The sequence below is a fragment of the Macrosteles quadrilineatus genome, unplaced genomic scaffold (assembly GCF_028750875.1).
Source record: "Macrosteles quadrilineatus isolate MER2022 unplaced genomic scaffold, UCM_ALF_1.0 Scaffold_1__1_contigs__length_201487025, whole genome shotgun sequence".
In the NCBI taxonomy this organism is placed as follows: domain Eukaryota; kingdom Metazoa; phylum Arthropoda; class Insecta; order Hemiptera; family Cicadellidae; genus Macrosteles; species Macrosteles quadrilineatus.
In genome coordinates this window covers 181619982-181733666 of record NW_026542594.1, presented here as the reverse complement: position 1 = coordinate 181733666, position 113685 = coordinate 181619982, and the positions used below count along the sequence as shown (strand labels likewise).

At 34.3% G+C, this 113685-nt stretch overlaps 3 protein-coding genes across 5 annotated transcripts; 2 read left to right on the top strand and 1 right to left on the bottom strand.

Moving 5' to 3' along the window:
- Nucleotides 1-8811: 8811 nt before the first annotated feature.
- Nucleotides 8812-15925, top strand: LOC128983307 (ADP-ribosylation factor-related protein 1). The gene is made up of 5 exons (XM_054402552.1): nucleotides 8812-9045; nucleotides 10623-10793; nucleotides 11534-11615; nucleotides 13217-13388; nucleotides 14893-15925. Exons 1-5 carry the CDS (start codon nucleotides 8953-8955, stop codon nucleotides 14981-14983), a joined length of 609 nt encoding a protein of 202 aa, XP_054258527.1. The 5' UTR covers nucleotides 8812-8952; the 3' UTR covers nucleotides 14984-15925.
- A 1636-nt stretch (nucleotides 15926-17561) lies between these two features.
- LOC128991126 (AP-1 complex subunit gamma-1) lies at nucleotides 17562-69049 on the top strand. 3 transcript variants are annotated; one of them, XM_054413894.1, is made up of 19 exons: nucleotides 17568-17664; nucleotides 33737-33798; nucleotides 38174-38357; nucleotides 38887-39033; nucleotides 39918-40156; nucleotides 40916-40992; nucleotides 50481-50576; nucleotides 51735-51914; nucleotides 53012-53158; nucleotides 53885-54103; nucleotides 55046-55252; nucleotides 56857-56984; nucleotides 57391-57481; nucleotides 58536-58679; nucleotides 59672-59786; nucleotides 64513-64704; nucleotides 65044-65201; nucleotides 65833-65925; nucleotides 67536-69049. In XM_054413894.1, exons 1-19 carry the CDS (start codon nucleotides 17606-17608, stop codon nucleotides 67635-67637), a joined length of 2640 nt encoding a protein of 879 aa, XP_054269869.1. In that variant the 5' UTR covers nucleotides 17568-17605; the 3' UTR covers nucleotides 67638-69049. The 3 variants fall into 3 exon arrangements, with proteins under 3 accessions (XP_054269852.1, XP_054269869.1, XP_054269859.1); XM_054413877.1 differs by lacking the exons at nucleotides 59672-59786; nucleotides 64513-64704; nucleotides 65044-65201; nucleotides 65833-65925; nucleotides 67536-69049 and adding exons at nucleotides 43005-43031; nucleotides 44833-44850; nucleotides 59352-59637 and having other exon boundaries at nucleotides 17562-17664; XM_054413884.1 differs by lacking the exons at nucleotides 17568-17664; nucleotides 59672-59786; nucleotides 64513-64704; ... (1 more) ...; nucleotides 65833-65925; nucleotides 67536-69049 and adding exons at nucleotides 29684-29766; nucleotides 43005-43031; nucleotides 44833-44850; nucleotides 59352-59637.
- Nucleotides 69050-71082: 2033 nt separating this feature from the next.
- LOC128983306 (COP9 signalosome complex subunit 5) lies at nucleotides 71083-79822 on the bottom strand. Its single transcript, XM_054402551.1, has 8 exons — nucleotides 79618-79822; nucleotides 78011-78181; nucleotides 76974-77058; nucleotides 75368-75517; nucleotides 74485-74679; nucleotides 73606-73707; nucleotides 72503-72658; nucleotides 71083-71363 (listed from the first exon to the last, which is right to left on the bottom strand). Exons 2-8 carry the CDS (start codon nucleotides 78163-78165, stop codon nucleotides 71169-71171), a joined length of 1038 nt encoding a protein of 345 aa, XP_054258526.1. The 5' UTR covers nucleotides 78166-78181; nucleotides 79618-79822; the 3' UTR covers nucleotides 71083-71168.
- Between the last annotated feature and the right edge of the window lie 33863 nt (nucleotides 79823-113685).

Here is a 113685-nt window from a genome sequence, read left to right as displayed (position 1 = left end):
TTTAAAAATAACTACTACTACATTTGAAAATGTAAAACCCTATAAGTTAACGAAACCACCAAAAATAATGCCTTTGGTGACAAACAGTATCATCAACAGTTGTAAAAATTATGAAAAAATACACCTCTTCTGTTACTGCTTAAACAAGCAAATGTGATCTTTGACTTGTTCTAAATTATTAAACTTCGTTAAGTTAAATCTATAACTTGATGACGTTTATAATAAAATTATACTAAGCATCTTCAATTTTACTAAAATTCAACACATAACTAGAGATTAGCAGGTTATGAAAATGTTCGAGGATTAACCGAACATAACTCTCATCAATAACATTCATCTAACAGACGATGGTTTATAAAGGCTTTTTAAAATTATATAAATTCAATGTTCAAACAATTGATTTATCCCTCGAGTAAGAGCTCAGAAAGATTTATTTTATCCGCTTCAGCAGTTTTTATAACGATGATTTAATCAGTTCAGCCAGATTATTCCATCGCAATCAATATCTTCTCAAGCCAATTGTTTCAATTATTGAAAAAGGAAAGTTGTGTTAAGTGGGATGTAGTATTAAGAGTGGATCCATAAAAAAGCAACACAACGCTACATTTTTTTACGGATTATTCAGTTTTTCTTATTTAAAACTGAAGTGGTTTAATGTGGGATTACGTACCAAGCAATTTACCATAAAAAACTAAGAATCATCAAGTTTTGTTTTTTATTGTGATGAATTAAATGTCTTTTGATTACTGGACTGTGAAAAATCCTAGTGAAACTTCTTAGTATTTGTTTGTTTAGTTTTTGTGTCAACCGTTGTTTGTTCTTTCATATATAGAAGTATTGCTGATAAATAGTAGGTTAAACATCTTAAGGCATAATTCCACCTTATGTAAAACGGTAGATTGTATGATGTTTCAATTTTAATTTTTTCAAGCATACATATTGCTAAAAGAATAAACTTTTTTTTTTAATCAACTTTGAAACTAGTGTATGGTTGATTACATTTATGTTAGTGGTTAAGTTTAATAGTCAATGGGTAAAACTTTCCAAATATTTACTTTAAATACAAGTCATGAGTGTAAAGTACAATTTTTTATTATTATAACCATTTAAACAAAGTTAAGTTATGATTATTTTTAAGCGTTAAAAATAACATAAACAACATAAACTAGAAATTAATATATGTACTAATGTAACGTACGTATTCAGCATTCATTACAATCTGTATAAATTAAGTAACATATAACATTTGCAGTAATTAAATAACAATTGAGCAAATGTGAAATCAAGTTTGATTTCTATGTATAATATTGTCCAAATAAAACTATCAGTTAATTTCTAGTCTAAGGTCGTTAAGATCTTCCTGACAAAAATGAAGGTTTGAAATGCCAAGCCCTTTCTTTGTCTTCTTATTTTCTCAGTGATTTCCGCAGCTGCAAATCTGTAAATCGTTGTTTCCTTACTCCCCTGAAAATTTATATTTCAAGTTTTCTCATATTTCAATATTATCATAATTTATCAAAAATATCTCAAAAATTTAATCATTTGTATCAAAGTAAAGCTTTACTGTACTTACATTTTATGAAGTCACTTTACCTTCGTGTTTACAATACTCTGTACTTCATAAACAAAGAATTAAAATTTTGTTTACAAACATCTCTTTTCCTCATCAATGGTTAACATCAATTATGAACCTGGATGTTGTGTCGTGAACATTTTTCATTTGATATATAAGTTCATTGTTAGCCTATGTTTTTTCTCTTTCTTTTTGTCTAATTTTTTTTTTTTATTTGCTAAATATCATGTTTTGCATTCTTAGAACAAGTTACAACTGTTGACCTCATTTTTCAATTTAATTTACCAATATTCAAAGTTTGTATGAAAATATATTTGTATTTTTTCTAAGTTATAGATAACACGCCAAAATCAACATAAACTGCCATCATATCCTTTTAAAAAATAGTCGTGTAAAATGGAAATATTTCTTAGCTTCTGTCTGGTACTCTAGACAGAATTATTACAGTTAACCTGTATTTTTGTACTGTTTCCTATTTACTGTATTATAATTAAGCAGTAGTTCTCAATCTGGGAGCACCCCCTCCCCCCCCGGGGGGGGGGGGAGACATGGAAGACTTACAGGATAGCATGAGCTCTCCTAGAAAAATATTGAATAAAAAAAGTACAGGCAACAAATGCATAACTTCATTTATTTTGGATTGTGGCCATGTAAAAACTTACCTCATCGAGAATAGAGCATAGATAATTTATTACAAAGAGGGGTTATACTGTTGCAATTAACTAAGATGTATGAGATTAACATGGTGGGTATGGTGATTGGGGGGGGGGGGGTAGGAAACATTCTGGATTCTAGGGAGGCATGTAAAAAAGGGTTATTTCTAATCTTGTATTATATAGATTCTGTGACCAAGTTGTTAACAAATTTCTGATCATAAATAAGAAAATACTCACTTTTGCATATACAGTATTACCGAGTCTTATTATGCTTAAAATACTTCATGAGTTGAAAATGGTGTACATTTGTATTGAAATAGTTAAATAATTATACAGCTTTTATTTTAAATTTGACCTATTTTAAAAGCATCAATGAGTTATAGAGTAATAATACTTGGGAAGACGTTCTGGAAGCTAACTTGTTTACAGTATGTTAAGTAGGCCTACTATAAAACAATTTTCTTTACAGTACTACGGTCTTCTTTACAGTACTACGGTCTTGACTATCAGTATCAAACGTTGTGTTTCGAAAGGATCCAATTTCTATTGCATTAACTTTCTGTGTAAATAAGCTAAAGAGTATTTATATGGTTTGTAAAACTCGAATTTTATGGATGGTAATTGTGGAGGTTACTGATGATTGATTCCTTTAGACTAGTACATCATAGTTAAAGTCAGTAAAAACTTATACTGTTTAACGTTAAATGTTTGATTGATTTACCTACCTATGCTACCGGTACTTATTTTGCAATTTTTTTTTTTACTTTGAGATAACTAATATTTTTGTTTATTTAACATAGACAAATTCAAATTACATAAAAACTTATGTTGCTTAAAAGTTAGTTGTCAAATCATCTTAGTTGAAGCATTGTTATTCTTTTATAGGTTTTAGGTCATAAGCTAAACAAATCATAAACAAAAAACTATAAAAGATGTTTAATTTTAGTATAAACCTGATTATGTCTCAAATGTAGGTTATCCATGTAAATGTAGCTTTTTCTTTTACATTTTTGTTACCAAAGTTAAAATGTGAGCGAAGTTTTTGAATGTCTTCTCTGGAATACATGGATCTATGTGGCTTAAGACAATCCTATACTGTCCTCTGTGAAATGTTGTCTTTCTCCGTGTCAAATGTTTATCTGAAATCACTAACTTTTTCACACATTTTCCTTTTTTTAGGATAACTATATTTTAAAAGAATTGGTGAAGTAAAATTAGTTTACGTTAATCATTTAAAAAAGTAAAACACCATTGTGGTAATTTGGTGAGCAGTTCTTTTAAGTCTAAGACTACTGCTATGGGTTTGTAGCCTTTAATCAAACTATTCTTGTTACATCTTTTTAATTTATCAGGAACATATTTCAACAAAGAAAATTAATTGTTTACCTCACAGGTAAAAATGTGATATACAAAATTACTTGAAAATAAAGAAGTTATAAACATAATTTTCTCATCGCCTAAAAGTGTTTTCTTATTATTACCATCTCAAGAAGAATAGTTATTGTTTTAATGTGTGAAAAAGCGAGCGAGTTTCCACCCTTCATATCCCGAGCAATATCTGTCTCTCTGTCGTATGTAAGATTAAATGTTGTAAGATCTCAAATCATAGAAATAATATTTTAGGTGAACACGATATTGTTAAATGTACATAGAATCTAAGTCAGTTAAATGTTATATTTTCAAGTACAATTTTGTTGTTACTTTCTTTAAATGAGTGTATTTATTTAAAATCCTTTATGTGTATATAGAATTACTTAGCTTTTTAATTACAAATTCTGTTAAATCAGATAATACTCGTAGTTGTAAATAGAAACCTTGAGCAATTTTTTGTGGGCATAGCTCAACAAAAAATGCTGAAAACTGTAGCTACCACGTTGCAGCCAGCCATAGTGTTAGGATCAAGCTTTAGATTTGCCAACATAGAATGTTTGTTGAACAGTATACAGGGTGTCCCGGAACTCTCTACCAATATTTTAGGGCATTGCTCCTGGGTAAGAAACATACCTAAATATCATATTTAAATGGTCCGGAAGTCCTTAGTTACTCACACAGCCACCATTTTGTTTTTTTTCAGTTATTAATTTTTTTCTAAAGAATGGTTTAACATACGAAATGGAAACTTTGCACAAAAATTAATGACAACTAGACAAAGCTACAAAAAAATTATGAAGATTTTTCAAATTCATAAAACAAAATGGCGGCCATTAAAATTTTTTTTCCTTAATTAACTCAAAAACCGTTGATTTTATAAAAATGTTAAATGGCCGCCATTTTGTTTTGTGAATTTGAAAAATCGTCATAATTTTTTGTAGCTTTGTCTAGTTGTCATAAATGTTTGTGCAAAGTTTCCATTTCGTATGTTTAACCATTCTTTAGAAAAAAATTAATAACTGAAAAAACAAAATGGTGGCTGTGTGAGTAACTAAGGACTTCCGGACCATTTAAATATGATATTTAGGTATGTTTCTTACCCAGGAGCAATGCCCTAAAATATTGGTAGAGAGTTCCGGGACACCCTGTATATTTCTATTGTGGTAGACGGGTGTCTGATAGAAGTCAAGCAGAGTGGAAGGCATATTTTTCCCGACCAGGAAACATCACCATAGATCGAGGATTTGATTTTTGTCTCATTCTGGTGTGTACAGCTGAGCAGCTCAATACGAGTTCATCTGTCTGTGAAAATGTATTTTAAAGGATTTTGGTACACTAAAAAATGTTGAAAAGCGGAAAACAGGTGAATTTTTATGTTGCACATTTGATCAGGTTATACCATCACCGGTGTAAATTTCCAATAATGGTTTTTTTTTTAAATAATGGATTTTGGTGATGAATACTGGAAAACATGTTGAGAAAGCACAGTTAAATCAACAAACCCTTAGGGGTTTAAATTTTTAATTGGAAATAGGGGATGAGGATTTTTTTTTCTCAGTGGGGAACAAGTCAACACTTTGGAATAAGTCAACTCAATTAGTTTCAATTTAATAACCAGTAAAAGATTCGATATTATGTTTTCTGCAAAAAAATACCTGCAACTCACTGGACCTGTAACTGTTTTATGGTAAGGGGTAAGCATTGCACCTTTAATAAATGGGCCCGGTGGGCTCACGGGTCCAGGGGAGTCAGAGGTTTTAGGTTTGTTTGGGGTACAAGGAAGAGAAAGATTTCCCACAGTGTAGGTGGAGAGTCAGCAAGAATCCCTCTGGCTGGGAGTATGTGTAGAGAAAGGGTAAGTAAAGGTGTGAAGAAAAATGTAATGGTGCTTTATTTAGCATTAAAGCTCGCCCCGTAGTCGAAAACTCAACCAACAGTATACCTGCCCATATAGGACTTATAACCTTTCTTTTGGTACAGCTTGTGTGTAAATCGGACCAGTAGTATGGTCAGGGTGGCTGTCGTAAGCTTAAAAATGTTGCTCCATGTTAAATCTCTATAAAAAAGTTTAATTTTCATTTTTGACCCAATTATTAAAAATATTTACAAAATAAAAATAAAACCTGCACATATAAGACCGATAACCTTTCTTTTGGTACAACCCGCGTGTAATTCGGTCCAGGAGTATGGTCAGGATAGCTGTCATAAGTTTTGCAAACGTTTTTTTTAATATACAGGGGGACACAAGGGAGACGGACGGTTTTCATATGCGTAGTACTGAGAGTCGAGAGTGCGGTGGTACACAAGACGCAATTTCATTAACTCAGTCACTATGAACAGTGGGGCTTGCCACGTTCATTGTTTGGCTTTGGCAGTTTTATGAGAAGTGGCGAGTCTATTACAGCTACCCAGCGATTGTTTGGTGCAAGGTGTAATGTCGGTAGACATTGAGCTGTTCCGAGCCGTAACACAATCCTCCAACACAATTTATTTTTGCATCCATCCGCGGACGATAATTTCGTCCGCGGACGGATAAAATGATTCAGATGGATGCTACGCACCTCCTTCACATTATGAGCTACGTTAAACCATAGACGGGAGTATGATTTATCTATGGTTAAACGCCCACTCATGTTTGTCGACAAATGCATTTATGTTAGTTGAAACTTGTATACACATTGTTTACTGTCCCAATGATGTTTATTTTTAAACTCAGGTGTTGTAAGTAAAAATGTGTTCGTAAAAACGAGAGGGCTTGGACGTCCGCGGACGTTTTAGAAAAATCGCCCCCGGAGCGATATCACCCTTCGTCCATGGACGAATTTCTGCATTCGTGGATGGACGCTACGTTTCAATGCGTGGTGTGAACTGTCCCATCTGATAACATGGGCAGCGATTTATTTTTGCATCCGTCCGCGGACGAAGAACTCACTCGTCCGTGGACGCCAGTGTGAAACCGCCTTCAGACGGGTGAAAAACGTTAGATTGACTGGAATCATACTGAATAAGAAACATCCTGGCTCAAAACGGTCACCAGCAAATGTTGAGAGGGAAGCGGTAGTCAAACGCCAGGGGCGGCCAGCTAGACGTCATGATAGTAAGCTACAAAAATTAATCGTGAATCGGTTAGACGAATTTTGAATCCAGTATGTTTCCAGTCAATCTAAAATGTTTCACCCATCTGAGGATTGTTTGGGTGATATATAGCAAAAACTACATGTAACGTAGAGGAATATATAAAATTTTCAACTTTAACAGTTCATATCTTAAAGACTATTTAAGTTATCGAAATGGTTTTTATCTCATTTTATAGCAAATTTAATTGTGAACAAAACATGTTATATACAAAATGGCGTAAATGTGTCCTTTTTGGTGATATTAAGCCGTTTTCAATTAATAGTTCAATTCCTCTAAAGAAAAAAAAGATGGCGTCGTATTTCAAGATGGTGGACCTAAAAATCGGGCACCCCCCCATAAATTGTTTGTATTTAGGGTATGGACGAAATGTGCAAAAGCTGCAGCTTTAATCCATCAGGTCACGATCATTTCGCTAAGCCACCACACTATAATGTGCTAAATGTTATTTATATTCTCTACGAATCCCATTGGGTGAATACCACTACCGGTATAGAAGTTTGGATAACCTAGACTCCGACTGAAGAAGAACCTTCGGGTTATAATTAATGTTAGATCAACGATGGATTACAAATGTAAGCCCTTACAATATAGAAATTATAAGCAATCTAGCAGAGGCTAAAATGTTTGAAAACAAATTACCTGTATATGAAACAATAACATGAAAATAGAACACCTCACTACCAGTTCTGAAGTGACCCATTTGTGCGCCAGATAGTTGTTTATGGGCAAAGCAAAGCGGAATGCAGAAACAAATATTGAGCCAAGAAAATGGGTCTTTAGCAGAGAATATTTCATGGCTATTAGTATTAGTGAGCAATTTTTTTCATCAACAATCAAACAATCACATAAACCTATTTGATATTATTTTGTTCTGTTTTAAGTTTTCAAAGCATGGTTTACAACTCTGTTTAAAAGTCAGCTATTTTAACAATATTTTTCTAGTAATACAAAAATAATACATTAGTGCTCTCGATGAGGTTTAGTAGCTCTCGGTAGCTTGTTGGCTATAGTGCTCGCCTTACAATTAAAAGGTTGGCGGTTCGATCCTGAGGAAAAATCGACTGGACCAAGCTGTTGCCGGTCATTGGGCTTTAAAGATTTTTTTTACAGAAGGCCAGGCTTAAAAGTGACCGTGGGATTGAATGACAGGTGGAACAGCTTATTGTGCACCCTCATTCACAGGTCCTCATTCTCCGTCAAATTCCAGGTCCCTGGTGAGTCATGAGATCCTACCCCCTCACAACAGTGCTTTCCAAATTTCTGTATACCAGCTTTGATAAAATATAGCGAGTACTAGTGTTGTCAAAAGCTCCTTCTTTATCAAGAATTGCAGCCACCCCTATTTCCTTGTTCGAGATAGCATTTTCAATCTTGCAAACAGGCACATGGAGGGCTGTTTCGCATGACTTTCCCTTCTGATAGGCGTGTTGGTTCGGTTGCAAAGGACGGCTTACAGGGACCCTATCCTTTATTTGTCCATCCACTAGTTTCTCCATGGTCTTCAGGATAAACGATGTTAGGTTTATATGTCTAAAAGCCTTATTTTGTTCTTGAATTGTTTTTTTTTTATATTGATTACCGTACATCAATATTAATTCAAAATGAATTTTAAACCATTTTTTATTTACTTCAGGAGAAAAAACTTAACATAGATTTCATACCCGACAACCTTGTTTCAGAAATTATCTGACAGCGTTACGTTTCAAATGGGGAGGGGGGCTTAGGCTTGCGTTATACAGCGTCACAGGGGGAGTCGAGGGGATAAAATGATAAAAAAAACTTACATAATATGTGGAGTGGATATCCCCATAGAAGGTGTAACCTTACAAAATATGTATTGTTTTATTTAATTTGTTTATAAAAAAAAACTTAAGGCTTTTTTATTATTAGCATGAAATACTTTGATAAAATGTGCCTTAAGTCTACGACAGAATGTTAGACAAATTGAACAGCTGTATGTTTAAATATAAGCACAAAATAGCACGAACGAAATGGAGAAAAAGAAGCATTTGTGAGACCGAGATCAGCTGTTTAGTTGTTTAGTTGTCGTTGTCGGTTGTCACCACTGTTGTCAGTTTGGTTGGTCGTTGTGTCATTTTGTTACTTTGAGGTTAATTTTTAATTACAGTAGGCCACTCTTACAGCCAATTAATTAGAAAATACTTTAACAATGAGAACTTAAGAGCTACTAAAATTTACATAACGTTAACAAAAATGTATACACTGCTTTATGGCTTATATAAATATATAGTCCAGAAGGATGAGTATTGTGTTCTTATCCTGGGACTTGACAATGCTGGAAAAACTGTAAGCAAAACACGTTATTATCAGTTTACGTTCTTAAGCATTATAGTAAATTTTAAATAATGAAGTACTTTACTAAAGATTTACTGATTAAATTTTGGGCAGAACATTAAATGGACATTGGACATTGATAGTAGGCCCTATAGCCTAGATATGTCTAAGTCACGACCAGTCAGGTTAATAGATTGTTATAGGTACTCGACCTTTATTCAGTCTTAGCAATATCAGAAGTTATTAATTAGATCTAACTCTGGCTGCACTTTAGTAACTTAGGCCTATCTGTCCTACACTCATTCGAATGAATATCTCAATTGATAAGTAGGCCTATATCGATAGGCCTATATGAAGTTTGGTAGCCTAATTTAGGTTAGACTGGGACGGTGTCGTCCTTTTAAGGTTTTATCCAGCTACTAGGAGGACATGAATTGTGGATATTTATAGCAATGCACTGTGCATACAATACTCCCTGGTGTGGATAAACGCCCCCACTAGTGAGTACTACAACTATCCGCAGTAACTAACTATCCTGATAATTAGGTGTCCTTTTTTTAGTCCTGTCAAACCTTAAGGCATGAAGCCCATCTCATAAAACAAACTGTCTAAGTGAGCATTGTCAAATTAGATAAGTTACCAAGCTTAACTTACATGATGATACAGTAGAGTCCCGCAAACTCGGCGTAATGTGGACTGGAAGGGTGCCGAGTTTGTGAAATGCCAGGTTATCGGGAACTAGGGTTAAAAATAAGAAAAGTTTAGCTTTTTAACCACTTTATTAATTTATTTTTATATTACAAGTCAGTATTAAGTCATCAGATATAGTACAACAAATCCTTAGTACCAGTTGCGAATAATTTGACTGAAGCTGACTTGAATCCAGCTTAACTCGGACTCAAAAAATCACTAGTTTTCTCAGCCAGGTGATGGCCGAGTTATCCAGACTGCCGGGTTATCGAGTGCCGAGTTTGCGGGACTCTACTGTATTGGATTTAAATGTTGAGAATGAGTTATTAGAAACACATACGCGTCCGGTAACTGGACGTGAATTAGGCGTCTGGTAGCTGTCATAACCTAATCTATCCAACCAAACTTGCTGATAGTGAAGAAATCGAATGAAGGTTAAATTCTGTTCATGAAATAAAATTATAAATGCCAAAAATTCTAACAAAAGATGTACAGTTAAGAAAAAATGGCATTCGAAGCGAAATCTTTGACTAAAAGTTAAGTTTACCGATGAGATTCGAACCAGGTACCTCTTGCATATCAGCCGAACACTCTATCCACTACACTACAAACACCGATGGTTGTACATCGTATCGTTGTGGTAATGGCGTTCCGAGCCCCCACAACCCGATGACGTCACTGCCGGACGCCTAATCCACGTCCGGTTACCGGACACGTATCCTCTGTGTATTAGAAAAGTTAGACCTAATGTATCAAGTTCATAGCATTGAAAACTTCAGAGCCTATTACTCATTAGTCTTCATGGTGAGATTTTACGTCTAATAAAACAGTCAATAGGCTACCTTTCTAACTCATGCAACATTAACAATAACCTAGGCTATTTCATTTTCATATTTTAGACTTACTTGGAGGCTGCTAAAACAAAATTTACCAAGAATTACAAGGCGATGAACCCGAGTAAAATCACTACAACTGTCGGATTGAACATTGGAAAAATCGAGGTTGCTGGAATCCGTCTCAACTTTTGGGATCTCGGGGGGCAAGAAGAGCTGCAATCCCTCTGGGATAAGGTAGGGTACCTTATAGTTGACTATGTAAGTTTGAATTATTAGGGATAACATTTAACCCATTAATCCTTAAGGATTGATTCATCAACTGTTACGAGTAATATAGCGAAGAATTTGTTTACCACCATTTGCGTGACAAGCAAATCAAATCAAAGGCATATTCTGAAAATCAGCTTTAGGCCTAATCGATTGTTATAATCGACCCTCCTTCAATCTTAACAATATTGAAAGTTATTAATTAGGCTAGATCTGATTCCATAAAATATCTAGATTATCTTCAAATAATGGGTAGGTTTAAGATTTTCAAAGTCTTAAACAATCCAATAGTCTATAATCTATACAGTCATGAAATATTATTGAATGAGTAATATCTTATAACACTTAAAGTTATTTTTAGCTTAGAAGGTAAAAAATTGATTCAATACTGTACTTTTGTTGCAATTTATCTTTGTATCAATACAAAATTTCAGAAGTTTGGTGGTACGGTATTGCAACATCGCTAGATTCAGACTGGTGTTCAACTCATGAGGAGTTCCCTCGGTGGCAGAGCCTAGTGAGAAATGTTCTCTTAAAGTAAAAACAAACTATAAGTGGAAGTTAATGCAATTGGTGGGGTCTTTGTTGATTGTACATTTGATTACACATTTTCTACTTTTGACTTAGGTTATCTTTACTGAATGTAAAAACTCTTCATAGAGACAACAATGAAGGTTTTGAGCTAATTTTGTGTTTTCTGATTCCAGTACTATGCAGAATCGCACGCTCTTATATACATCGTTGACTCTTCTGACCGAGAACGAATTCCAGAATCAAAAGAGACGTTTGGTAAGTTACACTTTAAATTTAAATGTAGGCCTGGAAAAAATAACCATTCTATTCTGAGAGAGGAACATGATAGTAAAATGTTGCAATCTTGTGAATGCAGAAAATTTACTCTTGATTTGGGCTAGGCCTATGTGTTTTTACAATATGTTGTAAGAAATTAATTTTCTCTTCAAGACATCATAGTCTGAAGACAGTTGTCTGGATAGCTGAGTGGTTATAGTGTTTGCCTTCAAATCTGAAGGTCGCTGGTTTGATTCCAAGCGAGATTGTTACCAGTCCCAGATGCCATTTTTGTAATTGGGCTATCAATTCGATGCTATCAAACAAAATAATCGACGTTAGTAACAAGACCATGGCTTGGACCGTTCCCTCTCAAAACGTTCATATAGACGCTCAAACACGTAAATAGATACAATCAAAAATAAGTCCAAGGGGTCTGAAAAGTGACTCAGGACTTGATATTAAAACATGACCTCTCATAACCTTTTTGAGCTTTCCACCACCGTAGTGGCCGAGGTCTGGGAGGCCCTGAGGTCCGATTGTCACCTGCTCACCGCAATTGTAGAAACTTATGATGTTTTTTCCATGACCGCGGTAGACAAAGATGATGTCTTCAAGAACGAAGAATATATCCTTGATTTTGGCGCAATACCGGAAAAAGATTACATTGTTTCTGTGACCGCGGGAGATGAAGATGATGTCTACAAGACCGCTGATGATGTACAAGATGTTGCCATTATCACCAGCACCGTATTTCCCTAACGGCGAACACGGCGGTTGCTAGGGGCCACAATTTTTTTTCTTGATAAATTTATTTCACCGACAATCTGTTTTGACAGAGACGTTGATGAAATCAGTGTCTAAAATATTTTGCCGTTAACATAGGAGTTATCACTATTTATTCTCGTTGGTGGTAGATAACCAGGATTTTATCGGGATCACGGAAGTCAAAGATCACCCCCGCAAATTCAGAAGATCTTCAAAATTTTGCCGCGATCGGAGGAGACGAAGATAATGTTTCATTTCAGCGCTCGCGCAGATTTTAACTAATTCCCCGCGGCCATAGGAGACATAATGATTTCACCGTGATTGGAGGAGACGAAGATGGCGTCTCAGCGCTCTTGCAAGATGTTAACTGCTTCTCCGCAATCATTCAAGACGTTAATCATATCACCGTGACAAAGGTGATGTCTCCGCGATTGCGCAAATGTTCACTGTTTTTCGCAACCACACGATACATTCATGATGACCAAGGGAGGCGATCAAAACACAGCCACAAGATTTTTTGTGATTTGGCCTTGATCATGGTTTTTGCCGAGATAAATGAATAAAACATAAGTGGTGAAGTTTTGGTAGAGGAGGTGGCGCCATCCACATGTACTGCGAGGGGGGGGGGGCACTCAACGTACTTACGCCACTGGTTAGTTAACGTAGTAAAATGTTAATTAGTTTAAAAAATGATAACAATATTAGACCTACTAACATATAGATGTTAGAAACCTGTAGAGACTTTTCAAATCAAATAGAAGTTAAATTTTTGAAACATTAGGTAATTATGCACTATTATCTTTTACTTCTGCACTGCCTAACTTATGTTGCAGACAAGATGATATCCAGCGAGAACCTGATTGGAGTTCCACTGCTAGTTCTAGCCAACAAGCAGGATATTCCGGACTGTATGGGGGTACGAGAAGTCAAACCAATCTTTAACAAGAATGCTCATCTCATTGGACGACGAGACTGCATGGTTATGCCAGTGTCTGCCCTCAATGGGTCAGTCATAGACATAGATATTTTGTTTACACAAAACGTTATTTTATAAGTATATACGATAGATTGGGAAAAATATTTCATCATTCATTACATTAATTAATACGTGACTTGACTGAAATTTTAATATAATAGTCAGTAGGGTAACAAATGTAGAGATCCAACGTTTGTCGCTCTAAGATGTTATCAATAGATCATAGCAGCAGTGTCGAAGGTTCAGATCCTGGTACCTGCCTCTACATTTTATCATTATCAACAAAGTTTAACTCTTGTACTTTACCGGCTCACCCCTTGCTTTGCTGTTTGCTGGATATGTTCCACAGGTTTCAGGCCAACCTCTTAAAAAGAGTCTTTTGCTATATTTTGATATTAGCTAGGTCCAATGCTGAAGTATTAATTGACTTAATTGAAGCCATACTAGATTAATGGGAAACAATTTTGGATTTGTACAAGAATAGGATTATGAAAAGGAACGCCTGGCAAGATTTACTAATTTTGGAACAACCCAATTTCTCCTGCCTTTGGTTTGTTGAATGCACCCATTGAAGACCCATTGTACACACTTTACGACATTTATAAAATTGCCATACCGGTAATGCCAAAAGTTGTTCACAATAGGTTCATTGCTTTTTGTAGAACTAAGAATATCTCACTGTAAGATCAGAAACTGTGTAGTGTGAAAGAAGCATGGACACAGTGCTAAATCTTCAGTTTTTTAACCACACACAAACAGCAAAAACCATATAAAGTGAAACAGTTTGGACAGTGAAACCATATGTTACAGTTAGTCCCATATGTTGTGAGGTACAGTAGACTCCCTCTTATCCGGACTCCTCGAGACTGAGGCCAGTCCAGATAACCGTTTTTCCGGTTAAACCGACGTCTCCAAAAACTCGTTAACTTCAAACAGACCGTTTACCGTTGGTATTCGACTTAAATTTAGGAGAGCATTGTGTTTAGACACGTGAAAATGTGTCCCCTGGTCTCAAATCTTTCCCACAAGAACAGTCGTTTCAGTACCGCCCGCTTCCTGCCGATCTAGTCCGATTAAACCAATGTGCTGATAAAAATTGTCCGGTTAAAGAGATGTCATTTCCGCCAAGTGTAGTCCGGTTAAACCGATGTCATTTCCGCCAAGTGTAGTCCGGTTAAACCGATGTCCTGTTAAAAGGTGTCTGGATAAGAGGGAGTCTACTGTATTCCTAAATATTTTCAGCTGTCGCTTTAAAATTAAAATAATCTATTCATACACTCATTAACAGACAGTAATCATAGAACATACCTTGATGTAACCTACTTTATGAAGGTCCTATACAACTAAATGATCTGAGAACTTAGACAAATTGGCTGATAGTAGGTTAATTTTGGTAATCTAATCTTTTATTCAGACTATTGCATAGTAGGCATGAGTTTACTGTTGAGTGTTGATATTTTACATTTAAAAACATTATAATCTTATGAAACCCCGGCTTTTCTTAGTTGAGACCGATGACTGTTTATATTTCAGTGATGGTGTAGACGAGGGTATAAGATGGTTGGTGGACTGTATCAAGCGTAACAGTGAAGTGCGGCCGCCCAAAGACCCCGACGACACGTAGTTACGAGTGGACTACTGAACGTCATTCCAACACTGTGATACTACGCAGTCATGCTTCCACAGTCCATGTACAGTATTACCAACACGATAGTTCTACAATCCATCAACGACTACTTACTGAAGTAGATGTCTTATCGGAATCCTTTGGCCGTGCCTTTTCTGGTTTATGGAAGAAAAGATTTAAACTTTTTAATGTAGAAATATAAATAATTTAATTTGTTATGTGGAAAGCAAAAGGGACCTAACCTAATTTATCACTTCTATTTTAATACTGATGAAAGATGTATGAATCTGATAGAATTTAAAGTAACCATAAAATAAATTAATTATACCTTGGAAGTATATTTGTAGCCTATTTGGTGTAAATATAAAATGTATTTATACAGTAGGGTGTTTATACAGCATACATTATGTACATAACCAGTGTCAATGATCTCGTCAACATAACATCATTTTTATTGAGCATTATGGTTGAAAATCTGGCCTAAAAACTGTAAGGCAACAAAGTTTCCATTAAAGTTTTAACTTTTAAAAGTTGTTAGCGTTATTTGAATATTATTATTCAATACTAAATTTCCTGTGTATCCTTGATCTTTCACATAAGTGTTTGTTTAATTGCTATCTTTAATTGTTTTGTCTCTATTATATTATTTAAAATGTCAATAAGAAGTATTTAATAGATATATGAAAGTATATTTTGTGTTCATTGAATTATGCCCTTATATTTTATTGATCATTCAATTTTTTTATTGTTGTGTTTCAACACAGACGAGTGAATAATTTTATTACTTATTCGTTAGTCAGTGGTTTGAACAAATTCAGTTTCATAATAAGTTGTTACAAAATTGGATAGCTTGTCTTATGTATTTGTAAAAGAAAACGCATTTGTTAATTTATATCATTCTATATTTTTTATAATAAATCGTATAATATAATCTGCTAATTTTCTTACCATTTTATTTTAACCATCCTCCGCCTTCAAAACTTTTTATTGATCTTTAGATTATTAGAGTCATTAAATGTTTAAAGTGAACCGGTTAGGCTATTGCATGCTCATCTCTCCTAATTCTAGACTAGGCTACTTGCTGCCACTTCTCTTTCAATTCTTGTTTTTCAATACCCCTTCAGGTGACCTTGTAGCCTAATTGTTCTAATTTTGTGCTCACAAAGTTGGTAGGATTGTCAATTTCAAAAACAAGCTAATGGTATAAAGTATTATCATAGACTAACCAACACAAGTAGACTTGTCATCCCATTGTAAATTTTGAAGCACGTTTTTTGTGTCTAGTTTATGTACGGTGACACTGGGCGCTAGTGTCGACAAAATTTTGTTTCTATTATTTTAGGGTTAATTTCTTGATTTGTGCTTTACTGTTTGGTTATATAACTAGGTGACAAGTTATTGTTTATGATTAAATTGTATTATTTGGTTAAACGAGGTTTTAAATTACTGTAATAACGGGAAACAAATTGTAAACAAAACACGATCTCTACATAAACCGTACAGAACTAACAATAAAATTGTCTTCAGCTGTTCCATGAGGATGAGAAATCTACTGGGGGAGTATGTTTTATCTATGGTATTATTTGTCAGTTTGCTGATACAGTACCGTTCATTTAAAAAAAATTGTTTGTCATTTAACTAGTAAAACCCCATTTTTGTAAAATTATGTGTTTTACTCTCCATGTGGCTAACTAACAACATTCAAATATTACAAACTAGCTGTACCCACCGGCTTTGCCCCGTTTAACTTTATAAGTATTAATAAAACTATTGAGCTCGTTCGCATGGCTCAATCACGCCCTGGTTGAAGTTTGTTCGCTACGCTCACTCACCTTTTGGTTGCAAACTAGCTGTTGTCATAAATTTAAAAAATAATAGTGCTGCACCCTGTTGGTAATCCTTGTAACTTTAATGCTATTGAACATCATAGAACAGAACCAACTTGTTTAATTGAAACAGCTGTTAAGATTCATTAATTCCTTTTAAACATGAAAAATCATAAGGTTAACATGGGAAACTCCAGAGACACTGGGGCGGAGCCCGAAAGCCCGATCAGAATAAAAACTACTTAGTTTTCCTATTTAATGCCCAAAGAATCGGTGTACCGAATTTCAGCCTCCTAGGTAAATGGGAAGTGGGAGAATTAGTGATGAGTGAGTGAGTCAGTGAGGGCTTTGCCTTAGATTGTTATTTAATAACAAATTTATGTCTTGATTGAATAAAACTCCAAAAAAATCGAATTGAGCAGATTGTACTCTACACTGCATACTTAAACAGTCAATGTGTATCTCAATCATCCCCTATATTAATTTTTTTTGTAAAAATACTAAATTATTGAAAATACAGATAATGATAATATCAATCAATTTAATTAATCTAATAGTTTTAGTAACAATTTTAATTCAATTTCAGCTATACAAGACTGACAAGTGATGCATTAGGTGAGAATCTAAAGCACTCACTACATAATGTGTATTTAACTGAAGGAACTTGTTATCAGTAAACAGCAATAGATAACAGGTGAAGCTCTCAAACTGGGAGTGCCTCAGATAAGACATCAGTGGCACTCAATGTGTGGCAAAAGCATGTGTAGGGTTTAGATTGTTTCGCAGAATCATAATGTGGCCGTATCTCGAATCGGAGGATTTCAGCGTGTTGCCGCCTGATCAAAACCGAAGGTGAGTCTTATTTGAATATTCCTGATCACCGAATGTGCTGAATTCTTTTCTACTTGCTGCTGGGAGAAGATATAAGAAATGTCCATACTACAAAATATTTTATTAGGGTTATCAATCAATGAAATATATAAAATCAAATGGTTGTTTGCCTGTCTGTATGTTTGTTCTTTTTATCAAACTATGCTATGAGCCTTAGGAATTGTTGTGTATTTTTGCTTGTTTCTGTTTATTTTTTGTCCTCCTGGTACCTTAATCAGGGCTCTGTTTTATACACTTCTCAAGACAGAGTGTGAATTGCATTTTTACTTATAAAAATACCCCTGCAGTAAACCTGCAGACTACAAATTTCAAATTTCCATAATTGCTTGATCATATTTTTACTCAAATAATTCCTAATGTCATGGTGGAATGGCCTCTGGATCGTCTGAATTAACTATATAGTGGTTTAAATTACCTTGTTACTATCAAAGCGATCCTTTGTAGTTAGTAGACTACAGCTGTTTCATGCTACGAATGGAGCACATCATCAGGTCAGAAGAATGTCAAGTAGTCTTCATATTCCTCGCAGTGGAGTTTGTCAAAAGTTTAATAATAAATGGAGAACAAAACACATAACACACGGAAACACGAAACATTTAATTTATGCATTTAGTTAAACATCCAATAGACAAGCTAAAGATAATTTAAAATCGGTTCTTTTCCGTTTAGGACATTTGATCTTAAAGCATGTTTAATTTGTCTTTACAGTATGGTGATTAACAAAAAAAAATTAATCCACTCTAAGAAAGAAACCTCTTTTAAGATATCTTTGTTTCTTTTAACTTTATCTCCCTGTATGGAGAAAACAAACGTTATCAGTTAAACTATTGTGCAAAATTTTTTAGATTAATTTACAAAAGACTTTTGTACAGGTATGATGGATTTACCGCCTTATTGTTGGAAATACACCACAAATTTTAACAATGACTTTGGTTTTAATGGACAAAAAGTTATGATTGTTGTTAACTGAGATTGGTCGTTTTGTCTATACAAATAACATTGTGTTCACCATAGTTACTCGCCCCTTATTGCGCTCACGTTCACTCATCCTGTTACGCGCAGAAAAAGCGTACTACTATGGTGAAAGTTTTATATTTTTGTCATAATTTTCAAGTTTAAGTTTTCGGTGGATGTATCTGTTTGGGTGATATATTGCCTGAACTATGTTTGCTGTGTCTGTAATCTGTCCCAAGTGTATGTGTGATTTGTAGCTTAAACAGACCACACATGTGGTCTAATTTAGATTAAATATGGTACCGGTATGAGATACTTCTTCAGAGGTTTTTTTGGTTTTAATTTATATGGTGATTTTCTCATAAACAAATCAGATTTTCAAATAAACTACCTGTACTCAAACGATTTTGATTAAAATTTAGTATGTTATATGTCCCTTATATACCGGTCACTCTAAACAAAATTGTACAACCCCCATTGCTTTAAAATTATGGTTCATAAGTTATATTGCAGTTTCTTGTTATTTTCCCATATAACCCATAAAATAACAATGTCTCGACTAATATTGATTGCAATCCATTATGTCATACACTTAGTCCTTTCAACTCTAAACCGAAAATGGTACAACCCTCATTGCTGTAAAAATTGCTGTTCAAAAGTTATTAATTGGAACTTTGTGATCATCCCCAATAAAACATCACAAATACTCCCAACTCTTTGCCAATCACAAGGGTTGTTGACAAGCTAATGGGAGAAAGTATTTGTCAAATTACTGGTACTTTATTTTACAGTTTCAATCAGAATGTAATACCTCCTACACACAGGAAACAAGATTGTTATAAGACACCATCAAGGAACTCCAAAATTTATTTATGAAAAAACGTAATAACAAACCATATTAACAATGTAAGATGAGAACACTACTTGCACCATTCAAGTCAATGGTTATAAGTTTCCTCTAGACAATTTATGCTAGGACCTTGGCCTAGAACTGATGATGACTCATACAGTATCTGTTTGTGACATTCATCACAATTTCCATAGAGAATCTTTCCTTTAGGAATCTTGACAATTTTACAATTTAAGTTAAAATAATAAGAATTTTACTGTTGTTTTTTTCTGTACTAATACATTTCTCGTTCATTTGACCATGATATAGACTTTCGCATATAGGCTATATATATGGAATAAGCGTTCCCAGGTCTCTTAGTAAACTCTTATAGTAAAAGTAGAGATCGCTAAATCTCTTAGTTTTAAACGTGAGGTCCCCAGGAGCGAAAAAAAAACATTTGTCCAAATTCATATATGTCCGTTAGCATCATAACTCGACTAAAATTAATTCAATTTCAATTAAATATAAATACCCCGCCACAGCCAACCCGCAGAATAAGCTAATTTCCATTTGCCTGATTTGAGCTTCTATTTGAATAACATTAGGTTTAACTTTACCCAGGTTTGCTGCTAAAGGGAGGGTAATAAAGTGTTTTTAGGGCCTTGTATTAGGAGGCTATGGATCTACGGTATGGGATCAAATTGGCTATAAAACGTGCAAACCTCTGTTTAGCATTTATTTGATCCAGATTTATTGGACTATGCGAATGGAGCAGGGCCAGTTTAAGGGGTAAGCAAAGTACGTTCTAAGCTCTCTTCAATGTTTAGTACCTGTATTATGGAAGGAAGGGACTAATAGAGGCATTGAATATGCAAATGGTATTCAATTCTAGGTTAAAATTGTATATTGCCAAATAAGAGTGTATATGGATCAGTAAGGAGTTACATGGTAATTGTATATCGAAGGTGGGAGACTCATGGAGTGAAAATTTAAAAACTTACATTTTCAAAAAAAGCACTTTATAGGCTAATTTTTTTATATTTCAAAATGTTTTTTATTTATTTTATTTTATTTACATTTAAAAATTAATAAAATGTTCATGGTAATGCAATATCTTTGGTGGTTTTTTTTTAATAGCATCTTTAATGGGAAAACACGTAATTCTGTCACGACCATAACAGACGTAAAAATGAATATTACAAATTGTTCCAGTAATGTTATTTTTATAAATATGTTTTGCTGTAAATATATTTAGTTTAAGGGTCATTTTGCAATAAACAGCTCATTAAGGCTTTGGTAAATTTAGCCTTTCTAAAAAAAATCAAAAAATTAAAAAACATTTTTTTTTAAGTTAAAATATCCTAACTAACGTTTCTGATATATGAAATACCTTAACGTTTTTATAGAGGCGTCCTTCTTGTGTGTATAAAACATTGGAATATGATGATATATCAATTTTTGAATTTTTTATGATCCAAATCATGACCGTTATGGTCAGGGACAAGTGTTACGGTCTGGAATTGGCGATTAACGACAATAACTATATTGCTTATTTAGGTTTTCATTCCACTACTATTATTCTTATAATATTCCACAAGACTTGATAAACCATAATTTGTTTTTATTTTATACTTATTATATATATATAAATCTGGTACCATTTAAGCGTTACCTTGTATATGGTAATAAAAATACGTGTCGATTTAAACATAAACAATTTATTTTTTTACATCCTAGAATTAATTGTAGCTAGGGTACTGTTATAACAAACAATTAAACTAAACTTTGCAATTTACAATGATGCTTAAATTTATTTTCACAACCATAACGCAGTACAATTGATAAAGCTATTATGGTCGTGAAAAAGCATTGATGGTCGTGATGCCCCGGTCGTGAAATCACGTATTATTTGGCTCTGTTTTAGTGGCAGACCTACACCTCAGCCCTGTCTGAGGAGGCAAAGTGGATTTCTAGTAACGTAGCATATTAAAATATCATATCAACAAAAATTAACACCATGTCTACTTCATAAAATGACTATGTACGGTCGTGGACACACCAAAATTACAAAAATCACAAACTTATCTATATTAATCTTGTACTTCAATTTTTTTTACTGCAAAACCGCCGGTACAACAAAACTATCGCACATCCCGAACCAGTCTCTAAAACCTACTGACGCTATCACCGCTAGGCTTGCCACTGTCGTGTTTCAAAGTTGCAATTTTGCCTTTATGGTCGGGACGTCAAATCGAGGGACAGACTTATTTTGTCATGGTAGTCTTTTCGCAATGAAAATAAAATTATTATATGGCCCTTTTTTGTAAAATGTATAACTATTGATGACATAAAAAATGAAATTGTATATTTCGCCATGAGTGATTACTGTGATTAGTCTAAAAACAGCGTGAAAGTTGAAAAATGTACCCTAGGGTTACGTGATGGTCGTGAATTTCGAGACTTTACAAAACTAAAAAAAATACCTAGAACTTATTTAAAACCAAATACTGTAAATGTTTGTACAGTAAAACATGTTGTCCCCGTCCCAAAAAATATTAAAACACATAATAATATATTACAAATACAGTATCTACGAAATAGGCCAGGGACATAAAACGTACGTTTCAAAATTTTTACTCTCTTATGCATACTCCCATACTTGATTTATTATTGTTCCCAAAAGACAATAACCACAATTAATAATAAACAAAATGTTATATGGCCAAACGTTTTGGTGCATTTCTTACATTAAAGCAGTTTGTTTTCTCGTATTTGTTCGTGTATCCAATCCAGAGATAATCATTACTACCACCAGTGTCCTATTTACGGTAATTGTGACCCTAAATTAACCCAATAAAAGCGGCCCCGTCATCGTGGTTAAATCGTGAACATCTCCCGTGATTGCGAAACATTATCATTACCACCTATAATAATGGCGCGATCCCTGTAAAATCACGTATATTACCCGCGATTACGGGACATATTATTATTGCTACTCCTACTCCACGATTGGGGGATTGCTGCGAAATCGCGAACGTCCCGCCACGATCACGCGGAAAATCACTTGATCGGTTGCCCGCAATCATTTGGGGCAAATAATAATAAATGTTACTAAATAAAAGTAAAATTTTTGTAAAAAAATGTTTTAGTACTAAGGGGGCAACATTGATATTTTACTAAAATCCGCACTGGATTACCGTGATACGTTTTATGAGGGGGGGGGGCGCCGGAATGTTGTTTGCTTACAATAACATGTCTAGAACCGGCCCTGAAATTAATGGAATTTTATGGGGTTTTCGTGGGAGAAAAATATGATTTTTCAGCTGCAAACATTGAATGCATGCTTTTTGACGCTGAAAACATGACATTTTTAAGTTTTTAAATTTGTTAATATTAATTTGAAGTGCAGAAGTGATTAAGCAAATTTTGAATCATGGATTAAATCCCACCTGCAAGGCTGCGTGAGTTGTCCTCACTTCTCACTCCACCTGTCTTCTTTTATACTGTATTCCACCTGTCCAACAAATTTACTCTAGTTGTCAAATCATGTTGAAGTAGTTACATTTTTGACCAAAAGAAATTTATTAATTTTTGACATCAATAAAATAAGATTGTTTATACTGGCCGATTTATGAAAATTGATAAAATTTAGTAGTGACAAATACATTATTTTTTCTTCCAACGAACTTGACTTCAGTAGTATATTATCGCAGCCATATTTGATTATCATCGGTGTGGTCAGCTGTCGTCGTCGTCATATGAAAATGACTATTTAACTAATTAATTGTTCGTGTATCTAATTTCTTCTTTGATCATAAGGTAGGATAATTATTAAGTTAATATTTTATTATAAAGTGGTAACATCCTTCTTTAGCGTGTACATTGTTGTTTGCATATCCCTTAGACTAACCCCTCCTTGCCCTCAGAGGTAGGTGACATGGCTCAATTTAAATATTTTGCAGTTTTACCTGGATAAATGAGAACCTAACACTTTTTATTGTGTTATTGGCTTTCGTTAACCAATCCTTTAGTTTCTCTTGTTTGTTTTCAAGCTAGCAATTTGCATTACCTATTCTTGTGTATATATTTACACACATTGTGTTGTCAGAAAATACCAAACATAAGTTAGACTAGGCTAGGCCTAGCTTAGGCTAATTTGGCAATCCTAGTACTAAGGCCTAATTTTTACCAGACCCTAAAAAGCCACTGAAGTTCCAATAAGCTTTGTGCCATCCTGAAATTCTCATTGATATTAAGGGCCTAACTTACTTTGCATATTAAGTCATTATCCTAACTCTTATTCAAGCTAATCAACTAAGTTAATATGATCAAAGGGTACAGTTTCTTAACTGGGCTACGCTAATATTGGCTGCACTTTACTTAACGTCCTACATACACTCATTGGAATGAAAATATCGATCGTTATATTGATTATTCGATAAGTTACATCGTTTGGTTAGTTAGGTAAGGTTAACCTAACCTAACTAACCAAACGATATATCGAATGAAACAATCGAATAACTGATATTTTAATTCGAAGGAGTGTAGGACGTAAAGTACATTAAAGCGCAGCCTTAATATTGATTGAAACTATGAAATAGAAAATATTGATTAATAATGAATAAGTTATGTTTAAATAGCCTAACTTATATCTATTATAAAATAAAACTATCATAACATAACCTAACCAACCAAACTTGCTGATGGTGAAAAAATCGCATGAAGGTTTACCAATCGAATCGATAGTTTCAATCGATATTTGCGTAGCCCAGTTAAGAAACTGTACTGTACGCTGATCAAACCCCCTAGAGGGTAGAGCCTATATCTAGTTAATAGAAAGTAAATAAAAGAAATGTCTTATAACACTTAAAACATATATTTACGCTTATACTGTTACTCACAAGACGGTAAATAAGTTGGCACCTATACAAAAAAAGATGGTAAGTTAAGTGGTGATCGATTTTGATTGGACACTTCAATCATCATCAGACCCAATAAGCGAATCTCATCATTCGCTTATTGGGTCTGATGATGATTATAGTGTCCAATTGAAATCAATCACCACTTACCATCTTTTTTGTATAGGTACCGTCTTGTGAGTAACAGTATAAGCGTAAATATATGTTTTAAGTGTTATAAGACGTTTCTTTTATTTTGGCCTACTTTCCGTAAATTTAATAACACGTAGGCCTACAATGCTGATCAAGAAATTGTCTAGTTAATAACCCAAGCTAAGGAATTCTGAATAGGCTAATTAATAAGTAGCCTAAGATACCTACTTAGGTGTAGGCTACCTATTTCATAAGTGACCTGAACAGATAAGTATAGAACTACTCGTATACTTGTGATGATCCCACTAGTAGCTTTCCAGCCGTGGTCGTCAAAGTTCACCATCCTAATTTACCTATAACTTAAACTAAGGGTGTTTGACAAGTTAGTCCTATTTTTGTTCTAGAAAACAAGTTGGATCACCTACTGTATAGTTTTGGTTACAATAAGTAAATTTATGCTACGCTGAGTTACATGTTAGGATTGACTGCCAGCTTTAAAAATCTGTTGCCTCATCATTTACTAAGTTAAGCTAGGCCTCGTTCAGGTTTAGGTCTATACGGCAGGCTTAAATTGGCACTAGGCCTATCTTAAGTTAGCTCTAAACTCATGAGGGGGTTTTATTTTATTTTAACTTAAAGTTAATTTTTTTATGTTATGACTATACTTGAATAGATACAACTTCCGTATCGGCGTGGTGGGGCGATCTGACGTTCGAGTAAGAGGGAGAACTGCCAGGTTGACTACCTGACCAATAAGAGCAAAGAGAGCCTGACGCGGTTTCCATAGCAACAGGCGCTGTTGCCATATCGCACTGCATCTCCACGCCCGCACGCACATGTGCAGTTCCTCCAGTGTTATGACAGTGACTACTTCGAGTACAGTATACTGTCCGCGAGAGTTTAGAAGTCCCCTAAGCTAGGAAAAATTTTTTGATGTTGGAATAGTCATCACATGTGTATTTCACAGTATATTTTGGGTTTACAACAGAAATGTCGTTTCCCACCAGAAGTCAGTAAATATATCAAAGAGTGTTCCAAACATAGGGAATCATTTATTTTGGAACAAATGTTTCTGTACCTCTACGCTGTTCTGTTTACAACACTTTCCTATCAGCAGATGTTCTCTAACTGTCAACAGATAACACAAAATTACAGCACAGCACACAGTGTAACGCTGCGTGCGTTGTTGTAAGCTGGCGCTGGTGCGCATATTCTGTGAGGAAGTTGCAATTGCAATTCCCGCTCACTGCGACTAACAACGCGGCAACACCGCAACGGCAGTCTCCCCACTGCTCGCTACCCCTCCACACCTCTCCGATACGGAAGTTGTATCTATTCAACTATAGGCCTATAATTTGTGGAATATAAATTAAATCTTACCATTAGTTATCCAGCCTTCCTTAAAAACTTTGGTTATTACACATAAAAGTTACTTAAGATCTAAAAAGTATTCTGCCACTGAGTTTATTCAATGTCTACTCAGTAAATAACTTAACTTAACACAGTCTCTGAAAAATCCTAGACCAATGGCTATTTAGGATTAGTAGGCCCTAAGTAACCTAAACTTGAAACACTGTACGGGTAAAATATTTGTCAATAGGCCTAGTTTATTAAAACCCGGACTAATCATAGTAAACCAAAGTAAAGGAACAAAACAAAATCAAATCTATTTTCACAAAACGTTCTAGTTAGGCCTACAGGTAACATTGTCAAATTATAATAAATACATTGTCGGTCAATCTTACTGTTCTCTGCAGTCTACTGTTATCAGATACGGTAAGTTAGCCTTTTTTCGATTAAAATTAACTTAAGTCAATGATAACTTGAAAATGTAATGTTATGTCCACTCAAAGAATTCCACAACAGTAATTTTCTTGTTATTTAATTAAGTTAGGGTTATCTTAAAACACACAATGCGATCCATGTTGTAGTTTGTTCCATGAAGGCCGATTCACAAACATCAGTTCCGTCACAGTTCACTTGACAGTATAAAAATTATTCTTTAATACATTTTCTTTCGTGCAGTCCCAACACATGTCCATCAGTTGCTCTGCCTGCGTCCATCAGTCAATTTAAGTTTTCTTCCCACTTTGGGATGGTTCGGACGCCTGAGGAACAAGTGAAAAGTGTGATATGTGCGTTTGTGGTTACCGGTAAACAATTGTTTTGTTATTTATAGGCCTACATTTTAAGTAGTGATTGTAACAATCAACAAGATGGACAGTAAAAATTGATAGAATAGGTGTGTTTAAATTAAAAATTCCTGACTTAACATCACTGTAAAAAACGGAAAGACGGAGACTGAAACCTTTAATGGACAGTTGACTGAGGCCCATCAGCCTCAGCGGATGCAACTGAGACTGGACTGATGTATGTGTGAATCAACCTTTAAGTGCCATTGCAAATGTTTCCTGTTCCCTAACAAATTTTCCAATTAATTTGAAACTATTAAGATGGTTTCGGTTAACCCAGGTTCCGGTTTTAGGGAATGCAGTAAAAAGGGTTTGATTCTATTAGTCTGTGTTATAATAATTGGTGTAGTTCCGATTTAAATAGACCTCTCACCAGGTAGCCACTTCAATAACTCAATTTAAAACAATCTTATTAAAATATTATCCACTCACTGAAAATAAAGATGATGATATACATTTTCTAAAATAAGTAATATAGGTACTTTTATTTCTTAAAGCTAGGGTTGTGCTTTCTTTTCCGTTAAAACTAAACTAATCTTCTCTAGCAGGCATGTCCTGGCAGGACTATTTAGGTACAAAACATGATTGCTAAACTGGTAATTCTTCAAAAATAGGCTTTAATCAAACACGAAGAGGTATTTTAGAGTAGGCCTATAGGCTAATTAGAATGATTTTCAAACATTTACAATTTTGTCCCTCAAATATATCTCGGCCTAATTTACTGCAGCGTAGAAATGCTGCGTAAGCTCCAATCTTTTTCTGTACCTAGGCCTTATTTTGAAAGTTGTTGCATGCTGTCAGTTTAAGTGTTTATTTGCTTGCTGTAGTGTTTGGTGTGCCCTTCTCAGCATATCCGTTGTGTTGATGTTTGTTTCAGTTTCCATTTGCTACCACTTTGTTGTTTTACCAAGAGGAGTCATGAATACTTCTGACCACGGGTCAGTATAATGTTTATCTAAACTCACTAACACTTGCCATAGTTAGACGTGCACTGTTAATAGGTATAGGCTAGGTTAAATACACAAAATGACGTAGAAAACAATTTAAGAAAATACATTTCATCTGAGTTCTGAGTATAAGATAACTCTCAATATTTCAATAGGAACCTACCTTACTTACATTTGTTTTAGAAAGGTAGGCCTACCCTACATTTTCCAAGAAGCATCCGTTGTGTTAAGTGTCTGTAGTAGAGGAACTTGAGCAGCTCGAGTATTATGATCTAGTAGCCTACTTAGTTTTTCAAAGAGTATATTATTTTTGCTAACATTATCATCGCTTTTGTCTTGTTACTTAAGTTACTTGGTTTAACTTAGTGATATTGAAATAATGTGGTGAACTTAAATGGATTTTGAAAATTGAGGAAAGTGCATTTTTAAACATTTCTTAGGCCTATGATAACTTTGACAGTAATAATCGTTTTTATTCATGTGGTAGCCTTCCGGAATTGGTAATCAATTATAACGTAACCTGTTAAAATGTATTTGACAAAATTTGACAACATTCAATGAATCAAATATTTTAACGTTTTTTGAAAATGACTAAAGTTGAAACTAGTAAACGGAAGTTCGACTGAGGAATTGTGGACGTCAAGATACGTAACCTGTAACAATATCTTTTTAGTAGGTCTAACTAATAGGCCTTGCCAAACTTAAACAAGTTACTTTAGGGCACAAATAAACAGTATCAGCAATCTGACACATACTTTCTCCCATTAGCTTGTCAACAACCTTTATCATGGGTGGGAGTTGATTTGATATAACAGGGAAAATCACAAAGTTGCAATAACTTTTTAACCATCATTTTTACAGTAATAGGGGATTGCATTATTTAATTTAGAATTATAAGGATTATAATATAGGTACCTACTAATTTTAAAATCAAAAGTTTTTGGAAAATCCGATTCTCTGTTATTTTATGGGAGTTACAACAACTATTGAAAAGTAATTTTAACAATGGGAGTTGTACCATTTTGTTTAGAATTTAAAAGACTATAACATACTAAACGTCTATCAAAATCGTTCTGGCCATTTTAGAGAAAATTTGAATTTTTGTTATCTTAAATGGTTTTTTAGGAAAATCCCCATTAAAAATTTAAATTACGATAAAGTGAAAAACGCATGGAGATATCATCTAGTACCTAAATATTTACCAAATTTCATCAAAATCGGACTTCAGGTGTAGTCTGTACCACACATTCAGACACACACACAGACAGACATCACTCCAAAAAACACTTTTTCTGGTTCAGGGGGACCTAAAACAAATATATCAACTCAAAACTCAAACTAAAAATTTTGGCGAAAACAGTAGGGACTTGCTCCTTAAGTATACTATACCCTACACTATGGTATAGGAGGAGAAAGTATATTTTCATTCTAGATTTTTAATAACTTATTTAAATCAAAAATATGTAAAATATTTTTGAAACATACCGCTTTAAGTCCTAACTGAGAAAATGTTATACTAGTAAATGGCCTTCAATTATTTCACTTTTGAATATATACTTGAGAACACATTTATAAATTAATAAAGCAAAGGATATTTGCTGAGTTTGCTGGTTTACGGAAACGGGGTGTTTAAATTTTTTCACCAACCTGTAAATTGTGAATCAAGAAAAAACTAATTAATTTATTTTATTTATTGCTGTGTACATTAGGTAGCCTACTACTTGATGGACTAACAGCATATTGTTAGTTCTCATAAAACCAAAACAGATAAAACTACATGCGATAAAAATCATAAAAAAACCTACTCTTTATCTAAACAATAAAAAGCGTTTATGTAACACTGATGAGTTCACCAATGTTTGGTGGTGTAGGTGGCTGTCATGAGTAAAATAAACAGCTGATAACAAAGCGTTATCACCTGTGTGTGAGTTGGCGAGTAGACCGCGACGTTAGCGTCCCTCGTGCTGTCATATTGTAGTGCTGCTAGAGTTTGTAGCCTGCAATTGTGAAGTGTTTTTGTACGTTTATGGTTAACTGAGCAACATGAGTGAACCAAAAGGAATGAGCATTGGGGAAAGAATAGACAGGTAAAGAAGGCATTGTTCAGTTTTGTTTGGTATAGTGACAAAGATGTTTAGGAGAAATTTGTAGTTAAATTAACAAAAGTGTTTTTTGTGGGATAGGGTTAAACTAAAGGTTTACAAGGTATTATCCTTTATAATTGGTTACTAAACCTTTATGTTAACGTGTTTACTGTTTGTATGCTACAACAAAAACAAACATAATTTGTTATGCAAACACTTGCCAGCTAGAACCATGCGGCCTTGACTTGTCTTACTATAAATATAGGAGTGTTGCGTAAAAAAAAAACATGAACAGCTCACATATTATATAACTTTGTTATTCCTGTAATGTTTAAGTAGCCTAATAAGTTAGTAGGTCAGGACTAATTAATAAAATGTTAAAATTAGTTTTTCTGATTGGTTTGGTCTTAAAATTTGGACAAAGTTGCCCACAAAATTAATATTGGAGAAAACTGAAAAAAGAATCGCACCAAAAAATAAAACTTGTCCATTTTATGAACATAGTATTTATTTTATGAGTAAAGATGGAATTTGTTCAACAGCAGGTAAAAAATTACGCACTTATCAGAACAAATTGATTAAAGAAAAAGTATATGTTTAATTATAGGTAAAAAATATACTTCTATCAAAATTTGAAATTGAATAGATTTTGATGTTCAAACAATATAAAAAGTTAACAGAAATATACTAATGACCATTGATCAATGTTAGTAGTATAGTTTTGATTGATCCATTGAATTGTTTTAAAGCTTTGATTGAGCAATGGGTGGGACAGCAATTGTGTTGTGTCCAACAATCACAATTGAAACGACCTGGTGTATTGTATATTGTGTATTGTGCGTGCGAGGTGTGTCCATCAATTACTAGTCCACCTATAACCTACCAACGTAAAAAATTCTGTAAAAAGAACAAAATGTTAGATTTCAAGTTCTTTTTGAAATAATAGAAAACTTGTAAAGTCATATTTCTTTAAATATCAAATTATAAATAGGCTACATAAGGCCAAAATTTGTAATTTAGTTTGTTGATTTAGTAGTCAATAGTAATAGGGAAAATAAATTAAAAGCATTGTTCGCTGCTTAAAATCATCAAAATAAGTGAAACTCCAGCGGCTTTGGAAAACGTAGTTAAAAAAGTTTATAGAAAAGGGAAATTTAGTTTTAAAATTTAGATTACTGCCAGAATTTGTTCTGTAAACTAATTCCCACAAGTATTTGCATACTTGTTAATTTGAGCTATGAGGATCTTACAAAAGGTTGGTTTTTATTGAACGCATAGAACCTAGACAATGAAACACAGTAAAATTACAAATTTGACAAATGCATAAATAAGCAATCTAAATGAATTAATTTTTCTTCTTAGGAATAATATTGGATACTACATAACAATTGCTCTTTATGAACAAATATATGTTGCGAGGTAATTATTTGTGATAGTGAGTTTACATGATCATAGTGGATGCATTTTCCATCACGATCAGTAAAAAACACAGTTTTTCTGAGGTTTTGGGATCTGGAATTTGACACCCTCCTGAGGTTTTGAAAGTATTTACCTACAACATTTCAAGGATAGGACCAATCCTATAAGCTCACCTGAGAAGAGGGTAAGATCCAGATCCCGAAATATCGTAAAAACTTTGTTCATCATACAAATTATTCCCGATTATTAGATAAATATGTGTTCCACACAACCATTCCAAATTTCAGCAAGATGAAAGAATGTTTATCATAGTTTACTACTTACACAGTAACGGACAGGTAGCCTAAATATAACCTACGTTAAAACGTTACAATAATTTGAATACACTGCTCTTCGGTTTTGAAAAATTATAACTATAAACTTTAGTTGTCCCAGATACATCTATGACGTTTTACTGTGAAGGTTACAATAATAGATACTTCCTTATAGGAAATTTCGCTGATACTTTCCTATCTAGGCGTAAGGAAATTTACTACAAGTAAAAATCTATTGAGGGGGAAGAATTAACCTATGTAATGTGTATTTTACTATTTTTTAACTTTAAACTAAATATTTACTAGTAAAGCTTGTTTGTACAATATACAATTAAAATATTTTAATAGCTAAACCCCAATAATTCTTTGGTGTTTAAATGTCTTGAATTTATGGTGAAGCTATGTAGTGCAAAGTAATTGCTTATTAAATCATTTTTAGTTAGGGCCTACAATCATTTTTGTCTGGGCAGATTTAAATCACAAGTTTAAAAATCAAGTTTATTACAACTCGTTGATCTTTTATTCATTCATGAATATGTAGGCCCTAAAATAAACTTTTCTGAATTGTTATCTGTTCAATATTTGTCCAATTTTGTTCTTACAATTCTAAGGTACCTATCTACTTTAAATCAATTGTTAATTTCATAATTAACGTTGTAGGATGTTTTATTGATTCCAAGTTTAAATTTCTTTACATTAGATAAAAAATATAAACTAAAACTTAGCAAATCATAACCACGAGATTGTCACTGTTTAGAAAAATGATTGTATGTAATTACTGTAGTCTCAGTCTGCACAGTGCACACATAGCCTAACCTAAGTTTTGGCTTGTGATCAATCAACTGTTACTAACCCTTTACCGTAATAAAAAAAAATATATGAAAATTTTTGGTCTATGACCTTTAACTTGGGTTTATAGGCTACAATTCAATTGTATTTAACAATAAGATTAAAACTACTTAATTTGATTGTTTAGTTTTAAACCAGCTCCCAAAACGTTCAGTTGCACCAAATAACAAAAACTTTGATACAATGGGATGAAAAGAATATTATTTTGAAATAACATGGAAAATAATAGTCTAGCTTAGGCTTACTTAAATAATATAATAGATACCAAAGAAAAAATAGCAAATAATTAAAGAAATAAGTTCAATAAGTTATTAAGCTGGTGTAGTTTAGTACCAGAAAAATTACTACCAATTGCAATCATGTGACGATGAAAATCATTGTTAATTATTTTACAATAAATTATGAATTTGAAAAGAAAAATGCCAGGAGTAAGTTAGTTTGAATTGTTCAATATATAACAATAAAAAAATTATAATTATTGGATTAGAGCAACTACTGATAATTTTGTCAGCAAATGTGTGTCAGAGATTTTGTTGTGCCAACTAATGCGCTGACTTATCACTCTCCATTTGCAATCATGCTGTTTTGCTTACTCATGCATTATCTACAGCATGCATACAGTGACCATTGGAAATGAAAATCACTGTTATAAGTAAAGTCGTGGATTAAGCATTTTAATGTTGATAAGTCTATGTGTGCATTGGTTTTGTACAGTATAGGAATAAAGAATGAATGTTTTTTTCTTATTGTTGTCTTTTTGACTTTTTCTGGAAACCCTGTATTTAATTACATTTAAGGAAAATAAGAAAATTGTGGCTAGTATAAACTGCCTAAGGGAAAATAATGTTTAAAATTCAGACATTTGGTTTGATTAAATTTTTATTCAAGCTTTCAAAACAGGATAGGCAAACCAAGAAAAAAATATGTCTTTCAAGAAAAATAGCCTTTTTTCAACAAGACAGCTTCTTAAAAAAAGAACAGATCATAACAAATACATATCCATTGTATTTTATTATTTTTCAGATAATTTTATATTTTGTTTCTTGAATTAGTTTGGAATCAAGCACTTCTTTGTAGCCATGACATTAATTCATAAAGCAATTTTTCACACCGGTAATATAAACTTGAATTTATGTTTGGGCTTCTGAAACTTAATATACTCTTCTTTTAACATATTTCTCCTCGTTTTAACACTATATTTTCATCGTAGAAGTGTGTTTCAACAATAACATATTTTAGTTAACCCCATAGACCATGAAAGTTTTATTAAATGTGGAATTCTTATATCTAATGAAATTATTTCTATGTTGTGTTTTAAAATACTCACGATCTAACAGTTTTACGCCATGTTTGCTACTAACCGCATTGTTTGATGCATGTGTTTTTTCCAGGTTTAACCCTGCTTTCAACATGGCCTCACTGAAACAAGTTGTCAATGATGTTGTCGAAAGAGGTAAGTGATGTTTTGCAGCTATAATTGTACGATAATTTGAAAAATGTGATTGTGTTCAAAACTAAAACTTTTTAAAGTAATTACTAGGGATGGACGGGATTGAATTTTTAGTACGGGACGGGAGGGGAAGGAATTTCTTGAGTAGGTAAATAAAATTGCAGTTACAAAAAAGAAAAAAAAAAATCAATTTTTACCCTTTGTGGTACTGATCTATACAACCAATAATGGGTAAGAGTTTACAGGTATAGAAAAAACGTTGTGACTAAATAATTTCATATCCGGTGTAATTTTACTGTAAAACATCAGTCTCATTATGAAATACCTTACGGAATTAAGAACGGTACATCCATCCAGGTATTGAAACAGACTATCACTCACTGCAGTTTAACCCTCCGAGTGTCACGTGTTTTGGCCTTAATGTCAGCCTATTTTTTGCTCATTTGCAAGGTTTTATTAAAACTGATCTGAGAAGCTTAAAAACAATGTTAATTATACTGTTCTATATACCATTTTGTTTGGAAAATCTTGGGCTTCAATATTATATATAAAACATAAGGAAGATTTTTAAAAAAAAATTTTTTTAGGTAAAAAAAAATGTATAATTTCGAAAATTTAAAAAAAAATAAGTGCGCTCAATGAAATTGTATAAATTATAGGCCTATAAATATTTGAAAATAGCCACTTTGTTCTAAATTTTATGAGGATTACAAATATATAATAATATAAGGAAGTAGATTTGCAAATAAATAAGTTATGGGCAAAAAACAGATTTCAGTACATAGCGTTTAGCTAAGAATGCATAGCCCAACCATAGCTAGGAATCTGGCTGATAATTTACATCAATATCACTACCTACTTCTTCAGGATCATCAACCAGCACTTCAAAACCACTTAAATCTTCTTATAATGCACCGTGTATATCACTACTTTTGATTTTTAACACTAAAACAATGATAAATGTAATAAAACACATCAGTCATCGGTCCGAGGGTAACCTAGCTGTTTACAAATACACGCACGTCAGCTCAGTCAGCTGTCTGCTACAATATTTTCGGAACTAAAATGAATAGTGCTTAGAGACAGACCTCTGGAGAAAGCTTAGAATATTACGGAAAGAACGATACCTAACTCAATCCAGTACAGTCCGATTCAGTTAGTCATAGAGCCTTCGCCGTAAACAGTGTTCGCGAGTCGCTGTAGCGACGCACGACATTATACAAAGTGCGTTACGCGTCGCTGCAGCGACGCATGACACTCGGAGGGTTAAAATACTGTGTAGATTTTTAAGGGCTGAATTGGTTATGAGTGGAAAAGCAGTTTAGCTTAATAAATCCTAAATTTTGACATGTATAGAGGAATATTGCTACCTAACACGATATGTTGACCTCTTGGTCACGGCGCGATTGTCGAAATGACTTGCGGTCACAACACCATTGCTGATGTGACTCGCAGTCACAACGCGATCTTCAAAATGACTCGCGGTCACAACACGATCGTCGAAATGACTCGCGGTCACAACACGAACGTCAAAATGACTCGCGGTCACGGCACGTTCGTCGAAATACCTTTGCCTCTTGCATTCGTGGAATTATCGTGGACATCTCTCGCAATAGCAGCGTCATCGTCACGCGCAAAGCGGCAAAATCGCTGACGATCGGATTAAATCCCGTCCTGAAAAATTCCCGAGTAAAATGTAATCTTGTCCCGAAAATCGAGAAAAGTTTTTCCCCAAAGATTTCCCGGAATTTCGGGACCTGTTCATCCCTAGGATTTACTCACTATGGTACAAAAAAGTTTGTATGTAGTACTAAATTCTTGATCTTCTGATGAAAACCAAGCCGAGTCAGTGTCTCAGCTTTTTCACTACAGTAATGCTAATTCATGACTATATGTGCAAAACGGCTGGTTTTGCAAATAGTGTAAAAATACTGACTTGTTGCACGGCTCTCAATAGAAGATCGAGAATAAGTTATGACACCAGCCGCGTAAGCCTATGAATGAAGATTTTACTAAGTAGGTTGGAATACAATGATAAAAAACTTTATGTCCATATTAAGAACATTTACGGTAAGTTGATGTCTATTAACACTTGTGTGAATTGAATAATTCTATTTTAAATCCCATTATTTTATTTAGGCTACTTAGACCATTACAATTAACAAAAATTGTCCTTTAGGTATCATGGCCAAAGAATAAAAGCGTACATTGTAAAATTAACACTAAAATAAGAGAGAGAAATTTGAATATATCACATGCATTCAATTGTTACCAGATTCAAAACCATAAAACCACAAACCATAAAAAATCTAAATAAACTTCAGGTTTTACAATATGATAAAAAGATAGTTTGCAGTACTCTTAAGAGTGCTTGGAGGCTAGCGGCCAACTAGAATAATTTTAAACAGCTGCTGAAGAGTTAATTATCATAGACAAAAATAGTATTTCAATCACCAAAGTGATCATAATGTAAATACCGGTATCTAGTATACTGTGGGATTAGAAATGTTGTTTGTTGTTTTGAATGTACCTATTTCCAACGGAGCCCATGGAAGCCAACGGCCATCTTGGATTTGCCCGTCATAAGAGCATTGTTAAATTTGTTATTTTCAAACAGCCGCTGAAGAGTTATTTCCACCCCAAAATATTTTTTAAAATACTAAAGTGATTGTAATTTAAATATCTAGTTTACTGTGAGATTTGAAATTTGCTTTGTAGTTTTTAAACTGTTTTATGAGTTGGAACGTCTAGGCTCCAAGGACTCTTAAATCCAAAGTCTATCGCAAGATCTACTATGTTTTTAGTATGTCCATTAAATCAGATATCACTATCACAACTTTTGAAATGTTGTACGGTATCACTTATTTGATTTTTGAACGATAATAGTTTAATATAACCCATTACTAACCAATTGTTATCAGATCAGATGGGTAGAATTCGTTATTGTGATATTTATAATCCTGATAAGTTAATCACAGTTTAGGGAAACAAGAAAATAAAATATTAAATTGGTTATCAACTGGTAGTAAACACAGCCATCAACTTGTAGTAAACAGAAACTACAACTTGGACAAATATTATGTATTGGGTTTGGATACATCTTACTATCCTCAATTTTTTCCAAGAACACAACTAATATAATTATATTAATTTGCAATCTTCTATACTCTTTCTAACATATTGTTCTTTTTGTCAGTTTAAATATAAAATTTGAATTGTAAAACTGTTGTCCAATATGATTATGCTCAATTACTAACGTCCAAACTATGTAATTTATTATTTTGAAAATTTAGTTCAGTGAAAACAGACTGAAAAGTGAAGTAACGAGATAATTTACTGCACAAGGGTAAGCATCTGTTAGTCATGTATTGACAATGAATCCCTGATAAGCAAATGGAAAATGGATTGTTTTGTAAATATCTTCGCAAAGTACTTGGGAAACAGCTTCCAGTTGCCACTGAAATTTAAGTTGTAAACCTTGTGGTTGGAGTTTCATTTTTAAAGAGGAATCATGTTTAAGCTTAAGTACACGAGTGACAAATGTAAGTTAATAATGAAGCTTTTCTGTAAAAGTACCCTAAGCAAATGTGTTTTTAGCAGTGAAATTTCATGAGATTTTTTACTTCATCTATCACAAAATATTATCTCAAGGTTTATTGCTATAAATCGATAAAATTTCTTTAAATACAATTTGTATCTATTGGGGTAAAGCCTATGAATTTTTTCTTAGGGTTAAAATTATTTGGAGCAAGGAGTAAAATTAGCCTTTCAGTTTCTCTGGAGTACTACAAGAATTATGTGTGTAGTCAGACAAAATATTTGTTAAATAATAACTCTTGGAACAATTCCACTTAAACATTTGTAAAAATGTTTTCAAATAACAACTTGAGTTTTTAGCTATTTGGTAGTACTGTACTGTATTGCAATTTGGTATTAATGTTATTTTAGAAATTTACCATCTCGCCTTTTAAGGACCAACTAGTATTTTTATAAACTAAGCCATCCATAAGAAGTACCGGGAGCAGTTTAATTACTGACTTAAGACCAGCTAATTTGTTTGCCGGGATCCCAATGCTCAATGATCCATAATAATTGAATAATTTCAGCTAGGTCAAGTACAGGGTTACAATATTAAATAATAAATATGGTCTAGATTAGGCTACCTCTATAGTGTAAGTAATAATTTTACTTAAAAACAATTATGTAACGTAACGATAAACATGCAAGTTTTAGGTTTGTTGAACCTTTATGTTTCTAAATTCTTCAGGTGGACTAAAATAAAGGCAGTGTTTTTTAGTATCATGAAACATGCTCGAGGTTATATTAGTACCTTTTGAATTCATGTAGAAAGTGTACTTAAGTAAAGGTGGTGTTGCAGTGCGCACGCCGACCCCGATGCGGCTGAGGGACCTGATAAGGCAGATCCGTGCGGCACGCACGGCTGCCGAGGAGCGAGCTGTGATCAACAAGGAATGTGCCTACATCCGCAGTACGTTCCGCGAGGAGGATAGTGTGTGGAGATGTCGCAACATCGCCAAACTGCTGTACATACACATGCTAGGGTGAGATTAATTTATTTCAGATAATCTTAGGTAGTAAATTCAAGAACGTGTTAAGATAGTCAAATTTTACTTTGTGCTGTTCTTTTCTTTGTCATTGTTTTTAACGAATTCCCCTATAGGGAAGTAGCTTTTATTGTAGGTGTCACGGTAAGACCTAGACTCGGGACCCATTTAATTTTTCAATTTATACTCAGCAGAAGTTGGCAGATCAAGAATTGAATTGGTCGTTACCAGCTGATAAGTTGGCGTTCAAAGCATTCCAATTTTATTTCTTTTCTCTCAATCTTTGAACACCCATAGGCCCATTACTTTACCACACTAATGCTGTGAAGTAACTAAGCGACTTGATAAAGTGAATCTTTTTGATTCTAAAAATTGAATTGAGAAGGCTTACGTGTGTGAAGTCTGTTACTGTGTGTGATTCAACATACTTTGAATTTGACTATTTAATGTTCATATTATTGGTCAGTGTTTGTAGTTAACAAGGTGTAAAACAATGCGACCACTTTATGTTTACAATGTGTTGTAGATACAAAGCCCACTTTGGCCAGTTGGAGTGTCTGAAGCTGATTGCGTCGCCGAGGTTCACAGACAAGAGGATTGGCTACCTCGGAGCCATGTTGTTGCTGGATGAGCGACAAGACGTGCATCTGCTCATCACAAACAGCTTGAAAAAGTAACTATACTCGTAACTGTCCATAGCTAAGTCAGGGCTCAAAGCGTTGTAAGGTTCCTCTTATATTATGTGCCGTCACGTATAGCGAACGTCACAAAATACTAACTTTAGGATATATATTCACTATTAAAAGTGATTTGTAGTTATTGTGAAGGGAGAATAAAATTAATTCGATGACAGGCCTGTATTCAAATAATACTTTCTGGCTGGAGCACCCCGCTAAAACGCAGACCAAACTTAACAGGACAAAATAATTTAATTAGCTTGATATAATAATACCAATAATTTAAAATCCTAAAATCTATATAGTAAATTAATTAACCCAAAAAATGTGTGAAATATTATATTGGCTATATGAATACGGTATGTAATAATTTGTCTGCATCATTATCATGCTTTAAAACTTAATAAACACATAATGGGGAGGGTTTTGCTGTGCTCATGTTGACAGAACTTTTGTGGTGTATCACTGAGTTTAAAACCTCCTATATAAACCAATGCACCAAGGGACCTTACGTTTTAACAGCCTGTAGATACGCTGTTGTGCATCCAGCCTGCTAAAACGGCGTGCGGCAGCCACCACATGATGTAAAAGCTCTCATTTAACTCAATGCACTTTTAGGGCTGCAGGTCACAGCAGCATGCGGCAAACCGCAGAGTTTAAATAAGAGGCCTAAGAGTCAGGCTGGATTTTCCTTTTCTGGATTTTTTTGTCTACACCAAAACGGAATTTTTTTCAACGAAGTCAACTTAGCCTTGAAGCCTTTATGTTTGAACCTGGTAAACCATTTTGGAAGATATATCCATAAACAAGCAACTTAAATTGAGATTCATTTTCATATTTTAAAAAGACACATTCCTAAATTTCTCTTCCCATGTTTCAGTGACCTCAACAGTTCCGTACAGTTTGTGGTCGGGCTTGCGTTGTGCACACTAGGCGCCATAGCTTCTCCTGAGATGTCGCGAGATTTAGCCGCCGAGGTGGAGCGCTTGATGAAGTCACCCAACGCTTACGTACGCAAGAAAGCTGCGTTGTGTGCGTACAGGATCATACTCAAGGTGCCGGAACTCATGGAAATATTTCTGCCTGCCACTCGGTCACTGTTGTCAGAGAAAAATCATGGTAAGTGGAAATCGTACAGAGAAACTACCTTTAAAAATATAGAATTACTCATTCATTTATTGTTAGCAACTCTTTTATTCTGATTGCTAATATTTAATTACATTACAACATCCAAGGATATTGTACGGTCAGTAACAAAATGAAATACTATCTATCAATATAAACCAATATCCATAATTAAACAATAAATTCTAAATTTCTGCTTAAAGTATAATCTTTGGCTTTTGATACAACTAGACATTTCATCCCCATGTTAAAGCTGTCGCCAGTTTTTCCGGTAAAAATCGTTGTAGTTGATGTGAGCCACCGATAGATTGTGCTGATCTAAATTACCAATAAGCTGACGAATACACAAACTTTTTTACAAAGTCTAACTGATGGAACGACTTATTGTTCCATGATCACAAGAACAGATTTTTTATTTGCTTTGCTGTACAGTGTAATTTATATGGTTTCATCATCGTCACTGGCCATTCAAAATTCTTCATCATTTCCTGCAATCGTAGCAAATTCATTATAATCTCCCCCAATTGCGTAGATATCATCAACGTTACTTGGGATCTTGACAAACTCTATGATAGTTAAAACAAATCCTGTCCTGAGAAAATCCAAAGCAAAATTCAATCCTACCTGAAGATCCCAGAAAATTTTCTGAAATTTCTGGACCCATCATTGTAAAAAATAGACAAACTTTGTAAATTATTTGCTACTTTTAATGCTGTTTATTTAACATCGATATTAACAAACAATGTCTTGCAGGTGTTTTGATCACCGGAGTTACGTTAATTACCGAGATGTGTGAACAGAGCGTAGACACACTCAACCACTTCAAAAAGGTAAACTACGTTTTGAGTTGAGCATGTCACTAATAACCGTCCTCTCACAGTATTTCAGGGGGTTTTGAAGTAATAAAAGTATTTTAATTATGGAGATATGCGTTTCATCCATTTAACCCAGGAGCAGTCTGAAGTTTTGGTATAGATGAATATCAAAATGATAAGTGATATAGAGAAGTTTGTTGTTTTATGTTAGAAAAGAACAACTTTAGGCCTATTTCCCTAGTTTCAACATTCTGAAACTTGTTCCTCCTGTGATGGCTTTTACAGAAATCACTTTAAAAACATTTTATCTACAGTAAAAATTTTTATTCTGAGTTCTCCTTTGATCTAATTTTAAAGTATTTGCAAAAAGTCTCGGACAACTCTGGTACTATTTTCTGCTTTTTGAAAATTTTATTTGGAATAATTCACGACAAATATGAAAATATTATATTTTTCAGGGTATGATTTTGTAAAAGTTCCACTAATAATGAAATAATTAATTAAATGTACCAATGTACGTATTTTTTTTATGAAATGAATTTATTATTTATATCAAATTTGATTTTAAAAGCTTAAACTCCCTGAAATGCTGTAATATTTAAGTATTTTTTTAAGTTTTAAGTTTAATTGGCTTCTATTTTTCACTGATAATTGAAATCACCAATGTGTGCATGTTTTCAAAAACTGTTGAATGTTATGTTTTGTTGTAACTTTATTGATTTTTACCAAGCAATAATACTGTAATTGCAATAACTTTTCCTCTAAAAATAACTTTCTTTTTAACCTGTCTTAACACTGAAATCATCTATTCCTTATGACGTTTTGTAAAAGGTCTTTTTATATGCTTTACTGTACAGTGTAATTTATATGGTTTCAATTGAACTGTTTCTTGATGTATAAATGATTTACCAAACAAATTTTTTACCAAATAAACTAGACCTATGGTGGGATTATACTGAAAGAAAAACGACAAATATATTTTCCAAATTTATATGCAAAAATTACTTTGTAAGGTGCCACAAATTGTTAAGAATTTTTTGTAAAATTGTAGATCAGGAAATTCAAAGTTCTTCTAAAGTAGAAATTATAAAACCTATCAATAGTTTTCTAATCCTATCTCTACATTCAATTTAAATTGATGTGTTTATCTGTTAAGGTTTCATTATTCAAGTAAAAGTTTTAGCTCGTAGTAAAAGTTTTAAGCTCTCTACAAGCTAAAACTTTCTAGAAAATTAAACTTAAACTAAGTTACTTAGCTCTCTTGATTTTTAAACCTATTAGGTGCCATCAGAAACTATTTAGGACATTTTGTTTTCCTATTTTCTGCCATTTTTATTGGAATAAAAAATTTCTGAAAAAGATTGCTTGGGAATCTTTGTCTTGTTTGAGGATTGTGTCACTGCATTGTAGTATCTGATAGGCTGTTTTGATCCATGTTAAATTCTTTTAAATTTCTGTTGGTCCAATCTGTGTACTAGTACAGGTATTGCGTCCGTAGCGAGTATTTAGACCGTAGACAGCTGATTTTTCTTGAGACAGCTTACAGTTTAGAATTACAAAATCTAAAAAATTGTTTAGATTTTATTGTTATGTTTTTTTTAGTTATGGTTTCATTGTTAAACGAGGAAGTTAACCAGTAAAATGTTTTTCCACAATTCCAAAGATATGTATAAAACTGTTTTTGGATTCTAAGGTAAAAGGCAAAACAAATTTAAGCGACTTCCTGAATGCCAGCATTAGATTATAACATACATTCTTCCTCTGTTGTTTTGTAGTTTTTTTGTATTAGACTAAACTGGCATTCAAAATCTTTTTAAAACTTTACCTTAATAAATCTCCAAAGTATAACAATCATTGATGAATATACCACACATTTAGAAAAAGCTGAAAGTTATTGTTTGTAGCCTACGTCAGGGGGTCTTTAGTCCAATATTTTTCACCGATATTTTTTAATTTTGCCGATTTATAGCGGCAATTTCTAATCAAGCGGTCAAGTTAGTGTCCACTTATCAATACTTATTTTACAGCAGTTGTTTAAGTCGTGGTGCATAGATGTGAGTAGTAGAGAATGCATGTAACTTGTGAAACTTGTAGAAGCGCACCATCTCGTGCCAATTTTTGGTTCATTAGTTTATTTTTTACGCTTTGCAAAAGTGTGTTGGAAAACATCACACGAGCGTCTGTACACTATTTGTAACTTGACTTCTTTAAAAAAAGGGGTCATTTACTGTACTGTACTAACCACACTGAAAATAATCAACAGTTCAGGGGTTAGGCCTACTAGCTCAACTGAGAACTGAGTGACACATAGTGATATGTCAAAGTACAAAAGAAAAATCGTGAAAATGTTTAAGCCACGAAGACTAAGGCCTATAATGCAACTACTGAGCTCTTCTGTGAGTCGTGAGAATAATATTACGATGTTGACTTCCAAGAAGTAGCCGGATAAACTAGGGATGGACGGGATTGAATTTTTGTTGGGACAGCATTTTTATTTCCTTCCCGATTTTCGAGACGGGGTGGGACGGGATTTTTTTCTGTGCATTAAAATGGTTTGTTTTAAAGGTCTTGAGTATTGCAGTTACCATAAAAGACAAACAAAATAAACTTTTACCGTTTGTGGCACTGATCTATAAAAAACCTAAAAATGGGTAAAAATTTACAGGTATAGAAACTTGTGACTTGCGGTCACGGCGCGATGGTCGAAATGACACATGGTCATGGCGCGGTGGTCAAAATTACTCTGCGGTCACGGTGTCATCGTCGGTATGAATGAAGGTCACAGCGCGATGGTCGAAATGACTAAAGGTCACAGCGTGATCGTTGATATGAGTCATGGTCACGGCCCGATCGTTGTAATGACTCGCGGTCACTGCATGATCGTTGGTATGACTCCTCGGTCATGGCGCAATCGTCATAGTGACTCGCAATCACGACGCAATCATCGAAATGTCTTCACCTCCTGCGTTCGCAAAACTATTGTGAACAACTCTCGCGATAGCGGTGTAATCGTCACTCGGGAAGTGGCAAAATCGCCGACGATTGGATCAAATCCCGTTCAGAAAAATTCTCGAATTTAATGTAACCCCGCCCCAAAAGTCGAGAATATTTTTTTCCTGGATATTTTCCAGAATTTCGGGACCCGTCCATCCCTAGCATAAACTAAGGCCGGATGTCAGTGGTTCTACTGTACTTACTTACTGCCATGGCTACTTGTACCAAAGCTCGTATTTGGCCTCGCCAACATATTTTGACCAATTCTCTCGGCCCCCTGAATCTTCCTCCACAAGTCTCATTGTTTCCATATCTTTCCGGAATTGATCCCATCACCTAGCCTTTGGTCTTCCTACCGGTCTTCTCCTCGGATCTCTCCTTTCTTCAACAAGCTCTCCCCATTTCTCCTCAATATATGGCCGACCCACCTGTCTTCTGCTTTTTGCCTCTTCTACAATACCAGGGTCTCTGAATACTTCTCGTAACTCTTGGTTGTGGTGGATTCTCCATACTCCATCTTCACACAGTGGACTGGTTCTACTGTACTTATATCAGAAAACATACAAAATTAAAACAGTGGTTTTGAAACACACCAAAAGCATTGCTTAAGTTGAACAGTATATAAACTTTCTAACTAAAGTGTTATCCAAGTAATAAAGTGGCACCTTATGGAAGTATTGTGGAAGGAAATGATTGCAAACACAATATGCAGTCTAGGTGTTGACATTTGCAAAAATAATTCTTTAAATGTTAACTGAAGTTTGAATATTAATATGACAGAGCTGCTTTTTGTTTTGAACAAGTTATTTAAGTTTTGTAGCGTTAGTCTGTTGTCTAACTGGGTTTTTTTGCTTCTGATAGGATCCTGGCCACAGAGAGGTAAAACGCAACTTTTACGTTTGTGTTGCTTCATTTGACACTGATCATGCACGTGCATGCCGACGCATGTTGTGTCACTAACACTTGTATTTATAACCAACATGCTCAAATGTTTGTCCGTTGTTTGAATTTAGAATACTTGGTTGATTGAGGGGTTTTTAATTAATGCTGAAAGCTGAAATAGATGTCGATGCCTAGTGAGTTTTAATCTGAGCAAAGTTATATTTTTGAAAGCCTCCAATCTGCAAAAAAAAAACTAAAAATAAATATTTCCAAACTAAAACGTCTATTTCAGTAACTGTTTTAATTTGTTTTGGTTAGTTTTCTATTCATATGCCTTTTCTTTTCATATTATACTTTACTAGCTGTTACCCACAGGCTGCTCCACCCCGTTTTACTACATTAGTATTAATAAAACTATTGATTGGTTAAGTTAAGATAAAATAAACAAAACAGAATACAGTAATGGTAATACGAACAAATAATAACAGCTGAGATATTTTTAACATTAGGTAAATGGAAAGTTCCCTTTGGAAAGCAATTACGACCTTATAGGGCAATTTATGAAATAATGGATAATTTTGCGCAAGGTTTCTCGTCATGACGAACATTTTAAATATATGGTTTATGGGGGTGTGACTTGTAGTTTTCTCAAAAGTTCATGGGTACTTTTGGCTTTATATATAGATTTCTATCATTGGTACTTTACTTTTGAAAAAAAAAAGATCGTATAAAACTTTTAGTTGTCAGAGCTTTTATAGCCTGGATGAAAAAATTTACATTTTAAGGTAAAACTCATTTAAACTATTTACAAGCTTATTTTTGTGACTTATCTTAAACATCCTTGCATACTCTTGGTAATTAAGTTATTTTACATTTAAAGTTTTATCACCATGTTGATATTTTGAGCTTGTTATCGTCATGATGACACTGAAAGTCTTTAATTAGAAAAATCTTTTTTTTTATTTATTTCAAATGCAAAATTTATTTTAACAATCCCTCTTTATTCATTGAAGATGAATTAATATTTACTTGGGTGTAGTTTTTAAAGCAATAAACAACAAAAATAGCTTCTTCAATGGAAGCTAAATACTAAGTACAGGCTTCATTCAATCGGGACTGGTTCACTGTAGCCTCAAAAGAGAGTGGAAGGGGGTCGGACCGGTTGGGTTTGATAGAAGGGTCCTTCACCACTTTGGTTCAGTAGCCTAACAGTGATTCGTTGAGACAGGAGGTCGATTTTTGCGTTTAGTGTTTTTTATTGTGTCGTAGCGCCAACATGGAGTGTACCGTCGAACAACTCTGTGATGTTTTGCTTTAAACTCGGAAATCCGCTTCGAAGACCCTTGCCCTCATCAAACCAGCTTATGGGTATGATGCTTTAAGCCGCACAAGAGTTTTTGAGTGTCACCAAATGTTTAAGGAAGGCCAGGATCTTGTCGAAGACTGCTCTTTTGAGGCTACAGTGAACCAGACCCGATACTTATTCAATGAACGGGTATTAATTACTTACTCCTGTGGGCACTAAATCCAAATTGATTTGTACCCAACAAATTTGCTTTCAAACTCATCTGTCATATGATGGATTTGCCTCTGGATCATTTTAATGAGCTAAAGGTTTAAATTACCTGGTTACTGTCAAAACGATCCTACAGTAAACCTATCATTATCTCTATAATTAACTAATAAAGGTTCAAATTACCTTGTTACTGTCTAAAGGATCCTACCATCATTAGATAGTTACCTATCATTAGTATAACTAAATAATAACGATTTTAATTGATCGTTTTGACAGGAAGCAGGTAATTATAACCTTTATTATCCTCTTCCCTACGCTATTTCAACTTCCCTCCCAAATTTACTCACGTATCTTCTTTCACTTGGTCATTTCATCTTAATCATGGTTAAGACAGTGGGTGCCTTTTTTCAATTGGACTTTTCACATATTTCTAGGGATGGACGAGATTGGATTTTTAGTTCGAGACGAGACGAGACGAGATTTTTTATTTCTCATAAAATTTTGAGACGAGATTGAGACAGGATTTCCCTTCTCATACACAACGGGAAATGCACGTTCAAAATTTTTACCTGATTTTGTAACAATGTTAGATGACTGTTTAAATACAAAAATAATGATAATAGGCAAGAATATTTACAATCTTTTATTAAAAAACATCAGCATAACATTTTTTTTATTAATCACGCTTAACTTATTAAAAATGCCTACGATTAGGAAACATAGTGATATCAGTTAGGATAGAGTTAAACTTATCCTAAAATAAAATAAATCATAAAATAAAAGCAATATTAGTTAAGTTAAAAGTAATATTTACATTTAAAGAATTAATTAAATAAGAACGCCTTCGCAAAGGAAACGCAACTACAACACGCTCCTGTATTGCGGGTATTGCATTGACTTTCTGCAGGCGTTTTTAATTTTTTTTTTTTTTTTTTTTTTGTTTATTCTCGTCTCGATAAAAATCTTGTCCAAAAAGAAATCTCGTCTCGTGTAACGAGATTTAAAATTTCCCGAAATTTCGAGACTTGACCATCCCTACATATTTCTTAGTGTAATAACAACTATGCTATATGTAAACAATATTTCAAGAAAAAGAACTTTGGAATTAAACATTTTATACTAATTTTATTTAAGTCTAATCGGTTTTCCCAGATGATATTCAAAATTTAACTGGTCATAAGTGTTCAATACCTATTTGACGCAGTCCTGATGGACAAAATAGAATTTTGAATGTATTACTGGTATTCTTAGCTACTAGTTATCTAGACTTCTCTGGTGTTAAGGTCTATTTTAATTAATTAAGATAGTGTCAAGATGGGTATGAACTGTGTTTTCCTTTTCCACAATATGCAAATTTCTTTTATATTCATACTTAAGTGTAACTCATAAAAGTACATTATACATATTTCAACATTAAAACACAATTGTTAATTGAAAATCCTTCTTAATTGTGGAGAACTGAAGACCTCATGATCCTTTCTTTAAGCGGTGTCTAGGTATAAGCACAGAAAACGTACTACTATAACCCAGAATGCCAACAGCATGGTAAAAAGCATTAAGCGGTTTGAGAGAGCTTTGCCTGTCAATCCGTAGGCAGCGCCACCAGCGTTGCTATGCTCATTCTGGGTTATAGTAGTACGTTTTCTGTGGTATAAGGTTAGATAGTGTAAAGATACTATACAAAACATCATTTTCATTTTCTTATTTGAAAGTTTAGCCTATGATATTAAAGTGGTTATTTCTCAAAAACAAAATACAAAAGACCGAAAGAGAGAACATTTTGTTGCAGTAACATCTTTTAAAGGTTCACTGAACTCTCCTTTTGTTCACAACATATTATACTTTATTTCAATCATTGTCACTTTTGAAAAAAAGATAGAATAACACTTTTAGTTGTCAGAGCTTTTATAAACGAAAAAAAAAATGTATATTTTAAGGCCAAACCCATTCAAACTATTTACAAGCTTATTTTTGTGATTTATCTTAAACATCCTTGCATACTTTTGGTAATTTAATTATTTTCCATTTAAATTTAATTTTAATTTTTATCATCATGTTGACACTGTAAGTCTTTATTTAAAAAAAAAAAAAAAAAACTTTAAACACAATAGTTTAGTTCTGAGTCACTGAACTGGACATTCACTAGATAGAGTTTGCTTGCGCACGTTTGTTAACCAAACTTCATACCACTTAATACATCTCATATCACAAAGCCATAAACACTTAAGTTTTTTTAACAAACAAAAGTTTATAATAAAAAAAATTATATCTAAAGTTGGCAATTTTCCTTGAATTGATTACTAAAAAAAAAGTAATAATAAGTTGTTGCATCTTACGTTCGATCGTAGAGGTCCAAATTTAGTATATTGTCATCTGATTGTTTTCATGATATGTAGTACAGCAATTAGATAAATATGCCATAGCAAATTTATGTTGACTTAGTTAATAAAATAAAATCAAACATCTTTATTCACATTGAATCCAGTGTTGTGTTTTAAAACAAGATTACACTAAATAACTTCTTGATCAGCATCGTACGTGTTATTAAATTACCTGAAAGTACAAAAATATGTCAAATAACACTTTTAATAATATATTTAGGTACACCTATACTGTTTACTCACAAGATGGTAAATACATATAAAGTATGGTAAGTGGTGATCAATTTTGATTGGACTCTCCAATCATCGTTAGACCCAATAGGCGAGTCCACTAGGTGGATTCGACAAAGATCCACTAGGTCTTATTTGACATTTGACGTATTTTTGTACTTTCAGGAATATTACGCTGTAAGACTGGCATTTTACTGGCAGAAATCATAAAAACATTTTAGGTATAAAATATACAATAATAGTTTGACTTCATATAATACTAATCTTGCAGCTTGTCATAATTTAAAGTCTTAACAAATGTAGCTAATTATTTTACAACTAAATTAATTCATGTAGATCTGTTGTAAAAAGAAATAAGTGTTGCAGTTGATTTAATAAAAGTAACCGGACTAGATCGGCAGGAAGTGTGCGGTACTGTAACGACTGTTCTCGTAGGAAAGATTTGAGACCAGTGATCACATGTCTAAATACAATGCTCTCTTAAATTTAAGTCGAATATCACTGTAAACGGTCCATTTTAATGAGTTTTTGGGGACATCGGCTTAACCGGAAAAACCGTTATCCGGACTGGCCTCGGTCCCGAGGAGTCCGGATAAGAGGGAGTCTACTGTAGTTAGTTTTCAATAAGATTTTTTTTTAAATATTCGTAGCCTATATTTAAAAACATAAAATCTTAATCCCCGTAAATCATAAAAAAGTAAGGAAACATAAATTTCAATTTTTATTACAACTGGAAATATTTTTTATCAATGATACAAACTATTATAACTTTTTCAAACTAATATATTCTGAGCTTGGCTCATTGAAAATACTTATTTATTTAGTCAATTGCTCTATTCCCATGCATTAAAATATTGGGTTACATTTCACTTCATTCATTCATCATTTTACTGCATGCTGGGCTAGTCCAGTTGATGTAAATTTGTAAATACTCCATGAAACTTACTCTTGACTTAAACATTGTATGTCTTGGTTTCTATAATTCATGTGTTGTCTATTTTGATCTTAAATCTTACATTGACTTTAATTTTTATTGTTTACATTTTTTATTCCTTCTTTCAAAATTTATTTTACTTGGGTGTGGTTTAAATGTGAACTATCTTTTTAGAACACCTGCCTTGAAAGATATTGAAAAAGTATATTGAAAGAAAACACTTTTTTTACTGATAGCATTTTTATAAAAGACAATTTATCCATACCTTAGTTTGACATAATTTTATTTAGAAAATAGCATGCTTTCTACAACTTAGCCCCAAAATTTCTTATTATATTTAATCAGAGCATGAATTTAAATTTGAAAGACGTTTTCCATATTGATTGGGCGGTGGCTAATTTATTACAATTATTATTCTACTTAAAACTATATTGTGAACTTGAGTTCCCTTTGCAAAGTTTCTTTAAAGCTTGTATCAGATTCACTGCCGATATGAAGTGGGCATTCTGTACAAATATTTGTTTACTTTCTCAGCTATCCTGTTTATAAAGCCGGTTGTTTTCAGATTGTTCCTAACTTGGTTCGGATACTCAAGAACCTCATCATGGCCGGATATTCTCCCGAACATGATGTTTCTGGCGTCAGTGATCCTTTCCTTCAGGTAAGTCGAATCTGTAGTTAACTTTTATCATGTCTTTCAACGTTAATTTTAGATAGCTCATTCCAAAATTGTTAGTAACAGAAACAAAACAGTAACTAGTGTTATTGTGAAAAGTTACACTTTAATAATATGTTTATATACTGTTTAATGGTTTCAAGATATTAATGTATGGGATTATCAATGCAAATTTATGAAATTTATATAGTTTACTACGAGGCTGTAAAATTCTTAAAAGGGAATTATTTTTGTTTGAAGTGATTTTTACCTTCCACAGGTGCTATATTTGATGTAACCTTGTAATAGGCTAGACTAGGCTTAGGCATATATATATTATATTTTTTCAGAAAAATAAATGGATGCTCAACCATCTAGTCTAAGAAAGTAGTAAATGCATTTCCTTAATACATGAAAGTACATTCTTAGGCCAAGTGTTTTCTTTAGCTAAAGAAAGTAATTATTTGTTTTAAAATGGTATTGTAGCTTACGAAATAAGTTTGTCAACCTTTGTTTATCTAAATGAGTGAACTTGATTCTAGACGTCAAATCAATTTCCATCGTTTGTTAAAAACCTTTAGACTTTGCGATACAACAAGGGAGAAGCGACAAATACACAACCAAGTAGTCAAGGAAATGATTTCATGAAGGGTTTCCTTCTAAGATCCTATTTCCTCCCCCTTGGAGTGGCAAATTATGAAATTTCTTGTGTATATAAAATCATTTTATGTAATCAACTGATGAAATTCTTTTTAGTGTTTGTTAGTTGTGTAACCGTTCCTTAATCCTCAATGTTGTAGCATTTCAATTTTGAACAGATGAATTAGCCTTAATTTTGATAAAATTTAATATAAACCTGAATTTTAAAATTTTATAAACTTATTCCCTAACTTTTAGTTATATTTTTATATATAGTTATACAGTAGACTCCCTCTTATCCGGACACCTTTTAACCGGACATCGGTTTAACTGGACAATTATTATCAGCACATTGGTTTAACCGGACTAGATCGGCAGGAAGTGGGCAGTGAGTTTTTGGGGACGTCGGTTTAACCGGAAAACCCGTTATCCGGACTGGCCTCGGTCCCGAGTAGTCCGGATAAGAGGGAGTCTACTGTAGTTATATTTTTAGTATATCCTAACATAATTCATTTAATCTTTTAGGTCAAAATATTGAGACTGCTGAGAATCCTGGGTAAGAATGATGTGGAGGCGTCGGAAGCCATGAACGACATCTTGGCTCAGGTGGCTACTAACACAGAGACCAGCAAGAACGTAGGCAACACCATCCTCTACGAGACTGTGCTCTCTATCATGGACATCAAGTCCGAGGGAGGACTCAGGGTGAGAATATCTAGTCAATGTTGTCGTTTATTGATTCTTAGTTCCATCAGGGATTTGTTAGCAGGGTGTCCACATTCTGGAAAGTCAGGGAAAGTCATGGACAAAATTTTGGCCATTGAAAGTCATAGAAATAGGCAAGAAGTCATGGAAATCCCCAATGATGGATGGATTTGAGGGTACCATTTAATGCTCTAGTCGGCCGTTACCCCGACTGTTGTAGCATTTTTTAGGATTTTTCACAAATGTTCGACAGTTCAATTTATTACAGTTGTATTATTTTATGAGTTTTTGAGTTTGTTTTAGTTCATTGTTTTACCTATAGTACTCCATTGTTATCTCTGTTATTACATATTTCAGTATTTTCTGCAAAATAACATGTCCAGGCATTATTATTCGTGTGTGTATGTTATATTATAGTTTTTGAGAAAGTTCGTGAGTCATGGAAATCAATAGTAAATTGTCATGGATAGTCATGGAAATTAATGACAAATGTTCTGTGGACACCCTGTGTCATCAAATTTTCAACGGTTCATACAATTATCTCCTGACATTCTTTAGGTTCTGCAATCCAAACTTGTATACCTCAGGATCAGCTAGGTAAAAAATGTTTACCTTTTGAGTTACTGGCCAAAAAATGGTCGCTTTTTATTTTTTTATATTAGGTCAAAATAACCTAATTATAATCGGTTTTTTAAATATTGTAATACGTCTCCTGCCCTTTTGGTGTTATAGTAAAATCATAAATTTTCATATGCGCATACTTGCAGCTGATTTCTACGATTGCAAGAATGAAAGCTCAGCTTGGCTCAAAAATAAAAAACCCTACCCAAGCCTGGCGCATTCTTATCAATTTCTCTCGATCAAGAATTTCTTTACTTTACTGGATACCAGGATATTCTGCCCCAGAATTCAATTTGCACTGAATAGGATAAAAATGATTTAATGATTGTTATACTGGCTTATATTCACTGTTATTTTGACTAACTTCAAACATCACGTGATCCAAAAAAGCCCAGTCCCAATTATTTTGTTTAATATATCTTTACCGTGTTGGTTTGTAATGCCATACAAAAAGTTATTTGTGTCCAATTTTACAGGTACTAGCGATAAACATTCTCGGCAGATTCCTGCTCAACAATGATAAGAACATTAGGTATGTTGCACTCAACACCCTGTTGAAGACTGTCTACGTTGACACGAGTGCCGTGCAGAGACATCGGACCACAATACTGGAGTGCTTGAAGGTTTGTACTCAGTGTCATCTTAATCCCAATGTAGGTGTGTGCCGTACAATCTGGCCCTCGGATTGTATGTGATTCGTTGTAGACCCGAGAGATGATTGCGCCTCTCCACCTATCTTGTCGTGGAAGTTTCCTTTTGCCCCCAAAAAGCCTAAAAAGCTCTTGCTCCCCTGAGCACTAGCCCATTTATTAAGGCGGCCCTTGCTACCTACAATCAAACTGTTTACTTTTGTAAATTTAGTTAGAAACTCTCTTATTTCTTATGATAAGGCTGAAACTAATTGCCATTGATCAGTTTTTTCCTTCATTAAATATTCATGATTCACAGGATAAATACCTTTCTTTCTTCTCATTACTTTGAACCATGTGTTTAGTTATTCCAGGGGGATCTGCAGTAGTCCCCAAAAATCTGGGGAATCTGCAGAAATGTGTGGCTGTTAGCTGTTTCCTAAGTGTTGCTAGTTTTAGTTATGCTATGAAAAATTCATCTGTGCATATAAAGTAATTATTTGTTTTTATCCCAGATAAACTATTATTTCCACATTTTAAAATTAAACCATTTACTTTTTAGAGTGTTGACATTGTCTTGCTTACACTTTTAGAAGTAAAACATAAGAAAAACAATTTCAGTATGTTATGACTTTCATTCAGATAAGATTCTAGATTTGTACAACACTAAAATACTAGGCTGGGCATTTTATTTGTAGTTACACTTTATCTATTTGCCAGGACCCAGATGTGTCTATCCGGCGGCGTGCGTTGGAGCTCAGTTTTGCATTGGTAAACGGCAACAACATCCGTGCTATGATGAAAGAGCTTTTGCTGTTTTTGGAGCGCACTGATCCGGAGTTCAAGGCACAATGCTCGTCCAGCATCGTCCACGCGGCTGAAAGATTCGCTCCAAACAAGAAATGGCATCTGGACACTTTGCTGAGAGTGTTGGTTGCGGTAGGTAGCTTTTTGAACTTTCTTTTTTACATTAATGAATGACTTAGCTGCTTAGAATGTAAGATATTGTACTTTGCAACATAGTCCAAACAGTTTATGCAATAAATTAGTGTACTCAGTTGCAACATTTGAATTGACAATGTAGGCCCTTTTATCTTTGGAGTTTATCAATTATGGTTGATAACTTAATTGTTGTAAGATCAATTTGTGATCACCAATTAATAAAGGATTCAGTCAGTATGTGGATTAGATTCATCTCTCCATGAAAAATTATTGGTCTCACAAACATTTTTAGTGCTATAGTAATTGTCTATAATAAAGATGTAATTTTTTAACTTAATTCTAGGCCATGTTGTACTATTTATTAATTAATTAAGTTGTTTCTCAATTATAGCAATTTGTTTTTTTACCTTTTGATGAGACTTTTTTTGCTAAAACCCTGTATCTACCGGTCAACAAAATCAGAATTCACTAAATTTTACTAGGGCATCACGGAAAAGTAAAACATTTCCATGTTAAGGTCTCAAAAGTCACATAAAAAATCGGACATAGAAACTTACCAAAATAAAGTTCTGAAGAGAGCTGTCTGTAGTTTTATACTACCGGTACATATGTTTGTTGCAAATAATCATTTAATTCACAATGCAGAATCAATGAAAGCAAACATATTTTGGGAGCAGGCCAAAAGCTCAAATCATTACCGCTAAAAGATTTTATACCCGACTATCTAATGATCAAGTCACCAAAAAATATTGTCTTATCGGCAGAAAATGTTTTGCGTTTTAACGTCACAGTTGTCCCCTAAAGTCACTGAAATTTAGTGGTCAACTGGTAGACATCCTTATATTTTATGTGTAACAACTATACCCATTGTGTAGTGTTTATTTGTCAATTCAAATTTAGATGATAGCCATTAAATGCCTAACTAATGTGTATTGACAGGCTGGTAACTACGTGAGGGATGACGTTGTGAGCAGCACTATCCAGCTGATCTCAGAGACGACGGCCCAACAGACTTACATCGTACAACAGCTGTGGATGGCTCTGGAGAGTGACACAGCTGATCGCCAGCCCCTCACTCAGGTGGCCACGTGGTGCATCGGAGAGTACGGGGACAGTCTGCTGTACGCACCTGATTCCCCTGTCAAGGTACGGCCAATAACTTTAATATTAGGGATGGACAGGTCCTGACATTTTGGGGAAATATCTCCAATCATCGGGACAGGTTTTTATTTTTTTTTTTTTTCTTGGGGACAGGACGGAAATTTTTCCTTTTGCACAAAGGGTTGCTAATTGATCAAATTGTTAAATTTAATTGATTAAAAAATATTAAACATTCTTGGAGATAGCAACAATGATAAACAAAACAAATTTACATTTTATTTCTTTCTCATAAAATTTTGCGACGAGATTTTCTTAACGGGAAATGCACGTTTGACATTTTAACCTGATTTTGTAACATTGTTGTAACCTATTGACTTATGAAAGACTGGTTAAATACAAAAATAGTAATAATAGGCAAGAATATTTAAAAGCTTTTATAACAAAAAAAAAAAACATAAATAAAAACATCAGTATTAAAAAAACAAATATTAATTAGGTCTACCTTATTAAAAATAACTCTTACACATATGAAACCTGGTGATATCAGTTATGAAAAATCAGTTCAACTTTGAAAAATACAAAATTTATCAGTCTAAAACATCAGACTTACTAGTTAAGTATCAAGAACTTACAATTTTTCAGCCTTATATTATTTTTAGAATGATTTTGGAGTGACATGTTTTGGCTATGTTTACATTAGTAAAACATTTCTCACACTGCTTACACTAATCAAAACAACAAAAGACTGTTAAACAGTTAAAGCAATATTTACATGTAAAAAAATAGGTCGCCGGAAGACTGCCTCCTGGCCAACTACACCCCCAAGCAGGTTCTTTACGTCATGTTGACGTCAAAGATTGGGGGGCATTTTTCCAGTCATGTACACTCAAGTTTCGTTGTCATACTGTTCTAAACTAACCTAACCTAACCAACCACACTTGCTGTTACATTTAAAAATTCTGTATGATATTCCCCACATGCCTTTTCTGTTATCAAGTGGAATTACTCAAATTAAAATTACAATTACATAGCATCACATTTTGCTAAGCGAGGGGGTATTATTCCAGTCGCAGACACGGCTCCCATATTGGTTTTCCGGAGGATAGTATTACGCATCCCCTAAAGAATGTATTAAATAAGAACGCCTTCGTAAAGGAAACGCAACAACAACACACTCCGGGATTGCATCAACTTTCTGCAGGCGTTTTTTTATATATATAATCTCGATCAAAATCAAATCTTGTGTCGTAGAACAAAATTTAAAATTTGCCGGAAATTTCCTGAAATGTTGAGACCCGTCCATCCACATTTTTATAAAAACCATAACGGGTAAATAATACACAAGTAGCAAAAACTATTAGTATTTTTTTTGTGATTGCATTTTTGTAACTATGTATTTCAAACTTCATTTACCAAAACAATAGGTTATGCAAATTGGCCTAGTCCCCTTTATTTCAGTTGGTTAGTTTATCTGTACTCTATAAGAGGGCTGTATAATTTGCGTGGAGGGTTGCATCCTTATCTAAGTTTTAATGCCCAACAACTCTTTGTGTTACTAAAACTTTTCCCATAAATTTTATATAAAATCACATTTGAACGATAAGAATTTACTATTGTGTATATCAGTGAGATTATTGGTTGTGTTGTAGGTGACGGAGATGGAAGTTATCCAGGTATACCAGAGGTTGTTGTGGTCTCCTCAGAACTCCACCATCACCAAGCAGTACGCTCTCATGTCACTGGTCAAACTCAGCACTCGCTTCAACTGTGATACAGGGTGAGTATTATGGTATAGCGTAGTGTTTCCAACCTGTCTATGTTAGGGTTGTTCAGCTTCCATGATGGCAGCAAAATCCTGAATATCACCCGCTGTCACAGAAACATTATCATCGTCTTCCAAGATTGGTAGAGTGTTTGAATTCTGTCTCAGTCAGGTAACTCATGAGTTCTACCTGTTCGGCAGAAGCCAATCTAAAATAAACAATAGGCCGCTCCGGTAAAAGTTACTCTATGTGCTAATGTCACTCGATTTGGTTCTCCTGCTGAAAAGAGAGATAAACTTGACAAATAAACCCACAGCCATAGTTAAATATCACCATTACCTAGGCATGGTTAAATTTATGGATCAAAGGTTTATATTTGTTTTAATTAGAACTAAGGTTCCTGATTTTGTTTCTTTTCAGTAAAATCCAAGAGCTTGTGGAGATGTTTGGAAGCCATGTACACATGGAGCTACAACAGAGAGGAGTAGAATTCACACAACTGTTTGGCAAAGTAAGTATGCAATTTATTGCCCTATTTAGAAATTTACTCCATTTTTTAAAATTACTTAGTGAGTTTTCCATTAAGGCTGCTAATCAAGTCTTAATTTTGGTGCACGAAACAAGTGGAAGTCACTCAGAGCCCGATGGACTGTAGGGTGTGTCACTGATGGAAAATATCCCATTTGATCAATTGAAAGTTTTACTCTTTCTCAATGGTTTTTATTAGGGATGTACGAGATTAGATTTTTAGTTCGAGACGAGACGAGACGAGATTTTTTATTTCTCATAAAATTTCGAGACGAGATCGAGACGGGATTTCCCTTCTCATACACAATGGGAAATGCACGTTCAAAATTTTTACCTGATTTTGTAACATTGTTAGATGACTGTTTAAATACAAAAATAATGATAATAGGCAAGAATATTTACAATCTTTTATTAAAAAACATCAGCATAACATTTTTTTATTAATCACGCCTAACTTATTAAAAATGCCTACGATTAGGAAACATAGTGATATCAGTTAGGATAGAGTTCAACTTATCCTAAAATAAAATAAATCATAAAATAAAAGCAATATTAATTTTTATAAAATAGTTACTTGTTTTGACTTTTTATAGTAATAAAACATTCCTCACACTGCTTACACTTAACAAAACTTCTCAAATGTTATTAAAGTAATATTATTAAAATAATTAAAGTAATATTTACATTTAAAGAATTAATTAAATAAGAACGCCTTCGCAAAGGAAACGCAACTACAACACGCTCCTGTATTGCGGGTATTGCATCGACTTTCTGCAGGCGTTTTTAATTTTTTTTTTTTTTTTTTTTTTTTTTATTCTCGTCTCGATAAAAATCTCGGCCAAAAAGAAATCTCGTCTCGTGTAACGAGATTTAAAATTTCCCGAAATTTCGAGACTTGACCATCCCTAGTTTTTATTACTGCAACTCAAGTCAATTTCATATTTCAACCAACGTATTTTTGATTGTAGCCATATGCATTTGAAAACTGATTGCAAAAGGGAACACAGATTTGTCAGTAAAGTTTTGGTTGTTTGCAGTATGACCATTTGCGAAGACCACTGCTGGAGCGAATGCCGCCGATGGAGGTGGTGCGGACAAACCCTGCTGAGACCAACGGAGAGGTGGAGCCAGAGACGAACTCCGAGGTGTTAGATATCACCCCGGTAGACACACAGGACTCGGTAGGTTCATGAAATACATCCAAGCACAATCTTCAACCGTTTGTTTTTGTAATTTGTCATGTCCACATAGAACAGCTGAGATTTGTCACATTGCACACTAAGCAGCTGGTGTCTGTACTTGTAGACAAGGAAGTCATTGTTTACAGAAAGGGCTCGGTTAAATCAGCCGGAGTGTGGTAAACTCATCGTCCACACTTGCAGGACACTTTTTTCAAAAAGAAATGTTGGAAAGGTTGGTTACCCTATAAAAGTAGAAAATTCTTTTTAAATTTGTTAAAGTGAATATCAAACAGTGTTGATTGCCTTTTACTTACTCAGTATACCTATTCTTTGCTTGCATTGTTGTGAAAAGTATTGTAAACATCTTACCCATGTTAACAGTAGGCTATTGTACTCAAATAAAATATATCAGGATCCTACAGTAATCACCTATTTCCCTGCCTTATGGTGTAATATACTACTACAAACCTGCTGATTTTTTTGTTCTTGTCATTGCTACATTTAGCTAATCATTCTATGCTTCTATGTTGCTGGGTGGTGACACAGGGGAAGGAGATATTGTCAGACCTGTAGAGCAGAGTAAACCTATCGTACCTACAGTCTCCAAGCGTTGGGAGTGACTGATGTGTCAGAGTTGGATATAAGAGTTGACAGTGATGACTGATGTTACAGAACGCACTGCTGGTGTTGCTGGGTGGTGACACAGGGGAAGGAGATATTGTCAGACCTGTAGAGCAGAGTAAACCTATCGTACCTACAGTCTCCAAGCGTTGGGAGTGACTGATGTGTCAGAGTTGGATATAAGAGTTGACAGTGATGACTGATGTTACAGAACGCACTGCTGGTGTTGCTGGGTGGTGACACAGGGGAAGGAGATATTGTCAGACCTGTAGAGCAGAGTAAACCTATCGTACCTACAGACTCCAAGCGTTGGGAGTGACTGATGTGTCAGAGTTGGATATAAGAGTTGACAGTGATGACTGATGTTACAGAACGCACTGCTGGTGTTGCTGGGTGGTGACACAGGGGAAGGAGATATTGTCAGACCTGTAGAGCAGAGTAAACCTATCGTACCTACAGACAATCAGGACTTGCTCGACCTGCTGGGTAAGTACACTACTTGAGCTCTCAGATTGTGCTGTCAAATAAAAGGGTCGCCGGAATTGTACCCCCCTGGAATTGTACCCCCCGGTGATCGTTGACGTCATTTTGACGTCACGCCTAGGGGGGGTACAATTCCACCCCGTACACTTTGATTTGAACGAAATCTAATCTATTTAATGTGGGCAAGTGATCAGTGAACCAGATAATTATATTAGATATTAAAAAGAGCAGGAGATGTACGGCCCGGAATTGTACCCCCCTGGAATTGTACCCCCCGGAATTGTACCCCCTGCCAACATCAAAATATTTACGTACGGGGTGGAATTGTACCCCCCTGGAATTGTACCCCCCATCAGAAAGCCAAATGTGTACGGGGTGGAATTGTACCCCCCGGAATTGTACCTCCCTCTTGGACAGCTAACTTGGTTTGTGTACGGGCTGGAATTGTACCCCCCATGAGCAATTCATGAGTAATTGTATTCCCTGCAATTGTGTTCATGAGTAATTCATGAGTTAAACCCACTCGATAAACTTAATTGGTATTATGAAAATTGAGTACTAGAGAATGCCTTCTACAGTGACATATGTTGGATTTTCAAACCTGTACAGAATATAGCGATGGTACTAAGGAACTATAATTGTGAAGAGATTATCCAAAACTCTGGCTTCGCCACTTTACTTCGCCTCGGGCTATATGCATATTTTATTAATTTTCTTTAAACCATGACCAACCTGATTACATCTATCTTTAAATTTAATACGCGACATGAAACTTTATGAACAATAAGGCTTTTTTTTAGATTTAACCCCACATATTGACATATTATATACCAAAATGTTCGTCTAGGTGTGTAGATGTGCAAACAGGCTTTAGATTTTCGAAATATATCTTTTTAAGGGCATGGGCTGCCCTCAAAGTTCCTTCCATAAGGATAACATTGTGATTGATTTGAATGTTATTATATTCTGAAACACATGTCAATAAATTAGTTTAAAGAAAAATAAATCCCAGATGTTAAGTTTGGTTTTGAAGTGTAAACAGTTTGCATGTTTTTTAAAAATAATTATGAACCCTGCAAAGAAATTTTACCTATAGGACACGACGGGAGAAATGTTTTATATTATAGTTTCTATTATACATGTCAAGGACCCGAAGGAAAAGAAATATTGCCGGTCGGACACGGCGAGTCAACATACGGCAAGCAATGCAAAACGTAAGGAGCCCAGACGAGGAGCTGGTACAGTTAGTGGCAACGTGTACTTACAAAATTGCACTGACTAATACAAGAATTCAGCAGCATTCACTTGGCGAGATGGCATTAAAATGTCAGAAATGTGGTGCGCTACATTTTAAAGAAGAAAAAAGAGGACGAGGCGAAGGATTTTCATCCTACTGCCATAAAGGAAAAGTGAATCTACCACCATACCGAGAAAGCCATTATATCCAGACTCGGTACCAGGCCAACCAAAAAAAATTCATGAGTAATTCATGAGTTAAAAATCCAGTACCGGTAGTTCAGTTCGTACTTTTCAAACTAAAATTACCAACTTGTTTTGGGCCAACTCTCGCATTGCTGTTTTAGCTCTAACACAGCTCGCTATTTTAGTTATCGGATAGAGCATTCTCAGTTAAAGAAACAAAATTTATGATTACTGTAATATTGCCTGACACAAGTATTCAATTTTTATATATTACTGATTAAATCATCCGAAAATTAAAAACTAATGCTTAAACCTGCAATTTATCAATAACTTCTTAGAAATAGTGATATGTCGATATACAAAAATTATTTGAATCTCTGTACAGACATCTGAAAAATAGATTTTTAATACTGATCATTTCAATTTTACCAAATTTTCTGTAATGACTACTACACCAACCCCTGTCTTTAGATACTTTGATATAGTATGTAATCTTGGAATTATAGGTTGTTTTTAAGTGAACTACAGAAATAATTAAGAAATAATTATCACTGAATAATATAGTTAACGTAGCCGTTATTGTACAGAATGTCTTCTTCATGTTTGTTTAGGAGTTTTTGATTTATTATCCTGGCTTTCGTCCAAGTACACATCATAGAGTTAATACTAGGTAGTAAACGCATCGTTGATTTAAGTATGCGTCCTTACTTCAGGAATAGACGTGGGTTTACATTTTGGAAAATTAACTTATTCAAAATATAATGTTAAGCTACGTTTTTACATGTTTACAGAGCCTCTTTGAAGACTGTGTTTTAAACAATATGGTCATATACGTTGTTGTAATGGCTTTGCTATTATACAGACATAGTTTTCACTGAAAAATTGCACCCAGCAAAGCCACAAACAACTTGTGTAGCCTAAAAAGAAACAGGGTCCGGCACGTACCACGGCCACCTTTAACTACAGGCCGCGGCCTGGTAGAATTGGCAACGTCGCAAGTGGTGTTGTTTAGTGACAGACGTCCCATAAGATAACATGGCGAACAGGTAACATCAGCTAATTAATTCGCGATTTATAGATTTAAATTTAAGAACATACAGTTATTAAAATATTGAAAATAAAACATACAGAATTGAAAACCGAAACAATACGAATAAAAAATCTATATCTGTGCATTTTAAGCAGAGTCAATATTCAGTAATAAATATTTCGTAAACACAAAAATACCATTAGCTGCTTCCAAAGAAAACAGCTGTTAACAAACTTTGTTTTCAAGAGGAGTCGCAAGCAGCGAATTTCGGCTTAGTTATATAAATTTGAAATACTTACCTTTTGATTACTGCACATAGGCCTAATCACTAAGCTAAACTAGTTTGTATACAATAACTATGCTATAAGAATGGAATGGTTATTTATTCACGTCACTCTTTTCAACGTAATTTAATATGACCGTGAAAAGAAGTTAATGTATTTCACTTTTGTTCATTCAAACATAATATGCATTATTGTTCATTCGGTAACAAATTATGAACAGCTATTATTGACAAAGGAGGACAAAATACCTGTTGTAAAATTTAGTTGTAGGTATCATACATACCTAATAAAAGTATAAATAAATAAAAGTGTGGTTATCACAACTCCATTGAGCGTACTTCTGTACTTACAGAAGTATTCAGCTTCTGTAAGTAAACCCAGGTCTGTTAATGGTTACGGAGAAAATTCCAAAAAATTGAAAATTTAAAATTCCTATGTTATTCTTATGGAGAATAAGTCAACTGTTGTTTATGTAATTACATGGTACAAAGTATTTCACGGTTTGTCAAAGTTTTAACCTTTGTGAATTTAAGCTAACCCATGAACAGTTAGTAGCCTACTTGGGAAGGTTAAGAAAATATTAATGAATAACGTACAAAGAAGTCTGTTAGACCTCTCGCACTCGGAATGGCCTTGATTTGCAGTTTCTTAGAATATCCTTTCACGACAAGCAATTCATTAGGTGTCGGGTAACTTGGTTCAGTTCACTTTCGTGTGATTCCCCTCTAATATCCAACATAACTAGGCCTATTGTTTTGATTTTACTTTGTTATCATAATAGACAAGCTCCTGGGTGAAATGGGGAGGGGGGTACAATTCCAGGGGGTACAATTCCGGGCCGTACATCTTCTTCTGCGATCACCAGGGGGTACAATTCCAGGGGGGTAAAATTCCGGTCCTATAAGAAGGGCTAGACTGTCGGGGGGTACAATTCCAGGGGGGTACAATTCCACCCCGTACACTGGCCAAATAAAAGTGAGTTCTAACTGAGGGGGTACAATTCCAGGGGGGTACAATTCCGGTCCGTACAGTTTTTTAGATGCCAGTGGATTTAATCAAACCACTCGTGCATAACAATATCAAAGTTTTATGAGGGGGGTACAATTCCAGCCCGTACACGCCGTTTTGGTCGAGAAAATGAGACGTCATCGTGACGTCACAAACCTGCAGGGGGTACAATTCCAGGGGGGTACAATTCCGCCACCCCAAATAAAATACAGACGATTACATGGACCTATGTGGTTTTTTAATTCTCTAATTTTTACTTTCCAACTGTGACGGAGCCGAGGTAAACAAAGTCTTGTATCACACTTTTGTTTATGATTATTTTTAATTGTATTGCAAAAAATACCTCAAAATCAACCACGTGTTCATTTATGTAATCTCAGTAATCAGTTTGTGCAATGTTCTGACACAAATATGAAACACCATCATTAATAGTTAATAAATTGGTGAAGTACAAAATGAAAGAATTCTTTGAAATTGTAAAAAAATCTATAAATTAATTTCAAAGTACATAGCAAATTTGATTGACTCAGGCTTGCTATAACTATAGTGATAATTAGCACAACTAAACTACTTTTAAACTTTGATTTTTATATTACTACTGTACCTACTTAATTTTCTTTACAACCTTAATTTTTGTATCACATCTCTTTTGGGGAGTTTAGTCCAAGGAAAGGCTCTAAGCCAGGATTTTGAATTGTAGAATAAAGAGGATAGCAGCTAGCTTACCTTATAAAAAGTACAGGTAGGCAATAATAGAACATGCATATAACAAGTGAACTCTCTTTCTCTTTTTCTACACTCGACAAAGTCCCCCAGGGGACGAAATAGTGTGTTCATTGTGTGTTCTTTTGCCTACCTGTTCTTCTAAAGTAAGCTAGCTGCTATCCTCTTTATTCTTCTGAGGTAGTTCATCACACCAAATCCCTCAGTGAATTCTATTTTGTAAAACTTAACTTCTTCACTAATTTAAAACTGATGGTTTCAGGTGGTTTGGACGTAGGGACGACGACCATTCCTACAATCAACAGTGACACCAACACCAACGACCTGGCTATCGTCACCAACGGCCCCAGTACCCAGCTGACCAGTGCCACGGTCACAACAGTACAGAACAACAACAACATTCTCCTCAATTCTCTCAACAGTGCCAACCTGCTGGACGGCCTGGCCCCTAGTGGTATGGACTGTGTTTTTATATATGTAGCTCATTGATTCTAGAAAGATACAATTCCAAAGGATCCATTGGTCACTGAAGTCACTATAAGTTGCTATTGTTAATTAAGACTTTTAAAATCATGAATTAATTCTAGGGCCTAATACAATTTTTTGAAAACAGAGATATTGTTCAATCAAAGCAACAAGGGAAGTTTTCACATGAAATTCATGGAGACCCAGAAAGCTTGTTTAAGTTTAACAGGAACATGGTTAACCAAAAACCATCAGTATAATTTTTGATGTGCTGAAATTGTTAGATCTGTTATTAAAGGCAAACTATTAATCAATGTGATTTTTCCAGTGCCAGAGATTGTAGCGTTTGATAAGAACGGGCTGCGGCTGGTGTTCGGAGTGGAAAGGTTGACGGACGCTCCAACAACCACTGTAGTCCATGTGACTGCCACCAACCAGACGCAGACACCCTTCACAGAGTTCCTCTTTCAAGCAGCTGTGCCTAAGGTAAGAAACTTACTCAGGATGTGGAATCTGTAGCAGTTAAATTTATTGGAAATATGTCTTTGTCTGATCTATGCCAAGGCCAAACTAAAAAAACAGGCTGTAATGCTCGTCTAGCATGATGTCACGATAGAAGACGGCAATGACGTAATGTTTGCCGTTTGTGATCAGCTGCTTGTTTTAATCTTTTCATCGAAAACAAAAATATAACCGTAGTTACGTCATTGCCGTCTTCTATCGTGACGTCATGCTTGACGAGCATTACGGCCTGTTTTTTTAGTGTGGCCTTGTCTATGCCCATCCCTCTTATGGGATTTGGTCCGTGTTAATACTAGTATTATTTAGTGTCACATGAATTCTCTTTTTCTTATTGGTCAAAGTGCCCTTGCTAGCTGCATTTTATATGAAAGAATTACAATATTTTTATGAAAAGCATCCAAATTGCTTCATTTTTAGAACTCCTTTTGGAATGAACCTTGTACAGAAAATAGTACCTGGCCAAGAATACGTAGCCACTGGGCTAGTTAGCTGTGTGTTGTCTCATAATCTTGATTAGATCAGGCCCCTTTAGGATTCAAGTAAAATTTATCAGTTTTTGTCATGTGTTGCTTTTAACATGAAATATTGTTCCCAGACATTCCAACTACAGATGATGCCTCCGTCGGGGACAGTGATCAGCCCGGGCGGCCAGGTCACTCAGACAGTGCGAGTAGTCAATCCCAACAAGGTAAGTCCTTAGCAGGATGAAGATTGCTTACATAAATACTCAGATTATACCCCTTCTTACCTAGATGGACTTCGTATCAGTCTAGCTTTTGGACATTCAGCAATTAAGTGAATGCGGTTGAACTTGGTTGAAGTGATTCTGAGATAATGATTCAGCCTCCCTGACGAACTCCCAACAGCAGCCATGTTGCAACCAACCTCCCTGTTAAAGTTTATCTTTATGCTTGCTAAATAGACTGGAGGCTAGTGCACGACGTTTATTCTTGCTCAACCCACTGGCATACTTGGGCGATATATTTCTTTCCCGCCGCTAATGCGTTTTGGTATTCCCAGAAATGTTCGGTTTTGGGACATTGCTACTAGCATTGACTATACACAGACTTCTGTGTATAGTCAACTAGCTGTACCCGCGGGCTTTGCCCCGTTTAAATTCATATGTGAGCTCGTTCGCATGGCTCAATCACGTCCTGTCTGAAGTTCGTTCGCTACGCTCACTCACCTTTAGGTTGGAGCTTGTTCGCTGCGCTCACACGTCCTGGTTGAAGTTTGTTCGCTACGCTAACGCGCCTCCAGGTTGAAGTTCGTTCGCTACGCTCACTCACCTTTTGGTTTCAAATTAGCTGTTGTCAAATATTTAAAAAAATAATAGTGCTGCACTCTGTTGGTAATCCTTGTAACTTTAATGCTATTGAACATCATAGAACAGAACCAACTTGTTTAATTGAAACAGCTGTTAAGATTCATTAATTCCATTTAAATATGAGTACTCATTAGGTTAACATGGGAAACTCCAGAGCCACTGGGGCAGAGCCCGAGAGTCCGATCAGAATAAAAACCACTTAGTTTTCCTATTTAATGCCTAAAGAATCAGTGTACCAAATTTCAGCCTCCTAGGTAAGTGGGAAGTGGGAGAATTAGTGATGAGTGAGTGAGTGAGTCAGTCAGTCAGTCAGTGAGGGCTTTGCCTTTTATATATATAGATGCTACTAGTTTGACACAAAACTGAGTGACTGCAGCACTAACGGGTCAATAAATTTTTCTATCTGCAATAGTAGTTATTGTGTTTATTTTTTTTTTTGTTGCATAACCTATTTTTGAAAACAAAAATATAAGTAAAAAAGTGAGATCTGGGGGACCTCAAAACGAAAATCAGTCCCAGGTCCAGATCTTACCATAAGACCTATGGTAATAGCTTATTCCCTATATGGAAAATTTGCAAAAAAATTAATTCATATGAAAATGTTGTCTGATAGTGTAATTTTGGTATGCCAATGGGTCAAAGGCTATGAGAAATTATGTCCTTGCAATAATGTTGAAAACATGAAATATGTACCATTAGGGCAAAATTGCTGTGTGTAATTTGTAACAATAATTTTTTACCCTAGTCAAAATTATATCCAAGCTAACACTTACATTATTCTTATTTTGAGGCAGTTGTGTTCCAATCAATCCCTGGTCAAAGTTTATGTCTGTACTTGCCTCCTTCTTACTTGGACTGGGGCTAGCGCAAGGCTTTCTTCTTACTTAAAGGCTTTGCGGGGTTCTGTACTTGCAACCATGTTAAAAATATGAACCATCGGGCTAAAGATTGTAACATCAATTTTGTTTCAGAGCATGCTGAAGATGAGGATCCGCATCAACTATTCATGTAATGGAGCCACAGTTCAGGACCAAGCGGACGTGACCAACTTTCCCCCGGAAACTTGGCAATGACCTTCCGCGTAACTCGCGTTCCTCTCAACCACTTCATCAACGTGTACATAATAGTATTTATATCAATTACAAACTCGTTAAAGCCAATATATTTTTCCCATCTCATAATAGCATTCATGAACTTACCACTAGGAAATTAATGTAAATTTGTATATTCGTATGGGTCAATTATATTTTATTTACGGCTTATTTGTCGGATATCAAATATGATTTTAAACAATTGGGTTTTTAAATTTGGGTTCTCATTTTATTTGATTTTAAGTTTTGTCAAGCTTAAAATTAATTAGAATGGTGGAGAATCAATTGAGTTCAATACAATATTAAAAATATTGTACAGATGTACTTGAACTTGATTATTAAATTTGTTGTATTTGACAAATTGTTAAAAGAAATTGTAACAAAGGGAAAAATAATAAGCAAGTTATTAAAGCCTGAATAAATGGCACATTCCATTCCTTTAAACTGCAGAAATAAAATGTGTTAGGGTATTTTCTTCAAAATAGTTTTCGGGTACATTGCAGGTTTTTTTTCAGATTTTAAATTCCTATGACTTAAGAACTTAAGGAAGATACAATAAATTTAATTATTTTTAAAATCGTGTGTTGCAATTGAAGCATTATACTTCTAACAATGAGCTGGAAGTAGGATTGGCTCATATAATTGATGAGAAATTTTATTTGAGTGGGCTTGAATAAATATCATTATGTATAAAGACATGTAAATAAAATCAAGAGATATGAGATATAACTAGTATAATCTTGTATATATGTGACCAGTATTTTAACGAATTAATTTGAAATTGTAGAACTGAGTTTTGTATATTTAAAAAGTGTCATAGTCGATATTTAATAGGAACATATTACCGGCTTAGTTACTATTTCGGATGTCAAAAAGACTGCAATAGGAAGTAGATTAATCTTTTATTGCAATTATTGTTAAAATACAGATCGATAGTTTTTAGGTAATAATGTTATCTACTTAATTTGTTATAGAAACATTTCCACTTGTTACTTTGGCCTATATTTGTACTTAATTTTTACTTTGTCTTGTTTTATTTTCGTAATGTTACTTTATCTTGTATATATTGAAGACTTCCCTCCATTGTAAAATATGATAGTATAAATATTGAAAATGTTTATAGGATGTATATAGTGGTGTTTATTGCACTCGAGTTGAGATCTTCACTATTAAGTTTGGTACTCAATTTAATTGTTGTTTTAACGCAACGTATGAATATTATTCTGCTTGGCTTGATTTTATTGTTTTTATCCATTATTTTGAGTTCATCGATGTTGGCATGTCAGTATTTTTATTAGATTTTGAATTATACTTATTTTTATCAACAGACATTTATTTTGTCTCAAAATTTCTAGTGATAAAGTTTAATATCTGTGATACTATTGGATCACTTTTATTTTCAATGGTGTATATAGCGTTAATTTTTATCATGGCTAATTTATTTAGAAAGTTACTAACTCTGTATCATTACGTAATTTTGCTGTTGAGAATGTAAATGTTTATATCTGAACTGTAATAAATCCATAAATGCAGACTATGTTGTGTGTTATGTTACATTATTTGATTCTCCTCTTATTTAATTTATTTAAGATCCTTAACATCCTTCAAATCCTCAACAGGAAAACAATTGTAACAAATTTTGTAGCTACCAAGCAAATTTATAACTGATATCCTCCTACAGTTACCTGACAAAGTGCGTTTCCTTGCACTGATTAAAGCAGGCAAAGTAGCTAATTGCTGCATTTACTTACTTTTTTCACCCCAGCTGTCATGGGTTGTTAGAGGTATTAATTCTATTAATATACAGTTTGAGCTAATGCTAGAAATTAAAGTGTCATCACCTCATTCACTTTTGTCTTTACACGTTGACTGTAGCTGCTAGCGCCGAGTAGGCACCAGACCAACGGAAATATATATAGTCAGTGTGAGCTTAGCCTTAGACGGAGGGTGTTAAAATTGTTGCCAGCCTGTAGCTTAGAATGTGAGCTTTACTTTGGTGTAGGTTGGTACTAAAATTTCCTTTAAATCCCGTCTGGCAATGCTTTTGTCCCGGTTTTGGGGATTTTCTCTCTTCGGCCCACATTACAAACACACTGGCTACTAATGCATGCAGTGCTGCTATCTTTGGGTGTTTCAGTGAACTACGTCTACTCCAGTGGCGTAGCCAGGATTCTGCTTTGGGGGGGACCCGATCCGGGGGGTCTGGGGGGCATGGAATACCCCCCAGGACCGAAGGGGGGTCCCCCCCGGGAAAAATTTTGGTATTTTATTGTGATAAATTGCAGTTTACAACACCTCTGGAGGCTCTAAAGTAGAGAATAATATTGGTGTATTACTACTAAAAATTAGTTTTTTACTGTTCTGAAATCTAAACAAGTTGCCTAAACTACTATTAATCTGCGTGACGTAATTTTAATAAAATAAATCAAGCTAATAAAACTGCACTCAACTTATAGAATAAAGCATACTAATGGTCGTCCAGTGATCGAAAACTCGACCAAAAATATGTAATGTACACGCAATGACTATTGGATACTGAAGTAGACACTATATGTACCGTGAAACGTATATGACGCAGTCACAGAAACGTCATCGTCGACTTGCGCGATCGCGGCAAAATCATAAACATCTCCCACGGTCACGGAAACGTCATCGTCATCATGCGCGATCGCGTCAAAATCACGAACATCTCCCGCGGCCGTACACGTTATCATCGTTTCCCTCGATTACGGAAACGTCATCGTCGTCACGCCCGATCGCGGCAATAGCGGTTTCCGATCGCGCGATCTTCGGAGACGTGTTTTAATTGCATTTTAAGTGTTTTTATTGATAACATTCCAGTAATCCGGCATTTTATATAATAACAACACGTATTGTGTAGTGTGTACGCACTCATTTGAGTGTTTCTAGAACGCGCATTGCAACGCTCCCGTGTGCCGTGTGTACAGGGTAACTAAAAAAAAAAAATTTCGGGGGGGGGCCCGGCCCCCTTGGGCCCCCTCCCTGGATACGCCACTGGTCTACTCTCGGGGTAACACAGCACAATCACCACTGCTCTTTTGTGATTCGTCAGACTGAAATATTTTTGAATGACAATTGAGTTCGCTGATTCAGTTGCTATGCTGGGCCTTCGCCCACCACTGGGGAGCGCTTGTACGTTATTTTCAGCAGTCAACGTGTTGAGAAAAGGTGTAAATCTATATTAATATTAATTAATAAAAATATGATATTTAACAGAATATGTACCCTCCATACATGTCTACCAAAATGAGACAAGTTTCATAAGAATTCTACTAAACTTTCACATTTTGAAAATCAATACACTAGGTGTTCTTGAAACGAATCTACATCGCAGCAACAAACGTTTTACTGAAGCGCCAAACTAAATCTCGTAATCAGTTCACAAGGGTAAAAAGTCAAGCAATCATAAGTTAATTTCGAGGTTTACTGATAAGCGAGATAATTACATTATTGTTAAATACATAAGAAGAACACAGCACATCGTAAGATTATTTACACATCAATCTTGTTGGCTTTGATTTGGTTAAAGAGCCGATCTTTGATCATCTGAGCCATGAGGCCGTGAATGATCTCGATGGTTGTCTTGCAGCTGTCCTTGGTAGCCTTAAGTAGTTTGTCCTCCGTCCGTTTGTCCACCTCGGTACCACCACCCAGCCCTCCGATCAGACCTCCCCGGCCCAGCGCCGCCTAGACAACAAGCATTAGTGTAGGCCTAATTATTAACAGGGCAGTTCATGAAACTTGGTCTAGTTATGTAGAATGGCATGTAAATGAAAGAAAATCTCTGAAATTAAGCCATAAATATCAATTTTTGTTTAAGAGTGCTAAGTAGGCCTAATTAAGAACAGTCATACATTTCGAGAGTAGCTATGACTGCTTTTTTTCTATCACCATAGATCTTTCCTACCGCCATAATTAACTTATAATGACATGCAGATTACTTATTAGTTTTATGTAACATGTAATTTAGGTTGTTTGCCTTTTTTAGGTTATATTGCTTATTGGATGTTGGTGTTTTAGAAACGCAACAGTAAAATCAGCTGGTTTAGCAAGCAGGAATGATTACAGTAGTCGCAGCTAGTCTGGCCGCCCTAGGGCGGCCAGCGGGGGGTGTAGAGGGGTGTGTTTATTGCTCATTTCCAAACAAATCTGGCCCACACGGCTCTCTGGGGTTGTTCAGCGAGGCTGTGGCGGTGAACGAGCCGTTCACCTCAGCACAACTAGTACACAAGGGTCCGCGCGCACAGACTAACTGCGACTACTGTACATAGGTACTCTACACTATTAAGAGGGTTCTAACCGGTTAATTCAAGATGGCGGCTAAATATGCTAATTCTCCTGAACATGCCTCTACGGTACAAGCTCTCAACATTCTAAAACCAATTTGTTATCAGATTGTGTGCTTGTTGTGCTCTTAACATATCAGAGCTTGCAGTGGGTGGAGCAAAAATAATTTTTAACTATTTAGAAGTTAAAATTGCAGGTGAAAAGACTAATTTACGGTTTTCAAAATGATTTTGTAAATACTTAAAGAAACAATTACGAAGTTTCAGTTCAGCCAATGCATAGTTTGGATCTTTGTGAATATTTTACAGTCTATTTCAACTCGATAAACACTTTAATAATGCAAGGAGATTATTTTTTGTAGGACCATGTTTACGTGGTAAACAGCCGACGGGTGAGACCCTCTTGGCCTAACTTAGTGTGAGAATTAGTTGTAGAACTGTGAATTGGCATAGCAAATGTCTCTTATAAAAGATTAAATTTGTTATAACGCCTAGTAGTGAGGAAGTGTCAGTGTGATTACATTTACGTCTACAACATACCTCGGACTGCTCCAGTTTATCACTGAGGTCAAATATCTGGCCTGTCGTGTAGTCAGCGTTGGTCAGCAGAGAGGAGCTGCTCAGTGTGTTCACCCAGTACTTGTTCCACAGAGAATCCAACAACCTTCGATCCAAGGAGGATTTGAAGTATGAAACCTACATGGACATTAACAACACTAAGAGCCTGTGTAGCAATGAATGTGTAGAATTTAGATACAGCAATGGGTTGAATTTAAAAACTATTGTTTGGTAGAAATGTAATTTTGTGAATACATTGTTGGCTATATCTATTTAGATAACAAAATCTGTCCCTTCCTTAAAAAAATGCATTGCCAAGTTTTGAAACAACACATTAACATCAATGTTGGGAAAGTTAGACAAAATTTCTAACTAGTAAAGAAGTTATTAGTTAGTTAGTTTATTTAATACTACAACAGAAACAAATTACTTAAAACTTGTCACTGTCATATAATGAACATGAACTGAAGACAATGTTTTGGCATCTAAGATTACATATCAATCACCAAACAAATATTCCCCCTTCCTACCCCTCGATGCTTGCCGTCACTGCCCTTTCACGGGCCCACTGCATACCAAAGCAACTGAACTTTGACTTCCTCTTTCCCCACACCCTGCATTGTTTATCAACAAGGGCGCTGACCTCTCACGGCCGCCCACAACCCTCACTGATCACGTAAAATAAATTACCCGTAGGCCTATATCATTGTATAATAGATACTTCCGCCTGACCAAAAATCTAACGATTTAAAACTAACGATTATATTTTCATTATTTTCTATTCTTTACTTATAAATCTAACTGAGTAAAAGTTATTTCCAGCACTTTTAAAAACTAACGAATAAAATAGAAGTTAGCCGAAAAAACTAACGAATATCGCTATTTGTTAGAATTTCTATTTGTTATTCCCAAGTATGCACATTATATTTGCAAAACTGATCAGCTACAGAACTATTCTTAGCAATAAATGAGGACAGAGCTACATCTGTACATAAGATAAAAGGGCAAAAACAAGTGTCAGCCCAATTACGAAAGCGAAAACCATATACACTCATATTTGCTATTTTACATGTACATGAGATTACCTCTAGACTGTAGTACTGTTTACAGTGAACTCCAAAGTCCTCTATCTTATTGAGAGGAATCGTCTGGTACTCGGAAGGCTCCTCATTGGCTGGCTTGTATCCCTTGAATGAAGAAATTTAGTGTAGGCTAATATACGAGTTAAGAATAGAGTATAGTAGTTTATTTTGTATTAAGAGTCGGCAGGAGTCGTTAATTTTGCATTGCCGTTGACCGTCAGATGCCAGGCGAAACAGTGGTTGTCCGAGCACTGATCAACAAAAAAATGCTTTCAGGTTGAAACATAATAATCGTACGCTGTAAGCTTAATTTCTGAGCAGAAAATGATATGTGGTTCTTAAATATATTTTCCGTGCGAGTTGCTTTTCGGACTTTTAAAACCTGTTTTAGAGGATGAAAAAATCACAGTTTAAGTCAATATATTTATGTTTCAGAAAATAATAATTAAATTGAAAAGTAGATAGCAAATCACATCCACAGTTTCAATAGCTTAAAAAATTAGATATTTTGCAACTTTTTATCTTAAAAAACAATGCCATAATTTGCTTCAACCATTAACATTGCCGTTTATGAACAGAAAATCCAAGATGGCCGGCGGTCCTGTCGACTCTTAATTTTGGTCAAGATCTGGTAAAAATTATTCCTTGAAAAAAGATTTACAATTTGAATAAAATGAAAAGAAGGCCTGTTATCTTTTAGTGACTTAGGAATACTTCAGAATTATAGGCTAATCATGTTACCTAACCAGAATAAAATTGCTCAAATTTTATAAATATATTTATACTATTTTAAATTCAATTTTAACAATGAAACATTTAAATTTCCTCAAAGAAAAATCCAAATACTTAGCAGTAGGCAGATTAAATGTGTAGTATACTAACCTTCGGATAAGTGCGGAAAGCTCCGAGACACACTTTGCCAGCAGAGATGGTTCTGACAGGGTCAATGACGATGGCCACGAAGGGTTCCTGGAAGTTCTGGTTGAGCATTTGGGTGGAGACGTCTATCCCTGACAACCAACAGCCATATCCGGGGTGACTGTGGTACCAGCCGATAGCATTTTCTTGTCTCCCAACCTGCAGTGTAAACATTAAGGACTAGTAATTATTGTGTGTTTTTTGCAGGAACATGCTGATCTCGTCTCTTGAGAGAATTGTTTTAAGTATAAATACAGTATTATGTTAAAAGCTATTAATGATTGGCGGATTCACTCCAGGATCTTGGTCTGAGCCGTGCGGTTAGTAATAGTTGCATCTCGCAATAGTAGTTTACTGATAAAGAGTTGTTGATAAGCCTTAAATTCTACCTTTAACAAAAGTGACCCGCAAGAAGTAGGCCCTACTGCAATAGCTGTAAGATCAGAACATATGAACTAAAAATCAAGAAGACTTTAGTATACATTATCCGACCTCGGCATTACCGACTTCAATATCCAGATAGCACAGAGCGAGTTTGATTAACCAAACTGCCGATTGTGGGTTTTGCCGTGATCGCGGGAGACGATAACTTATGTTGCAGAGACCATGTTCATGGGTGTTGCTGTGATCGCAGGAGGCAATTACCAGTAGCCTATCGCCAATCCTGCAAGATATGCTTCTCCCGTTATCCGACCTTTCGACCGTACCCCAGTCCCGTAATGGTCAGATATGAGCTCTACCCACTAAACTCTTAGTCCATAATTGGACCATCTCTAAAACCCTTGATACGTAATGAATATATTTCATATTAAAGGCAAAGTTTTTAAACAATATGATGTTGGCTTACCTGTTTAGCTGCCTCTATGTACGCTGTCATGTACTCGTACGCCTGAGCCTGAGCGTTCACTCTTGTTTCAGTTCCTTCGACAGGGAGTGCAAAGCTGTCCATGACTAACATTGTGTTAGCGTCAACTTTGCCTAGAAGTAGTCCCATCACCTGGTAACCGAGTAAAGTCAATCATTGTAAATTGGTTTTAATTTAGGTGCAAACTTATATTCGTTCATTTGATTTATTAAAATACTGTAGTGTCAATACTTCCCTTAATCTATAATAATTTTAAAAATAATTACAGGAACTTATTTAACCCTTAGAGTGCCAGGCGAGAAATAAAAGTAACGCTCAAAAAATGCCGATGATTTTTCCCGAAGGTCGCGCTAAAAATGCCGAGCGCGATCTGGCGATTTTTAGGTTAAAATTTCGTAAAAATCGAATTTTCGATATTTCGACCAACGAAAATCGATGTATCGCATCTAGCAACTTTCGACTCAATGTTAATATATGGGTTAAAAGAATCCGAGTATTTATTCGGTTGTTATGACAGCTGTTCGATCATTACGAAACGTCCGGTCAGCCGGACGTTGGCACTTTTGGCTCGTTCTAAAAACGTCCGGTCGGCCGGACGTTGGCACTTTTGGCTCGTTTTAAAAACGTCCGGTTCCCCGGACGTTGGCACTCAAAGGGTTAATTTAATTTAGCGAATTGTTTAGTAAAATTGAACACTCAAACCTTATCTTTTATTGCCTTGTGTCAGAGTAACTTGCGTCGGTAAAATCTAGACCAGCTACACTGAAAATTTACAAAGATGTTTTAAATTATACTGTTGAGTGTCAATATGTGTTTGTTGACAAAGATGCCTGTCAGAAACTTATTAGCCTAAATCTCAATTTGATGTTGAATTAGACAATTGGTCATGTCATTATCAGGCCTAGGCCTATATGAAATAAATTAGGTAATTGGACAAATCAAATGTAGGCTAAGTATAAATTACATAACTATTGTTAGGCATTAAAGACAAAGAGCATTCTGACAGTTCAAAAGGCTGCTATAAGGGCCATAACGTCCAGCGAAAGACACGAACACTGTAGACCACTTTTCCGTGCCTTAGGAGTAATGACTGTTTACAACCAATTAATTCATCTATAACTGTCTGGTGCAGATCAAGGAAAATATAGACAACCTCAGCTGCAGAAACCAACAACATAGCTATAATGTGAGAAAAGGAGAAAATCTAAACCTTCCTTTCTGCAGGCTGAACAAGCAAAAAGACTGCTATCCTGTCCTTGGCATCAGACTCTACAACTACCTGCACCAGGACATAAAGTCACTCCCTCTTAACAATTTTAAAAAGATAGTAGAGGAGCTACTCAAGGCGCGGCCCCTGTACTCCATGAAGGAATACTTCAAAGAGGAAAACAGTGAATGGACCTCATAACTACAGCCATGTTAACCGCATAAATATATAAAGTATTAAAATTAAATTTTTTCTTTTGGCGAAATCTACCCAGTCATTACTGTTCAATGATGGATGCATAGTATAAGGTATATTAGGATAGCCTACCTTGACTAATGTTTTTTGTATGAACTGGTTGACCTACTGTAATAATATACAAACCTCCAAAGTTCCTCCAGATCTTGCGTGCATCACCATCTTGAGGAGAGCCAAGGCGGATATCTTGATGTCTTTGAAGAAATGGGGACTGTGAAAATAATAAGTTTCATCTTGAAAGGGCCAGTTTTAAAACAATCTAGCATTAAAAAAATCAATCAGCCTAAATAATTTACCATTATCAAAGCTGTAGGCAATACTGTAGCTAGTGTAGCTAGTATGAAATCTGGTGAGAAAACAGTCTTTACTAAATTAAGACTGGGACCGTGGTGTCGTCCTATAATCCAGCTAAGTACTTGGTGGTCACAAATTGTGGATATTTAAATAACTTAGGCATGACTGTGGATGCGATACTACCTGGTGTGGATTAACGTCCGCACAAGTGAGTACTATAACTATCCGCAGTAACTAACTGTTCTAATAATTAGACCAATTCGTAAAATAAAAGGAAAAAATGTTGTTCGGATTCCACTATAAACTGTAGGTCTCTTTGTTGCCGTTAGCTGTATGGGCTATTAATTAACAGTTTTATCTAAGGAACATGTCGTCCTTAGTCAGTAACAAGACTACAAGATCGCGCCACTCATCCTACACTCGTCTCCATTCATACTTGGCTTAAAATACCTACCTTTGTATGGTCGTCATTTCAGATTAAAGTATGATGTAGGCCTAGCAGTTAAGCATTGCCTTTAAGTAACAAGTTGTAAGTCGTAACTAGACATAGGCCTAAGTTACACATCTGTGGAATTTTATATGGAAGAATCAAAATTAATTTTTTTTAAGGGATAAAAGGTACCAACCTTTCAAACTCTATGCTTAGTAGGTAGGCTTTACTGAGGTAGACTAAGAAAAAAATTCCAAACAATTTATTATCAACAACTAAATTAAGTTTGTAGGCTAACTTCAAAAACATATTCTATTAGCCAATCTAGCAAAGCTATCAATGGCGAGTTAACTATACTCTATGTAATCAGCATTTAAACTTTTGTAGGGCTAGCTTTAGTATAAAATTCAAACAGTCTTACATTAACTTACATACTTACTCTTTTTCCCATGGCTTAGCCGTCAAAATATCCTGTTGCTGCTTTTTGTCATATCGATATATTTCATCGATGGAGCTGATTGTCTCAATGTTGTTTGCCATTTCCCATGTTTTCTGAGCAATAGCAACTTGATTACTGGATGATGGTCCAGCCATGTTTAAGTAGACTAGGCTATATTGGCAAACAAAGAGTGTACATTTTACATTTATTTATTTAACTTAACAAATAAATTATTCCCATCATAATGCTGTAGATAAAACAGCAGTTATCATCATTACAGGACTATTAAAATAAATTAATTACCTAATCAATTAACCTAACCTAAACTTTACCTTCCTAACTTAATCATCTAGGCCTACATCTAACCTAATTTCAAAACACTTTTAAAATACAGTAACTAATACCCTTAAAACCTGGCCTAACTTCCTTAAACATGCTTAAATAAGAAATTATTAAACTTACTTAGTCAGCAAACAATTTGTTCTGAATGAATCGATTTAATTTAAAATGCAAATGAACAGCTCTTCGCTCTCCACGTACAAATTCGTCCAAACAGCCATAATTTAATACCATTCAAACTGCTCAATGGACCTTAAATTCTTCGTCTTTGATTTTGTTTTTCGGACACTTGAGTTAGGACTCTTTCCGACAAAAACTAACTTAATTTAAGTTACCGCAAGTTAAATAGGATAAGTTAATTGTATTTTCGGATTCACCCTGAAATAAGTAAACTGTAGCCTTACCTGTAAGAGTAGACACATAAAAATTGAGTTTATTCAGTAAAGCATTCAACATTTTCCAGTTTGATAACATAGGCCTAGAACTTAATTCAATATCCAAATCTAGCACTTTCACGGTCTACACCTAGGCTTTTAACTATCTAACATCTCAGACCCTCTTTGATTGATAGGTAGGCCTACCTAGCATAAATAATCGATAGCCCAATGGAAATTGCATCTGAGTCCAGCAACGATCGTGCGTGGAATCAAATCAACGACCTGCAGATTTGAAGGTGATTACCCTACTTTAACTTAACTAGCCTACTTTGCCATCCAGACAATTGTGAGCGGCTAAGTTATTTCATCTTGAAAAGTGAAGCCAACGATAACTTAGGCCTAATTGGACACAATATAGCCTAAGTTATGTCACTGGTTGCAATTTTCTCTAAGTAGGCTATACCGTAGAACTGTTCACAAGCCGCTAGTAAGTTAGGATAGTCTAATCTCCTTTCAGAAAAATGTCCCAAAAGAAAAGACCTTAAGTCTTTTAAAATATAGGCTAATAGCCTATTAACTTTGACAAAGAAGTCATCAATCTTAAAAAAAAAAAACAATAATTTCAAGGAACATGATTAGCCTACAAAAACTGGTATGCATATGTTGGCTTTTCAAGCCAAAAGTGTTTTAGTCTGGTAACAACTAGGCCTAGGCCTCTGTTTTAAAATCTTACTTGTACTTAAGGAGTCTTAGTTCTTAGATTTTGGCATACAGCTTGTGAACTTGAAGCTAATTAACTTAAAGCTGCATTCCTTATAATAATCAAGAAAGTTATGTATATAAGACAGATGTATATAAATAGGTCTAGTCAAAATACCTAGCCCTACCTACCTTTAAAAATAGACCGAAGTGGTTACCAATGTTATAACACTATGACACTGACAGAAATATCGTCAAAAGGTATAAAACTTGATCTTTCTTAGTACAGTACCGGCAGCCTATGTGGACTTAGCTACCAAAGAAAAGTAGGACTTTGTAAAAAGTTAATTTTATCTAAATTTTAACCTAAAATAAACAACCTGTTCGCTTTATAACTCAAACTTCTTTTCCGGAATCCGGACATTTGACAATGGCAGTGACAGTCTGACAGACAATACCACCAACTTTCCAAACAAAAACAGTAGTAAAAAACCAAAACCCACTAAACTATACTATAATTAATACGGTGGCTTGGTCAAGTGTGGAAAATACATAAGAAATGTTGGAAATATGAATAAAGTTAAAAATCACATCAGTTAATACTTTAATACATACTTTACTTTAATACTTTCTTATTACAGTAAATGGCAACCATACAAAGTCTGTATTTTAAGCCAAGTATTAGAATGGAGAAGAGTGTAGGATGAGTGGCGCGATCTTGTAGTCTTGTTAGTAACTAAGGCCGACATTCCTCATTCCTTAGACACAGCTGTTAATTAAGAGCCCATAGAGCTAATGGCAAAGGGACCTACAGTTTATAGTGGAATTCGAACCACATTTTTACATTGGTTGGTCTAATTATCAGGATATAGTACTGAGGATAGTCGTAGTACTCACTCGTGCGGACGTTAATCCACACCAGGGAGTATCGCATCCACAGCGCATGCCTATAAATATCCACAATTCGTGTTGGTTATAAGTGCTGTCTTTTGGGCCTATTCGTTATTCATTCGATTTTGAAGGCTTGTGCGACGCAATGTGTCTGGTATGTTGGCGACGTGTTCTTCGATCTGAATCTTGAGCTCAATAGGATTTCTTGGCTTAGTCAGGTACACAATAACGCTCTTTAGATGTCCCCATAAAAAGAAGTCACACACTGAGAGGTCTGGCGACCGTGGGGTCAAACGACGTTAGCGTTCCTTGAAATGATGCGCTCCCCAAACAAACGTCGCTTCATGCAGCCATTGACAGATTGGCAGTGTGTGAGGTGGCTCCGTCTTGTTCAAACCAGGTTTGCTGAATTTCAATATCTGGAAAAGCAAGAAGCCGTTGAACAAAAAATGTCTCCTGCATATATGAATGTAACGTTGAGATGTGACAGTTACAGTGGAACCATCTTCATCCTCAAAAAAGTAAGATCCAATCACACCAAGACAAGGCACTGCAAACTATACAGTAACTTTGGGACTGTGTAACGGACGTTGATAAAGTGCCTGTATTCCACCATGGCCTATTTCGATTACACTAAAATATTTACTTGTCAGATTTATTTAGCGTTTTAAATAACCTTAAGTTGTATGATTACTTCTGTTTTCTGCGTTTAGGGAAGGTAATAGAGAGTGTTTTAATCAAATTGAGTAGGTATGGAATAATTAATTTGGAGGTTTATAAAAATATATACATATAAATATGCAAAGTACAACAGATTATTATTTATATCCTCCAAGAATATTATTGTAATTTTTAAATTAAAATTTTTTTTCCTGTAAACTTTAGACTACAATAATGCCAACATATCTAATAGTGTTCTAAATTATTGTTTTTTTAAGCTCTGCAAAAAGTGTTTGAAGGGAATGTATAATTTTATGTTTTAGGGGTAAAAAAAATTGAAAAAACAAAACTTTTTACCCCATTAAATTCCCTATAAAACCGAGAAGTATTGTGGTGTACTCGTACTGGAAGTCGAGACCCTGATGGGAAAGCTGGGCCCCTTGTTGTAATCAAGTTGGTTTTTTGTAAGTGAGTGCTGAGTTTAATTACTGAGCTACATCACCCAAAGTAACCGGTGAGGAGGCCTCACGGTCTCAGAGGAGCCTGAGGTTTAAACATCGTTAGATGTTTGTGTATATTATATGAATTTGAATGGATATGGTGTTTTTGGCCTCTGGGGGCACCGAAAAGAAAAAAAAAACAAACAGGTCTTGTTCTAGATCCTACCGTAAAACCCAACGGTGATGTGTATAGACTAACAAAGTATGTTTAATCTATGAAAATAGCATAGACAAAATAATCAAATATTATTACTTTACTTGTCTTAGAGAGCTTATTCCATATATGGGAAATTCGCTAAAAACGAATTATTCTTTGTTTGCAAGGATCAAAGTTAGTTCTTGTTGTAAATGGACTTAAATTATGTAGAATGATAAAGAGAAAGGTGTTTTAGGTACAAGTTTTACTCAATACAAAACCACAACATAGCTTTCCACAAAACACATCTGGTATCCATGACAACTAACTTATACATAGAACACATGTGATACCAAAATGAACTATTCACACAAATCATATTTCAACAGTTCTTGATGAATCATTGGAATCGGAAACTCATTACTTAAAACGATTCATTTAAAGATAAGTTTGATTAAATATTAAGTTATATGTTTCTGTAACACATTTAAATGTTTCTTCCAGAGCTTTACGAAACGCTCATCCCAGAATATAACTTTATGACAAAGATACCAAAATAATTATAATAATTTCGAAATATTTCTTCCAGAGCATTACGAAACGCTCATCCAGAATATAATTTTATTGAAAAGATACCAAAATAATGATAATAATTTCGAAATGTTTCTTAAGAATTGCTATGGAAATGTTTTTCTCCTTACAATATTTAGATTACCGGTTGCCGGAACAGGTACACACAGCACATTTTATAATAACTTCGTGTTTGATATTTATTAGTTATTAAATAAGTATAGATTAAACTAGATAAGAAAGTCAAACGTTGTTGAACCAAGACATAACAGTAGTGTGTTACTAATTTATAAATCAACAGCTTACTATTAGAAAACCTCATTTTGACCCCATAAAAATAACCCTTTTTGCCACAGTCCGGATAATGCTAGCTCATGAACCCTTTCTAATACGCACGTGAGGTGAGTGCTCACGTCTGTAGGTTTACCTAATTTAATCAAGATTAAATTAAGGGGTTGTGTTGCTGGCCTAGTGGTTAGCGTCTCGGACTTCGGTACGGGAGGGACGGGTTCAATCCCCGGCACATCCAGTAAACTGACCCTCACACAAATTGGGCCCGGGTCTACTAGGTTTCCAATGGGACCTGGTATAGTAGGTAATTCCGAATTCGATGATATATATAAAAAAATTATACGTAATAATAAAATTTTTCATTATGTGCACACATTGTGTTTCACGTTTTACATAATACCATCCAAACTTCCATGAAACCAATACGTTCATACTTTGGAGGACTTTGTATTCATTTGATATAGCTTGTTACATTTGCAAAGGTGTTAATCTGTAGTAGCATAACTCAGAATTTCAACGATTCGTGACAAAGAGCAGTTACAATTTGATGAAGAGTCGGACAGAGATTTTAATTAGAAGGTGAAAAACTACATCGTGACTTAGAGGTGTTAGTCAACGAGCTTTGTGTTGTATTTTGGTGTACTTTATACTGGTTACGAAGAACAATGATATAATGTTTGAGGTATTCTCAATTCAAAACTTCAAACTTAATCTACCTTTTTTGAGAATTTAATACGCATTTTTCCATGATAATACTGTTGGTACTGTTAATACTGTTCTATGAAATTGCGACCATACAAAGTAGGTATTTTAAGCCAACTCACTCCCATATTTTTGATCAAATGATTTCTAAGTTTCTATAATTTTATATACATTTCTACGTTTTACCAAGTCAGACGTTCAAAATCCTTTGACAAAATGGCAGCCTACTCGAATACACACACTTGGACAGTTTCACTGAATAGACTCACACTCTTGACTTCGATATAATTGTTCAACACAGGAAGCATATTCAGAGAAGCCAACCTTCCATGAATCAAGCATTGTACGATTTGTGAGGTTCAACTTTTACTCAAGATTTGACTTGTTCAAGTTGTGCCTTTTGGTGAGTTTACTGATATACGGTATATGTTGATGTTGTACAAACAATGTTGACTCTGATTCTACAAAACTATACCACGTAAAAATGATGGAACTAATTATGAAATGTTGGGAGTGGTAGTTGAATATAACAACCTAAGAAGATTATGGGCTCGCCACCACCCGAAATGTTCGGTAGTCCAAAAATAAAGGAAACTAACTAGAAGTAATAACTTATAAGCTAACACATTGTGACTGTACATATAATTTACACAATTTTGACATCTCCAAGAAAATTTCCATCATAATAAATCGTAATTCTACTGAAACTTAAATAAAAAAGCTAAAATTAGTTGTAAATAAAACGCGAGTTTCTTATTTATTTCTTTTACAATCGAAATAAACTATACCGAGCCACGGCTTGGTCCCCCCCGGTACCTAATAATATATAAATATATCACACATCTTATACAATATCTTTCATATTTAAAGGGACTAGGTGAGTCGGTATAGCGTCACGGACAAAGGACCCAAGGCAGCGATGTGGTGGGTTCGGATCCTGGCAAGGTCCCACTATAAAAACAGACCATGCTGCAGGATTCGTGACGTCACACTAGTGGATATGCATTGATACATTGATTGACATATCCTTGGCTGAATACGTTCCACGCACGGGCAGTTAGTCTATATGGACGAGCAAATGCAAGGTTAAAAGAGGCCGCCAACCTCTAAGAAAATTGTCTTCTTTGTGGATTCGCTAAAGAAAATTGTCAGGTATGTTTCGCTCTGGTTAACTTGGGTGCGCTGATTTATCTTATATTTGGTATATTTTCCTGACCTTAAAGCTTTCGATCTAACACACCGATACATATCTGTACACTGTTCGCTTTCGTGGTTGTGTTGCTAGCCTAGTGGTTAGCGTCTCTGACTTCTGTGCGGGAGGGACGGGTTCAATACCCGGCACATCCACTAAAAAAACATTTAATCTCTCGTAACTTCTCTTGTGAAATGCCACTGGCGTAGAAAAAAAATGAATCCATCACAACTAAACTCTCAACCTTGAAGAGTGAGTTGAAATATATTGATAAAAAAATGGTAAAGACAAAGATTTATATTTAGAAAACAAAACAAGCCAAGAAAAGAGGTAGTTTGGAAGAGGCAGAAGGGGGATGTATTGACCTGTATTGGTCAAGAGGGGTAACTTATTGTTGTGTGAGGGTGATTTGTATATACCGATATATATAATAAAAAATGTGTAGAAACTAGAACGAAAAATGGAAAAAGGAATAATACATTTCTTTCCTCGAGAACAATCTAATTGTGTAATAAGTTCAAGTTTGGAAGTTAATTGCAAATTGACTAAAATAAACTCATAATTAATTAAGAGTAAAACTATTATGTAATGTTAGGCTAATCCTGTACTCTTTTGTTTAGTTTTTAATAAACTATAATAATTTCAATATATAAGCATGAATTGAAATTGGAATAATATGCATGTATGGTAAAACAACGCAACCAAATTTTAAAAGGAATACTATAAAAGCATTGCATCTATGATATAACAAGAATACAACAATACAACCAAATAACACATATATATGTTAATAGGCAAGCATGTTTCTTTAAAACCTTTTTTCTCAGCTCGTGTAGATCGCAGGGAAAATCTACGCATATTTTTAGAAAGATATTTTCCTGTAGATTTGCAGAATCCCTTTATAAATTAAAATAGGCTCAAAAAGCATAACACATTTATTTTATTATTTTTTTATTAACTTGGGCTTTATGGGTTGCTATGCTGGTGGCAAAATAACAACAAAATCTAAACGGGAGACGGACAGCGTCCCAGACCTTTGTTTGGGTTAATCCCCTGATTTGTGGCCTGAGGGTAGTGGTCACCGGAGGAGGGGTGGGGAATCGAGAATTCTGAATCCACCGGAGGCGTTAACTTTTTGTCAAAGATTTCGCTTAGAATGCGATTACTTCTTAACTGTACATCTTTTGTTAGAATTTAAGGCGTTTATAATTTTATGATCAGAAATATTTTTCGATAAGTAAATCTTTGTACGATTTTTTCATTATCAGCAAGTTTGGTTGGTTTGGTTAGGTTATGACAGTTTAATTTTACAATAATTTAAAAATTGTAAAAATGAATTTTAGGCATTTGTAGTTTTATTTTATGAACAGAACTATTTTTTTACTAAACCTTCATTCGATTTTTAATTATCAGCAAGTTTGGTTAGTTTGGTTAGGTTATGACAGTTAAATTAAATTTAAATTTAACCGACAAACAATACGTTTTGACAGCGACAGTAATAGAGCTAACAATTTGAAGCGAACATTTCGGCTATGCACGGTAAGTTATGATGCGGAAGCGTTCGACACCAACCTAGAACCGACAGGTCAACCGACCGTGATTAAGAGGATTAAGCCTGGTGCATGTGCCTACACCCATATAAACAGAAAATCAAAACAAATGCAAGAAATTACAATCACATGTTTTATTTACAGTGTGGGGTGAAAGTAGAGAAGTCTGTACATTACATATCTTTGGTCGAGTTTTCGACCACTGGACGACCTCTAGTTTATTATAAATATATGATATAGTATACGAAAAAAATTATATATTTAAATATGAATAACATGCATATTTAGTAGGTTCTACTAAAATAATGTAACCAGACGTTAAACGAAACACTACTAAAGCAATAAAATTATGAATGGAACAAGAATACAACAAAATAACATTTCCTATTTCGAATTTTTTAGAGAATCTAAATATCCCGAATCAAAGGTTGAGTCAAATTATCCAGAATAGACCAAAGAAGAAAGCACCGTTTTGTGACAGCCAATTTGAATATCTAATAGTTATAAACATCTGAGGCTTTGGACCTTAAACGCAGACATTCGAGTAGAAAAGGAGACAATTTGCTTGCGGATTTTGTATGATCCTTGCAAATGATCAAATTACATTTGTTTACTTTTTATTTTTTATTCCAATTGTGGCTCACCTCGACTGATTTAGTAAATAGGCAACAGCAACGTATTTAAAAAAACTGTAAAACATGTTTTCGATTCCTTTTTTTATAGGCTGAATAAAAAGAATAGCCTAAATTTTATTTTTTTATTTTGTTGCTTTTTTTGTTCCAGAATAAGATTTACGAGGTGACCCGAGCTCATTTGAATAAGTAAAGCCAAAAGTACCCATGCACTTTTGAGAAAACTACAAGTCACACCCCCATAAACCATACACTTAAATTTTCGTCATGACGAGAAACCTAGCACTTAAATTGCCCTATAAGGTTGTAATTGCTTTCCAAAGGGAACTTTTCATATACCTAATGTTAACAATATCTCAGCTGTATTCATTTGTATGTTATTCTTTCAATTTATTACCTTACTAGCTGTACCCGCGGGCTTTGCCCCGTTTAACTTCATAAGTGAGCTCGTTCGCATGGCTCAATCACGTCCTGGTTGAAGTTCGTTCGCTACGCTCACTCAACTTTAGGTTGCCTTCAGGTTAGCTCGTTCGCTACGCTAACTCGCCTCCAGGCTGAAGTTCGTTCGCTACACTCACTCACCTTTTGGTTGCAAATTAGTTGTTGTCATAAATAAAAAAAAAAATACCTCCGCCGCAGCAAACCTGCCGTCTAAGCGAATTTCCATTTGGCCGAATTGATTTTCAATTGATCTATTTAAATAACATTAGGTTTAACGAGTACCTAGGTTTGCTGCTACAAGTAAACTAATAAAGTAGTGTGTTTTTAGTAAAATATTGATAGCTTACTATAAAATAAATAAATTTGCCAAGTTTGATCAAAATATATCCATAAACAAGCAAACTACAACATTTTACAATATTCTCCATAAGAATAACATGGGAATTTTAAATTTACCATTTTTTTAGTTTTCTCCGTAACCAATAACCGTACAAAAACACTTTGATATACTGAATTGTTTGTTTTTTTAAGCTCTTTAAGAAGGTTTAGAGAAAAATTGGGAAATTTTGTGTTTTAAGGGTAAAAAGTGAGAAAAACCAATTTTTACCCCATAAAACCCCCCATAAAACCCTGTTCCCATGGTCCGATCATGCTGGATCGCGAACTCATTCAAGTTTATCCCGCCTTACACCTTCAAACCAAATTTCATCAAAATCTGATAAAAATTACTCAAGTTATCGTGTTCACGGACACACATATATATATATATATATACATATATAAAAATTTGAACGAATGGTGTTTTTGGCCTCTGGGGACATTAAAATGAAAAAGTAAATCGGTCCCGGGCCTAAGTCTTGCCATGAGACCTACGGTAATAGCTACTTCCCTATAGGGAAATTCGCTAATAATAGTGCTGCACCCTGTTGGTAATCCTTGTAACTTTAATGCTATTGAACATCATAGAACAGAATCAACTTGTTTAATTGAAACAGCTATTAAAATTCATTACTCCCATTTAAATATGAGTACTCATGGTTAACATGGGAAACTCCAGAGCCACTGGGGAAGAGCCCTTTTGACGGATCTGCACCAAACTTCACACAAACCATCCTTGAATAATGCTTAATAATCCCTGAAAGTTTCATTACAATCTGTTAAGCGGTTTCGGAGTCCATAAAGGACAAACAAACAAACATACATACATTGGATTTTATATATATAGATTAAAATCAGGCGAGATTATTTGTTTGTATTCTGTTTTGTTTATTTCAGCCTAACCAATCCTAAACCAATCAATAGTTTTATTATTACTTATGAAGTCAAACGGGTGAAGTCCGTGGATAAAAACTGATTTGCGAGGCAAAACTAATCCAATACACTTTCCTTTTACATTTCAAACATTATGTTTGTTTGATATAGTTATTAGGTGAATAATACTATAAATTCACCTCACATAAATTTAGTTTCTTGCTTTCAACACCATAAAAGAGTGATTTACCTACCTCAAAAAGGTTACAGTTATAAACAAATTTGCCTATTTAAAATATTTTAAGCACTTATATTTTAAGATATAGAGAAAAAAGTTTTTAATATGCGTTGGCTGTACATTCATGATAAGACGGCCTGTAAAAAATATTTACAAGTGTTAAAATACATCTTATGACATATCTTACATATGGTGATGTGGTACATGAGGTTTTGTTATCATTCATCACGAGGATTTCAAAACCTATACAGTACAACAATGAGGAACGACGTAAAATTAAAACCCATTGAATGGAAATAGTATATTTTATAACAAGAGTGGAAAGTGGGGATTTGCAAGTTCGAGACCACGCAAAACACTTTCACTCGAGTTTTGAACGATAATTTTCACTACACTACAGAATAAAACTCATTGTTGCAATAGAAAGTTAACTGTTTAAATGTATTTAGATTAAGTTGTTGACAGTGGAAAGTTTTCGGTTTTAAACAATGTTACTTTCTGTAGTAAACAATAGACAGCTGTTGAAAATATGATGTTTCGCAGGTTGTAAACACATAACGAAAACAGCTCATCTCATAGTAGTGTAGTGAAAAAATTATCATTGTAGTGTAGCGAAAAGTAACGTTCAAACACGAGTGAAACTGGGTCTATACATATTCTCGACCATTAAAGTGCTCGACAAATCTCACTCTTCAATCATATGGTCTCAAATATATTGTATTGCCTCACTTTCTACTCAAGTTATAAAATATATACCATAACAGATGTAAAATAGCATTTTGTAGAGAAATCACATGTGAAAAGATCCGTTTTGTAAGTTTGAAAGGTTATACCTGACAGATGCAGTATCCACATATCTTCAAAAGCAGTTACAATGCTCCTGGGTGGAATACAGTTTAAGATTTACTCTCTGAGAAATGTTCTGCTACATTGAACGTTTTTGGGGTTATTTTGTTTATGGCGATGGTTCAGAACCAAATGTGGATTTGTTTACCATTATGGTACAATTTATTTGTGTGTGTATTTCGTAAAATACACCTCCGAGCCACCTTTACACTCAGATATCAGAATGTGAGCATGATATTATTAGTATATAGTTATACCAATATATAACTATAGGCATAGACAAAAAGAATTAAATATAGACCGACAGTTGTGCTGCGGTTACCATAGGTTTTGGCACACACCGCTGGGAGCACCATGTAGTTATGCCGTACGCGCTACGTAACTACACAGCACTACCAGCGGTGTGCGCCAGAACCTATGGTAACCATGGTCACCGCAGCACGGCTGACACTCTGACAGTCTATATTTAATTATTTTTATCTAAGTACTTGTACATGTAAAAGTATCTTACAATTTTACCAAACTGTTAATATTATACTAATTGATTTTAAACATGTATATTAATTCCATAGATAAGTAATTTACGCCTAAAAATAAAAACAAAACAAAATTATTTTTAATTTTGTGAGTGAATTTAAGAAATAGTTTTTACAATCTATCCCCAGTACAGCTTTGTTTGTTTGTAAAAGTAGTTTAGCCAACTCAACGTCCCCCATTCTATTTGGAAAAGTACCAAAATAAAATTCCCCCACGACCTTCTTATCTTATTGGTTTTATGAGGGACAAACAAAGAAAATGTTTTGGTTAGAATGTTATTGCCAGTTACAACATAACTAACTTTGTTGTTACTAGTCTTGGTACATAGATAAGGTGCTATGTAAAAACTTCAACTGCTACTAGAGCAATATTAGTTGTAACTTACAAATGGGTAAGCTTTATAAACTGTAACCCACTCCCCCTTCCTGTTACCAATCCCTATAAGCTTGGATCTTACATTGTTGACCAAAGTGGTGATTCCCAAAACAATTTAATCCTCTTTTGAATTTGCCTTAGAAAACAGCTATAATCTATGTCTAATCCATTTTAAACTAGTTAATCAGGTAGTTTACATTGAGTTGGAATTATTACACTATTTGAATTACATAACACTACAGGCATTAAACATGTGATACAGGATAGCTATTTGTGTATGTAGAAATATTTTTTTCTTCCACCCTCAATGGACCTTTTTGGCTGTAGCCATTATTTTGGTAATTTACAACATCTTAGCCGTTGTTTTATAATATTGTTCATAGCCAATCCTTAAGTAATCGCATCCGGAGTCACGTGACCATCGATCATCATTGTGACGTCATCGTTGACTTGTTTACTGCCGCCAATCAGCTGATGCTTCCTGTGTTTCGGATGTGATTTATATTTTGAACTATATTGCAAATTCCAACATCAATTTGGTTAAGTTTACCAGGTTATTTATGATTTACGTTTACCAGTTTATGCAAGTAAATTATCTACTTGTGTTTTACAGCAATTATAGAATGGTAAGTGTAAACATTTTCAAGCAATAGCTCTTTAAAAAATTTGCAAATTATATATCTTTAAAACATTAGTACTTTAGGTATATACTTTTAGATCTATTATTGTGGAATTTTACTGTAAACAATTACTATGAGGTCCTAGTTTCAACGAAGAAGAATGTTCGTTTCATAACTATTTTCTTTTTAAATCGAACATGTGGGCGTACTGGTCAAAAAGCTTTTGAAGTAGAGTACTAGTTTACTTTATGCCACTGTCGAAATGATTTAGTGGTGTCCTGCTTTGCTGTGCTTCAGAATAAGGACCAGAGAATTAAAATTATTCAAATACCAAATCAAAGAGCCCTTAAATAAAATGTAAAATAAAAGACATAGTACATCATATACGCAAAAATGAAAGCGTCACCCGTAAGGCTTATTTGTCTACTGAAACGTTACATATATTGTTCTTCAGTAAAAAATCTACAATCCTTCAAGGTTTTTCAAACGTAAAATACGTTAAAAGAGAGACAGGAACCAAACACAGCAACTCCAAAATCGTCGAAAAAATTAATCTTCAGGGTAGGTTTATTGGGAAGGTCCAGTTCTATAGTCCATCATATTGCATGTGTATTTCAAAATGACATACACTAACAGATCATCATATTGCATAATGTGTGCTCAATAGACGACATAAGCCAACTGTAGTTTGACCATATATGTGTGCTGGGTTTCATAATTAAATTTGAATGTTAAAATAAATATCCTATCTATATAAAGGCTGTAATATTTTTGATTAATTGAGAGAAGATCGTTTGAATTGTAAAGTTTGTTACCATTGAAGTTCAATTTTATCTGCATTACGTACGAATACAGAAAATATGCTGTGCTTTACATTAGCTTTGGTCTTGCAGATTTGCAACATTTAAACGTTGATATGTAATGAGGAAAGTCAAATAAGATTACACAGGCTTTAAAAACTAGCTGTAAAATAGTCTTACTCCCTGGAGATTTCTGTATAACTGAAACTACATTTAGCCTACTCTGGTAGAGTGTTTGTTTGTTTTAATCAGGGAATATAAATGCAGGGTGTGTAATGAATGGGGTGCGACAAACGTAGTTTTGTTACTAAGATCAGCTGTTTTGTAGCCAATTCAATAAATTAAATACATCCTATTGATCACAGCTGAGCTGAGCCCAGTTTTTTTCTTTTTTTACGAGGTTAGTGACGTTTTTTTACCTTTTATTTGTCTATAACTTAAACTCTTAACTTAAACTTGCCTTAACTTAACTTGCCTTATTTAGAGGCAATAACTTAACATGCCTTAACTTAAACTCTTCTTGATCTCACTCATGCACTACTTGTTGCCATCCAACTTTCTATTTTAAAATTGTAAATATTTGTATTGTTAATATTTTTGTTACTATTGATATTGTTACCACTATTGTTATTGTTCACTATTTGTTCACTATTTTGTTGTGAGTTGTTATGTTGTGAATGTTTTTCATTGTAAAGTGGCTATGCCGTTGGGAAATAAAATAAAATAAAATATAAGGGCCACAGAGTGTTGTGCGTGGATTGTATCCAACAGTACAAGGGGTGAGGCGGCATAATAAAAGGATGAACTTAACTGATAAAGTAGTGGTATTTACCAGGATCCGTACCCACGACATCGCTGTCTTGGGCCCGAAGTCCGAGGTGCTACCAACTTACCTAATTAAGTTTGAACTTTTTGGTAGCTTTTGAACCATCAAAAGCTATCGAGTTTACTCAATGTCAAACCGAAAACCTTTATACTGTAAAATCAAAACTATAACCACTCAGATACCCAGCTACATTATACACTTTTATTGTTGAGAAAATTAAGACGTCAAATGGCCCTTTCTTACGATTAACACGTTAAGATAATCAATGTTATTCAAATAACTATGCAATATAAATCATCACACTGACTATCCTAAATGTGTCTAATAAAGATACTAGATGTCGTCCAGTGGTCAAAAACTCGACCAAAAATCTAATGTATAGACTTTTCTAATTTCACCCCACGCTGTAAATAAAACATGTGATTGGAATTTCTTAAATATTTTTAAATTATATGTTTGTATATTCGTTGTTATTTCGTCACCAACATGGCAACCCATAAGGCAATGTTAATTTTTTTTTTTAATTTTTTGTGCTTATTTTTGAACCTATTTTAATTTATAAAGGGATTCTGTACACTTACAGGAAAATATCTTTCTAATTTCGTAGATGCTCCCTACGATTCACACAAGCCGAGAAAAAAGGTTTTAAACAAACATGCTTGCCTATTAATATATGGACTTGAGGTCGTCCAGTGGTCAAAAACTCGACCGAAAATATCTAATGAACAGACATTTCTATTTTCACCCCACGCTGTAAATAAAACATGAGATTCGAATTTCTTCCATTTGTTTTGATTTTCTGTTTATATTTCGTTCTTATTTCGTCGCCAACATGGCAACCCATAAGGCAATGTAAGTTTTTTATTCACTTTTTGTGCTTATTTTTGAACCTTTTTTAATTTATAAAGGGATTCTGCACACCTACAGGAAAATATCTTTCTAATTTCGTAGATGTTCCCTACGATTCACACAAGCTGAGAAAAAAGGTTTTAAACAATCATGCTTGCCTATAATATATATGGACTTGAGGTCGTCCAGTGGCCAAAAACTCGACCGAAAATATCTAATGAACAGACATTTCTATTTTCACCCCACGCTGTAAATAAAACATGTGATTCGAATTTCTTCCATTTGTTTTGATTTCTGATTATATTTCGTTGTTATTTTGCACCAGCATGGCAACCCATAAGGCCATGTTATTTATTTTTAAATTTTATCCATTTTTGTGTTTATTTTTGAGCTTATTTTAATTTATAAAGGGATTCTTCAGACCTACAGGAAAATATCTTTCTAATTGGGTAGATGTTCACTACGATACACACAAGCTGAGAAAAAATGTTTAAACTAAACCTGCTTGCCTACTTATATATAGATAATATTTATACTACGAAATTACCCGCGATATATACACTTACATTTTAAAATACATTAGTGGCAATATTTATTGTTTTTTTTAACCTTTTACACAACTTAAACAATATACTCCTTTAAACCCAGATAAAAAAGAATAAGAGTAATCCTATTGAGTCGGGGTATTTATGACTGCCGTTGTAGGGTTTCCACTCAAATAAAGGCAACGCTAAGATTTGTATTTGACGTTAACTGTTTGGCTTGATCTCAAGAGAAAACTTGAAATGACACGAAACTTTCTGTGAAAAGGAAATGTGTATTTTGCCAATACAAGACGCTTTAGACAACTCTAAGGAATAAATAATTTCTAATTTTTTTAAACTTATAACTGTAGGTAGATTACTAAAATAAGATGCAGATGCCAATACGGTATGTAATATATTGTATCATAATGTCTTAAAATTACAATGTTCTAATTTAGTTTGTGATAAAATATCCTCACCAAGTTTTTTTGGCCACCTTTATTTAGTAAAGAAAGAAATCCTTAAAAGCTGTATTATTGTTTAAGTTTTCATATACATACAAAAAAAATACAAAATAAACATTCAACGTATTTTTCCTACAGTCACCCGAAAAGGTGGGCGTCCTTGCAAAGATTATCTTTCAGAAAGCCTTGGCGCACACCAGTATTCCAACCAAACAACACAAAACAGCGTGCTTTTATTATGCACGTTTTCCGTGTACGCTTGAAAAGTTGGCAAAACTTGAATACATTACGACTACGATCAGCTGGTGCAGCGTTTCCTATTTTGTTAAATATTGGGATTTCTAACCTAAAAACGTATTGTACAGTGTTTGAAAGTCTAATTATTTATATGATTTATAGTTGCTGTAGGAAAATGTAATGTGTAACATGAGTGCAAACTGCCTTTGCTGCACACGCGAGCCATCCGCCCACTAGTTACACAAACTATAGGTGACAAAAATAATCTTTAAGTTTGGTAATAACAAATTGAACTTTCGAAGTAGCATCAAATCGCTTAGATCTAGATTTTAAGTGATTTTCGTTAATGGCCTCATTAAAACAACGACTTTCACTCAGTTTGATTGTGGTTTTACTGAAAGTCATATTCCCTTTTATTTCATTAAGTAGCCCAAAGAATGTACTTATTTCTTGGTCATGATATAAAGCATGATGGTAAAGCGTATTGTGATTAATCTCCATGTAAAATTGAAGAGTAAAATATGATTATTTCAAATACATAAACATATTACCACTCTTTATATTTAATCGTACAACTTTTTATAGGGGACGTAACTTCAATTATTTAATACAAATAATTTGTAAGGATTTTGGTTTTGAACTTGAATGGCAAATTATTTATTCATACTTTAAAGGCAATGTTAGGACCACTTGGCCATCCCTTGCTTTACCTACTTTTGGAGTTTTATAACAAATTTAAGAGAAAAAAAATCACTATGCATATTGCAAAGGGGCTAAATATAATTTAGTTTTAATCAATTTAAATGAGAACTAAAGCCTTTTTCATATTTTCTTTCAACCAAGAGAAATCCAAGAAGATAAAATGTTTATGATAAAATATGCCAAAATGTACCCGATATATTTGCCAAAAAACGACAATGGAACAAAACAAATCTGTTTGTAGGGTTCTAACTGAAACATAACTTTTAAAAGGAACCGGCAAAGGATGTGAAAAGAAAGGTTTTTTGTTGTCCTGGAGTTTTGTTGAAGTTTGTTCGTGCTTTCTGTTCCGGCATCTTTTGTTCTTTTGACGTCCTTTGTCAGAAGGAGATTGAAGTTAAACAGGTGACCGAATGTGTATTGCCTATACCATTGTAACATCTTCAGTGTATTGCCTATACCATTGTAACATCTTCAGTGTATTGCTTATACCATTGTAACATCTTCAGTGTATTGCCTATACCATTGTAACATCTTCAGTGTATTGCCTATACCATTGTAACATCTTCAGTGTATTGCTTATACCATTGTAACATCTTCAGTGTATTGCCTATACCATTGTAACATCTTCAGTGTATTGCCTATACCATTGTAACATCTTCAGTGTATTGCTTATACCATTGTAACATCTTCAGTGTATTGCCTATACCATTGTAACATCTTCAGTGTATTGCCTATACCATTGTAACATCTTCAGTGTATTGTATAGCTTATCTATTATATTATTAAAGTGATACAATCAAATTTTATGTAAACGGTTAAGGCCATTTACCAAATAGAAATATAGGCATATGGCATATCAAAATGAAGCTTAGAGTGTGTAGATTTGCCGAAAAGTATTGATATTGACGAACTCCCTAGGGGCTCTGCCCCACAGGCTAATTTCCAAAGGGCTGCGCCTTGCATGTTTTGAACGTTATTTGATTAATTTAGTGAACAACAGCTGGCCAATGCAATTGACAATATAGTATGTTTGTTTACATTTTTGTTTACATATTTTATTATTTACTTTTATGCTCTTAAAAGAGGTGTGGTGAATGGACAGTGAAGCTATTTGTAGCTGTTTGATACAAGTGAGTGATTAAAGGTGTTCGAAACACGATGTATATGAGATTAACAAACCACGTATTTTGTTCGTTCCAAGAGGTTGTCACCAATCTTTAACAGGTCGCAATTTCATTGATAGGTATTAAAATACGTATTAAAGTATTAAAGACGTCGTGAAAGAGAGCGGCGAGTTCAGGTACAACCGTACCCACCTCGGCCACCTTAGGACGTAAGGTATTAAGGTTCCACTGCTTTTAACATCCTTTCAGATGACAATTTCTCGAACTTGGGCCCTTTAAATGAAATATAAAGTCAATGGTGATTAAACTTATTTAACGGTGGCTTATGTACACCCGTAAATTCGCGGGTAGAACCTCTTGTTTAGCTTAAAATTGAACACTTAAACGAGTTTTAATAAACTTGTTTTTTACACAGCATTGCTTTATTTATTCCTTCACACCCGCAAAACAAATATTGCTTAGAGTTTACCTATTTTTTTATGCCACCTCCATTAAAAATGTTTAATAGTTTGAACAACTTATAACTAAAAAAAATGTTTTTTATTAAGGAACCATTCAACTCAAAAAAACATTAAATAGCTGAGCTGTCACAAAAAAAAATTAGCGGTTATTAAGGACCACCCTTTACAAACTTTATTTTATTTTTAAATACAAAAATATCAATTTCATCATTAGACAAACAAATCCAAAAATAATTACAATATTTTACAATGATGATGTTTATGGAACTTTTGAAAACATTTTTACCTACGACCGTTTTTTAAAGTAGCCGTTTCAGTACAGTTCTTAGAATTGAAAAGTATCTCATAACAGCATTGTTTACTTTCATAACAGCATAGTTTTACTCATAACAACACTGGTAACGGACCAACGAGGTTGAAGTATTGAGAGAAGAAAAGTAAAACTGTAATGATTCGAAATTCAACTAATCAGCTGTTCAGGTCAATTTAATTGTTGATTGGTGCAATTAGTGTTTGATACAATGTTTCGTTACATGACTGTCAGTGAAAATGAGAAGTTATAAACAAAAACATAACCTCTCTTATAAGTTATGAGTAGTGATTTTTAGTAGGTAATTAAAACACTATCGTGGGTAAAATAGTGTACGCAACTCGCGTAAATAGTGTTAACGACACTCGTAGAAGTCTTTAAGGCACTCGCCAAGGCTCGTACCTTAAATTTTCTACTCGTGTCGTTAACCCTATGTTTACGCAATCGTTGCGTAAACTACTATTACACCTGTAAAAAATTAAACAGCAAATAAAATAAGATTTAAGATGGAATTTAACTGAGAAATAACCATTAGACCATTAAATAGCCACTATAATGATAAATTCAAAAGAATTTTCGAGATTTTTAGAATTGAATTTATAGAATTTACCAATCTTTGTTTGTAAAAATTTGCTTTGTTTGGAATACTCAGCAAGAAAACCAGAAAGGAATTTTCTAAAAGGTGGAAGTCAGTAAGTAACTAACAGCTCACAGAGGCGGATGTATTGACTTGTATTGCTTAGGAGTGGTAACTTATGTTGTCTGTGGGTGAGTTGTACTTCTTTATTTCGGCTACAACACATTAGAAAATAACTGATTCCATTTTAACTGTTCCCTCAACAAAATATCATAGCCGTAACAAAACGCAAGGCTTGTTTAATGTTGGACAGTGAAAGTACCCTGTTCTGATATAGAAACTAGATTTGATTTATTTTGTATTGTTAAATTTAACAAGCTTTTTTGAAACAAATCAAGATAATATTTCAGCTTATGAATATTTTTTATTTATTACATATTTCTATTTACTTACTTCATACTTCAGTGTCGTTTAAATTTGACAAATTTCTTTCGTAAGGCCAGTCTAAAACAATTTTTGTGTGCACATATCTCTTTCACATATGGATTATTTTTAATGGCAAACTAAGTTGGGCTGCTAATTTTTATCTAAACGTGGGATAATAAAGTCCAAAAGGTTAGGTTAGGAGATTGAAGGTAGGGAGATTGAGCAACATTGATGTATTCCTGTTTTTATTCTTCTTTTAATTTCTTTGTGACTCATTCAATGTGATCATTCAATCAATCAATCAATCAATGATGGGGAAGCAACTGTCTGCGTATTTTAACCCAAATATGAGTGAAGCATGAGTGTAGGATGAGTGGTGCACATTTTTCCTTGTAATTAAAGATAATTGGTCTAATTATCAGGATAGTACTGCGGATAGTACACACTAGTGCGGAAGTTAATCCACAACAGGAGAATCTTGACCTCTATTTAATATGACCTCTATTGAATATGACCTCTATTGAATATGACCTCTATTGAATATGACCTCTATTGAATTGAATAGCTAGATTACAGGACAATGCAACGAACACAACAAAATGTGTAATTATGTGATATTTCAAAGATAATTTACTTTCCAGCACATAGTTACCAACACATTTTTCCTTAGGACGAAAATACATGGTTTCCATTATAATTAAGAATTTAGAAAAGAAAGAAACTATAATTTGTATTCCTACGGAGATGATAGGAAATCCGCAAGCAAATCATTTCCGTTTCTACTTCAATGTCTTCTGCTTTTAAGGTGCAAAGCTTCATATGATAATACCAATTGTATTTTCAAATGGGTTGTCAAAACAGGTCAGGTTTCTAGAGTCTTATCCAAGCCAATAGGTTAATATTGTATACTACTAGGACACTTTGGCCATTCTTATTTGACCCGGAATAAGGGATTCCATTGTACACCAAATTATATTATACTAAATCGTTTTGTGCCATTTATTCTTCTGGAATATGGGTTAAGCTAATGATTACTTAAATTTCTTACAAAGAGTTGTGAACTAATAATAGATTAAGAATGGAGGTGATATGCTAACGTAGGTTATGATTTCAAAACTCCCAAGAAAAGTTTCCTTTACACAAACTGCCAGGCAATTTTATAACACTTAATAAAATCCATATGCTAAAAAAAACTCAGAGGATTATGTTGCATTTTAAAACAAAAGAACTGAAATAGCTAAACTCACTTCCAAACCAATCAATTTTGACATAGAATTGTTGCATTCTTTTTAGTCGTTGCAGCTGTTTAGTTTAAATGTTTTGGGTAGTATGTTTATTTATACAATTACGTTTTTACTCTTTACATGAGTATTTTTATCATTGACTATTGATAAAATACTAGACATTCCATCCCCATGTTAAAGTTGTCTCCAGTTTCTTACTAAAAATCGTCGTAGTTGATGTGAGCCACCGACAAATTGTGCTGATCTAAATTAGTAATTTCTGTCGAATACACACACTTTTAACCAAGTCATACTAATGGAATGACTTATTGTAAGCTATTAGCGACTTAATCATATAAAAACTTTGGTGAACAAAAAAGATTAGGTAGAAAACAGATTTGACAGTAGCGCATTCTGTGACTGGCTCACCTAACTATGTTCTCAGGATTCTTTTTTCAAAACTAAATAGGTAATCGTATTATTTATTGAAACTACAAAATCGTTAACACTTTTGCAACTAACAAAGTATTACGATCTTATCATTATTTCCTTAAAATAATTATGTTTAAACTCTCGAGGTATCAACTTAACTAAGAGTTTTTAAAACATGATGAAAGAATTCGCAATTTCGCAGCAGTATTATCACGTTATGTGACTCTTTTTGTTATAAGCGTGACTAAATGACGTGACGTCACGAATATGGTGTGACCTTGGAAGGGTGCTTGCTGAGAGACGGTCATGTAATTCTAGCCTAATGAGGACCCTGTATTTGAATTTAAAAACCATACTATGGATGTTCTGTTATGCAGGGTATTTTTTACTCAACTTAAACTACCAGTACCTTGAGACACGTTTTAACCCCCAAAACAAGCTCATATGTTGGTATCCCTTGTTTTCTTAACTTCATGGACGATCAGCTGATGCATTGTTGCATATTTATCCAAGAGGCATTTATTGGGAATTAGTTCTAAATAAGAATCAACATGGTGTTTTTGCAACCTCAAAGAATATACTATTGTAGAAGAATGCGTTAAAAGTTAATCATCGGTTTTGTGCCAAGAAAGATTTAGACGTTTAAGTGTCCATGTGTGATTCCAGTGCCTAATACATCTATATCGGTAGGCCAAAGACGGATGTAATAATCGCCTATACTTAGCTAACAATATTTAGGCGGTTTGAGGGGAAGTTCCCCGTAACTTTTTTGTATTCAATGTACGTTGCTTGATCAGCTGTTGAGCTATTATTCTTAAGGTAAGGGTCAAGTGGAGGGGGTAGATTTCTTCCCCTAAAACCACCAAAATATGAACGAAGTGGAAGATAGTAATTTATATAGAAGGTTGCCCTTTCGGTCCTAATAAAAATCAACAATTTAATAATCCAAAACTTGACCCATATAGCTTTGATCAGTTTCACCTTTAATAAATCGTTAAAAACATACAGTTTTGCAATTTTTCCATTTTTTAGAGCTTAAAAAAACTAATAGTTTAGTATATCAAAGCATTGTTGTACATCTAATTATTAAGGAGAAGATTCCAAAAAAGTATAAATTTAACATTCACGTGTCAATATTATGCAGAATAAGTCAACTGTAGTTGATTTTGTAAAGTTATATTTCAACTAGCTGTACCCGCGGGCTTTGCCCCGTTTAACTTCATAAGTATTCGCATGGCTCAATCACGTCCTGGTTGAAATTCGTTCGCTAAGCTCACTCACCTTTAGGTTGGAGCTCGTTCGCTGCGCTCACTTGCCTTCAGGTTAGCTTGTTCGCTACGCTAACTCGCATCCAGGTTAAAGTTTGTTCGCTACGCTCACTCAGCTGTACCCGCGGGCTTTGCCCCGTTTTACTTCATAAGTGAGCTCGTTCACATGACTCAATCAAGTCCTGGTTAATGTTTGCAATATGATGATATGTTAGTGTATGTCATTAATTTGAAATACACATGCAATATGATGGACTATAGAACTGGACCTTCCCAATAAACCTACCCTGAAAATTAATTTTTTCGTCGATTTTGGAGTTCCTGTGCTTGGTTCTTGTCTCTCAAACGTATTTTACGTTTGAAAAAAACTTGAAGAATTGTAGTTTTTTTATTGAAGACCAATATATGTGACACTTCCAGAAGAAAATAAGTACACCCAATTTTTTTATTTTTGCATACATGTACTATGGCTTTTATTTTCCATTTGATTTAAGGGCTCTTTGATTTGCTATTTGAATAATTTTAATTCTCTGGTCCTTATTCTGGAGCACAGCAAAGCAGGACACCACGACTAAATCATTTCGACAGTGGCATAAAGTAAACTAGTACTCTACTTCAAAACCTTATTGACCAGTACGCCCACATGTTCAATTCAAAAGAAAATTGTGATGTAAGGAACATTCTTATTCACTGACACGAAATTAATACCCCACAGTAATTTTTTACAGTAAACTTCCCCAATGTTAGGTGTAAAGTATATACCTCAAGTACTATTGTAAAGTACTAGTAGTACTAGTAAAGTACTATTGTTTTTAAAGATATATATACGGATTTCCAAAGTTTTTATTTTTTTTTTAAGAACTATTGCTTAAAATGTTTGCACTTACCAATCTGCAATTGCTATAAAACACGAGTAGATAATTTAGTTGCATAAACTGGTAAACGTAAATCATAAATAACCTGGTAAACTCAACCAAATTGATGTTGGAATTTGCAATATAGTTCAAAATATAAATCACATCCGAAACACAGGAAGGAATCAGCTGATTGGCGGCAGTAAACAAGTCAACGATGACGTCACAATGATGATCGATGGTCACGTGACTCCGGATGCGATTACTTAAGGATCGACTATGAACAATATTATAAAACAACAGCTAAGATTTGGTTGCAAATTAGCTGTTGTCATAAATTTAAAAAAATAATAGTGCTGCACCCTGTTGGGGTAATCCTTGTAACTTTAATGCTATTGAGCATCATAGAACAGAACCAACTTGTTTAGTTGAAACAGCTGTTAACATTCATTAACTCCTTTTAAATATGAAAAGTCATGTAAGGTTAACATGGGAAACTCCAGAGCCACTGGGGCGGAGCCCGAAAGCCCGATCAGAATAAAAACTACTTCGTTTTCCTATTTAATACCCAAAGAATCGGTGTACCGAATTTCAGCCTCCTAGGTAAATGGGAAGTGGGAGAATTAGTGATGAGCGAGTGAGTGAGTGAGTCAGTGAGGGCTTTGCCTTTTATATATTTAGATAATTTATTTTAAAGTTTATTTATTTCATATCTAGCTATTAACATTTCAATAAAAAAACTTCATGTAATTTCTTGTAGCAGCATACCTACGTAATCACTAAAGCTTATGTTATTTAACTGGGGAAAAACGTAAGGTGTTTGGAGGATTTTTTCAGTGGAAATTTGACCATGCAAATATAAATTTGCCTAGTCCGCAGGTTTGCTGCGGTGGGGTATTAAATATACTTAGAAGAAATTTTTAATAGGTTTCAACAGGTTTATTCCGTCCTCACGCCAAGGAACAAAACGAATACTTATCGCGTGTTTGGTTCCAAGTGTAAACTTTAATGAACTGTTCGTGTGAATTCTAGACAAGGCTTATGATCAATAGTGCTTATATTACTTTGAAAATACTCTTTGGCACAAACTAGAGCAACTATGCCAAATTGGTCGTACACATATTAATTTAAAAAATAATACGTAATTTTAAATATGATCATTTTGTTTGGTGATGCACTGGTGAATCAGCTATGTGGTCCGGCCTTCGGTGTGGACGGTAGAGTTCAATTCCCGACTCTACACTAAAATATAACGGGTAAATGCCACTGGTATGGTAACCAAACATGAATAAAACTGAATTATATTCCAGCCTATAGTTTGGTAACATATTTCCATAGTTGAAAACAACATAAATCAGTACACTTTCAGATTTTTGCTTCAATTTAATAATTAAAACCATCCAAAATGAATGGCAAGTTTAATTTAAATAACACATTTCGATAAAACCATTTAATAATTATTATGATACAAATATATTTAATTTCTCTATTAAAATACCTCATAATATTTATAGCTTTTCCATCGTGTATAAGTACTGTAAAATTAATTTAAAAAGATTATACAAAACACATAAACTTCATATTAAGTTAGCTTTCTTAAATACTTGATGTGTCTGAAATGATTAAGACGTAAAAATGAAATGAAATTTATAAGAAGTTTGACTTTTATATTTAAAACTATAATCACTTCATTTTTAAGTTATCTATACACGTTTATTATTTACCAAACATAAAGTATTTTCCGATAAAAGTAGTCACAAGAATTATAAGGATAATAAGGATTTTAATTAAGGAAGTGAAAGACCAGTTCGTGACTTAGCAGTGTTTGTTACTTATTTCTAACTACAAGGAAACTGATGTTAAAACTTAAATCTACTATCTACTTGTTCTTTCGGACCTTTTGTGTGTGTAAAAATATATAATCCATCTGTTTCTATCATCGATTATATTCTTAACATTTACTATAATATTTATTTATAAGATACAAAAGAGTGTTTTGTAGTTTTTGTACACCGTAAATGTTACAACTGTTGAAATTTCAATGAAAAATAATCACAGGTATCGTAATGCTAGAAATTAAAAATTAAAATTTATCAAAGGCAGAACAACCATTTTTAAATTTTCCCTACACGTTGAGTTTCTAAATCTATATTAAGTATTTAAAAGAAATCCAACTATCTATGATATTCTAATATGAAATTTGTTCTAAAGACGGTCACACGGTTGCTTCCCAAAAAGCATAAATAAATATTCTTTTTTAAACGGTTACCGTGCTTATGAAATTTCATAGACCGTTTTAAAGTCAAAGAAATGAAACTACACTGATCTAGATATAAAATGTTTCCGCTTTCAAGGAAAAATTAAAATTCAATCTAGATTGAACCTATGTAGCAATCGATTCTGGTATTGTATTGCACGTCTACCTGAAACTAATGTTGTACACCCTCAGTGTATAGCATATGTTTGTTTAATGATACGTACAATAATACACTACATAAACCTACTTTGAAGTAATCTGTCCAATCGTTTATTTGTACAGTACTAGCCGTTATACAACCTTGTATTTTAAGGTATACAGAAACATCCTATCTATTGGGCATGATGTAGGTAGTATAAGTTTAATGGGGTTACAAAATATTTCCTACCTTTAGAAACAATCATCTTATCATAGACAAAACGAATTAAATATAGACCGACAGCAGTGCTGTGGTTAACATATGTTCTGGCGTCCACCGCTAGGAGTGCCATGTAGTTATGGCGCACACCGCTGCAGCGTCTGCTGGTAGCGTACGGCGAGGAGCCGACGACGGCAGCGAATCAAACTCTGAGCACGCTGAAGTGGTACATCGTGGAACCTTCCTTTGACAGTCTATTATTCTATTTATTTATGATCTTATGTACAATTCTAGAGCAATAGTTTTATTAGCAACCTAAGCAATAGGTTTGAGAGTTGTAAGGATAGTGATTCATGGTAGGCGTAAACGTATTTTATAAAATTATGTTAAAACTGCAAAAACACTGTGATGAAGCGTATTTACGATTAGTTATTAAATCTGTAGAAGACGTTTTTATTTGCCTGGTTGTTTTACTTTAAAATTAAAATAATTCGTATAGAGCTCCAACTAATCTTTTGTCTCTGACGTGTGCAATTCAGTGGTCTCTTAACTGAAAACATAACTTTTAGAAGGAACTTAGAGGATGTTAGAAGAAAGGCCTTTATTGTCCTGGAGTTTGTTGAAGTTTCGTTCGTACTTTCTGTTCCAGCTTCTTTTGTTCTTCAGATGTCCTTCACCGGAAAGAGATTGAAGTTAAACCGTTGACCGGATGTGTTTCCTGATAATATAGATTTCTTTCAAATGCAGCATAATAAAAAAACAACAGCAATTCTATGCTTCAAAACTCTTTGACAAATAGTATTTACCCAAAACCTAATTTCCTTTTTAAATTTTCTTATTTAAAAAATTATTTTAACTCTCAACCATTAAAGTTATATTTAGTGGTGTTTGTATTTTTTATTATTCTTTATGCCTTGAATCTGAAACATTTTACATACATCATGACAAAAATAACTCTTTACATATGGTAAATTACTCAGTTTGGTTGTTTACTCAGTGCCTTAGCTTCAGTGGTTTTGATGGTATCAACTGCATTTTACACAGTCCCGACTGAACCTTCGAGGTTATGAGATGGTTATGTGTTATGCACACTGAGAATAACTGTTATGCGTTGTGCGTAGTTTCGAGGCTATGACATTGCTGTAGATAAGCAATATGTAAGAGGCCATGCAACTGTATGGCCAAGGGGAGTAGCTATGGATGGAGTTAATGTTGTTTGGGGATTCATGGGTTTGAATAGTGAATGCTTTTAAGTAAACATTCGTCCTAGGAAATATTTGTATTTAATACTAAAAGGTGGTCGATCATTTTCTGATCTAACAGATTAACTATCACACATTTACATGTGCAAAAAGTGTTTAGATATTTGAACATCTTTTTTTATTTGTTATTTAGATACTACTACTTACACTATCAGTGCTTATGTTACGCTCCACGTAGCTTGATATATTAGTAGCCAACTATTTTCTAACAATTAGTAGTTCGCTAATTCGATACTGGGAAAAGGTAATAGATTTTTGATTGTTTGAAACTGAATCCAACTGTTTTTGGTGATTACGATTTTACTATTTGTCCTAACAATGAAACAGCTGATTTTGGTCAAATAATAAAGCATCGTCTTGACATTTAATTCTGAATATTATGCATGTATATTCAGCTTGCAATATGTAAAAAGAAATCCGTATTAATAAAGTTATGATGTGATCTGAAATTAAAACTGTGTGCTCTATAGGGGTTCCCTTGACCAAATAAAGTAGTGTCGTCTTTGCCAAACCATTACGTCCCTCATACAACCAGTAAGATAAGAATCAAACGTGGGGGATTTTATTTTGGGCTCTTTTCCAAATAGCAATGGAAGACTACAACTGAACACTTGCACACGCAAAATCAAGTCATTTACAATCTAAGAATATACTTACTAGGGAATTTCCGTGATGAGTAAGTAGCCTCTATTTGCAAATTTTAATATATTGTTACTTGATAACCAGTGGGGTTTCCTTATACCCTGAAGCATAGTGTAGATAAACACTAATACTATGTAAAAGGAAATATACATTTATTTTACAATAAAACCAATAACACGTACAAATTAATAAAGTTGTAACTCTCGATAAGCTTAACACGTTAAGATTGATTATTTAAGCATTCATTGGTAAACATGAAATTAATACGTTGTTAAGAACTAGGCCTATTTACGCAAACGGTGAACTACTTTTCATACATGTTTTGCATAAATGCTATGTTGCAATAAAAATTTTTTAAATAAATAAGTTTTCTGAGTTAAAATCTAGACCTGAACAATTTTTCATAGGTATTGTTTTTATATGTTTTTCTTTGGATATATGTTTCAGTTTAGGAAAAGTTGAGTTAGTAAATCCCCACGATAGAAAGACATTTTATATATGTCTTTAGACAAAAGATCAGTAGAAAAAAGTGTATAGTAAATCCAAGTATAATCAGTAACATCAGTTCTCTTGTAAGATAGAAGGTGTAAAAGTAACAAACATTGCTAAGTCACGAACTGGTCTTTCACTTCCTTAATTAAAATCCTTAGAATCCGTATAACTCATGTAATTGCTTTCATCCAAAGCTAGCCATTTGGTCAATTGAGAAATACTGTAAAATCCAGAAGTTTGAAAAGTGTTTTGCTAAATTATACGAATGTAAGTAAAGCTTAATGAATTAATTGAATGAATGAATTTGAACTAATTGTTTATTTCGAATCGTCTATGGGTAAAGTGGCCAACAACTTGATATACCTAGTTTTTCTTAACTTTTTGTCACTTGAAAACATTAATTGTTGCTCTTAAGTAGGTCTAACTTTCTTTTGAAGTTACAGTTTTGTATTAATGATGTTGACCTCCCAAGTACATTGTAGAAATACAAACATAACACAGATAATGTTTTGAAATGAGACAGCAGACACTCTAAAAGAGCACACGACTTGACTTCAGTGAGAAGATGAAGAAGTGATACAGCACGTCTCACTGCTACCAACCACACAGTCCATATGTTCACTAGTACCAACTGTATAATTTGAACAAACCAGACTAAAAACATATACAATGTAATATTTTCTTAAATTTAATCCAGTAACTGATGAATTAGATAAAATTTAAATTACCATCATAGGCTACATAATATAATATACGACATATCATTTTGGTCACAAGGGTGATCAGGGTTCAAAACATAGAAAGGTCTCTTATCATGATATTCTTATGGAGCGCAAACTAATAGCTGTAGAATGTTCATTGATTGTTTATTTTCATAAGTTTGACAAGCTCCCTTAATCAGTTAGATAAATATTTTTGGGCATCACTCACCTTTTTTAAATCAGGAGAACACAGTCCTTGTCACCACAGTCCATTGTACACACACAAACACGCAAAAAAAATAATAAATAATAAAAATAATAAAAAATTAAATCACTCTGACGTTTCGCCGCAGCAGTATCAACGTGCGGCGTCTTTAAGGTTATTTTTCTCACGTAAATGTTGTGAGTGCCTAACCACGACTGGCGACGCTTACAAGGCGCTCACAACCTAGTCCTATATATTAAAATCGCTTTTATCAATCACATAGAATGATCTTTATCTATATTTGCTCACCAATGATTGTGTTTTTAACTCGTAACACCATGACTAATACAAATGGTACCGTACTTACTATTGTGAGCTTAAGTTAACAAATCAGAAGAGAAAGTTAAGTTTCCAGAAGTAGTTAGAGTGATCGAAGTAACAGTTCAGTCTGTAATTTAAATCGTTTCCAACTCGACCTAATGCGAGTTTTACTTAATGATCTCGTTAAAAGACTTTCTCTGTTGAAACTTAAGTCGAGCTTTGTTGGGGACCGATTTTTATGCTCGATTTGATTGAGATAAAGATTTATTTAGGAGAGGATAATATTTCCTTGGATTTATTTGAACAACGGTTTTTACGTTTTGTGGTTTTTTTTATCTCCTGACTTTTACCATGATTTTAGTTGACGCACATGAAATAATAACTGTTTTCTATGACTTGTTTAAAACTGTTATGGTAAAATGAATCTATTGCTTGATCATAAAGAAAAGGACAATATGGGGAATCTGTCTCGTCAGTATATAAATACGACATAACGATCTAGGTATACATATTGGCATCATGCTTTTGAATAACGATCCAAATACAATTCTCTTACACAATCAGTTATTGTTGAAAATCATTTTATATACAGGAAAAATACAAAAGAAAATTCTTTAATGAGTAAACTTTTAGGTACTTGCCTGATTAAGCTAGTCGGCATAGGGAACAGTGTGACGCACCAATAGTAACTACAGAAACTATTGTAGACAAAAATTAATCGTCAGTACAGTGAGTTTGTTTGTCTTTAAAATATTGAAAATAAACTTTGGCATTGGACGTTAACGGTTGTAAAATTATATAAAACGATCACCAGCATAAAATATAAATATTACATCACAGAGTTTGTTTTATGGTGTGATTATGTAGAAGAAATTAATAGCACTTACAGTTTGGCGTGCGCTGTACCAATAAAATACTCTTGGACCATTATAAAAGCAGATTGGCATGCTTTTAACCTTACAGTATGTAAACACTCTGCTTTTAAAACACGCAACTATATGGCTAGTAGCATATGAGGTCGGAATAGTATTTTCCGTACCTAGGGCCGAAAATGAGGGTTTACCGGCTTAAGAGCAATTTTTAAACGACTGAGAGCTGCAAAACCTTTTCGGCCCGTGATACGAACGCTATTTTTCACCACACTATACACAATTGAGAAAATGTACAATAAATGCACACTAACAGTCAACACAATTACAACTTTAAGGTTATGTGAAGATATATTTGGAGTAAATAAGTAAGATGGAAGATTACATATATGTGACGATAAATTAGTGTTATGATTAGAAATTTGAAAAAATATCACTTTAAATTAACGGTATCAGCAATCTGACACATACTTTCTCCCATAAGCTTGTCAACAACCTTTATCATGGGTAAGTGATGAGAGTAACTATGATATTTAATAAGTAAAATCACCAAAGTTGCATTAACTTTTTGAACCGTAATTTTTACAGGAATGGAGTTGAACTATTTTGTTTAGAATTAAGTATAAGGTCCATAACAGACAAGTTAAAATCAAAATCTGTGTTTTTTAAATCTTTTTTCATGGGTTTTTATGGGAAAATAACATAAGCTACAATAACTTTTGAACACCAATTTTTACAGCAATGGGGGGTTGCAAATAACAAAACTACTACACATAAAAAAGAACGTAAGTGAAAGTTATAAATTGTCCGATAATTCTAAACAACCAAGATTATCAACATATTTACTTGTAGAATACTTTATGAAACATGATTCTCATATCCAGCGAGCATACTGTGATCGCTGCTCAAATCCTAGCAGAATAACCACCATGTCAGAGTTGTAGCTGAGTAAATTTGATGATCGGTTATTAAGTGAAGTATTGGTGGAAACGTTTGGATGACTACGGTTTCAATGAGCCTTTGATATCAATGTCATAAGCCTATTTCTTTGATCAATGGGAAACACTCATTCATTATAGTTTTTTCTGCTTCAATTGTTAGGTATCGTTAAAACAAATCACAAAAATTGTATTTATTCGTGTAAATAGTTACGCAAACTATTTGCTGATTATATATTTGCTATTGATGTGGCAGATGTACAAACATTCGATTTACTATAAGTTAAACACATGATATCTACAAACTAAACGATTTCCGTCAATTAAGTGTGTGCAATGTCCTATCTCAATTTAAACAATTTTCTGATAGATTTGGCTGACACAGGTGAGGTTATGAAATTACACAAAGAAAAGAAAGGTGTAGTGGTAAATGGACGCAAAATGCTTAAAATGTAAGTGCACTAGATACGAGAAAACTTTAAAGCTTTTTAATAAGTAAATACATTAAAATCAAGAAATTATCTGTATAAAAGTAAACAGAACATTTATATAGGTTCTCAGTCTTAGCACAAAGTATCATTTCGTTAAGTCATGAAATTATGATTGAGTTTTTAGGTATCTAGATAGTAGGGATCAACATTTAAAAATCTATTACTTTTCTTCAAAAATGAATGATATACGAGGAAATTACTTGCAGCTCTAAGAGATAGTGTGTATACAAATAAAATGTTCAAATAGAATTAATAGTTTTGGTTAAGAAAATGACAACATAACTATGCCTTTGATTTTTTTTAGGTATAATGGGAATTAATTCCTCTTGTTCATTTGAGTGCGTCAACAATATGAAACCAGACATATTGGACCTTCTTCAAGTTGGAGATACCAAACGCCTTGGTTTTTATATTGTGGTCATGACGTATTTAAAAGGTATAAACCAGTTAAGCACCTTCACACACCGTAACGTTTGGTTAGGAGGGATGTGATTTCCCTCGGTAGTAACAAAACTGACTCAGGTTAGAGTAAACTACCTGGTCTACTTCTACAATCAACTTTCACCAGAACTTGACATATTTACAAGGTATAAACCAGTTTAGCACCTTCACACACAGTAACGTTTGGTTAGGAGGGATGTGATTTCCTTCGGTAGTAACAAAACTGACTCAGGTTAGAGTAAACTACCTGGTCTACTTCTACAATCAACTTTCACCAGAAGTTGATATATTTACAAGGTATAAACCAGTTTAGCACCTTCACACACCGTAACGTTTGGTTAGGAGGGATGTGATTTCCCTCGGTAGTAACACAACTGACTCAGGGTAGAGTAAAATACCTGGTCTAATTCTACAATCAACTTACACCTGAACTTGACGCATTTACAAGGTATAACCCAGTTTAGCACCTTCACACACCGTAACGTTTGGTTAGGAGGGGTGTGATTTCCCTCGGTAGTAACAAAACTGACTCAGGTTAGAGTAAAATACTTGGTCTACTTCCACAATTTACTTACACCAGAAATTGACGTATTTACAAGGTATAAATCAGTTTAGCACCTTTACACACCGTAACGTTTGGTTAGGAGGGATATGATTTCCCTCGGTAGTAACAAAACTGACTCAGGTTAGAGTAAAATACCTGGTCTACTTCTACAATCAACTTTCACCCAGAACTTGACGTATTTACAAGGTATAAACCAGTTTAGCACCTTCACACACCGTATCGTTTAGTTAGGAGGGATGTGATTTCCCTCGATAGTAACAAAACTGACTCAGGTTAGAGTAAAATACCTGGTCTACTTCTACAATCAACTTTCACCCAGAACTTGACGTATTTACAAGGTATAAACCAGTTTAGCACCTTCACACACCGTATCGTTTAGTTAGGAGGGATATGATTTCCCTCGGTAGTAACAAAACTGACTCAGGTTAGAGTAAAATACCTGGTCTACTTCTACAATCAACTTTCACCCAGAACTTGACGTATTTACAAGGTATAAACCAGTTTAGCACCTTCACACACCGTAACGATTGGTTAGGAGGGATGTGATTTCCCTCGATAGTAACAAAACTGACTCAGGTTAGAGTAAAATACCTGGTCTACTTCTACAATCAACTTACACCAGAACTTTATATATTTAAAACTCTGAGAATTCATCGTACGAATGAATAATTTCTTCTTCGCATTTAGTAAAATACCTAAATTATGTTCTTGTTTTTAAGGTTTGCAGGTGTAAATTCTTAAAGATTAGATGTAGCTTAATGCGTCACTTATGACGTCTTTAACAGTTAATTGTTTGCTACCTTTTACTTAATAGATTTACATAGTTACATTCAATAGCATAGACTTTTGTGTATTTTTATAGCTGCAACCTTTTAGATTTAGTTACTGATTTATTTTTTCTGTATTATGGATTAATAATTACTGTAACATTAACCGTATTTAATACTCCATGAACAAAATTATTACTGTAACTACTTTAAGCATTCATACAATTGTTCATACATCATACATCAATTAGAAGTAAAAAGTCCTTATTAATCACTACGTGGTTACTTAAAAAATACGAAAGCACATTGTCATTAGATATTAAGAAATTCCAAAGATGTCAATAGTTTATGCTTATCGGAGTGGAAACCGGGGAAGACAAAAGGTAATTGTTTCTCCCTTTGGAATCTCGAGGGGTGGAAATGGGGGAAAATGTTGGAGAGGACAGGGGAAAGTCACAATCAAGAAAGTCCAAATTGGTCTCTCCCCAGAGTGACGTCAAAGTGGAGGAGCCATTAAAGATCACATGTGATAAACAGGAGATAAAAATAGAGGGTTTATTGGTTATTTGGTTGTGATCAAGTGTATCTGAAATAAATAGCTCAATATTATAGACATGCATTTTATTCTGATTTAGGGTTTACAACAAATGTACATTTCATAACTAGTTTCATAGTTAAAGTTATTTTGGCCTCAAATAACTCATTTCGACATTGATCTTTAGACTAGCAAAGCATGTTTTGAAAACAGCTGTTTCACGGAATTTTGTCGAAAAACCAATAAATAACAAGCTTAAAGCTTAAAGGTTACAATTCCTCTATTATCACTTCATAATTAGCCATAGTTGACGTTTCATGTAGCTGGTCATAGGCAAACTTATATGAAGGTCAGGCTCTGTATATATCCACCACCAAACCCAGTACACCACATGCAGAGCTAATAAGGTCCATGTGACTGCCCATATAGCCTGGAGCTGGGAGTATATTAGTTGTCCCTATAAAGAATTCATACCTCCCCCAAGCATCTACTTTACAATTTACTATTAGCCCTTAACATCGGAACTGCAAATATACAAAATATTAACTTTTCAACAGCTAAAATATATGAAGATAAAATATAGGAAATGCGTACATGCTTGGGCACAAATTGATCGCAAGTTTCCAAAATTCCTGCTGAAAAACTATGATTGAGGTAGGTAGAACGTAGCACGTAGTAATTAACGTATAATTTTAACGTTTTAATTTTCCGGTATGACCTTGGAATCAAACTTTTATTTTAATTTTGAGATCATTAAACCACTTTAAGACCATGAACACACAACATTAAAATAAATACTGTTGATCTTGTAACATATAGTTTCCTTGAAACAACCAATACAAATTTAGTTCTGCTTTTATTGCTGTACCACAGTGGTTGCCTAAGACAATAAGAAATAGAAAAAGAC

Coding starts and splice junctions, on each gene's coding strand:
- LOC128983307 (XM_054402552.1), top strand. CDS start 8,953: ATGTATACACTGCTTTATGGCTTATATAAATATATAGTCCAGAAGGAT. Junction 10,794..11,533: donor TGCAATCCCTCTGGGATAAG/GTAGGGTACCTT, acceptor TTCTGATTCCAG/TACTATGCAGAATCGCACGC. Junction 11,616..13,216: donor AGAATCAAAAGAGACGTTTG/GTAAGTTACACT, acceptor CTTATGTTGCAG/ACAAGATGATATCCAGCGAG.
- LOC128991126 (XM_054413894.1), top strand. CDS start 17,606: ATGTGGCCGTATCTCGAATCGGAGGATTTCAGCGTGTTGCCGCCTGAT. Junction 17,665..33,736: donor CCGCCTGATCAAAACCGAAG/GTGAGTCTTATT, acceptor TGTTTTTTCCAG/GTTTAACCCTGCTTTCAACA. Junction 39,034..39,917: donor ATCACAAACAGCTTGAAAAA/GTAACTATACTC, acceptor CCCATGTTTCAG/TGACCTCAACAGTTCCGTAC.
- LOC128983306 (XM_054402551.1), bottom strand. CDS start 78,165: ATGGCTGGACCATCATCCAGTAATCAAGTTGCTATTGCTCAGAAAACA. Junction 74,680..75,367: donor ACATAGAGGCAGCTAAACAG/GTAAGCCAACAT, acceptor TTTACACTGCAG/GTTGGGAGACAAGAAAATGC. Junction 73,708..74,484: donor CTTTCCGCACTTATCCGAAG/GTTAGTATACTA, acceptor TCTTCATTCAAG/GGATACAAGCCAGCCAATGA.